General features: G+C 36.7%; 1 long non-coding RNA gene across 1 annotated transcript; it reads right to left on the reverse strand.

The window, feature by feature from the left end:
• Positions 1 to 21,141: 21,141 nt before the first annotated feature.
• LOC115830487 lies at positions 21,142 to 106,372 on the reverse strand. The gene is made up of 10 exons (XR_004026039.1): positions 106,303 to 106,372; positions 90,431 to 90,546; positions 88,672 to 88,792; positions 87,536 to 87,655; positions 81,409 to 81,549; positions 80,758 to 81,065; positions 58,570 to 58,690; positions 45,349 to 45,424; positions 25,229 to 25,426; positions 21,142 to 21,547 (listed from the first exon to the last, which is right to left on the reverse strand). It is a non-coding gene; the product is annotated as an uncharacterized LOC115830487 (long non-coding RNA).
• Positions 106,373 to 144,179: the final 37,807 nt, after the last annotated feature.

Consider the following 144,179-nt stretch of genomic DNA (forward strand, 5'->3'; position numbering starts at 1 on the left):
TTGACCATTTTGTCCCTTTCATTTCCTTAGACTAGCTTTCCATCACCCCTCCCTTTTTCAAGAGTCCACGCCAGCTGAAATAAAGAATGTCTAACATTCAGGGCTGCTCTGACTCTTTTCTTAGGATTGCATATATTTGCATATATTTTGCCTTTCTATCCTCTCTCTCTCTATATATATATATACACACATATATATATTTCTTTTTTTACTTTATAATATATTGTGAGATTATCTCCATGTACTTCATAGAGATTTTCCTTAGTGTTTGAAAGTTGCACGGTGTTGCATTGTGAGGATACGATAGTTTATTTAAAGGACAGTTTAGTCTCGCTCATGAAACCTTGTCCTTTGGAGTGGTGCTGAACTAGATAACTTCTGTGTATGTCATTTCCTACTTGGGTAGGTGTATATTCAGGTGACAACATAGGTTGAAGTCCTCAGGAAATATGAGATAAAGCTTCAAGTGCAAAAAGATTACTAATGATTGTTCTCATTAGTAAACTTTAGTAAAAATTAGTAAAATTTAGTAAAAATTTAGTAAAATTAGTAATTTTAGTAAAAATTAGTAAATGATTTCCTCATTCATGAGGTAAAAGAAAGCAGGATTGAGCAAAGGGACAAGTCAGGTTCTGATGCAGTATTACAGGAAGGCTGCAGCCAATGCTATAAGGAGCTCTGGAGCTAAGATGGCCCTTCAGAGTTGTCACAAGTTAAGGTGAGGATTCCAGGCCTTCACACCACTGTAGCAATCAGTAATTGCATATAAGATGTACTGCAAAGGAGGACTTTGGGGCTAGTCAACCTTCTTCATCTGAAAACCACAAATTTTTAGCAGCAATCTAATCAGCAGTTGGGTGACTATATCAATCCTAAAAGAGAGATTGATACAGCACAGCACAGAATATATGCTGGTTTACCCTTTATGTCAGTTTAATATATTTGCATCCTATCAAAAGTTCTGGTGGGCTTCTTTTCCTAGAAAAAATGCAAGAAAGTGGTAGATTAGTAGGATGAACTTCAGCCCCCCTGACATAACTTGTGTTGCAGCCACAGCTAATTATGACCTTCATCTATTACTATCCACTCTAAAAACCCCTTCCCTTTACTTAGCCCCTCTACCGATCCTGGTGGCTCACCTTGTGGTGTGGACAAGATCCTCATTCCTGAGTAGCCTGTACTCCTGGTTCCCATGTTATTTTGAAGCATCAGCCATTAAACTTATCCTCGTATCATCAACATTAGGCAAGGGAGAACTAAGACATATCCAAGTTGATAACTTGAATTTCAAACATTTTGGCCCCCCTGTCCATAATATGACAATGGCTCTTCCCCCTCGTAAAGATCTGGGTGAATTACTCCTACCAGGATAGTGAATTGTATTTCACCCAGGTGATCCCTTGGCAGAAGAAGCCCATGGCGCTTGAGTAAGCCTTAGACTAAAGTTCAGTGGATATCTTGGTGGTTCCCTGGCGGACGCATTTCCCTTTTGAAAATCATATCTTCTAACCGCAAAGAACATAAAGTTGAGGGGTGTGGACTGCACATTTATCAAGTAGATCACTGAAAATAATGGAAAGCGCAGACCTTCTTGGCTCTACCTACTGCTTCCCAGACCTATATATTTTACCCGTTGGAGACACAATGTCATCTAGTGGATGTTGATATAAGGTGTGTGTGGTGTCCTAGAAGATGATGCCCCATTTTCACACGGTATTGTCTGCAAGTTGGTGACTCAGCTGTGCCTTCAAAAGGTTGGTTCTATTGCTCTATTAGGCCAGCAGTTTCTGGGTGGTGTGATATATGTAAAAGAACAAGTGGATTCCGTAAGCATATCTATAATTTAACACTGCCCTTGCTATAAAGTGCGTCCCTTGGTTCTATGTGACATTACACTGGAGCTTGTGTTGATACATAAAACATTCCATATGCCTTAGATAGTGGCTCTGGCTGAGACTTTGAAGGCAGGAAAGGAAAACACGTGGGCTGATTCCAGTCTTGCCAAAATGTGGTATGACTGATTCCCAAACCCGTGCTCTTAGCCTCTATACCATTCTGTCTTTATTTTTTCACAGTTCAAATATAAGCAGAAGATCTAAGAATATACGGAAACAAATGAGATAGAGTTGAGACCATGAGTAATATACAGCAAAATAAGGATCTCACTCCAATTCTAAATAAGAAGGGGGAAGTAGGAAGACATCAGCGCTCAAGTCATTCCTACACACTCCTATGACTAAGCACACGTAAGGTTGCTTGAGTGCTCAGCATGTGCCAGTCAGTATTCCAAGTACTGGACTTTGGTTAACTCTTTTGACTTGTTCATATCATGGGAGGTATCATGGCTATCCAACTTTGTTAGTGAAGACACTGAAGCACAGAGAAATTAAGTCACTTAACCAATTCATTTATTTATTGTAGCTACTTAGAGGTAAATTTTGAGTCCTAACCAGTGTGGCTTGGCTTAAGGGCCTCTACACTTAAACAATATGCTACACTGATTTTGGAAATAGGAGAAGAGGAAAATGAAGACCCAGGATGGCTTTTATAAGAACTGCCGTAACCATTCAACACAACATCCTGACTATCCACCAACCAATCACGCACACCTCCAGTGCCAGCCTACAGCAGAGAAGAAAAAGGGAGGATGCATTTCTAGCCATGTGGCATGGTCGTCAGACTTGCATTTGAGTCTTGTCTCAGTCAATTGCTGACTGGGAAACCACAGGCACTCAGAAATTTGGGCTTCAGTTTCCAATGAAGTAAGAGTAAATGGTTTCTCAGGCTGCTTGGCCATTTTCGTAGTCAAGAAATGACTATCATTTTGACTTCCGTTGGACTATGTGGAATTTGGGAGAGGGGGCTCACATTTCCCCACATAAATGGAAACTCAGCTTTCCATCTGAGAATGTCTTTAACATCACAATTTATCTGGAGAAAACATTCAGGTGAATCTTTTCACCTTAAGCTCTAGTGGCATTTATTTGAGTGAAAGGTACAATCTTATTCTAGAAGCTAGTATCTGGTGACAGAGGGGCAGACCGTTTGGGTCACAAGAAGGGACACTCCTCACTTCAAAGTAGCAAACCAAGTGCTATGCTGTGTGACAGGAAGGTGAACTCTAAAACAGGCCCTGAAAAATTGGCAAATCTATTAGCATAGAGTTGGCTATTCTGACTACAAATCAATGACTCATTTTGCCATTCCCCTGACAGTTGCTGAGTTGTTTCCTTAAGACAGCTCTTTGATGAGAAAAAGATACTGCAGATACGAGGTGCATCATTTCACATAAAGACAACAAACACAGTATAACCTAGGTTACCTCTCTCCATCAATAAATTGAAGCAAACAAGCCATTCCTGCACAAATAGCCACCTCCCTTTTCTTCCAGAACACAGATAATTTCTTACTGCTTAAGATTACCCAAAGTTAGGCATTATGCTTCCAGCATTCTGCACCTCAAAGCTGACACAGCACATATGTCAATTAAATTCAGAGACACATACATTAGCCAAAAAAGGGAAAAAATAAAGCAATGGATATATTAATACATGTAATCATTCTATTAAAAAAAGAAGGGATGATACTTCTCTAGACACCATATTATGCACTGGAAGCACAAAAGTGAATGAAAAAGATAAATTTCCTTCCCCTGAGAATGCTCATAATCTCACAGGAAATAGAAAGACACATCTGCAAACACAGTAGCATGTGGAAAGTATCCTGATAAATGCGAACACAGTGTGTTCTCAGAGCACGGGAAGGACATCCTCATCCTTCAGAGCCAACAGGGAAAGGTCCTTGGATACAGGGCCACAAGCGGGACTTTGGAAGGTAAAGAGGTTTAAGTGAAGGGGCTGAAGGTCATCTGAGGAAGAGAAAGAAGCTTATGGGAAGGCCTGAAGGTCTACAGAGAAAGGTTCTGTGTGAAGTAGGAGGTCAGGCCGTATAACAATTCAGAGCTCTCAACTTTAAGATTTCATTATTCAGTGTTCTGGTTTTTCTTTTTTTTTTTCTTTTCGAAATGTGCTTAATGTTAAAACAAACAAATAGATGTATAAAAAGTAGTTACAGAAAAACAAGCATAGAAACAAAAACAAAGGAATTTGCTCTTAAATCAGGCATACAACTCCCACGGCTGACTGCTTTCCTTTTTTGTGCCTTTACTAATCATTCCTTCCCATCTCAGGACAAGTGTCCTTAGACATAGGTCAAAGGGTACAATATTGACATTGTTTAGGATAAGTCTAAGGTCTAATGTGCAGCACTGGGTTTATAGTTAATGATATTGTATTGAATACTGGAAATATTCTAAGAGAGTAGATTTTAGCTGTTCTCCCCCGCCACCCCACCCCCCAAAAAAGAAAAAGAAAAAGTCGCTGTGTGAGATGATGAATATGTTAATTTATTCAACTGTAGTAATCATTTCACTATATATGTATGTCAAAACATCATGTTGTACACCTAAAATATATACAATTTAAAAAAGAAAGAAATTTGTGTGAGATTTTTCATGAGAAAACAATAAATAAAGGGAAACAAAGAGAATATATTTAACAAATATTTAGGCAACAGTTGGTTATTACATACAGTTATAGAAGTACAAACACGAAATAATGTATACCAGTTAAATGAATCACAACACATTCATACTATTTAATAGCATACAGCTTTTAAAAAGGAGTGTAATTTGTGTATATTTTCATGAAAGAGGATATATGATAAATGAGTGAATAAAATTATTTATAGAAAAAAGTATGTATAGTAGGATATCATTTTTGTTAAAAACGAAAAACAATTGTATAGCTGTGTGTGTATGGGTATAAGTTGATTTAGACATGAGTAAAAACATGACAACCAATTGTTAATGATTTTTGCTACTGTTGGAGAGATAGGAAGGAAGAGGTTCTAGGGATCTTATCTTTAGAAAAATTTATACACCACTTATTTTTACAAAACTCTTTTTAAAACATTTAAGTATAAAAAATATTGTCTTATGCATATTTTATATATGCATATATATAAGCATATATATGCATATATATACTATATAAGTTTATATAGTATAACATATACTTGTGTGTTTATTTGTAAAACATACCTGTCTGTAGACAAGTGTTGTCTCTATCATCTTTCATCTATTTATGTGTTCAATGTTTAAAAATCTTTTAATTTTCAATCCACTTTCACAGTTTTGTTTGTTTTTTTTTGCCTGGGCCTGAGCTTGGCTTACTTTTCCCCCAGGCCATGTGCTGATTTTCATGACCATCATATCTCACTGATTTCCCAGCTGTTTGTTTGTTTCTTTGTTTGTTTTGAGACGGTGTCTCACTGTGTCATCCAGGCTGGAATGCAGTGGTATGATCTCTGCTCACTTCAGTCTCCACTTCTGAAGTTCAAGTGATGCTCCTGCCTCAGCCTCCTGAGTAGCTGGGACTGCAGGTGCGAGCCACTATATCCAGTTAATTTTTTTGTGTTTTTAGTAGAGATAGGGTTTCGCCATGTTGGCCAGGCTGGTCTTCAACTCCCGGACTCAGGTGATCCGCCCGCCTTGGCCTCCCAAAGTGTGGAGATTACAAGCGTGAGCCACCGCACTCAGCCACCTGTTGGTTTTTATGTGACATCTAAGCACAAGGGTCAACACATTTATAAACAACTGACCATACAGTCAACCATGCTCCTGAATCCACCAGTATCGGCCCGCTTCCACAGATTGACCTCGCTAATTCAATGCAGCAGTTAGTAAATTCATCAAAACAGTTCTTCAGTTTACTTCTCTTTTAAAAGAATTTGAAACATGGTACAGAAAAATAATATTGTCGCTCAGTTAGCATTGGGTCTTTGCTTGACCACAGCCAGGCCATGGCCAAGGTGCTTTCCTTTCCTACACCTGAGTTACACGATGCAGGTAATAAACAAAGGAGACAATGTATGTCAAGTTGCTTTATGAAAACTCAAGTTATAAGCTAAGACATTTTATTATTTCCTGGACTCTATTTTATTATTTATATGAATATACAAGGAACTCTTGGAGGGTAAGGTTATGACTCATACCCCTGGGAAGCACCCCTGCCATTTATTCAACAAATGTTTATTAAACATCAACTGTGTTCCAGGCACTGATTTTGATGCTGAGAAAATAATGGTATTACACCATTAAAGAGACACTTACCCCGATAAAGATTACAACATAGTGTAAGGACACACACCAAAACAAAATAAATAATTAAAATATGTAGCATTGTCTTGAATTTAATTCCAAAATTCTTATTGCACAATCACATTTTGTGGTTTAATAGATGTTTTCAGCGTTTTTTTTTTCCTTTTCTTCTAATGTCACACACACAAATGTTGCATCTCATAATCATTGATGTCCTAGATTTGATGTTTTATAGAGTACTTTGAGGGTTAAAACAGAAAAGAAATCAAAGGAGATGTTAGACTTACAGGGTTTCATAAGTCTGTGGGGTCGAACTTCAAACAGAAGTCTGCATGAGCCTGAGCCGCAGTTTTCTTCAATGCTGTTCTCTGCCATTTTCAGGAAACCGTGAGTAAGATGGTCCCTGCCATGGCTTCCCTGGATGCCTCAGAGTCTTCTGAGTGGTCATTATTCATAAAAAAAGAACTAAAGCCTAATTAATTTTTCCAAACACTTGGATTTTTATTGTTACACTTTTTTTTGAAAGCAGACCTACAAGAAGCTAAGATACCAGACATATATTTTAAATCACAATGATTTCTACCATTTATTAAGATTAACTCTTTGTGAGATAGTTTGTCTTAAATGCGTTAGTTCTGATTCTTACTAACATTCAAGATATACGTTATCATATCCATTTTACAGATGAAGAAATCCAAAATCTGCAGAGAACAGATGAGGACAACTACAACATGACGTATTTGGGCCTCTGGAGCTATTTTCTCATTACCATACCATGATCACTATGAACCTTGACAGTTTTCCTGATATTGGGTTGCTTCCTGCATCATCAAGGAAACAATAATCTTATCTAGGGCCTTTAGTGTGCTGGTCATAGCACATTCAGCCAACTATGCTTACCAAAGCAAGGAATAAGCTCTTGAATTGTCGAAAGACTGGGAACAGGCTTTTTTTTTTTTTTTTTTTTTTTTTTTTTGCTCTTTATAAAAGGGAAAGGTGGAGTTGTTCAATTCTTCAGTAATTTATTATTTAAAAATGCTAATAAAAGAATAGGCAAATTAGTCAAAATTTCACAGTACAACAAAAGAACCCGGTTTTGGAGTGGATAAATGTAGATTCTAACTCCACCCCTTTACTTTTCATAAGGTACTCACCTCTCAGAACTTATTTCATCTGTTAATAAGAGAGAAGGCTGCCTGCCTTCTGTGAGAACCAAGTAAAAACATGTAGAAAGACACCTAACCTGGTCTCTGAGAGACAGCTAATACCATTAAGGCAATCCTAGTGAGAAAAGGTTGTGCAATGTAAAAGCTGTAGCAGGCAATGTAATGCTCTCCGAAGATGTCCACATCCTAATCTCCGGAATCTGTAAATGTGTGATATTACAAGGCAAAGGGGAATTAAAGTTGCAGATGGAGTTAAGGTTCTCATAAGCTGACTAAAACAGGCAGATTATCCTGGGTTCTATATATGGACCAGTGTAATCACAAGGATCTTTAGAAGAGGAAGAGGGAATAAAATGTAAAAACCAGAGAGATGGAAACAGAAGAGGAACTCCGCGTGATGTTACTGGCTCTGAAGATGGAGGAAGAGGGCATGAGCCTAGAAAAGTGAGGGCCTCTGGAAGCTGTAAAGAGAGAGTGGATTCTCTGGTAGAGCCTTGAGAAGGAACATAACCCTGAAAATGCCTTGGCCATAATCCTGATGAGACCTATGCCAGATTCTGACCCCCAGAACTGTAAGACAATACATTTGTATTGCTTCAGCTACTAACTTTGCAGTAACTAAATTTATAATAGCAGCAATAGGAAACTAATACAAAAGCTAAGAGCCAGAAAATCTGGGTTCCACCTCTTGCTCTTCCCCTGACTAGTTCTGTTATTTTGGAGAAATTTTTAAGCACTCCATGTCTCATTTGCCTCATCTGTGAAATGGAAATGATAATGCTAGCTATCTCATAGTATAGGGGACTAAAAGAATTACCATATGTTTTAATAATTTTGGGTAGTGTTTGGCTATGGCAATTATTTAGTAAGTATTAGCTAGAAGGGCTTTCTTAGAGGACAACAATAATGGTCTCAGTGACTTGGTTTCTCATCCTTTAAATGCTATAAAGTCTTACACATCTATATTTCCAAGCCATTGATTGCACAAACTTGGAGAATTGTTAATAGAGTGCAGAATTTACACCCAGGGAGGAAAATTGAGGTCATGCTAGTAGGGAGAACAGAGGCAAAGAAAAAGAGGGCCCTCAGCTATGATAATGAAAAAAAAAAAAGAAAAAGAAAGAAAGGCAAGTATGGAAAGAATTGACAACAATGGCAGACCCACTGCCATTTTAAACCTAACATTTTATCACTCTTGCCTTTAAAGAACAACCCTGTTGCTTTCAATCATGGGTGTGGAGAATGCACATAATCATTTGGCATTTCAAAGAAATAAAATTTAAAAGAGCCGCTAAAGTTATCCATCCCTCTTTTCTAAACTGGAAACATCAAAAATAGATGTCCCTGGCATGATAACACGCTGAAGTCATTTTGAAAGAAAATTAGAATTTCCATTCCTCATTTTCCTTTCTCCCCAGTAAGGTTCCAAGCAGATGGGAATATCAATTTAGTTACTTGACATTTAGAAGCATAAATGACTTAAGAGCTTTATGATACCCTCTCATTGAAGCATATTTGATAACATCTGCCCAACATCTTACATTCATTTCAGAGCCAACTATGATTTAACAAGAAGAGAGTGGCTAGAATCCAGCACCCCAGGGTTCCATCTCTGGTTCTGATACTCACATAAGCAGCAGCAGGTACCTAACGATAACTAAAGCTTATTTTAGGGGCAGTTTATTTGTTTTTATCCTTGCTAAAATGCTATTATTAATACTAACTGAAAAGTTAGATAAATGGGATAGGTAATATTCTTTCAAGGAGAAAATAATACTGTTCATGGAAAGTTTTTATTCAAAGCTTTAGGGGAAAGAAAATCTATCCTACTTTAGATTGTATTAGAGAAACTGCAAAAATATTGAATACTATGGCTAAGAATCTCATTCTTAAAGAATAAAAAGTTCTCTTTTGTTATTTTTTTGAAGACGTTACTGTCTTTACTAGAGATTGGAATTCTTTTTTATAATAAATCACAGTACTTCATTTATATTGTTACCTCCTCACTAATTATCAGACTGAAGCCTGCAGCATAAAAATATATATAGTCTAATCTTTCCATTTTATAGTGTCCTTTTAAAGGAAAGAAGAAGAATGTCACTCTCAAGACATTTATGAAGACTTATTGGGCAACCTTCAAAAGATAAGAGCCATAAAAAAATTAAGCAACTTTCATCAAAATCACTTGAACAAACAGGCAGCAGGCGTCTCCAGACCTAGTATTCACATCTCAGAGAAATATAAATCTCTCTTGACACCTCGTATTTGGATATTGGCTAAGGAACAGCTTTAATTCCTTCAGAATTGTCCTCTCTTGGTATTACGTGTGAGTCCATGCATGCTATGTCCTGAGAAACTATGCAAAGAGTTAGGACTGAATAAATATTTGCTGAACAGAGTAATTCATTTATTTATTTACAGTGCTTTCTATTCTATTGTTCTGGCTTGTGAGATTAAATAATTTTCTTGTATATATCATCACATTGGAATTTAGTTTATGGAGTCATTTTGTTACATAAATATAATGAGATACAAAATTCTGAAACTTCAAGGAAACTTAAATGTCAACTAATCTAATACCCTAATTTTCCAATGTGTAGAATGAGAATAACATTTCAGGGGCCTCAACAAGTCCTCTAGTCATCTAGTCAAAAGTTTGACAAAACACTTCATGAGACATGGTAATTCATTTTATGCCATGGACTCAAATTTAATGTCAATGGTTTCATTCAGAAAATAGCTTTATGTTACATTTTACTTGTTTAAAAATATGCATTTTGTTCTAAAATGCAACTCTTGAGATACTGATAACTTTCTAATTGTCTTTAATATTAAAATGCATTTACCTGAATGAAAAATACAAATATATATATGCATACACAGATGGTTTCTGATTGTCTGACATATTGAATTTAATTTAAAATTTTAAAATTATACATTTACTTGGGATTTTCTTATCCAATGTCTCTAGAATCCAAACTCTATAAACAGGGATCAAATGTATTTATTACCAAGTTCATTGCTTAGCACCTAGTAGATAATCAATAACTAATTGATTTTAAAAATGAATTAAAGAAGACACATTGACAATTTGGATATTTTATTAAGATGGTCATGCCTTCTGTGATACCCAAGCATAAATCAGAAGGCCAAACCTCTTTGTTACATGATCGGGAAGAAGGTCATGACTGGAGCAGGAGGGCTGGCCTTGTGATGTCCTGGTAAGTTAAAATGACATCAAGACTCAGGACCGAAACATACCACAATTTTTTTGTTCCAGTTTCAGTCTGTCTCCTATCCTGGTTTAATATAATTTCGTTGACTTTTCAAAGCAACCCTCTGGCAAAGACTTTCCAATAATCATCTGATGTTTTACGATCTAGCATCTATTCTCTCTCCTTGTTGTAATGTGCACTGTGTTAGGTGTCACTTTCATCTCACCACTGGATATAGTTTGGAAGAAGAGTCAAGCAAAGGACACTGCTCATCCACAACTAAAATATGGGAAGATAGCCTAAGTTTGGACAATTGTGTTCTCTTTCTCTGAAACTTAACAACAGCAACCAAAAGACTGAAAATGTTTGGAGTGAATTCATAGCAATGGTAGCAGTCAAAGATGATGTCCAGTAATTTTTTTCAACTTGGATGACCAGAGATTCTCTGGTTCTCTAGCCTCCTTTATGTCTATTCCCATATCCTTCTGGTAACTCCATTCCTTCTTATGTTAGATTTAGTCAGTTTCTATTGCATACAATTAAGCAATTTTAATTAACATAGACCTTAGTATTTGTGTAAAGTGAAGGTAAGGACTTCTGAATCCCCACATCTGGATTGGTATATTTATTCTGTCACTGACCATATGATATTCAGGACATTCCTTGACCTACCTAAGCTCCAGTTTTCCCGTGAACATAAGATAACTTATAAAATTAACTTAAATTAAATGGTGCCTAGGCAGTATTAGGCATGTAGTAAATACAGGAGATCTTTGAATAACATCCTTTCATTCAATGTCATTTTGTTGTAACATAGATGACAGAAAAAAAAAAAATGGCTACCAACAGGGGCCACTGTCTGTGTAAAGCCTGGTGGTTCCCTCCGTCTCTGCATGGATTTTCTCTGGGTGCTCTGGTTTCCTCCCACATCCCCAAAACGTGCACGTTAATTGTGTCTAAATGGTTCCAGTCCAAGTGAGTGTGGGTGTGTGTGCTTGCACTCTGCAAAGAAATGGGGTCTTGTCCAAGGCTGGTTTCTACCTTGCATCCTGAGCTGCTGGAATAGGTTCTGGCCATCCATGATTTTTAACTGCAATAAATAGGTAAATAATGTCTCACTTGTTTTAATTAATTGTTTTAAATGTATGTATAGTTCACATGTATTTCCATGTTTAATATTGTAAGTAAAACACTTACATCTGTATTACATTACATCTGTATTTAGAAGTACGGTGATGTTTTTATGATGAGAAATATGCCACAGGAACTTAATTCTTCTTTATATCAATTAGCCTATGGTAAAATTATTTTCATTATATGTCATTTTGCTTAAAGTTACAGTTTACAAGAACCCGTTGATGACTTTAAGTAAATACTCACCGTACTCGATTGATGGTAGAAGGCTAATATGAATATCAAGAGTAAAATGACTCTCTATATAGGTATTGTAATCCAGGAAGAATTACAGTTAACAATGACATTTCTCCAAGTGTTTCTTCTAAGAGCCTTTCCAAGAGGTGTTAATCAGGCATTGATACAGCATTTCTTTAATTTTGAGATGTACAGATTTTAAAAAACATTTTCTAAACTGGGACTCACATGACAGTCAATGTTTTCATTTAGTGAGTTAGTGTTCCTTTGTCCCTTTTTATTTCTCCCCTTAAAGTCATTGAGTTGGTGATGCACCTTACAAGCAATAGGGCCCTAAACTAAAAAGTATGGTAACTGACAGGAGTGTGAGGTAAATTAACCACACAAAAAACATGGTGTGTAGGACCCCACCCACACTCTTTCAGCCTAACTACTCTCATCCAACCATAACGGAGAAAGCAATTCTAATAATCTTACCTCCACATTTGAGTTGACCTTTCACTTATCTTAAATAGAAACACAATTCTTTTTGCGTTCATCAGGGATTCTCTGTGTTCAAGCTTCTGTTTTTGTGGACTATTGTAGTTGAAGTTTCTTTTAAGTTGGGATAACAGATAGTTGCTAATTAAAGTACCTTCTTACTGACCTATGGTTTTTCTTCACATTTACTGCCTCTACAATCATGATCTTAGAGGGAATAACTAAAAAAAGCACTCTCCTGCCGGGGCTGACTTCTGCTCAGTGTTACATAAGCTATGTTAGGACTCACTGTCAGACGTTTATTTTTTTTCTTTGGGAGAACAAAGGTGCATGCATATATCTTGCCATAGGCCAACTTGCCTCAGTTTACCCACTTATTGAATGAACTACATACTTGCTATTATGTACAAGGAATAAGTATGCTTGATTAACAGTTATGAGGCCCAAAGATCCAGAGACAAGCAATAAAGAGTCAAAGTGCATTGTTTTGTTGCTGTATTTTTATTAATGTTGACTGAGAGATATTTAGCCAACCAAGCACACAATGTTGTATTGATTTTCAAAGTGAGCACTTAACTGAGTGAGGCATCAACATTAAATCTAAACATAATCCTTTTGTGGGGGAATAAAGCATGATCTCTGTCTTCTAGCCAGATTTCTTTGATGCAGGTTTATTTGAAGCATGAAGACCTTGGTCCAATGACTGTTTGAAGTTGCTCAATTCCAGTGTTCAAAGAGAGGATACTACAATATCAATATCAACAACTGGCCTGTAAATCTTAAGAATTGATTTGAGGCATGTTATGATTCTAAAGTATGAGGAAGAAAGAAGAAGGATGGAATAATTTAAATAGTAGTGGTTTTAGAGTGGATTCCAAACCTTGACCTACCACTTACCTTAAGCAAGCTACTTGACAATTCTGAAACTGTTTCCTCACCTGTAAAATTGAGATCATGTGCATGTAAATTAAACACATGATTGTTTGTTGGAGTGCAATACATGTTGTTACTCTTTTTTCTCTGTTCTAAAAATGAGCTAGAAGCTATTAGCTATGGGAGGAAACACTTTCTATAGATCGCAAGTGCAGAGGGAACATATAAGGACTGTTTAGGTTCAATGAAACATGAAATGGAAGAATATACTAGTACTTATGCAATCTGGAAAACTGTAAACTCCATTCAAATACACTCTTTTTTTTCATCAACTAAAAAGTCATACCAGTGTAATGAGGTCAGTTTATTGTTTTAGAAATAATTTTTCAGCACCAGTGACTGTGGGTCATTGACATCTATGAGCATTTGTCCCCAAATGCAGCACATGTAGCAATAGCAAGTTATAGGTAGAAGACTCTGCATGGAGTAGGTAAGGGTAGACATTGAAAATTCCAAAATATAAAATATCAGGAATTGATAAGGGAAGTATCAGGCTATTTCAGATAGAAGACAGAGAAGACCTTTCTGGAATCAGCCCTTTGAAGAGACTAGAGGAAAGTGAAGAAGATAGCTGTGTGGGTATCTCAGAGATTACATTCCCTCCAAAGAGAAGAGTGAATACAGCTAGAGCAGACTTGTGTAAAAACCAGGGAGGAACGGTGTGACTGGGGCATGGTAGACGGGGTAGAAGGGTTAGAGATGACAGCTGAGACATGGTGGCAGTAAACAAGATAAATATTATTCTAACTTCAGTGACAGTCAATGGAGGTTTTGACCAGTGGAGAGATGTAATCTGACAACACTAGCAGTTAGTTGTGGTTGGTGTTTTGGAACAGAAGAGTGAACAGTGTTTTCTGTATTCGTCCATTCTTGCATTGCTCTAAAGAATTACCTAAGACTGGGTAATTTATTACTCTAAAGAACTAAGACTGGGTAATTTATTTTTAAAAAGAGGTTTAGTTGGCTCATGGTTCCACAGGCTGTACAGGAAGCATGGCTGGGGAGGTCTCAGGAAACTTACAATCATGATGAAAGGTGAAGGAGAAGCAAAGTCCTATAGGGCTGGAGCAGGAGGGAGAGAGCAAAGGGGGGATGCTACACACTTCTATTTATTTTATTTATTTATCATTATTATTATTTTTTTAGACAGAGTCTTGCTCTGCCAACCAGGCTGCAGTGCAGTGGCATGATCTCTGCTCACTGCAACCTCTACCTTCTGGGTTCAAGCAATTCTCCTGCCTCAGCCTCCCAAGTGGCTGGGATTACAGGTGTGTGACATCATGCCCACTTAATTTTTGTATTTTTAGTAGACATGGGGTTTTGTCTTGTTGGCGAGGCTGCTCTTGAACTCCCGACCTCAAGTGATCTGTCCGCCTCGGCCTCCCAAAGTGCTGGGATTACAAGTGTGAGCCACTGTGCGTAGCCCTACATACTTTTAAACAACCAGATCTCATGAGAACTCACAAGAACAGCAAGGAGGAACACCATCCTCATGAACCAATCACCTCCCACCAGGTCTCTCCTCCAACATTGGGGATTACAATTCAACATGAGATTCGGACGAGGACACAAATCCAAACTATATCAGTAGCAGAACTGGGACTGCCTTCATGGCCTCTGCCCACTCTACAGTAATAGTAGGAATTATGCCTTTACTGGAAGCCTCTGTACCTAGAAGGGAAAATAGGCAGAAGGGGAATGATACCATAGGAAGCAGTAGTCGCTGTTTTAGTCTATAAAAAATATAAATATGTTTAAGGAGTAATTAAAAATACTGTGACATCTAAGTATTTATGACACGTTGGACTGAAGTTTCTAGGACTAGCTGTGAATATTTGAGTATTTTATTAATAATTATATGTTTGTGCTTAAGGATAGGCACTAAATCTTAAGTCGTTTTTGTATTCCTAGCTCTTTTTACAGAACCTGACACTTGACACGCATTCAAAAAATGGTAACTAAATTAAAGCACCATAAAGACTAATATTGGCACATACACTAATTCCCAGTTAATTCAATTGCTTTCATATTTATTATCGTCTTACTTGATGATGAAGATAATCCTCATAGGAGGGCTATGGCATCTTATTATCCCACTTTAAAGATAAGATGGCTGAGGCTCAGAGAGGATAGGCAGCAGTCCAAAGTATGTAATTAAAAGCAACAAAAGTGGAACATGAGCACTAAATCACATTATCTCTCGCCATGATTCGAAACTACATTTCCCACAAATGTCTTTCCTATGATTAGTTCCCGAGCTAACCCTGAACTCTGTCAGTCTGTATCTCAGGATTAATTCCAGCTGGAATCTATCTACCACCATCTCATGCACATGAAATGGCAGAAAGTCAATGCATATAAGAAACATCCTCTGGGTTTAGAAACAACTGCGTGGAATAAAAGCCTCTGTCAATTTTCAGATGTTAGCAACGCATATTTTTCACCTTTAGTATGTTAAAACAAGGATCGTTCAGCATTAACTGAGCACAGTAGGCACTGAATGAAGACTCTGATAGAACAGACTGCCAACTACCCAGGGTATTTATATAAGTATGCAATAACCTAGGATTGTGAAAAGCCTTTTGAATTTAGTGGCAGGTAAGAGACTTAATTACTTGTCAGTTTCTTGACTGTTCATTCTACTATGGCAAAACTGTATTTTTTTTCCTCTATGGCTTTTGTCACTCTACGAGACACCAATTGTTGACCAACTTTCATTCAAAGAGAACGTGTTAGTTTCTCTCAATGGAAACATACCCTGCCTCTTAATAGATTTTGCAAAGTGCCAAACTTGCTTTCGGCTCACAGTTGAGACCCTTGGAAGTCAGACTCATTGTGGAATGAAGGTTTAAGCAGCTTTTTAACTACTGGAAGTCTCTGGAGGCAGAGCCATCACTCCATCTAATCTCCTCCATCATCAGTGACTCATGGGGTCTCATTATCTTATTTAGTACTTCAGATCTGAAGCAATTGTGCTCATACCAAGGACATTGCTCTTTGCCACCAAAGAAAAAAGATAGCAAACAAAAAAAATGTGCTAGTGTTAGCAGGCAATGCAGTTGTACAAAGAAAACTGACACACAAATCATTATCATCATCAATAGGACCTGTCAAAATGGAGTGAAAGGGAAAATCTTCAAAAATTGCCTCCAATGTGCTAATGATACTGCGGTCCAAGATTGAAGGGGAGACTAATGCTCCTAATATTAATTCGATTTTGAAATTTGATGCAATTTGGTTAACCACTCAACTCAAAGGTTCAGAGAAGGTGAGGTTTTACCTATTTACTAAGCACACACAGAGCATTTACTATGTGCCCTACCCTACAGTATGGAATTTAGAAAAATTTAAAGTATTTAAATTCAGAAATTCTTCATCCCTTTCTTTTCTGTACAGTTTCTTCACCTTCTCTTTCTCCTTTCTCTTCTTTATATTTTTTTACATAATATTTATATAAATTTCCAATATTCAGTTTTTACTATAAACAGTAGTTTGCAACCCTACCCTTACTCTAGGGGATGTTTAGGGAAAAAATCCAAAACATATTTATTTTTTATCAAAACTTTAACAAAATCAATTCTAAACGTGTTGCCATAAAATATTATTCATTGAAATATATTAATTTCTGCTGAGAGGCAATTATTTCAACTTTCAATCAATTTTAGAGTTCTTCCTTTATATATGACAGATCCTTATTGACATGTTTTCTGTACTATCAGAGTGAGAAGGAAAATAGTTGCTGAAACAACCATTATAAAAATAGTTTAAAAGAGTCTATGTATTTGAAAGAGTCCTGCTTACTAGAAGAAGAATAAGGCATTAAATACCATTTTCCTCCAATAAATGATTCTTCCAGGCACCTGTGAGGAGATTAAAAAAAAAGATTTGTGTTTTTCCTTTTCATCTATTGACATCATCCTTTTTTCTGACTGGTAAATATAAACAAGTTGGAAACAAGGATGAATTATAAGAAGGCTGGTCTAAGCCTGCTCCCCCAACTGCAGAGAAAGAGCTTGATACTGAAATGAAACTATAAATCAAGGAGGGACAGTGTTCGCTTTTTTGGAAGACTTAACTTCTCAGCTAATATGTCCTGTTGTGATGAAATTTGAATATGACAAAGTGACTGTTATTCCTGCTATTTCTAAGGGAAGATGTCAGGGTGGAGGGGAAAGGATGAGAGTTTGTAATGCTGCACCACTGTAGCAGATACTCCTGTCTTCTTGTATGTGAATGTATTGAATTGTAGTGACACAGCTGACAAAAAGAGTTATGTCTTTTCATGAGCTTGTATTTTTTATTGCTCACATTGCTCTTGAAGGAGAAAAAAATACAGGTGAATTCAATAAGCTATAAATTTTCCCTAGCATACAGTATGATACTGTCTTCTGGTGGAAGAGAAGGCAAAGGGGGCACAAAGTGCCTCCCTACTATGAATGGAACATGTATCTGGGACAGAAAGCAAGCGTTACAATACCTAGACTTCTATCTGTCCTCCCCAAAATGAGACTCTCCCTTTACAGTTCCAAAACATGCCAGCAATCTAGAGACATAATGATGGCCACCAATATCACTGAACCAATAACTCCTTCTTCCTAAGATGTCAATTTTGTTTCCAAGTAAGCCAGCCACACTGGGAAAAGTATGCAACGCCATGTTTACATTATTTTTAAAGAAGACAAAAACAGCATCCAAAAGTATTGGAAAATAAATCTAGTTTAATACAGAAGCACACATATTTCTCAATACACCCTCCTATAAATTGCCTTTAATATACTCACAAAGATATAAAAAAGGGCAAAAGCTAACAACTAGACTATAAATGAAAAAATAAGACCATGAAGCAAGGTGTAGGGGGAAATCTCGAATAACAACATAATCAATAAAGATGAATTTAGAAGAATATTTTAAAATTATACATGCAAAAACTATGCATGTATATATATATATGTGTGTGTGTGTGTATATATATATATATGAGTTTTGAGCCAGAATAGCCCAGATGGCCATAAGAAGCTCTAAAAGTAGTTTGATTCACTGTCCTCCCCCACAATTCTGCACTTCCCTATAACAAATTTATATATCTATATCTATATCTATATCTATAATATATCTACCTACCTACCTATCTACACACACACTGCATACACACACATGTCTATACACAGATACACATATATGCATATATACCCATAGATATTTATTTTTCTCTTATGTGGAAAGTAATTTCTGAACAGCCAGGTGTATTTCATTCTGTCACTTGTTCCAGACTACCTTTCCTCTATCCTGTAGGTTCTTGTCTTACTATGTCCATCTATTAAGAGACTATGTATTTATAAACTTTGCTTTAGTAACCAATGGCCACAAAATCCCACTGGCCTAGAACAACAAAGATTTATTTCTCACACATGTTACATGTCAGCTGCAAGTTGATGATGGCTCAGCTGCAGCTCTTTTCAACTCAGCTGTATTCCAGAGATTTTCTTTGTAATAGGATCTTGCTGAAGAAGCAGCTTCCGTATGGAGGATAATATTCTTTTGGCACAGGAAAAGGGTGAGAGTTGAGTAGGAGTAGATTTAGCACTGACCTTCAATTGACATATTGCAATATGAAGATGGCATATTTTTTTTCTCTTCTAAGCCCCTGAGATTTTGAAATCACTTGTCAATATTTTAAAAATTGACTAAATAAAAGTTTGTTCTTAGATAATGGGAACCTGTTAAAAAATAATTCCCAAAATATATAACATTGGCTTCAGAGCCGGATGTTGAACAGGGAGGAAATTGTTAATGAAGATTAGCAAAATTATTTGTGTTGGACCCTATTCCTTTCTGTCCCCAACTTAGAGTGTTATGCAATGGGAAAATATTTTACATGACTTCCTAAGATAATTGGGAAGGCAAATAGCATCTCATGGCTTTAGGCAAAGGAATAGCAAAACTGAATTTTTCCAGTTTGCCTTAATTTTTATTAGGTGCACTTGTTATTCAGCACTAGAAGACTAACAGTAACAGAAGACATTATAAAATATATATGTAATTTTGAAAATGTACTGAGCTTGGGAAAAAAATTTGTGTAAGCAAAAGACAGACTCAGAGTACTCAAGGAATAATGTATGAGAACAGGTTCATGCCCTGAACATAATGTCAAAGACACCAAGTATCATTTCTTTGAAACTCCTTTACACACAGAACGCTGTATTTTCCAGCCTCCCTTACATTTAGATGTGGCCATGTGACTGACTTTAAGCCAATGGGATTTTGAAGGAAATGATTTACACCACTTTAATGCTTGGCCTCTAAAGCCTCCCCATGGATGACCTGTGTCATCCATGAATGACTGATCCTGAATGACTACAGAGAGCAGTATCCCTTGTCAATGCCTCCTGATCAAATTTCATATCAAGATAGATAGACTTCTATTAAATGAAATTACGGAGACTAAGAGTCGTAGCACATAGCAATGCCTTATCTGATGTTCATATCGGAAACATTATAACAAAATTAAAGCGTGAGAGGTTCTTAAAGGAGCAAGAAGTATTAAACTTAGATTTTTCCTTCAATGTTAACTAGAGTAAAAGGGAACAAAGTGTACATTAATTTTATGTGATTCTCTACAAAAAAGATCCTGAAGCCAAGAAATTTGTGAAAGATGGCCTCTCTGTGTGCTATCTTAAAGATTAAACACTCTAAGAATCCAAGTGTTCAAAACAAAACCAGGTATCTGTAAACAACGGCACAGGAACCCAGTCTGGCCCACTGCCTGTTTTTGTAAACAAAGCTTTATTAGAACACAGTCATACTTATTTATTTATGTACTTGCCTATGATTGCTTTCACACTACAACAACAGAGGTGAGGAAGTTGCAACAGTCTGCATACCTCGGAAAGCCAAAAACATTTACTATCTGGACCTTTATGGAAAAGTTTGCTGATTCCCAAATAAAACAAAACAAAACCAACAATCTGATGAATATCCTACCTTATTTGTCCGTGAAATATGTTATTTTATGTTAAATATGCTTGTTTTTACAAGAAGGGCATTATTTAAAAATCTCTATCTTTTGAGTCGGAAAAAGTTTTGGTTTAAGAAATGTAAACCCAAGTAAGTTTCTACTTCTTTGCGAAGGTAAGAAAAAGTTGTCATCTGATATTTTATGTGTCCGATAATTGCAAAAACTCCTGAGGAAAAAAAAAAACTTGATGTATCACAGGAAAGAAATAATGTAGCATTTTGGTTATATACATAGGATTTAGAGATAGCCTGACTTTGCAGTACAGATTACTCCATCAGCTCTATAATTCCTCGATGTCTTCATGTCCGAAATAGGTTTAATAATAAAGAAACAATGTGTATTAAAGTAGATAATTCATAAAAGATACTTAGAACAGTGCATATCAAAGAACAAATGATCAATATATTTGTTATTTTTTTAAGAAAGCAAGAAAAAATAATGCACATCAGAATTCGAAAGCCACAAATCATAACATGAAAAATTTTTAAGAGCAGTGAAACATGGTACTCAATATGCAGTTTATCATTAATAACCTAAGTAACTTTGGGTAGAAGACTGAATGCAAAAACAGTTCTAAATCAGAAGTGTTTGATATATAATATAAATAATAAAATCATCCTGTAAGCTTTAAAACAATTAAATTGTAATATAATGTGATAATAGAAAACAGAGAAAGGAAAAATGCCTGAAACTATTTTCAAAAGTCTGTGTCTTTTGCGCTCTCCCTCTCCATCTATCTATCAATCTTAAGCAAACATCTTTTTCTAAAACAATATTCAGTGCTGATGGCATGTTGATAAAGACATATTAATTAATATATATTTATTAATTTATTAACAATTACATTTAAGTCTGTAATCCATCTTGAGTTAATTTTTGTATAACATGTAAGGAAGGGGTACAGCTTCAGTTTTCTGCATATGGCTAGCCAATTTTCCCAGTACTATTTGTTAAATAGGGAATCCTTTCCCCATTGCTTGCTTTTGTCAGGCTTGTCAAAGATCAGACGGTTGTAGATGTGTGGTGTTATTTCTGAGGTCTCTGTTTTGTTCCATTGGTCTGTATGTCTGTTTTGATACGAGTACCATGCTGTTTTGGTTACTGTAGCCTTGTAGTATAGTTTGAAGTCAGGTAGTGTTATGCCTCCAGCTTTGCTCTTTTTGCTTAGGATTGTCTTGGCTATACAGGGTCTTTGTTTTTTCTAATTCTGTGAAGAAAGTCAATGGTAGTTTGATGGGAATAGCATTGAATCTATAAATTACTTTGGGCAGTATGGCCATTCCCATGACAACAATGATATAAATATTTATATATTTTTAATTCTTACATATATAAGATACATATACATTCAATTGAATATATATATTCAATTCTTACATATATATACACATATATACACTATATATATGTGGGTGTGTGTGTATATATATATATATATATATATAAAATACATAAATATTTGTATTTCCTGGTGCTGCTCTGAAGAAATTATTTTCCAATTACCAGGGCAATGACTGGCTAACTTTATAACTGGGTATGAGATTATTTTGAGAATGGTTGTGCTGATATTTATCTTGAGCTGAATAGCTCAATAATTGGAATATGCAGTTTTGAGTAGATCAAGCCAGCTGACTGCAACTTTGCTTCTTGTTTTTCACTAAAAGTCTTGGGTATTTCATACTATCATTGTTATTTTATTTTTAAACCAAATAATTTTGCAAAATGTCTGGCACATCTCTTCTCCCATCTAGAACTGAGAGACACTCAAAGGTTAAAAATTAATCCTACTTGAGCAAAAGATGGGTTTGTTATTCTGGTTAGCTCAGTCTTCCTGATGAAGATGTTTTTTTCTGGACAGCTAGATCATAAGATAAAAATAGCCGTGAGATACTATTGACCAGACTTTTTTCTCTCCTTTGAGAAAAAGTTGATTTTACTTTTAGAAGAAGCCTATTCAGGGACTCTATAACTGGGCTGTTTTTCTAATTCAGTATCCTTTTTTTGTTACTTTGATGTAGAATTTTTCCACAAGAGGACTATCCACAATGTAATTATTATTTTTTTCTTCTTATATCTAATTACATTCAGCAGAAAGGAATCTGCTGGCAGAAATAAGCATAGTAACCTTCTCATCTGAGCTGAGAATTGGGAGTATGGGAAACATACTCTAAACATACTTTCTTTCATAGATTCCTCAGCCTCCACAGTGTGCAGCTACTACATTTATATTTTATGTGTATACATATATGTTGTTTAATAATGTATAGAGGTGGATACACTTGCAACAAGGCAATGCGATGTTCTTATTTGATCTACTTTGGTAGAATCACTCTCTGTCAGGAAATTTACTGCGATAATGTGAGCAATAAATATTTAATAGCATTGGAGACATCAGAGTCTATTTTTCTTCGAAGAGTGCTTAATTATGTCAATTTCCCGTGATGAGATGCTAAAGTCAGTATTCTTTGAATTTGGAGTAACTAGGTGGAGATGACGAAATCCTTGCTTGTGGCTCCCCTTCCACAAAAAGTCAATGTGCGTAAGTTTAAGCAGGCAATTTAGCAGAACCTCAATCTCGTTAATTTGGGTCACACTAATTAAATATTTGTGTTACTTCAGCTGTGCTTGAGCTAAAGTTTACCTAGTACTATCGATGAACAGAGGGTTGGTTAAGCTAAACATGAGAATAAACAACACAGGATTTTAAAAGTTACATCTATTTTTACTGTCTCCTCTATATTCATGTAATTTGATAGCTTTTTATTTGCCTATATAAATTTAGATATATAGATTATTTGCCTCCACGTTAGGTTGAATCATAGGTTGACATTTGATAATTTTAGCCTAAATATGGGCAATTTTATATGGGTCAATTTATAAACTTTAATCCTCTCAGTACAGAAGGTCTGATGATAGACGAAGCAATATTTCTGTCAATTCCCTGTAGATGATGACAGACCGTGCTATGTTCTTGCTACATTTTTCTTACATTATCACTAGAATATTCTAAGCCAAGACCTTAGATGATGGAAAAGTTGATAGGATAAGCAACAAAGTTCCACTTGGCTTTCCAAATAATTGCATGCATTTGGCCTCAATCTTGAGAGTTATAACTTGTAACTCTCAGTAAAGTCAGAACATATGGCATCACTATGAAGAAGAAACTGCAACGTGGCTCTCTGTGCATGATGACAGTTTTGACTCAAATATCTCATTGCAATGTTATTTTTACATCCTCCAAAGAACAAACTTTTTAAAATATGTATTTTCTACTGGACAAAATAAACAATATTAGACTTTCAGGAGAACTTTTCTTTGGAAAAGTCTGTTTACAGAAATGTAGTAATGATCAGAATAGAAAGCAAAATATATAAACTATGTATAAAAAGAACTGCTTATATTACTGAATACCAAACACATCTTATTTTAATAGCAATAATTCACACAAGATTTTCACAGATGAAGTTTCGCTTGAAGATTTCATGAGGCATACCAAGTAAAAGATTTTTTAAATCCCCAGAGTAAAGAAGTGGATACTATCAAATTTAATCCATGCATATCTGAGTGCTACAGATACTGTTTTTTTTTACCTGGTGGTAGATTCTTTGAAGACAGAGAAGATATCATACACATCTGCAGATCCCCCAGAATATCTTATAGACCATCGGACACAAAATCTGTGCTTTAAAACATATTTATCAAATTGTATCCTTCTCTGTATCATGTCTCAGAGACATACCTGGCCTTCTGTGTGTTTCATCCCCTATTCACAATGTTGGTGCAATGATAGACAAGTGAGTCATACCAGGTCAATGGTACCTAATAATGGGACTTTTGCTCAAATTATTGGCAAACATGGAAGAAGAAATATTCTTCCATATTTATAAGAATGCATCTCATCATCCCTCATCCTTTCAAATAATATCTGCAGACACCCATCGTGTATCAGATTCTACATACAACAAGTGAAAAATATCCCCAGAAGAAAACTGAGAAAATGAGAGCATGACAACATCATCTGAATATCAGAATGTAGTTCTAACTGAAAGCTATTACTAAAGTTTATAGTTTATTTAATTTAAGGCAGTATTTTAGATTGCCACTGGCAACAAAGAAGACACCTGAATAGCATAAAACGTTTCCCAAATTGAGGTTTCTTGGGTTCAGATATCATTCAGACAATGTTAGTACACCTTACACCCAACTCATATAGTTCTTGTGAGATAAAAATTAGTAGTCATATTACACACTCATCCTTGCATTTAAGTAATACAAATCAAATTATTGGTACATAGACACACTCACCCCTACAGACATAAAAACACATGTAAATTTTATACTTATATACATACATGTATCAGTGTATATGCATGCAGGTATGTATACAATTTAAATTGTTCAGATACTTCTGTCTGTACTTCTGCTATTCCCTCAGATGATTTTAGTATGTGTATTCTTCTCATACTGTATTTTATGTTGACATTTATAAGTTTAAATAAGTACTTTTTATATAATAGACATAATTTCCTAGGGAATTATAATTTTAAAAATACCCCCTGGGTCACTGAAATATTGTTTATAACAGTTAAAGAATGGAGATCTATAAATTCCCACTGCAATAGCATTAAATTACAGTAACTCTATAATATAGAATATTATAAAGTAATTAAAAATGAGAGAGGGTTACAAAAATTTAAAATATTTCATGAATAAAACCTACATGTTAGTGTAGGTTTTTAAAATCATATTTCTGAAAAATAGAAGATATATGTATATTTATAGTCATAATATTCACATATGAATTAACATCACATAAATTCACACCCACACACACGCCCACACACACACACACACAGGTCCAAGAGTTGGAATTTGCTGTAGTACTCACTTAATTTACCCTTTAATAACAAGAAGGAGAAAATCCAAGAGACCTGACCCTACCAGTCAAACTCCACTGACCATCAATTAATAATCATCAGTGCAAATTGGCTGCCTATTTTGTGTTGTTGTGTCATTATCTTCTGCATGTGACACTTTCAACTTTTATTATATCGACAGTAATTAAAGTCCACCTATAGCAGGCCATCTGCAAAATGTGGGCAGTAGAGGCAGTGAAACAAGACATTTGGTTATGTTCAAAATGTGTCCCTTTTCTCATTGTTTAGACAAAACTCTTACATGTCTTGACCCTAAATTTTTATAATGACCCCAGTTTAATTCAGGCTTTTTATAATGCCATCCTGCCCTTGGCTCTATTCTGTCTTTTTGTGATTGTATTTGGCCCTATTTTAAAATATTATTTTAAATTGATAAATAATAATTGTAATTTATGTAGCACAATGTGAGATTTTGTTATACATATACAATGTGGAGTGATTATATCAAGCTAATCAATCAAGCTAAACACATCAATCACTTCTCTTACATGGACATTTTTTGTAATGATACATTTGAAATGTACTCTGTTATTTTAAAATATACGATATGTTATTTTTGACTGAAGTCACTCTACTGTGCAATGGGTCTCAAAACTTACTCTTCCAGTCTAGCTGAAATGTTGTACACTTTGACCAGTCACTCCCCATTCCATCACCCTCCCACCTCCATCCTCAGTCTCCAGTAACCACTATTCTACTCCTGCTTCTATGAATTCAACATTTTTAGATTCCACATGTAAGTGGGATCATGCAGTATTGGTCTTTCCATGCCTGGATTCTTTTATTTAGCTTAATATCCCTGTTTTGATCTCTGCAGCCATTGTAATGTTAGAACAGTCTTGTACGTACTCCAAGATTCCCATCTTTGGGGCTGCAAATAAAGTCCTATGTAACAAATAATTTGTTTCAGGAAGAATTTTCTAGCACTAAGGAATGAGACTATGGAAGCAACTATTTATTCCATCTATGCACAAGGTTTTAAGTGCTTCCAAGAAATCTAAATTTGGCCTCCTCATTTAAAAGATAAACAACTCCACTACCATCTATGTTTAAAAGCACCCATAAATCTGAATCACCATCTGGTCCTTCTTCAGTAAAAGAGCTAATTATTCAACTGCTACCTGAACATCTCTACTTTAGAAAGATGCTTCCCCCATCTACAACTCAAATGCCAAACTGAACTCATGCTTCCTCTTACTGCAAATTAGCGCAGTCCTTTCTTGTGTTAGCTATCCCAATTAATGATGTGCCATTAATTCTGTCACCAAACCTAGAATCTGAGAGGTGGCCTCTTCTAGGTGCCTTTTCCCCTCGTAGACCACACTATGCTGAGTCCTGTTGATTCATTCTCCCTTGACATATCTCAACCCAGTCCTCTACTCTTCATTTTCACTTTACTTACTTTCATTCAGAAATGCACCATCCTTCACTTTTATGTTTGCCAGTGTTCACTCCACTCCATTTACCGCTCATATTGTCACCAACTCATCTTCCTAAAATGGAAAAGTCTACATTATTACCATCTTAAAATCAATCAGTTGCTTGATGATTGCAAGATAAGTGGTCTATGATTTTTTTTTTCTTTTTTTGGAGTTTTGCTCTTGTTGCCCAGGCTGGAGTACAATAGCCCTGTCTCGGCTCATTGCAACCTCAGTCTCTTGGGTTCAAGCAATTCTCCTGACTCAACCTCCCAAGTAGCTGGAATTACAGGCACCTGCCACCATGCCTGGCTAATTTTTGTGTTTTTCGTAGAGACAGGGTTTCACCATGTTGGCCAGGCTGGTCTTGAACTCTTGACCTCAGGTGATCTGCTCACCTCGGCCGCCCAAAGTGCTGGGATTACAGGTGTGAGCCACCACACCCGGCAATAGTCTGTGATTTTTTTTGTTGTGTACACCATAAGTTAAAAATAAACAGTAATCGCTCCCAGGAGTCTATTAATTAATTATAAATTCTATATCTCTGTATTATGTATAATGTATGTGCTATAAATCATACACAAACAAAAATAAATAATACAAGATAACAATAAATGTGCATAGCTGTTCTCTGTTTTCCTCTAGTATGCCAGTGAATTGTTCTGAACATCTCCGATGCTGGCTCACTTTGGTTTGAAGTTTATTGTTTCAATGAAGAAAATCCACTCGTTTTCTTCGGTCGTTTCTTCCTTTGGGCCACTTTGAATCCTGTTCTTTCTTCTACCATAGACCTTATCATGAAGAGTTGTGATTTATAGTTTATGTGTGATAGGGATAAGATATAAGTAGGGTTAAGACTAGGTTTAAGGTTACAGGCTGAACTTCTAGAGAGCAGAATATAATATGGTCTTTGTTTTCTCAAACTGAGTACTCAGCACATTACTTGGAGTGTGTTTGCTAAATAAATTAATGAATTATGTAAATAAGTGTTAACATATGAATTAGTTTAGATTGAGCTTTCTAAATGTAAAATGGATTTGACTGGATTGGCCCTGGTCTGAAATTTACTTTGGCGCTTTAAGTACAATATACACTGTAATAATTGATATTATCTTAAAAATTTCTGCTTGAAACGATAAACAATTATTTAGCATTTAGGAGACATTTGCTACCTAAAAATGCCCTAATTATCGGTGACTGTTATCTATTTATTTGTCAGGTCCCTTGGAATCTCGAATCAGAAATATTTTGTATATTAGCAATACATACAACCGTGTGTATTTAGAAAAATAATAAAATGGAATTTTGTTATAATTCTATGTTTTGAATTCTGGTTGTCTTCAAAGTAATATGTTTTCATTTGTTTATGCTCTTAAGTTTCTAGGAAATAGATGCTGGCAGGAATTATCATATTTTGAGAAAGATTGCTGTTGTGTTTTCAACTGCTTAAATTGCTTGAGTTAGAAATATTGAAGGACCTGAAAGCACGTTTTCATGATTTCCTTCAGACACATTTCTTTTATCTGGATGCCTACTGATTAACTGCCTTCACAGAGATAAATAAGACCCTTCCACCCCTGTTTCAGCACTGATTCCACTGGAAGACACAGGAGGCTATGCAGTGTGCAAACTGACATTAGCTGCACAATTTCAAAAAATGTCCTCCTAAGGCAAGCTACAAAAAGTTCTCAAGATAGAGGTAAGATTTTTATCATCATACATTTACGATCATGAATTTTTTAATTGGCTTTAGAAAGAAAAAAGTGTTCATTAAGCATGAAAAGGTGGTAAGCATGGAAAAAGAAAAAACACTAACATAAATCTAAATTAATTGCTCTAGTAATTTTGAAAGCAAGCCAAAATTAAACTGAGATATGAACTTTTTAATATAATTTGTTTCTCTTCCCCAAAGCAGATGTCACTGCCACTTTGGCCAGAGTTCTATAATGAAAAATCATTATCCTTAAGGATAACCTCAGAACCGAAGGACACTTTGCCATTTAAAAATTTCAATACCAGTTTCTACTTGCCAAGTTTCTGAGTGTGCCACACAGGATCTCTGGTTGCTGTTAGTTCTCTAAGACATTTTACATGAAAGTAAATCATTAATAATAGCAATTAATATGTGCAGGGAGATTTTTCCCTTCCAAAGTGCTTTACAAACATCCTTTAACCCCACAAGCTAAAAGCACACTTTATTCACCTGAAGTTTACAGTAAGGTTTGGAATTTGTTCGAAGATGACATTGTTTACTGACCCCCAATGGGGGCTTGATCATCAGCATATAAAACAGACAAAAGAGACCAAAAAGGGGATGAAGATCACAAAAGAGAGAAGTGAAAATAAATCATATTCAACAAAATGTGATGCATATTACTGAGAAGCTTTTATGCATCAGACGTTGATCCAGACATAGATGACCAATACAAGATGACTATTATTAGGACCAAGCTGGAAGGCTTTGCCAAATTGGAATTTTCTATACCTATGGTTAGATAATGGAAGTGCAGGGTCTTATGAGACTTTATAGACTGGAGATTTTTTATCCATATTTGGTATGAAAAGGCATCATTGGGAAGGTAGTATTTGAAAAGAGTTCTGAAGGATGGACAAAATTTCAGTAAGCACAGTTGGAAGCACAGAAGGCATTCTCCATAGAAAGGCAGATGTGAGCCCAGGGATGGATCAATATTCAGGAAAGTCTGTCCTGGAAAAGAATACAAGGAACTGTTTGGCTGAAAGTATTAAAGTGCTTGGGGTATGAAGTGGAGGCGATACTGAAAAACATGTGTCTGGCTAGATTGTAGTAGACCGTACTGTAGCAAAAGAAGGCAAGGCACAATTCAGTAGGTGGTGAGAGTCCTTGAATGTGTTTTAGCACAGGAGGAAAGTGATCAGATTTTTGCACTGCTAACAGCATTCTGCTAAAAACAGAATTTTACAGCAGTGTTGAGAAATGTTGAGGTTTCATGTAAATGTAACATGTATCCTTCCTAAGGCCTGTAAAAAAAGTCCAACTGAGGTGTAATACAAATGTATCCAATTCTGCCCCAGAGCCATGGAGAAAGCCCAATAAGGGGTTTCATTCAAGACCCTCTGTCTATAATGAGGAAGACGGTGTGGCTTGCTCTCTCTGGAAGCTTTTTGAATGACTGATGTTGCAGAGGCATCTAATTTAAACTTACTTGGATTTATCTGGCATAAGGGAGTTGCTGAGATCTTTTAACTGACAAGGTGGGAATTAACTATTAAAGAGTGACAGAAAAATCAGTCAGGTGTCTTCCCTGAGAGGCACCAGGGCTTCAAGCTGGTGAAGGGAGAAGCATTAATCATGGCTCTTAGAGTACATTCCTTAGGGCCCCTACTCCTTCCGATGGCCTAATCAGAAAGCCGTAGACTTCCTACCTTAGAAGGACTATTAGAGTCACTGCAGCCATCAATGGACTGGTGCTCTGTGCTTTGACAGATCTGATCTCAAGTCACCTTCCCACTGTCCTTTCCTAAAGATGCAGGTACTGTGTAATCGGAATAGAACAGACCAGCCTACAAGACCTGCTCCACTTTGAGATCAGACCATATCTCTGAAAGGGCTGTTGGGAAATTTTGGAACTGCCCCATCCATTAGCTGTCTATGACTTACACGCTTGGCTGATTCAAATCTCCTCTTCAAGTACCCACCCCCATGTCTGCTATCGACTCTCATTGAATTGGCTTTTCTGTCCAAGCATTTCAGTAATGATTCTAACTCTGGTGCTTTCTAACTCAGCCTTTTTTCTTCAGTAAAAGAACCCAACTTTCCCACTAAGTGCTGCTAGAGAGATTTTGATTCAGTAAGCAAATGTGGGTCCAGATTTCTACATTTTTGACAAATGCTTTACCTTATCGTGATGCAGCTATTCACAGAACAAGTGCCCTAGACTGCAAATAACATATAGGTAAGTATCAGGCCTGTTTTTTTTAATTTTTATTTTTATTTTTTTGCCACCATGATCCAATGTCTAACACAGTGCTTCTTACAAAGAAGAGACTCAGTATATGTTTACTGAGACCCTGAATGAGTGAGGGAATGAACACACCAGCTGCAGAGCTCTCTGCCGCTTCTCAGATCTTACATATTAGGGATCCTGGCCTGAAACTAATTGAAGTTTCAGACCTATCTGTGTATCTCTAGTAAAATGAATGGATAGACATTTAGAATTTGGTTGGCTTAGGATGCTTTTGTCAATGTGAGAAGACAGCGATGGTCAATTCTTGCCTAAAAGGAAGAAACAGTAAAGGGCAAGGGGCAGTGATGACCAGGCCTATGATCAGCGGGGTCTGAGAGAGAAGGCGAAAGTGCTGTTTGTATAATGGGCATAAGCAAAAGGTGAGAAAGAAGACAGAAATCCTTAGTTTTCTGCAGTAGTTAGCATGACTCCATAAGAGGAAAACTGCAGCAAACGTAGGCTACTTCAGCATCATACAATTAAAAGTTGGAAACATCAGAGGTTAGTAACTTGGGAATGAACATAAATGAGATCATAGATAACAACAATAACAGTGGCAGCAATGAGATACGAAATGGCCCAGCAAAGCTAGGCAATGATATCAGACAAGAGTAACATAATATAGGATTCCCCCAGGAGACCCTTAAGCCAATTCATTGGGGATTTTTTGGTGGACTTCAGTTAATCAAATAGGGGTCATGTCATTAACTTGAGTTAATCAAATAGGGGTCATGTCATGATTTATGTGTTTTATTGTATGGCATCATTAGCATTCATAGCAGGTGTGGCCTGGTAATATGTGGGTTGCGTATATAGTCATTGGAGAACAACTATCTCTCTCGCTTTCCTTCACTTCTTCAACTATTGCCATTTCAATCTCCACTCAGTAGCTCATGAGCTTAGTTTAAGTAGTAGATGTGCAAAAACCCTGTGTATCTTACATATACATACTCACTTCCCCACATATATCCCTAAGTCTACAAGATTTAGGGAGAGGTCTACAGTTCTACGTCAGGCTTCCCCAAACAGTCTTCAGGACTGTAACAAATCCTTCAGTGAACCTGCTCATTTGTTTCTATGCTATAAATAGTTTTCTGTAAACCACAGTGTTTTGTTAATCTCCTGGGTTGGAATAAAAATTATAGCATTGTGAAGTTTTAAGGCATAAAAACAAAAGAAGTTTTATTAATCAGTCTCAGTGCTGCAGTCTGTATGGGTACTTATTTTTCTCAATTAAGGTTTTAGAGTAGTCGCATAGCTAGGAATAGTATTATTACTTAACATGACTATGACTTGTAGTTGTCTTTAGAAACAGCTTGTTTGATTGCCTTCTTTTCGCCCTGTTAGGGAGAGGGCTGTCCACATGACCCCCAACACTGATGAGATCGAGAACAGTTTATTAGTCTTTTAAACTCACAGCCCAGGAGAGCTGGACACCACATGCCCTACAAGGCCACACACAGGGAGTTACACTCAGAAACAGAGAGAACAATCAGGGGCTGTGGGAGGCAAACTTTATAGTAACAAGGGGATGAGATGACCCCTGCTGCCCATGAGAGGATGTGAGTGACCTATTTGAATCATTCTGCAGTGAGAAACCCACTACTCAGTGATAAGCAGCCACTGTACATGGTCTATACATCATCTATATTGATAAAGAGACTACACATGGTCTCTGTGATAAAGAAAGTTGTTTGGTAAGGGAATCTTATCTGCTGGAATAAAGTTAAGGAGAAGAGCTTGCAGTTAGGGCATTTGAGAGACTCTCAGTTTCAGATGTCAAGGCAGTATGTAACATCGAAACTTTATCTCAGGCCTAGCGCCACACAGTTGACATTTAATGAATGTTTACTATGTGTTACATGCTGGTATAAGAGCTACAAAGAGATTTCTCATTTTGTCTCTACATTTTTTTCCCCCAACAACACTACACCTATAAGAAAGTACCATGAATTATCTCCTTTTTTACACATGTGGCGATGGTATTTAAGCTCCCACAGTTAGAGGGGTAGAGCCAAGATTTGAGGCCCTTCTTAATACTATGTGCATCGCCTTCTGTTAAAATCAATAATTGTGCCAAGTTCATTAGGGCTTTTAAATACAGATTTAAGTTTAAGATCCTTGAATTTTAGAAGTATAGTGGGTCATAGAGATCTCAGTTTACCCTGAGAAAATTAAATACATACATCTTTTGAAATGGAAAATTAGGACAAGATGTAGAATAAAGCTATCGTAGACCAAAATTGAGCTAATGTTAATTAAACGTATGTATTTTTTAAGGACCTGGGGAGTAGTGAGATTGCCAACATGAAAATGACATGAACTGTCAAGAAGATGTCCTATAAGGCAATTAAGATGCACCTAGATGGTACACTTTAAGTTTTACATAACTCAAGCTTTGCTGACCTCAACCATCCATGGTATCAATGCAGTCACATTAATATGAATAACCCATGTTTAATTATCTCTGCTTCCCATTTACTTAGACAACTGTAAAAACAATTTCCCCAAATACTCATGATATTACTCAGGGGATGTATCAAGTGTTCTCATGAACAAATCTTCTTTGTCAGAGTAGTTTATTGAGCACTACCTCCCCAGCCATTTAGTCCCTGGTTTCCTGCATTCACCTACAAGGGACTAACCCTCTGTCAGAACCTAAGTCACTCCTTGCTGAGCACTTCCTCATTTCTCCTGCTTCTCCAAGCAGAACATCTCTAGTCCAAAGTGTTCCCTAGCTGCTATGCGAGGTGTGCCAATAGGGGAAGAAAATGTCCCTATTTTTTTTAGATTTTATTCATTTGGGATGATTCTAGATTTGTACCATTTCTTTAACTTTGTCATGAAGTGAATCTAATGGCTGGTTTCTGTTTCTTTTCTTTTCTTTTCTTATGAGGGTAGATGCTTCTTTTATTTTTCCTTCATAATCAAAAGTCAAAAGAAATGACTCCTTCTAAATTCAGGTTTCCACCAGGGTCTCCTAGCCATACTACTTAAAAAAAAATGAGGTATAATTTATATAGAGTAAAATCCACTTTTTGGTGCAAGGTTCTGGGAGCTCTGACAAGTACACACAGTCATGTAGCAGACATCATGATCAAGGTATAGAACAATTTCGTCATCTTCAAAAATTCCCTTGTGCTCCCCTTATTTAGCTTCAGCCCCTGGCAGTTACTAATCTGTGTTCTGTTGGTATATTTTGCCTTTCTTTGAACCTCATATAAATATGCATCCTGGTCAAATATATATATATTTGTTTTTATTAGTGACAAAGTTGAATACGGTCCCCATTTGTCTGGGACTATTTCAGTTTATGCATAATTATCAACAAAAAACACTTTTATTCTCAGGAGTTTTTTAATCTGGATAATAAATTAGAGGACTGTGCTATTTATTATAGTATGCAGGCACACACACACACACACACAAACACACATCTCCATAGAGGATGGGTTTGAGGCCACATGTCAGAAAAAAAAATAAATCTCCACCCTTGTCTCAACTATTTCCCTAATCCCTTCTTCTTCACATAAAAAAGAAGAATAAACACAGACAACTCAGCAAATTGGAATCTTTAACTTTTGAATACAGTTATTTTTCCCAACTTGATTTTTAAGTGCATGACCCGGTAACACTGGCTATCCAGATATTTAGCAAATAATCCAGATAAGATACATACACATAAATGCATCACATTTCATAACTTAAAAATTGGTGCTATAATATGCTAATTTTCCTAATGTATGAATATATAAAGAGCTTGTCACTGGAAGTGTCCATACACAGGCAAGTCAACCACTTGTCAGGCAGGACTATAAAAGAGATAATTCAGGACTCAAAATGGGCACAAAGAGCATTGGACTTCCTGCCATCTGAGATCCATTCCAGCCTAAGACAGTGGAGCACCATTTTTTAAAAGAATGCAAACTTTTGATTACGATGACCCTACATACCAGTTCTAGATTTGCCATTTCTTTCCTCAGCTTACGTTTTCTGATGTGTCAAATGGGAGTAACACTTAACACAGTTATTAAAATAGAACAATGTAATTTGTTAGCATAGTGTCCAGCATGTACTAAGAGTTCAAAAAAGGTATTTATTATTAAATTAAACCAGAGGTTTTAATTAGTTGCTTTTTAGAGTTTATTAGTGCTTAGGGTAATATAAGCCAAAATGGTCCATTGAATCAGGCTTGATGAAACATAGCAATTAAATTTGTATTTTGTCTACTAGAAGGTAGCTATTTTAAGTTTCCCCTTCCTTTGAGAAGCATGCAAGGGGAAGCATAAAATCACACTGGTTGTCCACTGTGGCAGACACTGCTAGAGCTCAACACAAGGAGCTTCCCCAATATTTTGGGGGCCCAGGCCAAGGGTACCCGTGGATGGCCACCTATAACACATCTCAATGTTCAAGAATTGTGAATCAAGCTGGCAACCTGCTAAATAAAATATATTCCAGCTTTCCACATTGTCCAATACATTCGTAACAACATGGAAAAGCACATTTAAATTCAGATTGCTTAGGCTCCTTGGAGTTCATACTAGAAAATGGCAGCAGGGGAAGACCTGAGTCCAGGCCCCTACTCCTCTAGCGTGGCCTTTCTCTTCGCACTCCACTTCCAGCTCCATCTTGCACTATGAGTTACATCATGCACATCCAGCCTGCTCAAGCAAGTTTTGTGCCAATTAGTCACAAACATCCAGCCCTTGGACACCACTGGGACTTAGCAATTCATATACAGGAGGTACCTTCAACCTTTTTGGAAGATGAACCTATGGACGAGCACCAACCTGCACCTGGAAATAATCACAATAGCATTGTTTTTTGTTTTGTTTTGTTTTTCCAGTAAATTTCAGTATCCAAGGCATCCCTAGACTTTGACCTTATATTCTCATTTCCTGTTGGAGATGGTATATCTGAAAGAAATCCTGAAAGTGTCTGTCTAAAAGAATAGGCCCACAGGAGGGGCTTCTCTTACTCAGGGTCTGAGAGCAACACTCCGCTTTTGTACTTTCTCAGTGAGTGTCTGCATAGATTTTATACCGTAACCTCCAGGCAAGCTTAGGTGCTTCTGGGTTACAGAGTACTGAGCCATGGAATGTGGGAAGAGGTGAAGCATGCCATCTTAGACCCTGGCTTTAAAAGTTGTCATGAGGTCCTTTCATTCTCTTTCATCAGTCATCAGATGACCAGATGCAGAGGATCCCACAAAACACTCTGGGGTGTAAGGAATGGCCCTGGGGTCTAAGGAATGGCGGGAATCATTTGATAGAAAAAGCCCAAGTTATTCAGTATCTATGTGAAACCAAACTCTTTCCTATGCCCAATCTAAATAGGATTCTAATAGATAAGAATAAAGAGCTTTTATTTTAAACTATTGTAGAGAGTGTGTGTGCGTGTGCGTGTGTGTGTGTGTGTGTGTGTGTGTGTGTGTGTGTATTTATGTGTTAGCAATTAGCATACTCTGCCCAACACATTCACTAACCTTGAGATTTACCCTGGATACGTTTCTTGCTTCCATGCTCCTATTTGCTTCTAATTCTGTATCCTATAAATAAATAAATAAATACATAAGACTTCCAGAATGAATGAACAGATGAATGCGTGAATGAATGAATAAACAGAGGAAAGGTGGAATTAATTAATTAACATTAAATAAGTCTCCAGATATTCTTCCAGATAGACTAATGCCACATTCAAACATATATTGCTTGACATAAGAAATTAACTATTGGCCCGGCGCGGTGGCTCACGCTTGTAATCCCAGCACTTTGGGAGGCCGAGGCGGGCGGATCACGAGGTCAGGAGATCGAGACCACGGTGAAACCCCGTCTCTACTAAAAAAATACAAAAAATTAGCCGGGCGTGGTGGCGGGCGCCTGGAGTCCCAGCTACTCGGAGAGGCTGATGCAGGAGAATGGCGTGAACCCGGGAGGCGGAGCTTGCAGTGAGCCGAGATCGCGCCACTGCACTCCAGCCTGGGCGACAGAGCAAGACTCCGTCTCAAAAAAAAAAAAAAAAAAAAAAGAAATTAACTATTGAGTCTTATGCCTAAAATATTCCTTCCTCAGCGCTTCTTGTTTTTCAGACTAATAGTTCACAATCATGACACAATTTGTCATATGGATACTTACTGCTTTGTCTCTTCCTTCCTGCTTTCCAACCCCTACTTTTCAGATAATTGTCCTGATTATTTTTCTTTATATTTCTTCTTCGCCTTAGCCACATAATTGAAATGGGAGTTGCCATCATTTTTCAGCTTAACTTTCACTCCTGGACACAATTTATAGACAATCGAAAGACAATAGACACTCCAGAATAGATTAATCACAAGTCTTTCCTGGAAATTTAAAATTGAGAAAACATAAGACTATCAGTCTGGCTGAGCGCTAAAGTTATAAGCCTACTTATCTTTGTCTGGGCCACTATCACAAAATATTATAAACTGGGTGACTTTAAACAGCCAAAGTTTATCTCACAATTCTGGAGTGTAGGAAGTCTAAGATTAATTTGTGTCTAATGAAGGGCCCTTTCTCCTTCCCAGATGGCACTTTCTGTGTCCTTACATGGTGGTAGGGTCAAGGCAGCTCTCTGGGCACTTTTCTATAGGAACACTAATCCAAGTCTTCAGAGCTCTGCCCTCAAGACCTAATCACTTGTCAAAGGCCCTCGCCTCCTAATAGCATCACCTTGGGAGTTAGAATTTTTCTTTTTCTTTTTCTTTTTGAGATTGATTTTTGTTCTTGTCACCTAGGCTGGAGTACAATGGCACGATCTTGGCTCACTGCAGCCTCTGCCTCCCGGGTTCAAGTGATTCTCCTGCCTCAGCCTCCTGAGTAGCTAGGATTACAGGCACCTGCAACCACACCCAGCTAATTTTTGTATTTTTGGTAGAGATGGGGTTTCGTCATGTTGGCCAGGCTGGTCTCGAACTCCTGACCTCAGCTGATCCGCCCACCTCAGCCTCCCAAAGTGGTGGGATTATAGGCGTGAGCCACCACACCTGACCTAGAATTTCAAAATAAGAATTTTGGAGGGCTATAAACATTCACACCATAACTCTATTTTGGGTGGTAGTCACGCCCCATCATGAGGAAAGGGAAAAAGTAACCTGGTAAGACAAAGAAAAATTAAAGCAACAACAGATGTGCAAAGACAAAGACAGATGAGAGATTAAGAAGAGGTCTTCCTTGGCTTCCTATCATTTCAGAGTCCTTGGCATCAGCCTATTCTGGATGTTCATTTTTATCCCTCTCCTATCTGAGGTTTGTGAAAACAACTTGTACTTTTATGGAAGAGCACTCTTTTGAATAACCTAAATGCATACATTTTATGTTACCAGTAACCAAAATAGGCCTATAGGCAAGAGTACATGACATCGGAAGCGGTGATACCCCACATTCCTTATCCTGGACCATTTCTATGCCAATTTTGGTCCCAAACCTTCATGTCACCTTGAAACTATTCAAAGCACTCAGCCCCTTTTGTCAGAGACAAGAAAGGCAGAGCACTCTGTCTTTGAAGTTATACTGCCTTTACCATTAAAAAAAATACATCTACTAAAGATTTTTTTTTTTCCAACAGAGCAACACAATAAAAGAGTAAGTGGCTTTGTAGTAAAAAATAATATAAAAAGATAATTAAATCTCAGGGGTATTTTTTGGTCTAATGCAGTTTTTCTCAGAAAAAAAAAAAAAAACAAGCATCAAGGCTGCCCCTAAAGACACTTTTTGACCCACCGTTGCCACTAACATGAAGTTGAGAAGTGAAAATCTCTGCTTGATTTGTTCTTTCTTTTCAAGAAAAAAGAGGCTTAATATTCACTGCAGAGGGCGAGTAGAAAAAAAAAATCTGTGCTGTTATTTTCGAGGGGTTGAAATGCTTGTTCTCACCACCGAAGGTGTTCGTCTTTACAAAAAATGGTTGCTAGGGAGCTAGCCAATTTGAGGGAATATTTTTGAATGTTTATAAAACTAAAGAGCGGCATCATTGGCAATACATTTATTGGCAGAACTGAACCAATTAGTCAGTGCTGCTAAAGTGACTGCATACAGCTGATTTCACAGAGAGGGCAAATATATAATGATGCATGCTACTGGAGTACTTTTTTTTAAAACTACAGATTTAAGTCTCAGATAAAGGCAATAACACTCTTTCTACTTCAGGAAATTTTGAGTGTTCAAATTTGTGGTTATAAAAACACATTAAGAGAACATTTTTAGGCCATTCTGACACATTCCATACTCATTCTTAAATAAAATAAATCACATGATCAGCTCTCCTTGAGGCTGGAGATTGGTTTTTGTAATAAGGAAAGGCCTAGCAATGTCTCCTCATTTCATTCATTCCAACTATGCAATTCAACTACAATTCTCGTTTTGATTTTCTTTCATGTATTTCTATCTATAATTTTTAAAGACAACTATGATGTATATTTATAGGAATAATGAGAATAAAAAAGGAGAGCAATACCCTTTTAGACAAAGACAATCCAACAAACAAGCAAAACAAAACCAGCAAAAACTTTCTGTGGTGTGCAAATATAAGGTTCACTAATTTCTGCTGGTTGTCACTTTTGATTGTCTCTCCTCTCATTTCATCCATATCCTCTGCTCCCCTCATGAGTGGAGAAAAAAAAATGTGTGATTAGTGAATGTCACCAGTTGGACTCTCTGAGATTCAGATTGAGGAGTTTAGAGTGTAGGAGGTTTTGTAGAGCGTGGTCTTGGGATTCATATCTGCAGAAGAGAAAGGAAAGAAGCAGGGTTGGACAGAGGGAGAACTTGGGCTGCAAGGAAGTCTGAATGGAAGTCATAAGTAACTCTACAAAAAACAGAAGAATGCATGATGCATCTGAGTTCTGAGTGGAGCAAGGGTGCCGGACTTTAATGCTGTCCTATAAACTGGTCACGGATGCTGGCAACTCAGGAAGGGGCACCCAATCTTGAGCAAGGTGGCTCACTTCAATAGAGGCATTTTCTGAAATGGGACAGTAGGGCATAGCACTTTGTCCACTGCATTCTTAGCAGTTGAGGGAAGAAGTTCATCATTCCTGAATAAGGATCCAGATACCACATCACAACACCTTTCACACAACAATGAATAATTATTTTTTATTTAAAAACAATGAATTGCATGAGGCAGTATAGGTAGCTATTAGTGTATTATTTACCCATAACCTTTTGACTGCCTAATACTGGAACAGATCTAGTGGGAAAAAATGCCCAACTTGTACAGGACATTTTGTTCAAGAGAGAAATTGAATCCATGCAATACTACTAAATTCAAGGCAGATGGAGCATTATAAACTGGTAACTGAGGAAAAGAAAATTGGTACCACAAACTCATAGAGAAGATGCTAATGAATATTGAGGGAATCAACAGGGAAAAGGAGCCTGGATATGGGTTGTAACTTTGAGAGCAGTGTTAGGTAAAACAGGCAAGTGGGAAGAAGATGGTTGTTGCCGAAGACAGAAGGTTGTGCATGCTATGGATAAAACAGGTGGGGGATTGAGTGTTTCCCCTAAAGCAGAGGGAGGCAAGTTTGAATAGATTAAGAGGCATAAAATGTCAGAATGACTTGGATGCCAGATTGAAGAGACTGAATGCCACTGAAGATGAAATACAAAACTGAGTATCTCAGTATGGAAGTCATGCAATAAAAGGGGAGCTTTCAAATATTAACACTGTGGGGGGATAGAAGATATTTTGTAGAAGATAAGACTGTAAATCACCATCTTCTTGGTTAGGTTGCCAGAATGGGAAAGGTGAAGTTTCTGCAGTTCCCATGACACACACACACAAAATGAGAACTGAAAGATACACCGTAACATAACCTGTCCAAAGTCACCATGCAAAGAAATGATTGAGCTGGCAGTCGAACCCATAGCTGTCTTCAAAGTGCCTTTTCTGCCACCATTCCACACTGCCAGAATGTTAGGAAACCTGCCTGCAAGGTGCTTTTCCCACCCAGGATTGTTCTGAAAGTAAGAAAATCAAAACACTGGCATTGATTTGGAGTACAATACAGGTTTCATATCTTGATAATATTTGGGAAATTAAATTGGATCTGTCACCATTTTATGATTAGCATAAGACAGAGCCCCATTTTGCATCTAAGAACACTTTCTGAGACAAATTGCTACATCTTTAAATAATGGATTCAATAAACGTTTAACGACTGCCTATTCTGTGCCAGGGAGTAGTCCTGATGTGGTGGGCAAAGCAGAAAATAAGACAAAGTCCTTTTGTCATGAAACTTATATTTTACTAGACAGAGACAAATAAGAAATATAAATATAAGAAGAAATAAAAATCTAAATATATTAGTATGATAATTTCAGAAAAGTACGTATTTTAGGAAGAAAAGCACAGGATAATTTTATGGATAGTTATTGATAAATGATAGGAAATGTATTCAGTTGTTTTGTTTTTGTTTTTAATGTTCCACCACTTAGCTAGCTGCATACTCTTGGTTAATCGGTCTGTGACTCAGTTTTCTCACCTATGTTAGAGATCTGATGCTGTGATTAAAAGATTAAATACACAAAACGTGCTTTCACCAGTGAATAGAGTTCAATAAATGTCAATGCGTTATTAAATGTTACTCATATTCCTGAGAATGAGGACTTCACTTTTCCCATTTCTTCTTTCCTGTGCAGAGGTAGGAAGTCCCAACTGCACAGAATGCATCCTGAAGGTAAAATTTCCTGTTTCAGATTACTTATGCCCCATAACCTTGATACGATTTGTCCTCCCCTCACTCAATAACCACTTATTAAATGGCCACAGCCTGCTAGACATTGGCTTTCTTAAGGTGAATTTAGTTCAGAAATTACTAAATTGAATTCTGTGGGTTTGTTTTGTTTCTCAGTAATCCCTTACACTGGTTTATCAGCCTGCCAGAGAAGCAGAAGGATAGCCTCCAGGGCTCTGTCAGCCGGGCCCAGCCCAGACATCAAAGAATATTATGAATGTGTAAAATTGCCTTTGGCAAATACTATTTACAGACCCTCTGGCACAGTTATGCTGAAATGATAAGAAATGTCACTGCAGCCTACTGCATTGAATAATAAACATTTCCTGCCTTTAATATCAACTACCCACTTATCCAGAACACAGAATGGCTTGCAATTACAATAAAGGAAAAAAGGAAAGGTTAGGGTTTTTTTTGTTTGTTTTTGCTTTTGCTTTTTATTAATATGCCACAATGCTTCCTATTAATTAAATCAGCGGTATAGCCAGGAGTGGAACTTAGTGAGATTATCTGTATTATGCACTTGAAATATAGTTTATCCATTTTAATTAAATAAGTTCTAAATATAACCACTTTTAATTCTTCTACACCCTAAAACTAATTAAAAATAAAATTAGTTAACATTTCTATGTGACATCATTAAAAAAATTGTTCATATAAAGATGCAAATATCCCTATGGTATCCTGTGTATTTACTTGCATCCCTCTGTGATGTTGATGACCAGAGTATTAAAACTTTGCATGAATACAAACCTGTGGGCAAGGCTTTTTTTTTTTCTCAAATTTCTCCCCATGTCTAGTCATCTGCCTTCTGCTTGTCTCATCTTGACATGTTCTGGACACTGGTTATAGCTCTGGGAAGCCTATTAAATTTCACCTCCCTGGATGTTCTGTTTCAGAGAAACTTCATGTTAGGCTGATATGAACACATCGACATCTACTCTTTATTTCCTTATGTAGCATATTAGGGCCTTCTTAGTGTGCTAAGAGGTCTCAGTCGTAAGAAAATACCATTGTACAAAGTGACTAAAGAAACCACCACGAGAACTAGAAATGAGGTAGAAAAACCTGAACAAATTGCTGGAGGCTCAGTGTGGACAAGTCAGACAGTTAAAAACTCCATAGGGACTCAAGTCTTAGCAGCCCTCCAGACTTTTGTAAATTTTACCCTCTGGAGCTTGACCAGGTTCTCATAGCAAATATCAAAAGAAAATCTCCACGTGCTCCTGGCAGCTGGAGAGGAAAGGAAACACTTTGAAATATGCCAGAGCACTCTTTTCTTCTTGACAAGGCTGGCTCTCAGGACAAACTATTTAACCAAAGCCTAACATGCCAGGATTTTACCAGAGACTAACTGACCAGAGGAAAAAGAATACCCAACTCTAGCGCACTCTCATCAAGTTGTCTCACCTAAGAGGTGGGGAGGACTGAGAAACACTTGTGAATTTCACAGTCCAGAGACATAGGTTCACTAAGACCTGATCACAGGACTTTAGAACTCTTCCCTTCCCTCAACACCTTGCAACCTCATGACTAAATGCCTATTTACAGCAGTTCTTTTCACCCAGTACATCCTGTCAAGGTATTAAGGAAAATTACAAGGCATATTAAAAGGTATACCTTGGAACAAACAGAGAAAGCATTAGAAGCAGACATGACAGGAATGTTGGAATATCAGACTAGGAATTAAAGCAACAATGATGAATATGCTAAGGGCCTAATAGGCAAAGGAGACAACATGCAAGAACTGAGAGGTATTGTAAGCAGAGAGACGGAAATACTAAGAAAGGACCAAAAATGAATGCCAGACAAAAACACTAACAAAAATGAAAAACGTCTTTGATGAGCTTGTTAGTAAACTGGACATGGCTGAGAAAATAATATTTGAATTTGAGATTACATCAACAGAAATTTCCAAAACTGATTTCATTCAATGGTGTTTTGTAGTTAGTAGTGTACAGATCTTACAAATATTTTATTAGATTTATAAATAAGTTTTATATTTTTTGGTATTGTAAATGGCACTACTTTTAAAAATTTAAATTTCCAATTGTTTTATTGCTGATAACTAAAAAAACAAATTGATCTTAAATTTTGTGACCTAGCTAAAATACCTTATAAGTTGTAGTAGTATTGGTTTTTAGATTTGGGGGGATTTTTTTTCTTCATCTTTTATTTTAAGTTCAGGGGTGCATGTGCAGGATGTGCAGGTTTGTTACATAGGTAAATGTGTGTCATGATGGTTTGCTGCACAGATCATCCCATCACCTAGGTATTAAGCCCAGCATCTGTTAGCTAATATTCCTGATGCTTTCCCTTCCCCCATCCCACCTCTGACAAGTCTTAGTGGGTGTTGTTCTCCCCAGTGTGTCCATGTGTTCTCATCATTCAGCTCCCACTTATAAGCGAGATCATGCAGTGTTTGGTTTTCTGTTCTTGCGTCAGTTTGCTGAGGATAATGGCTTCTAACTCCACCTGTGTTCCTGCAAAGGACATGATCTCATTTGTTTTTATGGCTGCATAGTATTCCATGGTGTATATGTACCACATTTTCTTTATCCAGTCTATCACTGATGGGCATTCAGGTTGATTCCATATCTTTGCTATTGTGAATAGTGCAGCAATGAACACACACGTGCATGAATCTTTATAATAATGAGACAAGACTGAAAACAAATGAATTAAAATATCCAGGAACTGCAGGACAACTACAGAAGGTGTAACACATTCACAGTGAGATACAAGAAGGATAAGAAAAAGAAAGAGAAAAAGTATTTCAAACAATATGACTGAGAATTGCCTCAAATTAATGTCATACACAAATCACAGGTGGAGGAAACTCAGACCACATCAAGCAGGACAAACGCCAAAAAAACTGTACCGAGGTGCAGTATTTTCAAACACAGAAAATTGGAGATAAAACAAGTAATTCAATTAATAAATGGGCAAAGGATTTGAATAGACAGTTCTCAAAGGCAGACACCCAAATGGCCAATAGGTATATGAAACAATGCTCAGTGTCACAAGTCATCGAGGAAATAGAAATTAAAACTACAATGAGATATTACCATATATGTGTTAGAACGGCTATTAGCAAAACAATGAAAGACAAGTGTCAGCAAGGCCGTGGAGAAAAGGGAATTCTCTGCACTCTTCATTGGTGAGGATGTAAATTAGTAAAGCCAATGTAGAAAACTGTATGGAGGCTTCTCAAAATATTACAAATGGAACTACTGTATGATACAGCAATCCCACTTCTGGGCATATATCCAAAGGAAATAAAATCAGTATGTTGAGGAGATTTCTACACTTTCATGTTCATTGCAGCATTATTCACAATAGGCAAGATATTGAATCAACCTAAGTGTTAAATGTCCATTGACAAATAAATAAAAAATAATTAGTACACATACACACACCCACACACACAAACACACACACATACACAATGGTACACAATGGGTTGCTACTCAGACTTGCAAAAGAAGGAAATTCTGTCATCGTGACAACATGCATGAACCTAGAGAACATGAGGCTTGTTGAAATAAGCCAGGCAAGAAATACAAATACTGCATTTACTTATATATGAAATCTAAAAATGTTGAATTTACAGAAACAGAGAGTAGAGGGATCGTTGCCAAAGGCTGGGGTTTGGGGAGATGCCAGTTAAAGGGTACAAAGTTTCAGGAAAACAGGATGAATAATCTCTGGAGATCTAGTGTACAGCAGGGTGACTAGAGTTGAGCATGTGTTTTATGTTACTAAGAATAAACTTGCTAAAATATTAAAATTTAAATGTCCTCACCACACAAAAAAGGTAAGTATGTGTATTAGTCCATTCTCACGCTGCTATAAAGAACTGCCTGAGACTGTGTAATTTATAAAGGAAAGAGGTGTAATTGACTCACAGTTCTGCATGGATGTGGAGACCTCAGGAAACTTACAATCATGTCTTTCTTCACATGGCAGCAATAAACAGAAGTGCTGAGCAAAAGGGAGAAAATACCCTTATAAAACCATCAGATCTCATGAGAACTCACTCACTATTATGAAAACAGCATGAGGGTAACTGCCCTTATGAATAAATCACTTCCCATCAGGTCCCTCCCATGACACATGGGGATTATGGGAATGACAATTCAAGGTGAGATTTGGGTGGGGACACAGAGCCAACTATATCATTCTGCCCCTGGCCCCTCCCAGATCTCATGTCCTTCTCACATTTCACAACACAATCATGCCCTTCCAACAGTCCCCGAAAGTCTTAACTCATTCTACCATTAACCCAAAAGTCCAAGTCCAAAGTCTCATCTGAGACAAGACAAGTCCCTTCTGCCTATGAGCCTGTAAAATCAAAAGCAAGCTAGTTACCTTCTAGATACAATGGGGGTACAGGCATTGGGTAAATACACCCATTCCAAATGGGAGCAATTGGCCAAAATAAAGGGGCTACAGGCCCCAGTCAAGTCTGAAATACAATAGGATAGTCGTTAAACCTTAAAGTTCCAAAATGATCTCTTTTTGACTCCATGTCTCACATCTGGGGCATGCTGATGCAAGAGGTGGGCTCCAGTGGCCTTGAGCAGCTCTGCCCCTGTGGATTTGCAGGTATAGCGCCCCTCCCAGTTACTTTTATGGGCTAGTGTTGAGTATCTGCAGCTTTTCCAGAAACATGGTGGATCTACCATTCGGGGGTCTGGAGGACAGTGGCCCTCTTCTCACAGCTCCACTAGGCAGTGCCCCAATGAGAACTCTGTGTGGGACCTCCAACCCCACATTTCCCTTCTGCATTGCCCTGGCAGAGGTTCTCCATGAGGGCTTCACTACTGCAGCACACCTCTGCCTGGGAATCTAGGCATTTCTGTAACATCCTACGAAATCTAGGCAGAGGTTCCCAAACATTAATTCTTGACTTCTGTGCACCCACAGGCCCAACACCATGTATAAGCTGCCAAAGCTTGGAGCTTGCACCCTCTAAAGCAATGGCCTGAGCTGTACGTTGGCCTCTTAGCCACAACTGGGACACAGGGTACCAAGTCCCAAGACTGTGCAAAGCAGCAAGGCCCTGGGCATGGCCCGCAAAACTATTTTATCTTCTTAGGCCTCTGGGCCTGTGATAGGAGGGGCTGCCGTAAAGACCTCTGACATGCCCTGGAGATATTTTTCCCATTGTCTTGGCAATTAACATTTGGCTCCTCATTACTTATGCAAATTTCTGCAGCTGGCTTGAACTTCTCCTGGCTGCAAACTTTGTGAATTTTTATGCTGATTCTCTTTTAAACATAACTTCCAATTCCAAATCATATCTTTGTGAATACATAAAACTGAATGCTTTTAACAGCACCTGAGTCATCTCTTGAATGCTTTACTGCTTAGAATTTTTTTCCACTAGATACTCTAAATCACCTCTCAATTTCAAATTCCACAAGTCTCCAGGCCAGGGGCAAAATGCTGCCAGTCTCTTTGATGTAACATAGCAAGAGTCGCCTTTATTATGGTTCCCAACAAGTTCCTCATCTCTATTGGAGACCACCTCAGCCTGGACTTCATTGTCCATATCACTATTAGCTTTTTGGTCAAAGCCTTTCAAGTCTCTAGAAAGTTCCAAACTTTCCCACATTTTCTTGTCTTCTTCTGAGCCCTCCAAACTGTTTCAACCTCTGCCTGTTACCCAGTCCCAAAGTCACTTCCACATTTTCAAGTATCTTTACAGCAGCACCACACTACCTGGTACCAATTTATTGTGTTAGGCTGTTCTCACACTGCTATAAATAACTGCCCAAGACTGGGTAATTTATAAAGGAAAGAGGTTTAATTGACTCACAGTTCCACATGGCTGAGGAGGCCTTAGAAAAGTTACAATCATGGCAGAAGGGGAAGCAAATACATTCTTCTCCACATAGCAGCAGGAAGGAGAAGTGCTGAGCAAAAGGGGGGAAAGTCCCTTATAAAACCATCAGATCTTGTGAGAACTCACCCACTATCACAGGAACAGCATAAGGATAACCAGCCCCATTATTAAATTACCTCCCACTGGGTCCCTCCCATGACACTTGGGGATTATAGGAACCCAGTTCAAGGTGAGATTTGCGTGGAGACACAGAGCGAAACCATACCAGTAAGTGATGTTATGGTTATGTTAACTAGATTGATTTAACAATTTCATCCTGTATTCATGTATCAAAACATCATGTTGTACATTATACATACATACACTTTTTATTTGTTTATTATATGTTAATAAAGCTGAGGTGATTGAGAAAAAGAGAGATATAAGAAGGTTTAAAAATAGAAAATAATATTTAAAAAAAATCTGAAAGAAGGTAGAGGAAAACATATATAGAGAGGACAAAGATAAAAATTACATTTGATGTCACCTGAGAAACTATGCAAACACAGAGTGGAGTGAAATATTTAAAATCTTGTGAGGAAAAAATAACACCAAGTAGAATTCTGTACCCTGAGAAATTATCCTTCAACATGAAGAAGAAATACTTTCTAGAACAAATAACAATTGAGAGAATTTGTCGCCATTTTATTTATAAAGTAGCAAAATAATCTAGGTCAGAAACATGAGTCTTCCTAGAGAAAGGAAGAGCATCAAAGATAGAATAAGTGAAAGTAAAATAAACATTTTTATTTTCTTGTTCTAATAATATGTATGCACTAAAAATAAAATTTTCAAATTATATGAGGCAAAAACTGGTAGAACTGCAAGGAGAAATAGATGAATTTGCTATTATTGTTTGAGACTTCAATAGCTCTTTAAAAGAGATGGATGTATCCAGCAGGCAGAGAATCAGTAAGAACATAGTAGAGCTCAACAGCACCATACTGAATATAATTAATATCTACAGAGTATTTCGTCAGATGAAATACATAGAATGTACATTCTTCTTAAGCTTACATGGAACATTCATCAAGATACACCATATTCTGTGATATAAAACACAACTTAACAAATCTAAAGAAACAAATATCACACCAAGTCTGCTCTCACATCACAGTGGAATTAAGTTAGAAATCATTAAATGAAAAATAGCTGGAAAATTTCAAAATATTTGAATATTAAACAATAGATCTCTAAATCAAATGTGGGTCAAAGAACAAATATTAAGAACAATGAAAATATTTGGAACTAAATGGGAATTAAAATACAACTTACCAAAATAGGTGGAATGCAGTAAATGGAGCCCTTAAAGGAAAATATATGGCATTAAATATATATTAGAAAAGAAGCATGTTCTAAAGTCAGTAATGTAAGTTTTAATCTTAAGGAAGTAGAGAAAGACAAATTAAATTTAAAGTAAGCACAAGAAAAGTTAAAAATTTAAGCATACGTCAATGAAATTGAAAACAGGGAAGCAATAGAGAAAATTAATAAAACCAAAAGCTGGTTCTTAAAAACATCAATAAAATCTATAAGGCTCTAGTCAGGCTAAGAAAAAGAAAATATAGAGGACATAATTACTAATATCAGAAACGAAAGAGAGGACATGACATCACTACAGATCCAAGGGACATTAAGAGTGTAAGTTAAGGATTATTAAGAACAACTCATGCCCACATATTTGATCGTCTGAATGAAATGGACTGTTTTCTTGAAAGACACAATCTGGTAAAACTCGCACAAGAAGAATTAGACAATTTGAATGGGCCTATATCTCTGAAATAAGCTGAATCAATAATTAATAACCTCCCCGAATATAAATCATCATGCTCAAATCAGTTCACTGTTGAGTTTTACCAAACATTTAAAGAATAAATGGTATGAGTTCTTTACAATCTACAATCTCTTTTATAAGATAGAAGAAGCAGGCATACTGTCTGACTTCTTCCATGAGACCAGAATTATTCTAATACCAAACTAAACAAATATATTACAAGAAAATAAAACTATAGACCAATGTCTCTTATGAACATATATGTAAAAATCCAAAAACAACAACAAAAATACATTATCAAATCAAACCCAATTATGTATAAAAATAATTATACACCATGTACAAGTGAGATTTATTGTAGGTATCCAAGGCTGGTTCAACATACAAATAATTTTTTAATAATAATTTTATTATTTAATAATAATGTTAAAAAATCCTAGGTAAACTAGAAATAGAAGAGAATTTTCTTAACTTGATAAATATTTATCTACCAAAAATCTACAGCTAATATAATACTTAATGGTGAGAAACTAGAAGCTTTCCCACGAAGATCAGGAACAAGATAAGGATATTCTCTCTCACTGATCCTTTAGAACATATCACTAGAGGTTCTAGGTAATGCAATAAGACAAGACAAGAAAAGAACATGTATACATATATGGAAGGAGGAAGCAAAATGAGCTTTAATTGCAGATGACAGGATTGTTTATTTACGAAATCCTAAAAACTTAATGGAAACATTCCCAGAAATAAGTGACTATAGGAAGGTTGCAGGAAACAAGGTTAATATAAAAAAAACTCTTTTCCTATATGCCAGCAATAAACAAGAAGAACTTGAAATTAAAAATACAATAGGCCGGGCATGGTGGCACATGCCTGTAATCCCAGCACTGTGGGAGGTCAAGGCGGGTGGGTCACAAGGTCAGGAGATAGAGACCATCCTGGCTAACGCAGTGAAACCCTGTCTCTAGTAAAAATACAAAAAAAAAAATTTAGCTGGGCCTGGTGATGTGCGCCTGTAGTCCCAGCTGCTGGGGAGGCTGAGGCAGGAGAATGACGGGAACCTGGGAGGCGGAGCTTGCAGTGAGCCGAGATCGCACCACTACACTCCAGCCTGGGCGACAGAGTGAGACTCCATCTAAAAAAAGAAAAAGCACTATAACATTTACATTAGCACTCCCAAAATGAAATACTTAGGCATACATTTAATAAAATATGGCAAAGATCTATCTGAAGAAAACTATAAAGTTTTGATAAACAAAATCTACAAATAACTAAATAAATAGAAATACATCCCATGCTGATGGATAAGAAGACTTAATCTTATCAAGATATTAGTCCCTCACAAATTAATCTATAGATTTGGCCTGATCTTAAAGCTCAGCAAGTTATTTTGTGGACATTGAAAATCTAATTCTAAAGTTTGTATGAAGAGGCAAAAGACCTATAAGATAATGCAATAGTAAAGGAGAAGAACAAAGTTTGAAGACACACACTATCCAACTTCCAGATTAGTTACAAAACTACAGTAATCATGACAGTGTGATGTTGACTTAAGAACTAACAAATAGAGCAGTGGAAGAGAATAGAGAGCCCAAAGATAGGCCCACATAAATGTAGTCAAGTAATCTTTCACGAAGAAACAACAGCAGTACAATGGTGCAAAGATAGGCTTTTCAACAAATAGGCTGTCAAAACTGAACCTACGTTTCCAAAAAGTGCATCTAGACACAGACTTTACATGTTTCATAAAAATTAACTCAAAATGAATCATAGTCCTAGATATTAAAACACAAAATCATAAATTTCTAGAATATAACACAGAAGAAATCTTAGATAATCTTGAGTGTGGCAACAACTTTTTAGCTGTAGTAACAATGCCAAAATTCATAAAGGAAAAAATGATTTTATTAAAATTAAATACAAACAAACTTCTGATTTGCAAAAGATATTGTCGAGAATGAAAGGACAAGCCACAGACTGAAAGAAAATATTTGCAAAAGATATATCTGATAAAGGAGTCTCATCCAAAATATACAAAAATCTCTTAAAATTCAACAATAAGAAAATGAACAACGTGATTAAAAAATGAGCAAAAGACTTGATCAGACATTTCATCAAAGAAGATATACAGATGGCAAATGAACATATGAAAAGACGTCCAACAACACATGTCATTAATAAATTGCAAATGAAGACAATAAATTTCTTCTACATACTTATTAAAATGGCCAAAATATACAACACTGACAACAGCAAAAGCTGGTTGAGGATGTGGAGGAGCAGGAAAACTCATTCATTGCCAGTGGCAATGCAAAAATATGCAGCCACTTTGGAAGTTTCTTACAAAACTAAATGTACTCTTAGCATAATATCTAGCAATCATGCTTTTTCATGTGTATCCAAAAAAGTAGAAAACCTATGACCACACAAAAACTTGCATGGAATTCTTTACAGAAGCTTTGTTCATAACTGTCACAACTTGGAAACAAACAAGATGGTTTGAAGCATTATGTGAATGGATAAACTGTGGTATATATAAACAATGAAATATTCATTGCTAAAAATAAATAAGCTACCAAGCCATTAAAAACATAAAGGAATGTTAAATGCATATTACAAAATGAAAGAAGTGAATCCGAAAAGAATACATATAATAATGCATAATTCCATTTATATGTGTTTTTAGAAAAGGCAAAACTATAAAGGTAATAGATCAGTGGTTTCCAGGGACTGGGGACAGAGGATGGACAAAGCATAGCCCAGAGGATTTTCACAGCATTTGAAACACTCTGCAGGATGCTATAGTGGTGTATACATGGCATTACACATTTGTCCAAACCCGTAGAATGACTACACTGAGTGAACCCTAATATAAACTATAGACCTTGGGTGATGATGATATGTTAATGTAGGTTCATTCATTGTAAGAAATGAACTACTCTTAGGAGGATGTTGCTAATAAAGAAGGCTATGCATATGTGGGGGAAGGACGTATATGATAAATCTTTGCACATTTCTCTTAATTTTGCCATGGACCTAAAGCAGCTCCAGAAAATGAAGTCTTCAAAAAGAATGGCTTTATAAAAACATGGAGATAATGAACAATCAAACATACTGTATCTGAATAACATTTCTCTAATTATACTGATACCTCAGTCTTACATCTGATCCCATGAAGTGTTTAGTTCAACACATTCCATAATGATCTTTCGTAATTTTATTGAAAATATTCATTCAAAATTATTCACTAATTTAATAAATATTTATTGAGCATCTATTACATACCAGTTATTGTCCGAGATACAGGGAATAAACCAGTGAACAAAACAAACGTTCCTATTCTCATAGAGTTTATATTCCAGTGGGTGAGGAAGACATACAATAAATAAAACAATTAAATCACATAATTCATTAAGAAGAATCAAGCCCAGGAGGCATTCAGAGAGAGTGAGGGGTGCATACGTAGAACCCTTAATTAGATGGTCAGAAATGCCCTCATTGCCCTCATTGAGAAGGTGACGTTTGAACAAAGACCTTAAGATGATGAGGGAGAAAGTCAAGCAGATGTCTAAGGAACACAAAACCAGGGGCAGTGCAAAGGCCCCTATAACTGGAATGTTTCTAGTGCAGTAAAAGAACAACCAGGTGGTCAGTGAAGCTAAAAGTTGACTGAGTAGGAAATGGGGTCAGTAAAGTAATTGGCAGCTATCTCTAAGGGCATCTAGTGGTCCTTGGTGATGGTTACAAGAGAAAAAAATAAAAAGAATCATTTGTTTATTATTGTGTAGATAATAATAGAACTAGAAACTAGAGGAGACTAATATTGATTTGAAAAATGTATGACAGAGATTGTGTCCAGGCATCCTCTATGCATTTCCTAATTTAGTACTTAAAACTTCTTATGTATGTATTATTATTTACATTTATAGATGTAGGAACTGAGATTCAGAGCGTTTAAGAAATTGCCTAATTTCATTGAGAATACACAGTTATCTCAGCATTTAAAATCAGTACTCTTAATTCCAAAGTTACATTCTTTTGACAATATGTCAGCCAAGTTTTAGCAACAGTGATATGACTTATCTTCAAACTTGAGCATTGCAACCATCTCTTCTTTAATAAACAGCTAACTACTTAAAAAAAAAAACGACGCTTATAAGCACGGAAAAGGTGTGTGTATGTGTGTGTGTGTTCTTTCTACTTTTAGGATGGGATTAAAAGTTGCTTTCAGTTGAAAGCAAGCATAGCAGAGTGGTTAAAAGCATGGTCTATAGCAGCAGATGAGGCCATGTTTCTTGCCATTGCTTGCTTATGGATGTCTTTGGACATGGTACTGAAATTCTCTAGGTTTCTGTTTTCATGTGTGTCAAATGGGCATGCAAATAACATATGCATATGCACATAATATAGGCAAATAACTTATTACAGTGATAATTAAATGACAGAATGAATGTAGATTACTTAATCTGGTCTGTATGTAATATGAGTTCAATAGGTTTTAGCCACCATAATTTATATTTCCTAACTCACTACAAGTGGCTGTCAGCTCCTACAGTCAAGGAATGTGATTTTTCTAGTACTGATAGGGCCCTACGCACCCACCCACCCCTGCCAAAGTGCAAAGGAAAAACTATTGCTCTAGTGGGATTTAAAAAATTATGTTCACCTGTAATGTACTGCAGTGAAAACTTCAACCCACTCCCAGAAGCACTGCTTAGAGTGTGGCATAATTAAAATAAGGGAACAATCAACAGCAGGCATGTTAGCATAGAACCAAGGAAATTATTCAGAAACCAAACTGAACAACATCATTAAGAATCACCAGAGGCTTCTATAAATATGTAAGTAGTGTAGGAGTCGAAATAATACAGAAGGGAAACACACTATAAAAATATGTTTGTGTCTATAGGCACTGCCTGCCTAAGTCTTCAGGTTGTGTAACTCAAAGTAACTTCTTCGGTGAGGGTGACTTACGATGGAGATACTATTATACATTAGATAGCATCAAGGCCTGGATTTTAACAGGAGTTAAAGCACAATTTATATTTGTTTCTGTGCTTAAAAGTAGTAGCTAAGCCATAAAACCGCACTCTGCCCTACTTTTGAAAAAATAAGAACCCTATAAAAATAACCCATACTTTGTATCCAAAGTCTATACTTTTATTGAGCTACCAGATTTGATACAAGGTATAATACAAGTCTTAAACTTTACTAACATGTAAGGAGTCAAATTTAAACTACTCTGTTAGGGTAATGAATCCAAGAACTTAGCAGAGCCCATATCTCTGGTATTGAAGTGGTAGAAACTAGGTCAGTTAATGCAGGAATGCAAGAGAGGTTTCAAGTCTAAATTTTAGTGCCTGATTTTGGTATGCGGGACCTCCTCTCCAGTTACACACCAAGTTAGACCTCCAATCTCAACTTGGAGAAATATTCACGATTTCACTCGGGGCTATGGGAAGAAAAAAAAAATTGATCTTGATTTAAAGAACAGGCAAATGTTTAACCAGGAAAAACTAATGGCATAAACTTGCCTAAAAAACAGCCTTAATGCCAGAGAAAACATTGCTGTGTTTGAAGAAATGGAAGCACAGGGTGACTGGAGTGTGGCATATAGAGGGGAAACTGGCCAGAAGGTAATTTAAAGAAGCAGCAAAGTCAAATCACCATCAGTTATATGTTGAAGAATCTGGGTTTTAGTCTACATGAAATGAAAAGACATTCATAGGCTGTTGTGAAGAAAGAGGGTGAATCTGTGCTATGATTTATAAGCAGCAATCTGGCTGCTGTAAGGGGATGAGGGGAGTTGGGGGAAAAGTGTGATAGCTAGAGAGGCTGCAATGGTGACATGAACTAAGAGGCTGAAAGTGAAAATGGAGAGAATGGATAGCTCCTAGATCTATCCTTGAGGTAGAATCAAAAAGACTTGCAGTTAACTGGGATGTTAGGTGCTTACAAAAGGCTTGTCAAAAACTTCACAGTTTCCTGCTTAAGTGATAATGAGAATATCTGCTTTTATAGAGTGACTACAATGCTAGAAGTGTAGATCAAGAATTCAATGTTTCGCCTCCTGCTAATTTGAATTGTATATGAGACATTCAAGTGGAGATTCCTAGCAGACCGTCAGATATAAGAGTTTGCAGGTTAGAAGAGACCTCAGGACTGTCCTAGTACATATACAGGTTTGTACCTTATAAACATTTCTTTGTAAAGCTTTACATGCCTAATTATTTCCCTAGGTCCAAGGAATGATGAGAAAATTACTACTAAAAGCTACATTCCTCAAAATTCAAATGCCCAGGAGACTGCTGCAATGAAAGCATTTTGATAAACTGTGTAGGCTGCTCTAAAAATCCAACCACCCAACCAAAGAAACAAAAAACAATGCAAATAAAGTTTTGCAAAAGTAAAACATGGGGTATGAGCTGCCTGTGGATCTTGAGCATTAGAGGTGTGCTATTCTCAACTCTTACAGGGATTTTGTTATCTTGGTCCAATCCCTGCCCATTGAGTTTTCTTAGTCAAAAATGAACTCTCTTTTGTCCTATGTATACCACAAGGCTAATAAAGCTAGAAAAATGCCGATAGTAAAGAAAAACATGCCTTCGTTTCCTATAGACCCAATGAGAAATGAGCTGAGCTCAGTTTTTTTAAGAGCCATGCTAATTAAACAGTATGGTCTTAAGAGACTGCTAAATCATGACCCCACCTAAACTGTTTATCTTCAAGCACAGGATAATAGCATAGTAATTGGTGAAATGAAGCCATTTCTGATCAAATTGCTCTTTTCTTTAGCCTCTCTGCCCAATATAAGTCACTTTTCCCCAGCTCCAACCCGAGCAGTTGAGACTCTGCTGACATTACAACATGAAAAGCTTCAGTAATTGATTCCAACTGTTGCAGCTGCAAAGAATTGCTTTGCTAAGTAAAGGGATTTATGGATTTGGCCACATTTTGTTGTTTGCTGCCTTCGATTACTACAAATTCATTCTTTCCTCTGTTTTCCAAGATAAGAGTGGGTAGAACTGATATGGAAATGATTTTAGCAATGTGTTAGATTTAAAAAAAGTTCTCTGTAGGTTCTTTTAAAAATGAAACTTTTCTTTTTCTCTCAGCAGTAAAATATTTTCATTGATGAAAATTTTGGAAACACAAAAATTTTTAAAAAGTAAGAACTATTTATCATCATTCAACCATGATAACCACTACTGTTTTTAGTTTTTATAAAAGTTATCTTTCAACATATATATGGTTATGTTTATTTTTAATCAAATTATAATGAAATAATTTTTTCATCTTTCTTTTTTCCCATGTTCATTCAATTTTTTCAAAAGCATGATTTTTAATCTCTGAAAAATATTTAGTTAATACACGTTTAATAGCTTATGAGATACATTCTGTTATCTAACTAACGTTAAATTTGTTTCTGAAGAGCTTTCAAAAGTAAGTTTCTGTACCTGTCTTAGAATAGTGCTTATACACTCACATTTCAATAATTCATAATTTATTGTAGAGTCTTCCAATGATACATTTTCTACTAAGAATAATAAGAAAAGAAAGAGAAGTCCTGACTGCTAGAATTATTTCAGTATAATATACATGTACAAACCGGAATCTTACATGTCAAAAAGATGAGCAGATTTAAAGATAGTGGACTCATATTCTTCTCCCTGTACTATCACTTTGCTGGATAAGCCAAACACACCATAGCACATTTCCTATAAAATATTTTAAAATGGCCATGTGAAATGCTTACCTGCTGGGAGGACCACAGGCTTCATAAACATTTGAAGATACTTGCTTCGTAGGTTTTTGTATTGCAATGCAACTGATGACAGCAAAGAACACATAACTATTTTCTAAAACTAAAGTTTTCTTTCTTCCCTCAACTGTCCATTGGCAACAACTCATAAAGCTGCCTTATTTATCTACCTTCATATGACTTGAGAATACAGGATCAAGGAGTTTCTTACTTCTAAAGATGATAATTTTTGACGCTAACCTCAGTGAGGCTGGGAGTGGAGCTGAATCAGTGAGGGTTTGCTTTAGGAGTTGTTCTTACAGGTCACAGCTGTCAGCACCTCATCTTCATATTTAGTGTAAAATCCTGCCTCCTCTCACTTGCTTTCTTTTTACATTTTAGTTTCTGCGAAATACACAAGAAAAACTCATTTCTCCTATATACTGAAAAATTCTGGAATTAGTTTGCAATTTTAATGCCATGCTCAGGAGTTGGAATATGAAACTGGGGAGCTTCCGTATTTTAGTCTTTTCTTCTTCTTTTTATGTATTTATTTATTTAGTTTTAGACAGGGTTTCTGTCAGCCAGGCTAGAGCCCAGTGGTGAAGCCATGTGTCACTGCAGCCTCAGACTCCCTAGTCTCAAGCAGTCCCCCTACCTCAGCCTCCCAAGTAGCTGCAAATACAGGTATGTGCCACCACAACCAGCTAATTTTCAAATTTTTTGCAGAGATGAGGTCTCACTATGTTGCCCAATGGTCTCGAACTGCTGGCCTCAGGCAGTCTTCCTATCTTGGCCTCTCAAAGCACTGAGATTACAGGTGTGAGCCACCACACCAGGAAGATTTTTGAAAAACACTGAAGAATAGGATTTTTCAAATTTAGCGCTTTTGAAATTTTGGACTGGAAAATTCTTTGTTGTAGTTCCGTCCCGTACACTCTACGTGTTTAGCAGCATCCCTGTCCCTGGTCTCTTCCCACTTCTGGAGTAGCCCTCCAGTAGTAATAACAACAACAACAAAAAAAAAACCTACAGTCATTGCCAAGTGTTCCCACAGGATTCAAAACTTTTCTGGTTGAGAACCACTGCTCTTAATTCTGCCCGTGACCTCCTCCAGCCTATACTTTTTAGCATTTTCTCCAGAGACCAAGTAAACACTACAATTATTTCTGCTATAGTATTTTACAGGATTCTTATTCCTTTAGATTGACTTCACACAGAGACTGGACTTTACTGGGTGCCAGTTATATTGAGTATACTGCCTTGTAGACCTTGATTTTCAAATTAATGAGTTGATACATAACATCTATCTCTCTTTTGGCTGTTAGCAACAGCTGGGCAAAGAGGAAGAAAAAAGAGGGTGAGAGAACTGAAGGTTATTAGATACTGGTTTAACTCCTCCAATTTCTCAATTATTAGAAGAAGCTAGTTGTATTTAGAGGTTTTGACAACTCTAAAATCGAGTAATAGTTCAGGTGATTATAGTATATTTGATTATACTATAGTTTTATAACAAACACTGTAACACAAAGAAATGATTTTCTCAGTGTTGCATATGTGAGGTAAGAATACTTCTAAATAATAAAGAAAAATAATGTCTATGGTAGGAAAGTCAAGAGTTGGGAGGAACTTGGGCGGACAGGAAATCACTTATCAGTAAGAGTGCTTAGAAACTTTCAGTTATTGAAGTTTTGATACACTGACCTAAACTCTGTTCTTACCTCCATCTTATCGGAAGTTATCAACTCAGTCTTTTGTGTATTCCTTTTCCTACATCAACATATCTCAAATTTGACCATTAAGCTCAAAGTAGAATAAGATTCATTCTGTTGGTTTCTATTTCTGTAGAATAAAAGATATGCCTGTCAATACTGGGGAATTGCGTGGGTGTTAGCACAGAGAAAGGGAAGTTTTCTGTCTTTAATATGTATGGTCAGGACCCAAGCTTCAAGAGTTATGAATGCCCTTATTCTCCTCTTCACTTGTCACCAATTGATGGCAGCAGATTTAACAAGCAGGCCAAACACCTCAGGAGCATTTTAAAAGCTATTTTGTTATTCCAGGATTTCGGGCAAGAATCCCTGTGGACTTGCAAGATTAGGAAGGAGAAAAGTGGTCTGAAGTCATAGAGGATGGGTGTTGTAAAATGTCACTGTTAAATCTAAGATCCATACTTCATTTAGACATTGCATTTGAAAGCTTTTTTACATCATGACAAAAACATGTTTCCTATATGTTGTGTCTGTCGATGAAGAGTGTTGAATGTAGATGCGATTCTGACCATTTAGGGAATTTAGGCTTTCTAATGACTACAGCACAATTGGAAGAAGGAGGTGAAAACAACTCAGAACTTTCTATTTATCATTTCAGAGACATGAGGAACATAAAAACCCTTTAACATTGTCTTATAATTTAGTAAATGATTTAATTAAAGGAATTTGTTTTCTTTTAAAATAATTTTCATGTTATAGCTTTCCTGCATCTTTAAAATGCAGAGAGATATTCTGCAGGTTCTGAAAAGTACTCTTGGTCAAGGGAAGAATAATCATTATTTTTTATATTGGAGCATTAGTGACTCAGAGTTTTGCAATCATTCAGGGAACAACACAGGATTAGCAAGATATGAATTCATCAGGGGATTAAGCAGAAAGCCTAATCACTTGCCAGAGTTGAATGAATCTTGAATCTTTCTGGAGGTTGAAAAATATTTGATTAACTCATTAAAAAATTATTTTCAGCCCTTGCAGATGTATCCCAAGAGGAAGCATTGTGATTCCATTGTAAGCTAGAGTCTCTATGTTAGAAATTCTATTTTGTTATCCTGTTAGCCAGGTGCCTACTATCGCAGGTATCAAGTATTTCTTTTTGGGAAGGTTTGGATACAGCAAGCAAACAATCTAAATTCCGATAACTACAGTATCTGGCAAGAAATATTATCTAGTTAGACGGAAGGAGATCATGAATGACAGACAAAATATTTCATTCTTTTCTTTTTTTTCCAAAACGGAAATTGTTAATTTACTCTAATAATTAGAAAAGTATTTTATCCTCATTGTAAACAATTAATTCATTACAGAAAAATAGAATAAGGTGTATAAAAATGGGCTGTTTTACATAAAGTTAGACATGCTTAACAAGTTGGTTTCTAACAATACAGACAAGTAAATATTAATTAAACAACTGAGAGTCCCAATATACATTCTTAGTTGTTACCTTCTTTTTTTAACCGAATAATTTTCCTAAATGCCTCTTCAGGCTTATAGATTTATACAATTGTTGCAAATCATGGGATATTTTGTCATTGATTGAATACATAACAATATACCATAGTGTTTAAATGCGTGCATTTTGGAGTCAGATAAACCCAAATTTGAGTCTGGGCTCTGCTAATTAAAAACTAGATATTCTTGCATTTAGCTTTATCGCTTTAAGTCACAGTCTGTCATTTATTTATTTGTTTTGTTTTATTGTTTTTAACTGCAGAAGAAGACAAGGGAGATAATAGCAATAACACTAATTTGTATGTTTTTTATTGTGAGGATGGAATGAGATAAATAAGTGCCATGAATAGTGTGCACAATATTTGACTCATTGCATGGGCTCAACAAATGTTAGGTATTATCATTGTCATAATTCATTTAGCTAATCCTCTATTGCTTAATGTTTGGATTGTTTTCTATTTTCTCTGTTCTAATACTTTGAAGAATCCCTGTGAAATCAAATTTATAAAGTCATTATTTCTCTAGAATCAATTATTGAAAGTGAATTCCAAGATGTCAGGATTTTTTTTTTTTTTTTAGAATTTTTATTCTTTGGCCAAATTTTCTGCATCCTATAAAGGTGAAACAATTAAAAATCCTATTAGCATTATAGGAGAGAAGGATTTGTTTTACTCCATTTGAACAGTTAAGATGGTAATTTTTTGATGATGAGCCGTGTAGGTGAGAAAAATCTTCAGACCATGTAAAAGGACATTTCAAGCCACTAAAATACTCCTTTAATGGCCTTAAAAGATTTTGAAATCCATTTGAAAACATTTAAAAACACAACAAAAGTCATGCTCCTTGCTAAACAATTTCCAGAGAAACAGACATTTTATATCACCCCCCAACAAAATAATCATTTTTACAATTCAGTAGTGCTATTTTGAGTTCTATTACTGAATTGAATATAATAATTCTAATGTTTGTAAAGAAAAGCTATATCCCTTACAAGGGTCTATGAATATCACAGTGGTGCAAGGCTTACAGCAGAAAGAGAACAAATTGGAACCAGATGAAATTGGGCTCATATTCTAGGCTACTATGTATTTATTAGTTGTGCAAACATTAAAAGCACTATCAAATATTTCTGATATCTCATATACTCATCCCTACATAAAGATAATTACACCCTAATGAACATTTCTTTACATTTGCTGATTGAATAGCTCTCCTCCGTTTTTTAACAGAACTCCTCTTTCTTTGGGAAAGTGCTCTTTCCCACTTAACGTGGTCTCCAGGGGTCTGTCTATTGCCATACTCTTCTAGTCCAGGGGTATAGAATTTTTCATGTCACTTAGATTTCATTAATCTTAGTGTCTATCTCCCTAGCCACAAAGTTTCTCACAGTGATGGTACATGGCTCAAGCCAGGCTAACCAGCATCCTCCTAGTTGTTCAGATGATTTAAGCCTGTAACTCCAAGTTGTCCATTCTATTCTGCAGTGTAAGAAATAAGGAATAATGCTACATCATGAAGAGAAAGAGAGGCTGAGGAAGACAGAAACAAAAGTTTCTGAGACTCACATTCTTTAAGCGGTATTAACATTCCTAGAATTCTCAACTATATGAGGCCCTCAGTGCTCATTTATGTTTAAAACACTGTCTTCATCTATTTTCTGTTGCTTATTTCAGAATACCTGAAACTAGGTAATTTATAGGTTAAAGGGATTTATTTCTTATGGAGGCAAAAAATGTGGTCAAGGGGCCATATTTGATGAGGGCCTTCTTGCTGGTAGTATCTCCATACACAGTCTTGAGGTGACACAGGGCATCACATGGTGAGGGAATTTAGTGTGCTAACATGCTATGCTCAGTTCTCTCTTTTTCTTCTTATAAATCCACCATGATACTCCATTAATCCACTAATGCTTTAAATCATTAATCCATAAGTGGATTAATCCACTCATGAAGGCAGAGTCCTTATGATCTAATCATCTCTTAAATTTCTTACTTCTCAGTACTGCCACATTGGGGATTCAATTTCAACATGAGTTTGGAGGGAACATTGAAACCATAGCACATGGCCTTTGTCACTTGCACCATAAAGGGTCTTAGTAAAAAAATCTATCCCATGGGGTGCTGTATGTGTTGATTGAGATATAGTATTTAAAGTAGCCAGCATAGGACCTTCCATATAAAAGCCCCTTTCTTTTCTTATTAAAATACTTATTTATTTTTAACTGCTGACAATGTTCATTGAGAATGTGGGTGTAGGACAAAGAACAAATAGTACAGCACCCTTCCTTTAAGTTCTTTCTAAAACTCTCAGATGGCTTAGAGGACAATTAAATGTTGACTTGACTTGGTAAGAAAATCTAGTCTTTATTTTCCCTTCCTCAGTTCTTAATTATTCAGCAATTAAAGCTTTCCTACTTTCATATTATATCCTGGCAATATTAAGTATACTTACAGTTTAAAGAAAAGGCTGGACTTGAGTAGAAATATTCATTTAAGAAACCAAAGGAACAATAACTACAAGTGACAGCAAAGGGAAGTCAAATGATATAACGAAATTCCCCTGGAATTCCAGTGCTGATGCTGCCCTTAGTGGGATGATCTCAACAAACCTCATTTAACCTCCCTGTGCTCCAGTTGTAGAAGGAGAGAATTGATAAATCATCCCTTCTGGCTCCAACACTTAATGTTATGATTTTGTGTAGCAGCAAACCATGTGGACCTTCCAACTTACTGTGTCATTAAAAGGTTGGTATATGTTTCACTCTTCAGACATCTGACAAGATATACTTACAAAAGAACTACATTTCCATGTATTCCTATGGTGATTACAGGTGAATGAAGAAAGGCAACTAAGTCTAGTCAGGAGCTTAGGTTGTGACTTGCTAAGTGCCTTTGGACAAATCACTTCCCTCTCTGGGTCTTTATTTGTTTTGATTGAAAACAGTGGTCTTTATTATACTTCTACCAAAGAACCCTTTGCAAATGAAATGACTGTAGATTCTGCTGGTTCTAACAGGAATGGAGGGTGAAAGCCTCACCCACTCAGACTCTCCCTGTTCCTGGCTAAGTTCTCTGAGTCATCCCACAGAGAGGAGGATCTCTCAGAAATATGTTTTCACAAATAGTCACTTCCATTATACAATTCCATAACATCATGAGTAAAAAACTGATTTGGCTCATTTTATTCTTGTGTTCTTTATTAGAATAAGGCAGCCCACAAAAATTTAAATGTAGTACTTCCTCAAAATTGAGCTTAAATAGATTATTTTTAAATGGGGATGTCTAAGAGTGTCTCATTATGTATTTTAATGTCCTATCCCAAAGTTTTAAAGCTATATTAATCAAAGATTAGTTTTGCTTATTTGTATTTTCTTTTTATTGCTGTTTATACTAAACATTCTCACTTAAGAATCGCTTTTGGAATGAATAACATATGATGCCATGTTTAGGGTAACCAACGATTCCAATTTCCCTGGGACTGCCCTGGTTTTAGTACTGGAAGTCCCTCATCGCAGGAAATTTTTTAGTTCTGGGATAACTGGAAGAGTAGGTCACCATTATTGTCAATCATCTTGTTTGACTAGAAAGCAATTTTTGAAAATTGATCGACCACATTGTAATTGAAAAATAATGAAGGTGATGACCCAAAGAAACAAAAAAGGGATATGTACCTTCTTCTGGCTGAACCTGGCGCATGAGCCAAACCCACTCATTCTGTCTTGCTGCTGGGCTGCACCTCCATTTTGCACTCTGCTCTAGGCTCACCCTCAGGGCACTGGGTACCATCACAAGTCCTAGGATTCTTCTGCCTAGGACTCATCCATTTCTACTTGCCTGTATTATGGTCGAGGCAAAACTGTAACTCTGGATTAATTTTCCGTTGCTGCTGCCACAAATTACACCAAATGTAGTTGCTTAAAACAGTGCAAATGTATTATCTTACCATTCTGGAGATCAGAGGTTTATCATGGACATCACAAGGTTAAAATCAAGGTGTTGGCAGGGCCGCATTCCTTCTGGAGGCTCTAGGAAAGGCTCTGCCCTCTTACATTCACCAGCTTCTTGATATCACCTGTATTTCTGACTTGTGGTGTCCTGCTCCATCTTCAAAGCCAGCACTGCTGCATCTCTCTGTGTCTTTCTTCCATGGTCACCTTTCCCTTCTACTTCCCTCTTTCCCCTTTAAGAACGCTTGTAACTATTACATTGGACCTACCAGGATAATCCAAGGTAAACTTCCTATTTTAAGGTCAACTGATTAGGAACCTTAATTTCATCTACAACCTTAATGCCTCTATGCTATATAGTATAATATATTCACAGGCTCCATGGGATTAGAATGTGGATATGTTTGAGGGCACCATTAATCTGCTTACCACACTATGTCTCAAATTATTTAATGCTCACTTGTTAAGATTAGGAAGCAAGGTTTAGAGTTATCACTGAGATCAACCCACAATACGTGGTATATATTTAGGAAAATTAAATAATTTATCTTTCAAACCAGAATACTTTTTTTTTTTTTTTTTTTTTGAGATGAAGTCTCACTCTGTCACCCAGGCTGGAGTGCAATGGCGTGATCTTGGCTCACTGCAACCTCCACCTCCCAGGTTCAAGCAATTCTCCTGCCTCAGCTTCCTGAGTAGCTGGGACTACAACCATGCCTGGCTAGTTCTTGTGTCTTAGTAGAGACGAGGTGTCACCATGCTGGCCAGGCTGGTCTCAAATTCCTGACCTCAGGTGATCCACCTGCCTCGGCCTCCCAAAGTGTTGGGATTACAGGCGTGAGGCCCCTCGCCTGGCCAGAATAATTTTTGGAGTGAAAGAGATACTCTTAGTAATTCCTACAAGAAGGTAGGCATAAATTGTTCCAGTCCAGGAAAAGTAGGACACCTGATGACACTGCATATAACATTCCACAAATATATGTTAAACTTAATATAGTTTATGGATCTTTCATCAAATAATCAGTTACATGCTAGGTGGCTTGAGAATCCAGGAGATACACTCTGTTGGGCAGAAATGATTCCTGAATGCAAAACTGTAAGTGAGAGAAATTTTGTGATATACATTATAAAGCATAGTATAGAGAAGACAGAGTATGAATGAAGGCTGATGTTTACTAGAAAGTCACACAGAAGAGTTGGGAAACTGAAAATAACATAATAGTACAGCAAAATTTAAATAAAAATGCTGATAATTTCCCACAAATTAAATCACATTCCATTTTCTTCTAGCTATATTCAAATACATAAATATTACAAGGCTGATAGGCTGATAGTATTTTGTGTCCTGCTTTCTTTACTGAAAATATAAGCGTCTTCATGTTCTGTCATGATTTTCATAATTATTTCAACAACCATTACATAGTCTCTGGTTGAACAATATTGATGTGGCTTCCAAAATTCACCAAGCATAAATGATACTGAAAAACATCTGAACCATGGCTCTTTATTTTTTAATGCTGGTTATATTATTAATCCAGTTTCAGAAGTGAGTAGATGGATGTCCTTTAGGTAAATTGAAGTATGGTTGCCTGGGGAAGTCGAAGGAACGAAATGAGACCATATGCATGTCTGTAGTGGCTGAATGATGGCTCCCCAAAGACGTCAACGTCCTAATTCCCAAACTCTGTGAATGTGACCGTATATGGCCAAAAAGACTTTGCAGATGTAATTAAATTAAGGATCTTGAGATAGGGAGATTATCATAAATTATCTGGGTGGGCCCAATGTAGTCACAAGGCTCCTTAGAAACTGGAGGCAGGGGAGTCGGTCCAAGGAAATGATGTGATTTCAGGGGCAGGGTCTGTAAACAGAATGTGACAACACTTTGCAGCTGCCTTTGAAGATGGACAAAGGGGGCACTAGCCAAGAAATGCACATGACTCCTAGAAATTGGCAAGGGCAAGGAAATGAATTCTCTTCTAGAGCCTTCAGAAGGAACAAGCCTGTTAGCATCTTTTTGGCCCAGCGAGACTGATTTTAGACTTCTCACACCTAGAACTATGAAACAATAAATTTGTGTTGCTTTAAGCCACTAAGTTTGTGGTAACATATCATAGCGGCAACTGGAAACTAATAAAAGGCCATATACCAGGCCGTAGAGTTAGGAATGAAAATGGCATCATTTGGGTATTGAAGAACAGCCTCTCTGAGCAGGGTATTCACATTGAAGAAGTGGGTACACAGAAGGTAAAGGTGAGGTGGAAGCAGTGGGTGAATATTTGGCAACAGACTGATGGTCTCAAGTCCAAACTCTGCTATAAACTCAAGTAACTTAATAGGTTGTTTTGCAAAAGAGGAAAAATGCAATTAACCTTCTGGACATTTTTGAAAATTAGAATATTACAATAGTTAAACACATGGGTCTTGTAGCTTTAGCAAGCTTAGCTCAAGTCCTTTGGTTCAACTGTCAATTACTAATTATGTGGATTTGACTGTGTTATTTACCTCTCAAAGTTATTTCCACATTTCTAAAATAATGTTACTAATTGAGCCTCCTTCATATGGTTGTTAGGAAGATTGTATGTAGATAGTGCAATATCATGTATGCAATGCAATATATAAATGTGTATATTGAATCGATGGTCAATACATGCCAAGTCCCAACATCTAGGAGTGTGCACAAGTGTTCATTCATTTATTCAGGAGTTATTTATTAAATTTCCACCCTGTATTAGGCACTTTAAAAGGTCTCAGGCTGCAATGAAACATAATAGACAGGTCCCCTGCCCTTGTGGAACGTATGCAATGGTTTCCTTTCTTTCTTTTTTGAAAATGAGTGAGATTTTCAGCATTTTCCAATGATCTCACCTTACTGAAGTCACTACTTCAGTCTGAAGTGAGAAGCTCTTCTAAAATAAATTCTATTTGTGGTGTTGGGGAGCTGTCACGGTAACAAGCCACCCTTTCAGGCTGCATGGTGTCACTGCTCCCTGATGATATAACTACCATCTCCAGTTGGCACTAGGTTAATGACATATTAGAGAAAATGACTTTCAAGACTTTCTAATTTATGATGTAAGCCAGAAAAAAATATTTCCTTTGCTGAAGTTCCTGGCACTTCCCTAAAAAACTTAATAATTAACCTTTCTTACAAAAAATAACGTGGCAGTTAGAAAAGCACAGAGATATTTATTTTCACCCCCCATAGGACTGAGAAAGGCAGTGATCGGGCTGGGCTGAAGAAATCATACTGTTATAATGAAAGAAGGCTCAACTAGTAGGGGGTATAATGAATGTAAGCCCGAAGTAAATGAATCATTATAAAATATACACTCCATCTCCACAATGAGTCTATTTCATTAAAATAATCTCTGGAATAATGTCGTCCTCTCTTGGCTTTCCCCTACTGTGAATCTATCCACGAATTCACCATTACAAATCTTGTGCCCTGAGGACATATTTGTAATAAGAATGAAGGGTTTGGTTATTTGCTTTTAATAACTATGCCTCTCAAATCCTCCTTAATGCAGCAGAGATTTTGTTTGGAAGAACATTCCAGAATTATTGAAGGATCAATCAATATTGGCAATTAATCATAATCACAGCTGGTAATCATAGCTGCAATTACCAATTGATTAATTAGGACAGCTCTTGAAATGCCAGTAGAAATTTAGTATCATATTAGATTCAGCCCAATAACCATAAACTTCTACAATTACTTTTCAGCTTACCATTATTTATGTCATATTTCTTTCTATTATTAGCTGCTATATTTATTTATTCATCATTTTATTTGAGCAGGCCAAACACTTTTACTGTCTTTTTATGGTGGAAATCTATTAAAATACGTTTAAGTCATAGCATTAAATAAATCTAGTGTCAGTGCCAAGCAAATATTTGCAAATTTAGGACATCTATTTGCATTGCTTTCCAGGCCAAGAATTATTTTTTTGCCAAAAAATAGAATTCAAATATATTCTCCATATTGTAAATTGGATAACATCAGTACATTAAATTTATGTGTGCAAAGAGTTATGTGGTTTATTAACCCACTTTTGCAGGCTTCGTAGAAGAAATTTTACGCAGCTTTTTTTAAATGATAAGCCTATGACCCAGATGAACCAGAACCCCCAATCTGATCTTCAATTATGACATGCATAAGAATATACGTTAAGGAAATTAGGAAAAATCTAATGTAAATAGAGCAGGGGATCTGCTTAAGAAATTCAGCTTATGTTCACTTATTTGTTTTAAAATTGTGAATTATATACAGCCAGTATAAATCACCACTACTTCACTCATACTTTGATTCAACAAACAGATTTAAATACTCACTAAGTGCAAAACAACATGCTAGGCACTGAAGGAGATACAGAGAGAAATGAAGCTTGTTTTCTTATCTTGAGTCCATGGTCCAATAAAGGAGATGAGATATGGACTCCTGAATAAGAACAAGAGTCACTCATGCAGATGAATAGAAAGAATAGAATTTTAAAAAGTAAAATATGGAAAAAAAGACATTTATCAAGATTTACCACTTTTATAGGCCTTCTGTTTCTTTAACTCTACTTGCAGAATCAAAGATACAGTTTTACTCATCTGCATTTCAAAATTATCTTTATTCAAAGATTTACTCTCGTTTCCAAGTCCCTGTGTTCAAATCCTTCTAATTTGTCAGCATTAATTTGTTATTAACTTGATCTTGTATTTCATTCACAATTTCTAAACTGCTAATTGCAAAAATTGGTGGAATAAAATAATCCTACTTTCATGAGATGCATAAAACCCAGGAACATCTAATCATATATGCTCAACAGATTAAGTTGATAATCATTAAACGGAAGTAAATAATAAACAAGTTTTTAGTTGCATATGTTCTATTTTGTTGTTGAGCTTCCAATAGTTAATGAAGAGACATATTTTGTGTGGCTCACACTGTCTGGACTTGTACCATATGTTCATCCACGTGATGAAGGCATACTCTATGTAAGTAACTAATTCTCCCTCAATCCCACTCCATTTGCAGCTAGCTACACACTGCTGTGCTGTGCAGAAAATGTTCACTCATCTTCAAAGAGGTTAATTCAAACTATGAAACAGGAGCTGTTGCTAACTAATAGACATTTATGAAGGCTACATTACAGTGGAAATTTTGATAGCATTTTGTATTATCCATATTAATAGCAAATTACCTTAGCATGGATAATAGCATTTCACAATGAACACCCAAGGAATTAGGTACTATTAGTTTTGTCCTCAAAAGCACTGTCTGCTTCTAAAGAAGTGAATTCTGAAAAATGGACACCACGGGCCTCATACATCCTTAGATATTCCAGTGATCCCAACCCACTCTGAGTTCTATCATTACAGCCTCCAGTCTGCTAAGCCATGCAAATCCCTATGCTCCTGGGAGAACAGTAATAGGAGTCATACATTGTGTAAGTGCTGCTGATTCAACTCCCATTTCCCTCAATACAACTCAAGGAAATGTCCATTCAGTGAAACAATCTTTCAAAAAGAAAAGGAGAAGTGGCTGTTTTTAAACATCATCTTTTTAACAGATGAGATGTCACAGTCTCCTGGCAAGTGGATACTTCAGTGGCATAGTTCTTTGATTTGTGACAGTTATAAAATAGCTATTCCTAGAGCAGATTTAATTATGAAAGTAAGCAGTTTGGAGAGACTAATTCATATTGCAATGCTTTGGTTGGCACAAAAAATAAGGCTGTCATAACTATCCCTACCTGCTCCCTCCAAATATGTTGTTGCATATTCCACAGCAAGAATTCCATTAGGTTATTAACTTCAGATAAAGCAAAAAAAAATGATCTGGGTAGACCTTGGCTGACCTGAACAGGTCTGAATTGTGAGTATGATGCACACATCAAAGACAGCTAAAGATGGTAGCTGAATGTGTTGAGAAAGTTTGAGTGGTCCTGTCAATATTTTATATATTCCAAGAGTCATGGGAAAGCACTGTATTATCTACACATTAAAGCTTTTGATTTTAAAAAATTTATGTTGCAATAAACCAGAACAATTCATAACTTCCCTTTAATAGCACATTTATCGATAACATTAATGGTGATGATGATGGTAATAGCACAGCAAGGATGTTGGAGAAAAAATTTACCCCCAACAGCTGGGAATACAAATTTCATCATTTGAGCCATCATAAAATACTTGCAGAGGCATCTTCCTTTCCTAGTAGAGAATACATAATTCTTAAAGAGCAAAGGCAGAAAAATCCTTGTTATCTCTTTATCCCAACAATTTTTTCCCTGTTTTGCTGAAGGATGGAGTGGATTATAATTCCTCTTTTACAGGTAGTCCCTTTGAGGTACAAAGAGATGCTCTGCTCACCTCTTATGAGGCCCTTAGACTTTAGAAGAAAAAAAGGTGCCTTTATTAAAGTTCAAACTTCACTTTCTGACCATATTGATCTCTCTCTCCTTCTGTCCTCCTAGCTACTGTCTTTCCTTGGCCTAATCCAAAGGCCAAAGACTTCAAGTAAAACAGTCTTCAGGGACCAGTCCCCTTGAGACCACCATGGCACAGAACAGGATAGAGAAAGGTGAAGAATGGGCCAGGTGCGGTGTCTCATGCCTGTTATCCCAGCACTTTGGGAGGCCGCGGCGGGTGGATCACGAGGTCAGGAGATTGAGACCATCCTGGCTAACATGGTGAAACCCCGTTTCTACTAAAAATACAAAAAAATTAGCCAGGCATGGTGGCGGGTGCCTGTAGTCCCAGCTACTCAGGAGGCTGAGGCAGGAGAATGGTGTGAACCTGGGAGGCGGAGGTTGCAGTGAGCCAAGATCGTACCACTGCACTTCAGCCTAGGCAACAGAGTGAGACTCTGTCTCAAAAAAAAAGAAAAAAAAAAGAAAAGAAAAAAAGAAAGGTGAAGAGTGGATGGTGTTGGAGGTGAGAACATCCAGTGACTGTACCACCCAGGAGAAAGTGTGTAAATAGGGAGACACCAACATTAGTTATCTTATTATTCTTAAAAGTATTTTTGTCATCATCATCGTCAGACAAAAAGGAAAAATTCTTGATAACAAATCATATTTTGCATGTCAACTTTAAATTTTTTAAAAATGTCAGATCATATTGGCTATCAGAGTGAGTAAGAGTTCTTTATGATTTAATAAGTTTGGTGTCTTGCTTGACAGGGCTGATATAGACACCTGGAAAGGACATCCAGGATTCATTACATATTGTTTATTTATTTAGAGGCAGAGTCTCACCTAGTTGACCAGGCTAGAGTTCAGTGGCACCATTATACCTCACTGTGGCCTCAAACTCCTGGGCTCAAGTGATTCTCCCCCCTGCCAAGTAGCTGGGACTACAGTTGTGTACCACAGTAGCCAGCTCCCAGATTCATTATATTTCTATACCTTTGCAATAACTATTTGACCCATACCACTTCCCACTTCTCCACTTCCTTCATTTGACTTCATTCGTTCACAAATATGCTGCTATTTAGTTGGCCTGGCACCATTCCTAGTTTCCAAACGGGTTCCCGGATAGTAAAGGAGCAAAGCTGTATAATTGTCAGGTGGATTCCATCAGATACTGAGCAGAGAGCCTACTTTTTAATAAAAGTTGGATCAAGAGTCTTAAATTTGACATTCTTTAGGAGCCACCAATGCATCAGTCTTTCTTAAAACCAGATCTCCCTCTTCCATTTCTCCCATTCTAGCTTTTCTTTCTGTGATCTTTTGTCTCTGTTCCCTCCTTCCTTTCCTCTTACAATTTATCACATCTTGAAATTTCATAGCAGATTGGGGTTTGCTTTAAAATCAAGCCCCTTTTTGGTTTTCTCTTGCTCTCTCATCCCAAAAAGAAAAGTTATATCTGTAGAAAAATGCAGAGAATCAGTCCTGACGAAGCAAACAATCTAGCAAAGCCTATCTGTATTATCCACTGGGATTATAGATTGAGTTTATGTCTCTGGCTGGGTCCACGTGTCTATATATCATTAAAAGAAAAAACTCTTTAGTTATCCTTTAAATGTTTTGCATGCCTAAAATAGACTATTAGGATAAGCTAAACTACTGGAACAAATGATACAAAATGTAAGAAGTCAAGAACAATGAGATTATTTGTCCTTCGCATAAAAATCTAGCAAATTTCCAAGTCAGTGTGGTTCAAGGCACGGGGCCAGGGATCTGGAAGAGATTGCTTCATGCTGTTAGGAACAGATTTTGGTGGTTCTGCCCTCATCAGCCTTGGGTGCCTAAAGTCTCTATGACTGCAATCATTACCTCTGTAGCTCATGAGAAAGGGGGAAGGCCACGTAGAAAGATTTTCATGAAAAAGGCTGAAAGTGATATACATCCTTCAGCTCAAATCCTATTGGAAAGAATTCTGTCACATGGTAACCCTTCACAAAAAGGATGCTTGGAAATATACAACAGGTGGCATATGGCTTCCCAGGTCTCCAGGGAAAAAAAGTCCTTGTGTTTTATACACAAAACTGTTGATTGATTTAATGTTTTAAATTTATTCATTATTGTAAAACCTTGAGACAAATAAGTGGGGAAAAAGTTGCGGAAGTTCTCCCTGTTTCCGTCGTTTCTATTTTGCTTTCCGTCTCCTTTTCTCTCTCTCTCCTCCCCTTCCTTCCTCCTTCTTTGTGTGTAATACACACATGAACACACACATGCACACACACACACTTCTATTCACTCAGGGAGAAATTTCTAAGATTATGAGATCAGATTACACTTTGCTTTAATCAATGGTGTGATGCTTAATGTTTAACATCTAGATCTCACACACACACACACACGAAAAAACCCCAGAGTTCACCTTGACTTGTAGCATTTGCCAATTTATGTGGTGTACTCTTCCCATAATGGTCTATTTTAAGTTACCAACATGATGCCATTACACGTGGAGATGGAAAGGATGCATAGTAACACACCATTATATACGTGGTCTACAATATGGATTCAGTAGATATAAATAACTTTAAAAGCAGTAAAATAATTGGAACATGAGAAGCTTTGAGTATTTATTACCTTTGTTTTTAATAAAAGTTTATATAATTTAAATTTTAATAGTGGCTGTGTTTAACAACCAGCTCACACAATCTTGAAAATTTAATAATCAGCTCTCAGGCACAATTAAGTCCAGCACAACACTGCCTTTACTATCTCCTCCTGGTGTTCAAACATATTTTCTCATTCCCACATCTCTTCCTAACTTATGTATTTCCCCAGTGTAGCATTCCCTAATCTCTCTGGCCAAGTTGAACAACTCTCATCACTCAGGCTTTTTTCCTCTAAATTCTGAATTCTCACTATTATTATTTTTAATTAAATTACTCCATGAAAACTACACTAACAAGTTAATTCTCGTATTTGTTGGTATATAGAGGATGGGTAGCAATAGCGATCTTTCCATCACTGTTAAGAAAGCCACGGTCCAGATTACACATCCTAGGGCTATGATGGAGGTAGGAGCTGGAAAATATTTCCAGCTCAGAGTAGGCACTTGCCAACAACAATAACAACGACAACAAAAAGAGGGAGTAAATATAAATCTGCAAACAGAATCTTCATTGAAATATTTTATAGCATTGCTATACCAGCAGATTCTTTTCAGACCAACACACATGCACACACACATACATACACACCTACCCCTGGTGGAACATAATTACCAAACTTCTTGACCAAAGGGAACAAACTCCCTAGAAATAAACAAAATTTCTAATGTGGATTTTGCTACATCAGAACAAAGACCTCATTCTGATATTTGGAAATCCTGCATCATGATAGCAGTCCTTTCACCTACTTGCCCTAAAGCAAGGACTAGCAGTTAACATTTTCTATTCCTAGGAAGGTGGTGTATCAGGAAATGGACAAACCTATATATGATATTATTATGGCAGATCATATCATTGTTCTTGACTATTCATATTTCTTAGGAGAAACATAAATCCCTATTGTCATGAGATTTATTAGACTTCCACTGGGAGGAATATACACACACCCCATCCCATTGATACTGGACTAGATCTGTGTGACTAACTTAGACAAATGGGATGTGATTGGATGTGACTTAAGCATGACTAAGTGTAAGCTTTAGGAGCCAGTGAAGATTTAAGAGCCAGTCATCTTGCTCTGCCACACACACACCCAAAAATGTCATTTCCCAAATACAGGCTGCTGCTTCAGCCTGACTCTTGGAATAAAGACAACCCACGAAGCAGAGAAGAGCTGTAGCTGGTCTGCAGCCACCAACATGTGACAAGAGTGAGAAATAAATTGTGTTTTGGTATGCCTATAAGATTTTTAAATTGATACTGCTGCGTAAGTTAGCCAAACTTAGAATAAATCACATTTAAAATGCTTAATAGTTTTTAGATAATTTTTCTAAAATTCATTTTGTACCCGTTTCATTTGAAGTATTACCAGATTCTTGAATCATTACTTTTTCCCCTGTTGCTGTATGAGTTTTACTCTACTTCTCGCAGTATTGGTCCTCTGCCTCCCCCATGGCTTTATCTTTAGAACCAAGAAAAATTTAGCCTCTGAGCATTTTATCAATCTTATCTATATCTATTAATCATATCACTTGTCTTATATTTCTCCTATTACAGGGCTGTAGGGTTCTATTGGAGCAAGACACAAAACTTTAGGGTGGGAGGATGGGAGAGGGGTGAAGGATGAGAAAGTACATCATAAGTACACTGCACATTATTCAGGTGATGGTTACAAGAAAAGCCCAGATTTCACCACTGTGCAACACGTCCATGTCACAAACCTGTACTTGTAACCTTTACCTTTATATAAACAAAAAAACTTTAACAATTATATATATGTGTATATATATACACACATATATACACATATATACATATATATACATATATACACATATATATATACACATATATATACATATATATATACACATATATACATATATATACATATATACACATATATATATACACATATATATACATATATATATACACATATATATACATATATATACACATATATATACATATATATATAAACATATATATATATATATTTTTTCTTTTTAGATGGAGTCTGGCTCTGTTGCCCAGACTGAAGTGCAGTGGTGTGATCTTGACTCACTGCAACCTGCACCTCCTGAGTTCAAGCGATTCTCCTGCCTCAGCCTCCTGAGTAGCTGGGATTACAGGTGCATACCACCATGCCTGGCTAATTTTTGTATTTTTTAGTAGAGATGGAGTTTCACCGTGTTGGCCAGGCATGATGGCTCATACCTGTAATCCTAGCACTTAGGGAAGCCGAGGTGGGCAGATCACCTGGGGTCAGGAGTTCAAGACCAGCCTGGCCAAAAATTATAAATTCTTTGTGTTTAGATAACAATAGTGCTGGATGTATATTAAATTATCTTACTATATTTTTATTCTAAAAAACATAGTTCTTTCCAAAGTTTACTCTCAACAAGTAACTCTGGGACAAACTTCAAATTATTTAATGGATGTTTTCCCACACATCTGCTTTTCCATGTGGATAATTCAGTTCATTACTTTTTTAGCTAAGCTTCAAATTTCCTATTCATCTCAGAAAAAATTAATTATTCTACAATTAAATTTCATCCTAGTATTCTATTTTATCTTACTAAATCCTTTACTTTGTCTTACACAAAATAAAATAAACCTTAGACTTGAGGTTTCAAGAGGTTCATTAATACATCAGTTTAAAAAACTATTGTTATTGTTCTTTGGGGGTTCCCTTCCTTGTTGTGTTCTATTTCATCTTTTTACTTTATATGCTATTCCTTACCCTCCCCACAGCATTTATTATAATGTGTTTAATATGTGTCTTTTAAAAGTTAAAATCACTACTCAATGAAATAAAAGAGGATACAAACAAATGGAAGAACATTCCATGCTTATGGATAGGAAGAATCAATATCGTGAAAATGGCCATACAGCCCAAGGTAATTTATACATTCAATGCCATTCCCATCAAGCTACCAATGACTTTCTTCACAGAACTGGAAAAAACTACTTTAAAGTTCATATGGAACCAAAAAAGAGCCCACATTGCCAAGTCAACCCTATGCCAAAAGAACAAAGCTGTAGGCATCACGCTACCTGACTTCAAACTATGCTACAAGGCTACAGTAACCAAAACAGCATGGTACTGGTACCAAAACAAAGATATAGAACAATGGAACAGAACAGAGCCCTCAGAAATAATACCACACATCTACAACCATCTGATCTTTGACAAACCTGACAAAAACAAGAAATGAGGAAACAATTCCCTATTTAATAAATGGTGCTGGGAAAACTGGCTAGCCATATGTAGAAAGCTGAAACTGGATCCCTTCCTTATACCTTATACAAAAATTAATTCAAGATGGATTAAAGACTTACATGTTAGACCTAAAACCATAAAAACCCTAGAAGAAAACCTAGGCAATACCATTCAGGACATAGGCATGGGCAAGCACTTCATGTCTAAAACACCAAAAGCAATGGCAACAAAAGCCAAAATTGACAAGTGGGATCTAATTAAACTAAAGAGCTTCTGCACAGCAAAAGAAACTACCATCAGAGTGAACAGGCAACCTACAGAATGGGAGAAAATTTTTGCAATCTACTCATCTGACCAAGGGCTAATATCCAGAATCTACAAAGAACTCAAACAAATTTACAAGAAAAAAACAACCCCATCAACAAGTGGGCAAAGGATATGAACAGACACTTCTCAAAAGAAGACATTTATGCAGCTGACAGACACATGAAAAAATGCTCATCATCACTGGCCATCAGAGAAATGCAAATAAATCAAAACCACAATGAGATACCACCATCTCACACCAGTTAGAATGGTGATCATTAAAAAGTCAGGAAACAGCAGGTGCTGGAGAGGATGTGGAGAAATAGGAACACTTATACACTGTTGGTGGGACTGTAAACTAGTTCAAACATTGTGGAAGACAGTGTGGTGATTCCTCAAGGATCTAGAACTAGAAATACCATTTGACCCAGCCATCCCATTACTGGGTATAGACACAAAGGATTATAAATCATGGTGCTATAAAGACACATGCACACGTATGTTTATTGCTGTGCTATTCTCAATAGCAAAGACTTGGAACCAACCCAAATGTCCACCAATGATAGACTGGATTAAGAAAATGTGGTACATATACACCATGGAATCCTATGCAACCATAAAAACAGATGAGTTCATGTCCTTTGTAGGGACATGGATGAAGCTAGAAACCATCGTTCTCAGCAAACTATCGCAAGGACAAAAAACCAAACACTGCGTGTTCTCACTCATAGGTGGGAATTGAACAATGAGAACACATGGACAAAGGGTGGGGAACATCACATTCCGGGGCCTGTTGTGGGGTGGGGGGATGGGGGAGGGATAGCATTAGGAGATATACCTAATGTAACTGACGAGCTAATGGGTGTAGCACACCAACATGGCACGTGTATACATATGTAACAAACCTGCACGTTGTGCACATGTACCCTAGAACTTAAAGTATAATTAAAAAAATAAATTAAATAAAATTTAAAATCATTATTTTTTATTTACATATGTTTTTGATTTACATATAATGTGTAGGTATTTTATGTTTTAAAGATATATTCATGTTGGCTGATGCATCTGATTTACTGTTCATAACTATTATATAGTATTCCACGGCATGTATCCATCTCATTTTGCTAATCTATTTTCTTTATGAATATACATAAGTTGCCTACAGTGTCCTATTATCAAAAATAACAGCAAGAAGCACTAGCTATTTCATTCATTTTGAAATCTGTGTGAAAGGAGCGGATATATATTCAGCAATGAAAATTTCTGTCATTAGATGTACCAAGTTCTGCTCTATTAATCTACGGAATTTTTGTGTGAATGTATACTCTTCAATCTACCTATACTGTTTAGGTCAGACAGTGTTGATTACTATTTTAAATTCCCTTTATGATTTCTTGCTTAATCTAAAAGTTATTTAGTCATAGGTTTTTATCACTTCCAGATATACAATTGTTTTTAATTATTTCCCTCCCTCCAATTTACATTTTGTTTCTCTACTTAGGGAGAAATAGAAGTTTAATACTTCAACACTTCTCCATATCTTTTAATGTTTTTGTATGTTTTCTATGTCTTTATCTCCGTCTTATCCCTTTTATTATTATTTGCTTAAAAGTAGTGTTATGGGCTGAATGTTCTTCCCTCAAAATTCATAATGTTGAAGGCTCAGCTTTCAGCGTGTGTGTATTTGAAGATAGGGCATCTAAGGAAGAAATTAAGATTAAATAAGGTGATAAGGGTGGGACCCTGATCCACAGGATTAGTGTCCTTAAGAGAAAAGATCAGAGGGCTTGAACTCTTTCTTTATTTGTGCAGGTATAAAGACGCCATGTAAGCATAGGGAGCATAAGGCAAGACAACAGTGTCTACAACCCATGTCAAGAGGCCACATCAGACATTGACTCTGCTGGCACCTTGATCTTGGACTTCTATCCTCCCGAACTGTGAAAAAAATACATTTATCTTGTTTAATTAAGCCACCTAGTCTGTGATATTTTGTTATGTCAGCACAAACAGATTAATACAAGTAAATAATCGTTTATAATCAAGATCTTATTTTGACTGGAAATATTTATGTGAACAAATCGTATAAAATGAAGACTATTTTATAATCTAAGGTACATTAGTTTAGGGTGCAAACTTGGCAGCAAGAGCCAGGTGTACATGGTAGATATAAATGATTAACACAATGATTGTGTATCCTTATTTGTTTCAGCAAAAATGGCTATAAACCAAAATGCTTCCTCCCTGACTCTATCCATCCAAATGTCATCTGTAACAAAATATTTTATTTGTAATACCCTTTTTTTTCAAAGAGATTTTTTCTAAATACTCCACAACTTGGTATGTATAATAATTGTCTGATTGGTTTATGTATTATCTTGATTGCAATATTCATAAATCTTTAGATTCATGTCAAATATGTATTTACTTTTCTCAGTAACAGGGTCAATTCTTGATATAAAATAGGTATCTGATGTACAATAATATATAATTGACTACCATTAATCCATACCATAGGCATATCAATATATAAATCACAACTTCCCAGCATATAATAATTTAATTGGAAGTTACATACTTTCATTCTGAGGTGCATAAAGGCAATATTCAGTTTTCTATGTGATTATTTTTATAATAAATATTCTTAACTAGACTTAATGATCTGGGTCTAGGGCTTTTATTGCAATGATTTCAAAGCAAAATTTTTTGTTCTTGACTAAAAATGGAGATTAGATAGTGTGTTCATTATTATGGGCAAGTGTTATTACTTTTAAAGAAAATCTTAGCAGAAACACCAATCTTCTTGAGATTACATAAACCAAGCTGAAGAAATGATCCCAGAAAATTCTTAGGGCCAAATTATTAGGAAGGATTACATTTTTTTTTAACTTGAGATTGGCAAAAGAACATCAAAGGATCCATTACGCTGAGCTTGCATGCAAAAGCATACATGCAAGTACATGTATGTACTCTTTGCTGAAGAGGAGTTTCATGGCTCAGTAAGACTCTTCCAAATGGTTTCTCACTTGATTAAAAGTGAAGAACTATTTCAAGTTTTTCACGGAATTGTTTAGTATCACAGTTTGAGAAGCTAATAAAGAACACACTCTTGAAACTAAGTGTGAAAGAACATTTGATCAAAACGAGGCCCAAATATTAAGTTTATAATTCAAGCCGCACTCAAACTTGGTGTTGTTAGACCACCTCTGGTGAAGTGAAAGCTTAAACAAATAATCTTCTTTCAACTTCACTATAATCCATTAAAAAACTCCTCTAAAATCTCTATAAAAGCTAGCACCGTTATATACATAGAGGAATCCAGCTGGCATCTAACGATGGGCAACAGCTGTCATAAAAGGTTATCACAAATAGATAAACAAAGATAAATCAGTAATCACAACCAAAGAAGAAGAAATATATGCATATGGTAGAAATAAATCCTGTCTTGCTATTCTGTAATTGCTGATAGCTAACTTAATTATTCTGGAGAATTCAGGAAGAAAATTTTAAGTATAGGTCTGCTCATTTACAGGAATTACATTTACTCCATTTACAGGAATTAGAAAACATGTTTAAACATTTCAGAAGTGAGCAAATATTTTTATTTTTATTTGTTAAAATCCAAAATCTCCAATAGTTGAATCTCTGTCACTGAGATAGCTATAACTTGTTAGCCAATATTTCCATGCACCAAAGACTCCACAAAATAAGGAGAGTGTCTATACAAATACAGTGTTTCTCTCTAAAAATAAATTTTTCTAGATCTATTATTCTGATTAGTTCTTTGCATATGCTTCGAACAAATTTCTGCGTGAGCAGAGGTCTAAATGCAAAGATGAAGCCGCTCCATATATTAAAAAGTTCAGCCTATAATCAAATTTAGCTTTCAAACTCATAAAACTCAAGCTCCCCTTATGTGTATTGCATCAAAGGAAACTGAGCACGGATAAGTGGTTACTCTTTCATTTTTCTGGCCTTCATTGATTAATCATGGTGACTCTCTGTGGTGATTCAGGGGTTGTGTGAAATGCAATTCCAAAGAAGAGACATAAAGATCTGTCAGCTGGAAACACAGTGCATACTCAAGGCAAAAGAAAAAAAAAAGGAAGAAAGAAAAAGATTAAAAAAAAAAAAGCAAAGGATTAAATGTACCTCAACTTCAAATATCACTTGATATTTGCTCCTCAGGGAGGAGCAAAATTTCTTGACATAAAATTTCAAGTGTAGAATGGATACTCTCCTGAAGTTTTTAAACATCTCCAATCAAATACTAATTTTATAGTAGCTTCACTACAAATCCCCTTCCCAAGGGATGTAGGCAGCTTGTCAGAAATCTGAAGAATTGCACTAGTGACTCGATGAAAAACATGGCAATCTTGTATGTTTTCCTTACTTTTCCATTTAGCATATCACATATCCTGAGATGTTTGTTTTAAACATACTCACCCACACAGATGCACCTAACACAGAAAGATACAACAGCAAGTTACTCATCCAAATTTAGACAGCTAATCAACAGGTTTATTCAAGACAAACAGGAAAAGTGCAGTGTTATGAGTTGAACTGTGTTCCCCAATATTCATATGTTGGAGTTGTAACCCCTCATGCTGCAGAATCTAACCATATTTAGAGGTAAGATTTTTAAAGAAGTGATTAAGTTAAAAATAAGGCTGTTAGGGTGAGCTCTAATCCAATCTGACTGGTGTCCTTATAAGAAAAGGAAATCTGAACACTCAGAGAGACACCAGGGATAGGCACACACACAGGAAAAACCAGGTGAAGACATACTGAGAAGTCAGTTACCTGCAAACCAGGGAGAGAGGCTTCGGGGGAAACCAGACCTGCCAACACCTTGAGCTTGTAGCCTCCAGAGATGTGAGAAAATTGATCTCTGTTGTTTAAGCCACCCAGTCCGTGGCATTTTGTTATGGCAGCCTGAGGAAACTAATATAGGCAGAAATAAAAATTAATAAAAAACTGAGCTTTCGTGTCCAACATTCAAATTGTTCTCTAAAGTACTATGCTGTGCCTAGGTGATACGTAATTACCCATGAATGTGACACTATTGTGTTGTTCAGTAAAACTTAGTATATTGTTATAAATTTAGGGTGCTAATTAGTTTATCTGCTTATTCAATCACAGTAATTGTACATAAACTCTGCACATTTTTTTCTAAGCCATGTTACCTGCTCTGAAGGAGCTTACAGGGTAATTCTGTGAATAAAACATAACTATTTAATTATTATATTTATTTAAGCTGACGGTATATGAGCATTATAATATGGGTAAGGTAAAAGGGCTATGTGACACCAAGATAGTACACACACACCTCATTGATTTAATAAGCAATACTATGTTTAATTGGTTATACCATGACACATGATGAGCTAAACTCTTTATATTCATACTCAATAATCACAAAAATTCTGGGTGCTAGGCATTAATGTCCCCTATTCTCCAATAATGTAAACTGAAACTCAGAAATTAAGGAAATTGCACAAGTCCATATAACTAGTAAGTGGCAAACAGGTGAATTTAGGTTAATCTGTCAACAAAGCCTGTGTGTTTAAATGACATGCTATGTAAAGATCTGGTCTCCTAATGTTTTAAATAGCCATAGGATATAAACGTTTTATTTAAACCATTAATTAATTTACACAGCTTCGTAGCTAATAAGACAAGGAGCTATAATCTGAACTCAAGGCTTTCTGTCTCTTTTTCTAGTATGGCATAAAAAAGAAAATCTAGGCCAGGCACTAAAGATACTAGTCCTGTCTTCCACTGATACTCCAAGTGAGATCTGTAAAGGGTTTCTGATTTGAGACTTAATTTTCCACAATGGAATGAGAATCTTGCTTTAAATGTAAATGAACAACGCCTCTAAGAGGATCTATATATATATATATGATCTCTTTCTATATATAGGATCTATATATATATATCCTATGGCTATTTAATAATATATATATAATATTTTATATATATATAATATTTTTATATATATAATATTTTATATATATATAATATTTTATATATATATAATTTTTCCAGACACTTTTCAGTACTATAATGTGAAAAATGAAAGACATGTATTAACTTTCTTAGTTTGCCACTGTATGTCATATATGTTAATTCCTATATAACTTATTACCATTCAATGATGCTAAGAGCTGAAAAAGATGTTCAAGGAATTCTTGTTCAAATCTCTTAGCTTCAGTTGAAGAACCTGTTATTTAGGAAAGTTGTAGGACTCATTGAGTTTTATGAAGCCAGAGAGTATAGGACAGTACACTCCAAGTTTCACCAGTCCATGAAATGTTGCTGGTTTATGATGATATAAGTAGCTTGCCACAGTATATTTAAAAAATAATACTATTAATAGTTCACTGATTCCTTCATTGAGAAAGTTTTGCCACGCAAATTGTCACTAGGACTATAATGATCCTCTTAGAGGCGTTGTTCATTTACATTTAAAGCAAAGTTCTCATTCCATTGTGGAAAATTTAGTCTCAAATCAGAAGCCCTTTACAGATCTCACTTGGAGTATCAACGGAAGACAGGACTGGTATCTTTAGTGCCTGGCCTGGATTTTCTTTTTTATGCCATACTAGAAAAAGAGACAGAAAGCCTTGAGTTCAGATTATAGCTCCTTGTCTTATTAGCTATGTAAGCTGTGTAAATTAATTAATGGTTTAAATAAAAAATTTTCCACCTCTGCAGTGAAATAGATAATACCTCCTTTAATATACAAGCTATCAGGTAAATTAGAGATCACTGATATAAATGGGACACACAACAGGTACCCAGGTACCCAATAAACAGTAACTAATATTAATATGTAAAACCTACAGAGGAAAGTTTGTTTAAAGCACCCATATCTCTAAAATAACTTATAACGAAGAGAATTTACTAAGCAACACAAATTTTGTCTAGAAATCGTACTGGAATTTCCTAAAATACTTAGTCTTCTAAGAGCAGCACCAGCAGCAGGGCAATGTCAGAAACGATAGCTGTTAAAGCTACCAGAACAAAATGCATCCCACTTTTGTAACTCATAAAAGAAGCAACAGTAATGATGGGAATTCTATTCTCAGCCACCATGGAATAAGTTGGACTGGACTTACACTGTAAAAAATTTAAAACATAGAAATTACTATATATTTTTAAAAAGTTGTTTTCAGACAGTAGATGGCATGTAGTACAAAATTGTGTTTCCTGAGAGTAGGAAAGAAAACAAGATGAGCCTTAAATTTGACACAGATTTTTGCCCGGAAGCAATCTCTGGACAGTGATGCAGTGAGTGCCATCCTAACCAGAAAATGGCAGTCTCATTGAGTTGAGGAGACAGAATAAGAGTTCAGAGAAAATGAGGTAGCTGGAATTTGCAGAATAGATTTCTAGGAAACAGAGAGCCATAGGGAAAAACAGCCTCCCTAAGAGGCCCCTTAAGCCTTGGCTGTGAAACTCTATGAGGCTGGGCAAAAAACAACCAAGAACAATAAAACCTTAACAATTCCAGAAACTCACAGAGAGCTTGAAAGCATTTGAATTTCACCCTGGCAAAATGGCCAGTCATTATTGAATACTAACGGCATTCGGGAGAGACCCTAAAGAGGCATTCAAACCAGAGCGACTCCATCTTGAGTGAGGGCTAGGAAAATGAAGCTGGGACCAGCCCTGGGCTGCATTCCCAGAGTTAGATATTCCCAGCCTCTCGATGCTTATGTTTAAGGTAACAGATTGATAATGTTTACTAAACAGACCCAGACTTGGGAGTGTCCTGAGATACTGATAACTTGAGAACAAAGACATTCCTAATTTTGCCTTAAAGATAATATCGAGTCTTACAAAATATAGCAGTTAAGAAAATTAATCCTTTATCACAAACCCTTGTAGAGGAGTACATCTCTGCATGCTCTTTTTTTTTTTTTTATCCTATATATATTTACGAGCATTGTACCTAGGGTGGACGCATTCCTCCTCTCACTTTCAGGAACGTCCTACTCTGTCTATGGAGTAGCTGTTCTTTCACCACCTTACTTTCTTAATAAACTTGCTTTTGCTTTGCACTGTGGACTCGCCCTGAATTCTTTCTTGTGCAAGATCCAAGAACCCTCTCTTGGGGTCTGGATCAGGACCCCTTTCCTGTAACAGAAGTGTCATGCCTTAGTGCTGTAGTTAAACTATATCCAAAGAAAAGACTTCACTAGAATTTCTTTTCACTTAAAAACATGCTTGAAAATATTGAGCCAATATGCAAATGTTTTAACTACCTGATGGAAAAATGCCCAGCGTTCTTTAAAACAATACAATTAAATGGAACAGTATAATATATTATATTATATATAATAATAATATATATAATATATTACAAATAATATCTAACAGTATAATATATATTGCCATGTTCAGCAGTCAGTGAAAATAACCATTTCAAGAAGCAAGAAAATGTGACTCATATCCAGAAGAAAAAGTAGGAAACAAATACAGATCTAGAAAACTTAGAGGTGATGGAATAGGCAGATTTGCATATTAAAACAGCTAAACATTATGTTCAGTTATTCAGAAAACAACATAAAGGTGAGAGAAATAAAGGGAAATTCTAGAATAAAAATATGGCATCTTATTAATTGTAATGAGTAAAATTTAATACATGAATTAATAGAAATTTAATACATAAATTTAATAGATTCAATAAATTTTATTAATAAATTTATTAAATTTATTTATTAATAAAAATAATTTTAATTTAATAAATAAAAATATCACTGGATGAAATTGACCTCTAATTAGAGATTGTACAAGAAAACATTAGTGAACTTGAAAACATAAAAATAGAAACTGTAAAACTGAAACACAAAGAGAAAAAATAAAGACTGAAAACAACTTTTCAAATTCAAAAAATGCTGGGAAAGGATGTTAGTCTGGCTTGACCTATAAGCCTATTCCTGGAACACTCGCAGTGTCTATGGAGATGGGATACTTAATTAGCCTATGATGAGTTTCCTAATCTATTAATCAGGCTAAGCTAGGCTATGTTGAGGTAACAAATAACTCCAAACTTTTAGTGGTCTAAAATAATAATGATTCATTTCTTACTCATACCAGAGTAAGACATTGAGGCTGCAGCTCTTCTCTGTGTCATCTTTAATCTAAGATCCAAGTTTACTGAACAGACTCAATTTGGACTAATACCAGTATGATAGATAGAGAAAATAAGTATAGCACACCATACGTTGGCTCACTACGTGGGATACACATTACTTCTGCTCACATGGAATTGGCCAAATAAGCCCCACTGATACAGAGGAGGGGAAGGGAAGGGCTGCGAAAGGAAGGGCATGGTCCCTTTAAACGACACAGAAGTGGGGAAGGGCGTGCTCCCTGGCTAGGGCTCCCTCCTGTGCCTGCACCCACGGACCTAGGTGAGGACAGGCATTTTTATTTTCCTGCCCGAATGTTGCATTTCCCAAGACAATCCTGGCCTGCCACGCCCCTATCCTGTGCCTGTGAAAACCCGAGACCGTAACGGGCACACACACAAATGGCTGGACATCAACAGAAACACACTGGTGGAAGAAGACGCAAGCAGCTGGACGTTGCGGCGAGCACGCCAGCAGAAGAGCACATGACAGGCGCCAGCACGCTGGCAAGCCATTGACTGGTGGGACGACATGGAGTTTGGCTGAGGCAGTCAGAGAGAGATGAGTCAGCAGCCAAGCAGCCAGACTCCAGGGGAAAACCGTCTCCCTTCTGGCTCCCTCGTCTGCTGAGAGCTTCTTCCACTCAATAAAGCCTAGCAGTCATTCTCCAAGCGCATGCGTGATCTGATTCTTCCGGTACACCAAGGCAAGAACCCCGGCGTACAGAAAGCCCTCTGTCCTTGCAATGAGGCAGGGGTTGAGCTAACACAAGCCACCTACGGATGGCTAAATTAAAAGAGCACCTTGTAACACACACTCACTGGGGCTTCAGCTGTAAACATCCACCCCTAGACACTGCCACGGGGTCGGAGCCTCACAGCCTCCCCGTCTGTATGATCCCCTAGAGGGATGAGCAGCGGGGCGCTGAAGAAATGAGCCATACCTCGTCGCCACATCCCGTTTCACCATGACCGTGTTTGATATTATCGAGAAAGAGAAATGTAATCCTTCTACAGGGAAAAGTAGAAAATATTTTTAAACAGTAATACAGTCTACTAGTGTACCTCTTCAATCATTGATATTCACCCTTATTTTTCTCCCCCATTCAGAACATGTCTATCACTATTTTGGCTGACAGAGTAGCTTCGATATAGAACATTTCTTATCTCGTAGAAGAAGAATGAGTACCACACACTGATTCTCCAAAGCTCTTCCAGGAAATTTCACTTGCATTTTATTGGCCAGAGCAGGTTACATGAGCATGCTTAATAACAGGTGAATAGGGAAAATTAACCTTCATTCTGGGAGGGATATGAATATTTTTTATCAAAACTATAGTTTATCACATTTGGCCTCTCGTTTGAGAAGGGAGTAGACATGATGTGTGGCAGCCCCAACAAGACTGCAGTTTGGATAAATATTTGTCTTAGTGATAATATGTTTAAATGAATTCTGTGGTAAATTGAATTTGGAAACTGCTGAAGACAGGATCTTTTTCTTGGTAATTTACAATGTACATTAGCATATTAAACAGTGTGAGCAGAGCTGCAATAATAATTTTATTATTATTGGGCTTACATAATCTTATTATTACTGGGCTTATATAATCAATTTAACCCCAAATACCCCAAATTTTTGACTTTGAGACCTATTTTCATGCTGAGAAATAACGTGACAGTGATACTAGTTCCAGGAAGTTTTGTGCCAAAGTTGACTCATAACATTTACCAGAAATCTCTTTTAAAAAGTCTGCAAATCTTTAAATTTGGAGGTAAAATAACTCTCACCAAGTTTCTTCCCTTATTCTATTCCAAATCAAGGTTAGTCATGCATTTCCTTTGCCACAGTCTAATGCTCCTTCACATTTATCCAAAATTTCATTTTTCAGAAAACATTCTCTTCTTTTTCTATTTAAAAAAAAAACAATTTTATATTATTTTGTGAGAGTTACTACATTTGGCACTAGAAGAGAATAAAAAGTCACATTGTTTTTTTTTCTATCTTTTAAAAATTGTAATAAAATATCCAAAACATAAAATTTGCTATTTTGACACTTTTCAAGTATACAATTTAGATGCACTAATTACATTCACAATGTTGTGCAATCATCACCACTATCAATTTCCAAAAGCTTTTATCGCCCCAAACAAAAATTTAATCACTCACTAAGCAATAACTTCCAGTTTTTGTCTTCTCTTAGCCCCTGGTTTAATCTCCTTTCTGCCTCTATGAATTTGCTTATTCTACATATTTTATATAAATGGAATTATACAATATTTGTTCTTTTGTGTCTGGCCTATTTCACTTAGCATAATTTTTAAAGATTCATCCACGTTATAGCATGTATCAGAGCTTCATTGCTCTTTATAGCTGAATAGTATTCCCTTGTATGTATATATCACATTTTGTTTATCCATTAATTTTTTGATGGACTTTTAAGTTTTTTTCAGCCTTTCGCTATTGTAAATAATACCCCAATAAATATTAGCATACAAATATATGTTTGAGTCCCTGTTTTTGATTTTTTTATATGTATCTAGAAGCAGATGGCTGGGTCATATGGTAATTCTGTGTTTGGCTTTATGAGGAACTGTCAAACTGTTTCCCAGAGTGGTTCCATTATTTGCCACTCCCTCCAGCTATGTACAAGGGTTCTAATTTTTTCACATTCTTAGGCTACTTATTTTTCAATAGCTATAAGTCTTAACATGAATACTGGATCAAATACCATTCATTACAAATACTATGAATTTGGATCTTGTCATGCAAGATCCAAATTCACATCTTAGCAATGTTAGAATGGTACACCATTACTCACTTATGCATCTTAGTATGTTCTCATACTATTTTCATTAATGATGATGATACTCATAATAAACATCAAGGATCTACTCTAATCAGAAACAGTGAAAAAGTAGCTTACATTGTTGAGAGAGACTGACTGTGACAAAATAATTCCTTAATAAGTTTTTCTGGATCGCATCTCATGAATGCATCAAGTAACTGATCATGTTTTGTTTTGTTTTGTTTTTCAAATAGATTTCCTGCCGAAGAAAGAGATATTCACCCATTGTAAATCATTAAATGAATTATCTAGTATGAATGAGCGCCCTGAGAACTGGACAAGACAAGGTGACTGTTTTTTAGTGCTTGTTTTCCCAGCATATCCAAGGACTACAAATATAAGAAGAAGGAAAAGAAGTGAGGTCATATCTATTGAGTTCCTGGTATAAGAAGTTTTTCACGTAATGTTCACAATGGCACAATAAGCCAGGAAGACGATGTAAAGATGCATCTAGATTATGGGTTCAGATTACTTGGGTTTAACTCCTAATTCTAATCCTGAAGAGCTACATCACTTTTAGCAACTTTCTTGCATTCATTCATACACTCTTTCATTCAACAAATATTTATGGAGCATTACATGATGTGTGTCTGTATTGACCTAAACAGACACAATCTGTCTTTTGGAAATTATACATTACTTGGAAATATAAACATTAAAAAGCCATAAACAAAAATAAGCCTAGGAAGAGGTTAGTTAATAATCTGTTTTATCACCTAAAACGGAAATAATAATAACTACCCCAAAGGTCTGTTGTGACAACTGGAATGATATAATCCATATAAAGTACTTAGCAGAGTGCTTGGCTTTTAGGCAGTGTTATAAAGGGATGAAGAAACTAATGTCCACCTAGGTTAAGTATCCAACCAAGAGTCACTCAGCTAGGAAGTGGCAGAGCTAGAATTGAAATACAATTTGCCTGCCCATATATAGTTTTTCATCCAAAGAGTCTCCATGCTGACAGATACAAAGAGAGAGAGAGAGAGAGAGACAGAGAGACCAACACAGATGCATTTCCTGGAAAGTAGTTTTGGTCTATCACTACCAAAGGCACGTTTCCCATAAATCCTATAACTATCATGAAAAAGGAGTTGAGATGAGTGAGTCACTTCCATATTTAGGGTCATGATGGACATAGTTCCCAAAGAAAGTGTTCAAGATAGGGAATCTGTAAAGTCCCATTTCTTTCTTTCCTTACCTGGAACAATAATGTCATATGATCTTGGGGCTAAGGTTTTAAGAAAAAGTTATCTATCCGTAAAATTCAAACACCTTCCTAGGCCAGTGGAAATTATGGCCAGAATGAGAATCTGGGGTGCTCACACACTCTTCTGTTACCAACAAGACCTACAGAGCTTTTTTTCCCCCCAAGTTCTAAGGAATTGGTTAGTTAGAAGCCACACCCACTGCTAAAGTTGGCGATGGGTGTGGATATATGCTTGATCCCCTAACTTCCTTGTATTTCTATATAAATTCCGTGATAGCATGTCCCAGTTTGCCTGACGGTTCACATGTATGCTGATTGCATTACCATATTATTAATATCCTCTCCTTTTCTTATAACAACCATTCCTCTTTGTAAAATAAATTACATGTCCGCCCTATCTATGCGCGTTTAGAGGCATAGGGTGGCTAACAGCTGCTAGTAGTAGAACTTCTGAATGAAGGAAACGTTGGGTTGCTTAATCGCAGCCTGGAAGACATTCAAAAATTCATTCTTATAGGGTTCCTTTTTCCTTCGACATGATGCGATTCAATTTGAGATTTACATCTGTTGGCTAACAATGAAACTGCTAATAGTACTTGCTCATTATTTTCTGTGTTCAGCTTTACATACCTGCATCGCAAGTGAATAAGTGGGTGTCTAAACAAACACAGGATAACCGGACTGTCTCTGTGGTGATGTTTCAGGTTATTAGTGAAAGTTTCACATATAAGGTTTTTATCCCTCTCCTTAAACAGAAACAAAAACAATTAAGCTTGTTCAATAGAAGCAATACTGATCTAAGAGAGAGGTGAGGATTACAGTGCTTTCAGACTTAATGTGCCTTTAGTTGCTTTGTTTTCTAACTGAAAATTGGTAAGCAGATTAAAAAGATATAAAAAATAAACACAATCTCGTGGCGGGTGTTCCTTGGCCATAAGAAAATGTTTTAAAGGAGGTTCAACTCACATTATCCTCTTCTCTGGCATACAGTGAAAAAGCAAACCGCCCCCGACCGCCTCCAAAAAAAAAAAAAATCAACCCAAAATCTCTTAAAATATCCCTCTGGCTTTGCATCAAGGGATGGACCATTATCTTGAGTAAAAATATACGTTAAGTATTTTCCAAAATCTGATTGTTTTCTTACCCAAAACAGTCTCGGAAATTGGAATTTTGTCACGCCTGTAATCCCAGCACTTTGGGAGGCCGAGGTGGGCAGATCACTTGAGATCAGGAGTTCAAGACCAGCCTGGCCAACATGGTGAAACCCCATCTCTACTAAAAATACAAAAATTAGCTGGGTGAGATGGCAGGTGCCTGTAATCCCAGCTACTTGGGAAGCTGAGGCAGGTGAATCACCTGAACCCAGAGGAGTGGAGGTTTCAGTGAGCCGAGATCGTGCCACTGCACTCCAACCTGGGTGACAAGAGCAATACTTCATCTCAAATTAAAAAAAAAAGAAAAAAAGAAAAGAAAAAGAAAAGAAAAGAAAGAAATTGGAACTTTGAGCTGTGAGCAAAAATTAAAGCCTAAACTTCTTAATTTGGCGTTTAGAGTTGATCACCTGGCTCCCATCTGCATTGTCCTCCCCCTAACTTTTTATTTGCTACAAACAAATCAAACTACCTGAATACCAGAAAACCTACTCCTTCCTGTCTTCACAGATTTGTTCACACTGTTCCTTCCCCCTAAGGTGGTTTTTCCTTCCCTTGCAACAACTCCGAAATCCATTTCAAAGTCTACTTCAACTGTCAAAAATTTCTAATAAATACAATTTCTTTCTCCCTTGAATATCTATAGAATAGTACCTCTTATGATATAGGCATTTATGCATTCCTCTGATTTTCTGTAAAACATTGTAGGTTCCTAGGAGGCACGTTTTACATACTCTTTTGTACCTTATTAAATACCATCATGGTGTTCATCGTAAATTTGTTATCCAATGCCAGTTTGTTAAAAAATAAATCAATATAGGAAGGAAGCAAAAGAAATGAGGGAAAGGAGAATGGGAGAAAAATAAATTGTAAGCACAATCTTTCCAGGATATTAGAGTGTCTCTCATTGTTGTATATTGTGAGGCCCAAAGTATATGACACACATCACCCCAAATGATAATAAAGACATACACTCTTGAGTTTTATGTTAACTATGTAAAGCACTTGGAAGACTGGCACACAGTAAGCACTTTTTATGATTGTTATTTTTACATAATTTGCCAACCTCTCGACTCAAGCCTACAGAAGATATAGTGGCTTAGTGTAATGGAATGGGGACACAATTTGATTCAAAGCATTCAAACTGTAGCTCACTCATGTACAAAGTGTCCACTGGTTAAGGGTGTTAAATCTCCCTGATCCAAAATTTTTCTTAAGTATAAAATAAGGATTACAATAGAACTAATGTCGTAAGGTTGTGCTAAGCATTAAATGAAATAGTGTCTGGAACTTAGTGGTCATTTAATGAATGGCAGCCACAGTAGTAGTCAGAGACTCAATTTCTTAATTTATTGTTTGTAATTTGTTTCATAAGCAGTACTCTAGAGTTATTAAGCTGTTAATTGTAATCTTTTTAATGTTTTGTAATTTTAGTATATACTGCTCATACATTAGCTAGATGCACTCACCTCCTTTTATACATTTCTGGGAAATTATCATGCACCTCTTTTGTTTTTTTCTCTAACTGTCTACACCTGTGTGTGTCTTACACGGACTTACAATGACTGCTCTTAAATTACTGAGGCAGCTTTCTGATTTGCTCTTGCATGCAGTGAGTTGGCAGTGCCTGTACCCTTGTCTCAAGTAAGGATAAAGTTTAGAGTACAATTATAACACGGATGTTCATATGAGATTCAGCTATCTCTGAGATTTTGCCTGAAATTGCCCCTTTAAAATTGCAATTGGCTTTTTCCTTTCCTCTGCCCAGATTTTCCTCAGAGCATTTCCATAATGAATCTTTTGCACTTGAATCCTTGTCTTAGGGGTGGCTTCTGGGGAAACCAATCTAAGAAAATGACATATTACAAAGGAAAGCAGAATTGAAAACTTTGGCATGAAACATCAATCTTTATTGAGTTGAAGACTCTTTTTTCTGTAGCAGTATAACCATCCCTCCCATCCCCCAAATTGATTTATTTTTACCTTACCAGACTTCTATAGTACTTACTGTCTGTGCCGTATTTGGCATTTAACTTGACCTACTAGTTTTCTAGTACTGTGTAACAAATTACCACAAATTTAGAGGCTTAAAGTAATATACACTTATTATTTCCCAATTTGTACGGGTTAAGAGTCTAGGCATAGCTGTCCTGGATCCTCTACTCATGGTCTCACTGGGCTGAAGTCAAAGTGTCAGTCAAGACTATAATTTCATTGGAAGCTCAGGGTCCACTTCCAAGCTGTGTGGTTGTTGTTAGAATTTAGTTTCTTGCTGTTATCAGAATAAGGCACACAATCTCTTGTTGACTATTGGCGAGAGACTGCCCTCAGCAACTAGAAGCAATCCTTGGTTCTTTGCCATGGGACCCCGTCCATATTTAGTTCACAATAGAGCTGTTTTCTTCTTCAGTGCAAGCAGCAGTAGTCTCCCACTTTGAATCCATCTGATTTCTTTTAAGGATTCATCTAATTTGATAAGGCCAACACAAGATAATCTCTATTTTATTAACTCAAAGTCAACTGATTAGGGACATTAATTAAATCTGATATTTCCATTCTGCTAAATAACGTTACGTGATCACAGACATAATGACCCATTATATTTATAAATTTCATTCACACTCCAGGGAAGAGGACTATATTGGGGATATTTAAGCAGAGGGGCAGAATTTTGGAGACCATCTTAGAATTTTGCTTACTAAATTTGTCTTCTATGCTTACTTGCTGTATATAGAGCCCTTTGCTAGGGGGGTGATGCTCCATAATCTAAAATTAATGAGTATTTTAGGAAGTGATTTTGATAGTGATGGTGTCATAATTTTTTTTCTAAAAGGGAGATAATAGGACTGTATCATATGGTTTTCACAGTCCAGGTGTCAAATCAGAAAACATTCTCTCTACCAAAAAATTAAAACAAATACAAAGGTAAATGTAGGTATAATTTATGTAGCAATAATTTGATTTCTATGATTCTTTTTTTTCCTGATGCAGAAAATGGGTATAAGATTCCCCCTCTCATTGGGTTGCTAAAAGGATTAAAGAAAATTATTAGAGAAATACCTGACAGATAATAGGTGCCTAACAATTGGAAGGTACTTTATCTTACTCCCTGCACAGAATGCCTCAACTAAATTTTGTAGAAAGAAAAGTTGTTTTTAAGAACATGTGGAATATGTTCTTTTGAAAAGCAACAGATGCTTTGGGAAGTAATTAACTAGCGTACATAGAAGAGGACATTTATCAGTCACGGAAAGCATTTTACATAAAAAGGCAGTTTAAAAGAGGTAAAGAGAATGAGAAAAAAAATGGCAATTGTAAGCTGATTTCTTCCCCCAGAAGAGAGTTTAGGGAGGGAATTGTTGTATGGGAAGTTATCAATTAAGTTCCATATTTTGCAAGTGGTAAGACACTAAAAGTCCAGAGGTCTGGAAACTTGATGAAATTTATGGGACCTATCCCATAAATTACCCACAAATTACATGTTTCCTAGAATATGTCTTATCTTGGTGTCTGGGGACTTCAGGGCTTCAGCACAGGTGCATAGTAAGACTTTAAAAAATATTACTCAATGAAGTATTTAGAATGCTTGTCAATATTTTACTTCTATATGCAAACAGTCAAAAAAGTATATAATTGTGATAGAGTTGTTTTTGTCTTGATTTTTAAGTAACGTTTATTGACAGCTTTCTGTGGACCAGGTATTGTGCCAAGCATTTTGTATCTATGACCTAATTCAATCCATGGTGAATGTGTACCACAATTATTTCTCTTTTACAAACAAGGAAACTGAGACTCAAAGAAATTAACTTGCCCATAAAAGCTAGCACAAAAAATAGACAGGCACAAATCAGGTCTGGAATCCTGTTTTGTATAAGTCCTAAGCTGTGCCCTTAAGCTCTCTTTCACACGTAATTAAAATAATATGCCCTTAGCATTCTTTTGTATGAATCTTGGTTGTCAATTAGGAATCACCCTGCTAAGATCTCTTCAGGAGACCTTTTCCACAGGGTTTCCTGCTTTGAATTCACTGATGTTATTTCTATTTTGTGTCCCTTGTGGGCTGGTTAGCAAATGAAAGTCAAGAGCAAACTGAAAGAAATTCTAGCAGGAAGGAACCTCCAGTGAATGCTTCATTTACAAGGATGGAGGCTTGCTTATTGGTTTCACCCATGCTCTCTAAAGCATTCACACTTGCTAGTGTGTTAACAGCAAAGCCCATCACAAATGACTATTTCCACTTTCAAATCATCTCTTATTATCTCCGCTCAGTGACTGTGGGCAGGTTTAATCTATTCCTCTCCATTCAAACCATTTTATTTTAACTACCAAATAACATTTCCCATTTTCCATATTCAGGGAAAGGCTGACTTATTTAAATAGAGTTTTGCATGACTTACTTAAAGCTGACAGTTTGCATGTGTGGAATTTAAACTCTCTAGAAATCTGGCGAATTCACTTAGATTTTATTAGTTTGTAATTTTTTGAAAAACGCAATAACACCCTAGCTTGAAAAGATATTGGTGATACAATAAAAGCACTCTTAATATCAAAACGAATCTCCTGAGTCAGGGTCAGTACTGAATCTAAATGGTAATTCTCCTGAATCCAGGGGTAGAATTGTGGAGTCTATACTCCTTTCTTGTTCCAAATCACTTTTACATAACTTTGAACTAATTTTCCCTCGGGACTTCAGGAATCTTCTACAACATAGGGACCATATTTATATGAAAGCTAACAGATGTGACTGGAAAGAGTTTACCAGGGTATACATATGTGAGTATTGTCACAGAAAATAGTTTAATGTGCTATTAAAATTGTAAACTAAACTATATTTTTATGAAGAAATTTCTTGACAACACTTTACTCTGCCCTATTTGGGTAGATGAAACACAAAAGTTTTACACAGTTACTAAGAGAAAACAAATAGAAAGTTAATCAGAAATAGTTGCCCTTGTAGAATGGCCACACTATCTCACACATGAAAGGCATACACTGGTTATCAAATGTAAATGGGGATCCAAGTCATAAAATCAGAGAAATTCTAAGTTTTACTTTTTCTATTTGGTGACAACTGGAAAGGTTACCTAATGAAGATAATGCTTTAAGTTTACTTACCTGTAATGTGGAGATAATAACAAGTATTTCACAGACTTATAAAGATTAAATAAGATAGAAACATAGCCTCTCAAAATATAACTGTACTATGTTCTTCCATTTCCTTCCTATGTATGCTCCAATTTCATTAACAACTTGCTCACAACAAAATCTCGAATCTAAAACTGGAATAAGGGCTTGAATGTACTTAGTAGTTTCAAAATATTAACTATGAATTGAACCATGAGCAAAATCAATTTAAATTGTAACTTGTCTTTGTGTTCGTAATTAATTGAACTAGGTCAGAACCAAAGCATCAAAATACTATCCTAATAGAACTTTAATCAAATTATATTTGTTCAGTTTAGTTTCATTACCAACTCACTGTTCCATCTTGTAGATGGAACATTCTTTAATATCTAAGATACATCTTATTTCACTTCTTGTACACTCTTTAATATCTAAAATATATCTTATTTCACTCCTTGTCACCCGGCCTGAACAAATAGCTCATGTGATTAATCTGTGTTGAAAATAAATAAAGCCATTTAACCCCTGCCACAGTTTTTTTCATCTCTATATGGTAGTAACAAAGAATATTCTACCTTTCTACCTAGATATTTGAAATCCTAAGTCAGATAATCGACATACAATTGCACTAATAAAATATTATATGTTCTAAAATTATTGTTTAACATAGAGATATCAAATATATTATGCTACGTTTTTAATGTTAGTAAAATTTAAACACTGCTGCCATTGAAATCCACCAATTTATGATTATTACCCCAAATATAATCATGCCTTTCCTAATTATGTTCTAAAAGAATGGTTGTAAAACATCAATAAGGAGTGTGTGTACTCTGGATATAAAACAAAGTTGTATAATCAAGACCCCAAAGTGTCTCTCATCAGTCTTCACAATGCAAATTATGAAGTAGAATAAAGCAAAAAAGTAGGTTAGATTGACAAAATGTCTTCAACTCTCTTCACTGTCAAAGTATCCTCTTATTCTTGGTTTTACTAAACTTAGGTCTTTCTACATACTTGAGACCAGATCATCATTTTGTTTTACAGTGAGACTGTCCTTGTACCCTTCTAAGAGATATTGATGATTTGGTAATACCTACCCAATGCCTGCTCCAGTAATATGTGAATATTGTAAGAGGGTAGTATACTGAGGTAGTGAAGAGTTCGGTCTCAAGAGCTAAACTGCCTGGATTCCCCAATGCCCTGGTTTGAATCTCTGAACAGATCATTTGACCTCTCCTTAACTACTTTTCCTCATTTAAAAAATAGAAATAATTATAACAATCTAATTTGTAGGATTTTAGTAGGGCTAAATTAGATAATAAAGTATACTTAAAACTACTTCTTAAATAACTATCCAAAGTTACTGAAACTGAGAATTAGCGTTGTTTGTTAGATTATCTCATAGAAAGATAAATGTAAGAGTGATTTTTCACAATGCCTGCAGCTCATTCACCTGAGAAACAACCAGGTGATTATTCTAGCTGAAGTGAAGGTGTTTTTGGTCATATTTATTGACTTTCTCATATAGACATTGGGAACCAATAGTGACCTAAACATGACTTTCATTTGATCAGATACAAAGGTAATTGTCTTAAATTTTTACAGAAAATTAACAAGTACTATCTTCCTTCTACATATAAGATGACACTTCTCATTCCCCTTGTGATTTGGTGGGGTCATGTGACTATAACTAGTCAATGGAGTCTGAGAGTTACTGTCACATGTCACTTTCATGTTGAGGCAGTGAAAACGTTTCTGCAACATTCGAACAGTCTCTTCCTCTTCTGAAGTTGAGTGTGAAGGCAAAAATGGAGAGCCGTGATCTAGCAGCCTGGATGTATTGCATCTGTGCATCTGTGCTAGCGAGTTGTCAGCAGAATTTGTGTGAGTGAGAAATAAACTTTGTGTTACGTCACAAGAATTTTAGGATTATTTGTTGCCTCAGCATAAACTTAGTCCATCTTACAAATACACATGTTTTGTTAAAAAAGTCATTTTAGTATTTACAGATATTATGTTTTCTTATAAATCTGCTCCTAGTAAGTGGCCCATACTGCTGACCTACTTGTTTTAAGACTAGTAGAAAATAGTCACAATTGATAAACACAACTATTTTCCCATTGAGAATGAAAAAACTAAACATGATGATCGCATGAAGAGTCAGTTTCCACATTTGACATTGAGTATTATAAGTGTAATTTTTCATGCTCACTACAAATACAGTCACTATCACAAAAAACTACAAGGTATAAATATAGTAGAAAAATAAAAATATTTACCACTATGATTATGCCCACCCTCTATCAAAAACTCTGAAGGGTCTGAGATTTTATCTTATTTGCAAACTAAAAACTTAATTGCCACAGTTTTATGGCAGATGGCAGAATACACAAGACTCCTGGGTCAGAGAGAAAGAGTTTTGTTACTTATCACAGTAGTATCTAGAGTATCAGCATTTGTGTTGGTTCTCAGACCCACAAATTCCATGGAATGTTACCAACAAAAAGACTACCTGGTACGTACAAATGTGATATGTTTATAGGAAAAGAACCCAAGCTTAGAGAACTCAAATCCTTGATGACAGACAGTGAAACTGCCACATCATTGCCTAGCATGGAATGTCATCTTTACTATCCTGTACATTAAACAAAACTACACTTTTCTCTGGAGGGAGACATTATTGCTATCTTCCAAGGCTATTTGCTGTACAAACATCCTTGAAAAGATAAGACAGAACAAAATGAGGCAGTGTCTTTGCTTGTAAGACATACAGAAAAGTGAGGAACTTGTGAAAAATTGTCAAAATATATACTCCTTATTCCTACATTGTCTTTGCTTCTAACAAATTTTTCTGTGAGTATGATGCTTCCTTGACCACTCTAATGAATCTGAGCAATATAGGGTGAAAATAAATCATTTCGTTTTGTCTCCTGTAGTGTTGAAAGGCTTATATTGACAGGGATTGACACAGCAGAATGAAGTCAAGCTACAGTGCTGACCTCAACAATGCTTCCTAGGGTCCTGAAATCAACAAGTTGAATGAGTTGAAATTATTAGGGTATAACTTAGAAATCCATGTAGACTTCTTCTTAAGAGTCTACGTTGACATTTTCATTTGGCCTATAGCATTAATCCAGGTACAGAAGGACCTCTTAGTTATTGCACGAACCTGGTTTGCAGGAAAAAAGTCTAGGGTAATTTGATCATCCCTAACAATCCTGGAAAGTGAACCTGACCTGCATGTATTTCAGGGCCAAGGTGTTGTCACTGGTTGCTTCATCAAGAGTCAGAAACAAATTTTGACCAGTTTTTCTAATTGAATGACCTCTGTTAGGACACTAAATGATATCCATTGGAATAACTATTTGAAGAGCACACAAAAATAATACATTAGTTTTCCCTCCGAGAAGTAATCTGAGTAACCAACGGTAACCTTACTTTAGAGCAATCTCTGTAGTCACCTGAGGGCTACATGGCCTATTGGTGCTATTTTCTTAAATACTGGAAGGTCTCTATGGCTACTTCTAAAGTGCGTCACCATGTTTTTAGGAGGAATGCAAGCTAATATCCAAATTCCACTCACAAATTGCAGCCTCAAGGGTACACATGATACTCCTGGAAAAAAAAAGTGATTTCTTTTTTACCCTACATGCGGAACCTGCATGAATCGGAGGATACCGATCGACAGTACCTTCATCGTAGACTCAGATGACTGGTGGCCGTCGGGTACCTAGTTCAGTTTGAATAATTGAATCTGATCTTTCTTTCTGAAGGGATTGCTTGAGGCAAGTCAGTTTAACCTGTTCTGTTTGTTTATACCAACAGAACAAACAGTTTGAGTGACACGCACCTGCCTCACAGAAAGACGGAGTGTCAAATACATGAATGAGGATGGAGAACACATCCGGATCTTTTGATAGATATTTTGCATAAGGGAGGTCAAGAATGGGGACTATCTCTTATTTTCAATGAACTTTTTCATAAGGTTAAAGGAAACATGTTCAAATCATGGTCAGCCTAAACAATTCTATGCATTATTCTACTATGTCTTATAATTTTTTATAAATAGTGTCAATTTTTGTCTTGTTTTATGTGATTATTAAAGACATTCCTCCCTTAATTTGTAGTCTTATAAGTTAAAAGTTCATATTGAATCATTTGAGAATAGATACTACACTCAAAGTTGGTAAACCATAGACTATTTGATAAGACTACCTAACAGCCTGTAGGGTATTTCACTGCTGCTAATACTGCTGATAATGATGACAAATAATGACTAAAATTTATTTAACATTTTTCTATACTGACACTTTGTGAGATATTTTTGTAGTTTCAAGAATTCTTACTGTATACACTTTGCCCCATTCCATATTTACTTCCAGAGAATAGGTTAAAATTAAAAACAAAGAGATGTATTGAGACTAGTTTTGACATGATGAGAGATTTTTTTTTTTTTTTTTGAGTTGGAGTCTCACTCTGTCCCCCAGGCTGGAGTGCAGTGGCATGATCTTGGCTCACTGCAACCTCCACCTGCCAGGTTCACACAAGTCTCCTGCCTCAGCCTCCTGAGTACCTGGGACTACAGGCACGTGCCACCATGCCCGGCTAATTTTTTTGTATTTTTAGTAGAGACAGGGCTTCACCATACTGGTCAGGCTAGTCTCAAACTCCTGACCTCATGATACCCCCGCCTCAGCCTCCCAAAGTGCATGAGCCACTGAGCCCGGCCTACAGGATGAGAGATTTTATCTCTTAGAATTTGTACTTTTCCTGGCCACCCTGGGAGCTCAGGCTTTATAGGTTGCCAGAATCTCTATGTTAAATGAGATTTAAGCTTATCTCTCAATTAAAAGTTGGCTTCATCTGGAAGGTCCAAGGAGAAAGGGCTAGTCATAATTTTTTTTTTATTTAAGCCTTAGGTCAGATGCATCATATAAATGTTTTGGGCTGCACATGATTTAGCTACATTTACAGAATGAAGAGTTCCTTATAGATTGTAGAAACCATGCTAGGTTTTGTATTAGGCTGTTCTCATGTTGCTATAAAGAAATACCTGAGACTGGGTAATTTCAAAAGAAAAGACAATTAATTGGCTCATGATTCTGTGGGCTTTACAGAAAGACTAGTGTCTGCATTTGCTCAGCTTCTGCGGAAGCCTCAAGAAGCTTACAATTATGGAAGAAGGTGAAGGTCAAACAGGCATATCACATGGCCAGAGAAGAAGTAACAGGAGAGGGAGAGAGAGGTGTGCCACACACTTATAAACAGCCAGATCTTGCAAGCACTATCACAAGGACAGCACCAAGGGGATGGTGCTAAGCATTCATGAGAAATCTGCCCCCACATGATCCAATCACCTCCCACCAGTTTCCACCTCCAATACTGGGAATGACAACTCAACATAGGATTTGGGCAAATATACAAATTACATCAATATTTCTCACTGTACAGCAATCCTTTTGCCTTGGTTTTCTATATCAAACCCATCAACCTTTAATGATTTATGACTAAAGCACTGATAGCTACTGGGAACATCTAGAACTCATGTGCTCTATCTCTATTCCATGGAATATCACCCTCTGCTATACTGGCTTAAATAAATATTTCACATTAGCAGACATAAATTCAGTTTGTCAGATCATGTTCAGCCCAGATATCATTTCCCTTTCTTTTATTTCCTAAATCTTTAAGGGCTAAAGTCAAAGCTGTTATATGTTCCCAAAGGAGTATAAAATATGTATGAAGCATTTAAGACATTCCAAACATTTCTCTTTATGGTTTGGGACCAATGTATCCATTAATTTGCTCTTTGGTCTGAGCTTTTGCCATAAAAGTCTTAGGCCAGGTAAACATCAGTGTTTTCCATTTTTCTTCAATTTGTTCATTTTTATTATTTTTTTTTTTTTTTAGCAAATAGTGACTGCTGGAAGCCCCTAGAAATGAATGCCAACCTAGTGTACAAAAGACAGTGATGATGTCAGTCAATATGCAGAATTGTTCAACTTCTTTTATCTTTGCAGAGCCACCTAGTGTAACTGAAATGGTAAACCTGAATAGGCCTTTTAATTTTATTGAGCTATTATGGATCCTAGAGCTAGCAATGCAGACTGAAAATAGTGTGTTCTTTGTCTTCACCCAGATAAAATGTGCTTCAAAGGCAAAAATGAAGTTGCTTGAAGTCAGTTATTAGCTCAGTCAGATTCATTTTCAATAGTGTTATCTCAGTGTGTTGCTTGTCTTCTCAAAGGTGGTCCTTTCTGGCCATTAAGAAAGAGTAGTGAAGCATCCCTCCTGTCTTCCACACATGTTGATTGTTAAACGTAACCAAGGAGACTGTAAAAGGCTTCTAAATGGGAGAAAAAACTCAGCCTGAATGCCTCTGATTAATCCTTGATGTCCCAGTTTTCTCACCTGTAAGTTGGAGAACCTAATTTCTATTGGAACCACTACATTGTGGTTGCTGTGAGAATTAAATGGGATAATCTCTGTGAGAGTGCTTTGCAAATTGGAAATCCCTCTATAAATGTATGGATTATTATACTGTTTACTCTCCATAAATATATGGATTATTATACTGTTCACTGTCATTTTTTAAAACAAATCTTCCAAATATCTTCACACCTTAAAGAAAGATTTGAAAGAGTTCCCATTCTTTTAAAATCCTGTTAGATCATTTTTTCCCCTTTAATTTCACTTTTGATATTAACTTACTCAATTCTGGTCCTGATAGCTATTCAAGCAGTAATCTTCGCATAGCCATCAGCAAAACTTCATAGACAACCTTGTGTAAAATTCTGTAACCTCAAAATTTTATTCCCATCTTATCTTGATGGAGACATGAATATATAAAAATTTTATCTGAAAATTACAAAGCAGTGTGAAATTCCTCATTGTATCACTGTTACAGATTTTTTTGTCTGTGGAAAAAATGGGTAATTACTCTGTCCAGTTAAGCTACATTTTGGCAGGTGACAAATGTTGACATTATGCTGACTAGAGCTGAACCATAGATTATTATTATGTGTATGTATGTTCATATTTGTGTGTATGTGCATGCTCACACACGTGTATGTATGTGTGTGTGAGAGAGAAAAAAAGGAAGTAAGAAATACACATCTTGGATAAGTTAATATAGCGCATAAATTGATTTTTCAGGTACTGGGTACCTGAAATGCACTAGGCATAGAAAATAAGAGTAAGAAATTTTCCTGGCCCTGAAGCAGCTTTTAACCTAGGGGTCAAATCAGAGAATTCCTTTGACATTTCCAGTTTCATTAAATGAGATGTTTAGATCATGTGATAAAGTTACTCAAAAAGCTAAAATGGTGAGATTCTACTTAATTTTTATATTTAAATCTTATTTAAGAGAAGAAATCTGTTATCTTGAAGACTGGATTCAGCAGACTTGACCCTCAAAGAGGGGATATTTTCATGAAGAAAAAGGGGCACTGCCTTTTTTCTTGAAAGGATCAGATTAACCAAAGCAAAACTTCAGTTCTTTGGGGCTAGAATGTATCTTTTCCATCAGTAGAAATCAATGAGTAAATATTTTAGTGGGAAAAGAATAATAGATATAACTTTCATCTGTTTTTTCCTTCAGTTATTTGTCTACCATTTGTTCACAGTCTCAAATCATAGCTAGATCCAGGTGGACAACCCAGGACCCTGCCCCGGTGTGGGCCAGCCATTTGGCAGAAGTCGGTGGACAAGTTTTGGAGAGTTAATCCTTGATATATACTTAATCTTAGTTAATCTAAGACACTTAAAAAGTGTCTTGCTGATGAGGTCACTTGTTTTTTTTTTCTTTGCAGAATAATTAGTATCACTTTATTCCACATCTAGGATGGTTCATCCTTTCACCTATTAAATAAAATATATGAGAGGCCTTCATTTTGGACTGAGCTCCTGCACTAGGCTATAACAGACCAGATCAAAGAAGAATAGAGTAACTCCAGAATGCAGTCACTGATGCCAAGTGCCAGATAATCAAAGGGAACTTAGAAAGGGGCGAGTTTAAAAACAAAAAACAGAAAACAAAAAACAAAAACAAAACAAAACAAAACAAAAAAACGAACAGAAGATTCACTGCAATCAATTGAAAGGGGCACAGTTAACCTGAGCCAGCATGATGAAGAAGTCGTCTTTGCTTTCACCCTGTAAGAAAAGTGACTTTCAACAATCAATCTGTTTCCTTTTCTTTATTTCTGCTTACTTCAGCCTTTTCTGCCTGTAAAGCTCACTTCTTCTGCTCAGCTTAGTTGAGTGCCTTTCTATAATATTTTGTAGAATGAATGTTACTGGACTCATGAATTGCTAATAAAAGCCATTTAGATCTTTAAAATTCAACTCGTTAAAATTTTGTTCCTTGACACACTCAAGGATCACACACTGCCTTTCTTCTTATGTTTTTTTATCTTGGATAACTTAATCTTTATTCCAGCACTATCATTTCATGAACAACTTTTGATTTTCCTTCTTTTCACCCTGAAATTTTTACCAAACTCTGAAATGTAATTGTTTAATTACTGCCAAATTTGACTTAATTTTCACAACACGTTACATCCAAGGTTTGTCATCTTCTACCCTCCTCACCAAGACTACTTATTTTTAATACATATAACCCATTTATAATGAGACTGACTGGTGAAAGTGAAGATATTGATCTCAAAGCCCTGCAACTCATTCCTTTGTATCCTGTAGGTTATAGTTGGAAAACTAGCAAACCAGACTGTTTTAATATCCTCCTGCTTCCATCTGATTAGCCTCTGCTCTGGATCAAGCATTCTGGATGGTTTCTCAGAATTCAGAGTAATGTATTTTATCATATCATTCCACACTTTTATTTTTTATTTTTTTATTTTTTTATTTTTATTTTTTATTATTGTACTTTAAGTTTTAGAGTACATGTCCACAATGTGCAGGTTTGTTACATATGTATCCATGTGCCATGTTGGTGTGCTGCACCCATTAACTCATCATTTAGCATTAGGTGTATCTCCTAATGCTATCCCTCCCTGCTCCCCCCACCCCACAACAGTCCCTGGGGTGTGATGTTCCCCTTCCTGTGTCCATGTATTCTCATTGTTCAATTCCCACCTATGAGTGAGAACATGCGGTGTTTGGTTTTTTGACCTTGCAATAGTTTACTGAGAATGATGTTTTCCAGTTTCATCCATGTCCCTACAAAGGACATGAACTCATCATTTTTTATGGCTGCATAGTATTCCATGGTGTATATGTGCCACATTTTCTTAATCCAGTCTATCGTTGTTGGACATTTGGGTTGGTTCCAAGTCTTTGCTATTGTGAATAGTGCCACAATAAACATACATGTGCATGTGTCTTTATAGCAGCATGATTTATAGTCCTTTGGGTATATAGTCAGTAATGGGATGGCTGGGTCAAATGGTATTTCTAGTTCTAGATCCCTGAGGAATCGCCACACTGACTTCCACAATGGTTGAAATAGTTTACAGTCCCACCAACAGTGTAAAAGTGTTCCTATTTCTCCACATCCTCTCCAGCACCTGTTGTTTCCTGACTTTTTAATGATGGCCATTCTAACTGGTGTGAGATGGTATCTCATTGTGGTTTTGATTTGCATTTCTCTGATGGCCAGTGATGATGAGCATTTTTTCATGTGTTTTTTGGCTGCAAAAATGTCTTCTTTTGAGAAGTGTCTGTTCATGTCCTTCGCCCACTTTTCGATGGGGTTGTTTGTTTTTTTTCTTGTAAATTTGTTTGAGTTCATTGTAGATTCTGGATATTAGCCTTTTGTCAGATGAGTAGGTTGCAAAAATTTTCTCCCATTTTATAGGTTGTCTGTTCACTCTGATGGTAGTTTCTTTTGCTGTGCAGAAGCTCTTTAGTTTAATTAGATCCCATTTGTCAATTTTGGCTTTTGTTGCCATTGCTTTTGGTGTTTTAGACATGAAGTCCTTGCCCGTGCCTATGTAAATATATTTAACATTAAACCTCAAATCTCCCCAAATCTGATGCTTCAGTCACAAGATGACTCATTCTTCTTAAAACATGTCCTATATGCTCTAACTACCAAATCATGCTGGAGGGCAAAGGCAGTGTCTCCTTCAGAATTTTTATCCTTCATAGCACCTAAAGTTCTGCATCTACTCAATTCTTACTAAATAAATTTTGCACTATTGTTTATCATCATAATGGCCTGTATCACTAATCCATGCATTTGATTATTAAATGCATACTTACTGAATGTCCACTGTATGACAGGACTATTTCTACGTACCATAAAGAGCTTGTTCTCTAGAAGTGTAAATTATCTGTTATAAGTTAGATTTCGTAAGAGAATGTGGTATGTGGAATAATGCTGTCTTTATTGGTGCAATTCTATAGCCTCCATGGAAACAATATCCCATATTGTCCTAATGATATCTCTGGTGATGTGTTAAGTTTTATTGTTGCCTCATTAAAAAGGGCAGAACTTTTTTTCAAAAAAGAGTTAAATTAGTAGCTACAATTTTGGGGCACCTCTTGTGTATTAGAAACATTATACCACATACCTTATAGAGTTGTATCTTTATTCTCATTTTACGAAGTTGCAATGTAAAGGTTCAATCACTCAACATTTTGAATCTAAGATTTGAACCTTATTCTTATTGCTCCATTCTTCTGGCGTTTCCCCACTCTACAAGCTTCCTTTTAATAGTTGTACCCTGAAGCAGCCCCTGGTGGGTTCTAATTCCAGGAGAACACTCTGTTCCCCTTCCACCTCCCTTCATGTTCCCCTTCGTGGGGCACCACAAGAGACCTTGAAGGTGGAGACTTTGTGGGGGTTCCTCTCTTAAAATGAGAAGCTTGCTGCGAAATCTATCATAGCAGCTGAAAGATACTAGTAAATGTTTTCCAAACAAAAATCCCTCAGTGAATCAAAGAAAAAAAGGTATAATTTTCCGTTGGTAAACGCAACATGCACAAGTTATTTGAAACAGCTGGTTCAAGTGGAAATGAATGACTTCCCCAGGGTCACAATCTGACAGTAAGTGCTTGCTGCTTACATGTGTGGAAGAGGAAATGGGGACAGATTTTGTAACAGAGCAGAACAATTTCTCCGCCTCATCAGTTCATGAATATTTGAATGGAGAGGGTGTGATTTGCAGAGCTTCTCATGGCTTTGCTTTTTATTTTTCCTCCAGCATTCTTCTTATCTAGTGAGTATCAATCATATACCTACTACAACGTAGGGATGATGCTAGGCACTGTGGCCATGGAGCTCAATGTGACACATTTCCTTGCTTCTTTGTATTATTCTTAAAATTATGATACAACTGTATTAGGCAAAGGAGGGCAGGTGTCATTGTTTATACAGTGAGAGAGTGAAGAAATAGGATATCTCAGCCTTCCCACTCTCTATGACTATACTCTGTGCTACTTGAATAGAGGAATGATAGCTTTTGGAGAGAGCCCCTGAGCTGGATCTCCATATAGTTTTCCAAGGGCTTTAACTCATTTGCTGTCTTATGCAATCCAATAAATAGTTTTAAGCACCTATATGAGATGTAACCCTCTCTATTCATGTGCATTTTCAAGTAAGGCATTTTATTCTTCTGAATCTCAGGCTATCTTTTGCTAAATGAGAACACTTAAGTACTGCAGCTAAGAAATATTTCCCACAAATATTCAAAAGCTCTACATTGGTCATGATTCTGGTGAATGAGAGCTCTACAGATATCAAGTATGGTAGTTGTTGCTCTTCTTATGCCTACTTTCTACAACCTTTCTCAGAGACAGTCAATTGCATGGGGCAACAGAAGTCTGATCTGTTTATGCTTACATACAAAGCTGACAGAAAGTCAGGGTCACAGATTTCAGTTTCTGTGAACGGGACACAGTGATAACTTGGCTCTATCTACTGAAGAATATGAAGATGTATACAGTCATGCTTCATGTAATTACGGGAATGCATTCTGAGAAATGTGTCATTAGGCAATATCAATTTTGTGTAAACATCGCAGAATGTGCTTATTCACACCTAGGTGGTATAGCCTACAATATACCTAAGTTACATGGTGTAGCCTATTGCTACTAGGCTACAAAACTGTGAGGCACGGTCCTGTACTAAATATTGTAGAAAATTACTTACCCAATGGTAAGTATTCATGTATGTAAATATATCTAAACATAGAAAGGGTACAGTAAAATATGATATTGTAATTTTATAGGACCCCCATCGTTTATGTGGTCTGTTGTTGATAGAAACAACATCATTATGCAACATATGACTGTATTAAAATAAATCAAAAAGGAGGAAAAGAAATCATCAATTTTGAAATCACCAAAAAGAAAGGGGGCTGAAGACTAATGTAGGAGGTAAAGAGAAAATTGAAGCAGGAGAATCCCACTTACTAAGGACTTTATAAAGCCAACATGATTTATTCACAGATGGGAATTCAGAAAATAACACAAAATAAGCTAGAGGAGATAATAAGAAGAGACAATCACTTCTAGCACAGTGCGTAAAGTGAGGGAGGGAAGACATTCTTAGTTCAGAGCTTAGGGTGATGGTAAAGTCTCAATGAGACGGATTTGTCATTGATGATAGCCTCTAATATGTAGCAGCAGCTCCTTCAGCTTCATTAGAGGGCTGAGAAATATGTCATTTCTGAGAATGCATCGTGACAGCAAGAGGCAAACTAGAATCTTGGAGGAAAATGTCCAAATGCACTTTTCCTTGATCCTCTGTATGCCAAATATAATGCTGTCTAAAGAGTGTTTTGGTTTTTTGTTTTTTGTTTTTAAAGAAAGTTGGAAACCTGGAGTTGTTTGGAAGAAATAAGCCCTGTATAGACCAGGAAATCAACTGATGACTAGATAAGGATGGGAAAGATGATAAGGTCTCAGTTCTCATGTGGAGGAGTGGGAGATTGGAGAACTCCACATCCATTTGAAGTAAAAGAGCTGCAGATTACCTTGAGAACTGGTGGTTATTCCATTGTCTTGCCTAATTTCTGGAAAAGGGACTTACTTACAGCCAAGCACCAGTAAAAGGAAATTTATGGTAAAGACAAGCAGAGTGTATAAGATTCAAATGGTTAGAATTGCAGCCCACCTTTGGCCCCCTGAAAATGGGAACAGGAACCACAGCAATTGTAATGATGCTCCGTACATGTACTATTGCTTTCTATTTTCCAACTTCCTTAACTAACTCACTGTTTTATTCTTCCTCAAAACATAAGACAGCCACCCCTCCTAAACCAGCAGTGAGTAGAGATAACTTGTGATTAATTCAGTCCTAAGAAACTACTAGGATGTCAATTAACCCAGAAATATTGCAATAAAAAGTAGAGTTTAATAAACAGTAGAGTTGAATTCAAATATCTCTGAAGCTGGACAATGTGAGTAGTGAGTTATGATAAAAGAGGGAGAAGTAGGCTGATGAACCAGTTGTGGTGTCAGTAAGAGACATAGCACTATATGTGCTCTTAGATTTCAATTGACATGTGGTGTTTGGCAATGAGTCTGTGGTTAGTGGGCAACAGGAATATGAATATAAACTTCATGTCCTTTGAAAACTGTCCTGTAAATCTCAGAAACAAGTCAGATTTTAGGAAATCCTAGGAGAGTGACAATATGGGTCAACAGTTTATGACCTACTCATATACACACAGAAACTGGTACAAAGGAAGAAAGGCAAAATTATGATGAAGGTAACCCCACCGGGACAGACATTTTAAGTGATATTTGTTATAGATACATGAGGGGCTGAGCCACAATAGTCAGGGAATGTCATAATCCCTTGGGCTACCTGAGTCTATTTTTGGCACAAATAAACCATAACAGATTGTGACTTTATACAGATTTATTCTTTACATGGGGACATTTACAAGACATTACAAACTGTCACCAGTAGGCCAGTTCTGGTCCTTGATTTAGCTGCACAAAAGAATTTGAGAGTGAGTCCAAAGTTAGAATGAGCAAAGAAGTTTATTGCAAGGCAAAAGTACACTCTAAGAGGAAAAGAAGTCTGCTCAAAGAGAGAGACAACAGCTAATGCCTTAAGAGGAATTTCTTTTATGGGAGTTTTACATACATACAAAATACTGGCGAGGTCAAGTATGCAGAAGTGAACCTGCAGTTGGCACATGCACTCAGAATCTAGGTGCGCTAATGCACATTGCAAGTATCGTTGGCATATAAAATCTCCACCTAGGAGTGTGTTTTTACAATTAAAATGATGAAAAGTTTGCTATATACTAAACTTTGAGCCTAGCTGTGCATGTGGGATCCTGGAGAAGTCCCTTGCCCTCTCCTCCAGGAAGGAATTTGTAGCTAACAGCTTCTTGGGGTTTTAGTGCTGATTAATTGGCTGGAGATTGAGCCAATCTACATCAGGAATAAGGGGCTTTTGTTCTCTTTCCCAGGCTGTACTAGGTATCAGGAACCTGTAGCCATCTGATATTCTGCTGGTGTTCTATACAACCACTTATCTTATAAGAGAGTTAGATGTTGATGCATGAAGGTGCAAGCTAAAAGAGCTGACTGTGAAAGGGGCCCACTGGGCTTCACTCAAAGAGACCCATCAGTACGGCCTCCTAACTTTACTTATACTGCTTCATAACCACTATGCCCAACATTTTAAATGGGCTATGGAGGCCACACGATTTAACTGCAGACCTAGAACATTATCATGTATTTTTTAGCTAGACCATACAGTGATCCAATGTCATGTAGACCAATGGTTTCCAAAATATGTTGCCCAAACCAGCAGCCTAACCTTCACTTCTAAGCTTGTTAGAAACGTAAATCGTGAACCCATCCCAGTTGAATGAATCAAAACCTCTAGCTGGAGGAGATGGAGGCAAGGATATTTTTATATATGCTAAAGATTGAGATGCATTGATACAAAAATAGCTTTCTTAGCATTTCACTCTTCATTCAACAAGGATTTATTTTGTATAAAGCACTTTTCTGAAAACTAGACAGTCAGTGGTAAACGAGGTAGACATGGCTCTGCCTTTATGAAGCTGAGCAAACTTTAGCAGCGGAGAAAACTATTAAGCAATGACTTTTTCCATTAATGATTTCATTGCAATTCTGGTTAATGTGGTAAAAAATAATGATTTTTGAGGTATTCGAGAGCATATGATGGGAAAACAATATCTTTGGTACATCTTTGCATTGTGATGGTGTATATAAAATAAACACACAATTTCAGATAAAAACCATGAAGATATAATAAAATGACTTTATGTGATGCCAATGTAACCCAGGGGATGACCTTTCATAGAAAGCAAACTGAAGATGAGAAGACATATGTGGAATTGTAATAGTGGCTCCAAGACATTTCTCACACTTAAGCTCCTCTCTCTTTAAATAATATTAAGTGATTCAGTGTAGCAGATACCAGAATCTATTCTAACATCAAGGGATAAATTACTCCTGCCTGGTGCTCAATGCAATGATTCTTAAATTGACTTGGCATTTACGCATCACAACAGAAATATAAGGATGCACGGGGCTTGGCGGTTAGCACAGGACATGTGCAAAGGCACAATGGGATAGAGATTAGATTACATCATTGAGCAAGGTACAATCCCTGCTCCTGCAGCCCCCAGTGAGCACTCCGCAATTCCATCCTGTTAAGCTAAAGGAACTCTTCAGATGAGATAGATAAAGAATAATGAACTGAAATAAACTGAAATGTACTTGCCAAATATATTTTTATAGATTCATTTTTTTCCATGAACCCTTCAGTTCTTCAAATGTACTATTAAAAGTAGTGAAAAGAAGAGTCTTTTTTTGCATCCTGATATTTTTCTGTTTTTGGAGGGAGGGGGAATTCCTTCAAAGCTGAAATTTCCTATTCTTCCATATTCCGGGGGACTTCCTGTCTTTTGTCCTCCTCTTCTATTTAGATCAACATTTCATTTTCTGTTATGTTCTATTTGATTACATACTTTATGGTGCCAGTATAATATTTTAAGCATTTTTATTTTGTAACACAGTACCTGATACATGCTAGATTCTTAATAATGTTTTATTTGGCATATGAATGAATTAACACATGAATGTGTGTTGCTTAACCTACCATTCGGCAAGTTTTTAGAAAGAGTTGGAGTGGTGGAGATGAACTATTTATAAGGGTGGATTCACACCTGGATTATGAAATGGGATTGTGATGAATCCAAGGGATTTAATATTTTTTTAATTAGCATTGCATTGCCATGGTGTCACCTCCTTTCTCCTCATAGCACATAACACAATTTAAGTTAAATAATTACTGACACGATGAATCTCCTTTTCCTCCACTAAAGGATTAGCTCCATGAGAATAGAGACAGCTTACTTTACATTGCTTTATTCCAGAAATACAGTACTCCTACAACAATGTTCTGAATCTAGAAAATGCTGAGTAAATATTAGTCTAATGATATCTTATCTTGGTTTCTTTGAGAAGTTGACACTGAGGCAAGGATTCAAGCACAAATATTTCATTTGGGAGCTGAAGGAGACATCTGTAGAAAATTTAGAGAATCAAAAAGGGAAATAAAAAACACAGTAAATAGAGGATATGCTATTAAGAGTGTACGCTAGCCCCAGCACACACCAGTTCATTTTGCTCCATTAAGGAAAGACAAGGGTGGAAGCTCAGCTCCCCACTGGAACCCTTTGACACAGCGATGAGGGTTCTGTGTTGAAGTAGAGGGCTAAGAAGTCCTGCCTCGAATTGCTTTGGTCATTCTCCTTGGTGCCAGGTAGTTTTTGGGGGTTACACTCACCACCAGCTCTCACTGACTACAAGGATGAAAGAAAGTAGGATGCTGTCTTCCCCTGACTTGCACTCTTTGCTGCTAGGTGAGGGTGGATACTCAGCTAGCCACTGGACTCTGCTGACACCATACCCACTGACTGCTTCTGCTGAGTAGGAGAAGAGAGACCAACTCCCAGCTCAGACGCAGGTACACTACCTTCATTTGCTGGGGAAACAGAGTGCTACCCACTTGCATTGAGCCAGGGATGGAAGATTAGCTCATTGCTAGGCACCATTGTCACAAGGTAGAAAAATTATATCACCTTTGTCTGTTTTCCCCAGCTGCCGGTTGGTGGGGTGGGATATTAACAATTAAATCAGCCCTCTAGAAACCATGAGGGGTACAGGGTAGTTTTCCATAGGTATTCGGCCTGATTAGGCCAATATTTTGTGAAAAGGTTTTTTGCTCTCTTAGGCCATCCCTTCTCCGGTCATTTAGCTAGGCTTAACAGGCTTTCTCAGAGCTTCTTTTGCTCTGTTGGCTGTTCTGGACTGGAGGCACCCAATATGAATATATGAGAGCTAATAAGTAAACCCAGGGAATTCACCACTGTGCCCCTGTGTCATTTCTCAAAATCACTAGACCCCCTCCTTCTTTGCCATTTTCCACTCTTCCAACTTCCTATGTTTATTTTTGTGTTATGTCACAAGTTTTTTAGTTGTAAGAAGGAGGACCTGGGACAAATGGACTACTTCGTTTGGACCAGAACCAACAATTCCCTCAAATTATCTTCAAAGCCCAAATGTTTATGGAAAACTTCAAGCATATATTCCAATGAGTTTAGCACTTGTCTTCTGTTTACATTATTTATTTTCCTATATGGTTAGAGAGTTAGGTGAGTGGAAAAAAAAATTCTTTCATTTTAAGTGATGCCACTGGTAGAAGTTCTTATACATGTTTCTCTTGCAATCTTCCTAGCTGGGATTTTTTTTCTTATGAGGGAAAATAAAGAAAAGATACTACAGCATACTTCACATGGTAAGTTTTTTAAACTGTTCTTAATATTTTTTCTTGGTCTCTGGATTCAGGGTACGCACAGGTGCCATGTGCTCTATTTTTCAGCCTCATTTATTTAGAAATTAATCTCACACTCAAAATCCAAAATCACTTTCTATTCCCAACTGCAGTGACCTAAAAAGTTTGCCTTAAATATGACTCCATAGATGTATTTATATTTAATCAAGCCTCTTTACTGACACTCCTGGCTACAGCTGCTGATTCTGCTGCTGACAAGGGCAGGAAGGACTTTGAGGAGAATGTTATGGGACCTAGCTAATTCAAGGCATAAGCTTTTTTTAAAAAAAAAATCACACAGGGGTCAAATGATGATGATTTATCTATAGTATTATAGTTTCTAGCAATGTAGTATACAAAACAGAAATCCAAGAAAGAGAAAGAAATAAAAACAACCACAGCCACAAGAACACTGAAGAAAATGCATCCAGATTGTTTTAGTCTTGATTTTCTAAAGACACTCTTGTGAATTAAACATTTATTTAGTTCTCTATAGGTTACAGGTAACATATAGTATCAATGAGTACCCAGTGTATTTGGGTTCAAATCCTCATTGTCCCACTTACTACATATGTAAATTTTGTCAAATCATTTAATGTGGCAGACTGTTTTCTTATCTATAAGGTGGTCATAATAACAGCGCCTACTTCATAGATTGATATGAAGACAAATAATTAATAAATGTGAAGTGAAAAGAATGGTGCTTAGCAAGACATTTATGTTCCAAAAATGCTGGTTGTTTTCAGTAATAATCAGGGCAATGATTTGGTATAATTTTGTCAACTCTGCAATTTTTTTGGAAATCTACCCCTACTTACAGAGTTATCAAAGATGTCAAAGACAAATAAATCATAGCCTCTGACACCAAAGAAGTTACTATCTATGAGAAATAAAATAAAATAAAGAGAAATGATGAAGTAGACTAATATTGTGGAGTGAATACTATGTGCCAGTTGACAATGGTCAATACCATCCCCATTTTGCAATGTAATAAAGTAGAAGAACAAACTCAAAGTTACACAGTTAAATTCATATATTCAAGTGCAGGTGTATCTGAAGTCACAGATTATACAAAACTCTTTCTTTCAACATTAATTAATAACAAAATGATACGGTTTGGCTGTGTCTCCACCCAAATCTCATTGTGAATTGTAACTCCCACAATTCCAAAGTGTCATAGGAGGAACCCAGTGGGAGGTGATCAAATTACAGGGGTGAGTCTTTCCTGGGCTGTTCTCATGATAGTGAATGAGTCTCATGAGATCTGATGGTTTGATAAGGGGAAACCTGTTTCACTTGTCTCTCTTGCCTGCTGTGATGCAAGACATGCCTTTCATCTTGTACCATGATTGTGAGGCCTCCCCAGCCATGTGGAACTGTAAGTCCAATCCAGCCTCTTTCTTTTGTAAATTGCCCAGTCTTGGGTATGTCTTTACCAGCAGAGTGAAAATGGGCTAATACAGTAAATTGGTACTAGTAGAGTGGGGCATTGCTGAAAAAATATGCAAAAATGTGGCAGTGACTTTGGATCTGGGTAACAAGCAGATGTTGGAACAATTTGGAGGGCTCAGGAGAAGGCAGGAAAATGTGGAAAAGTTTGAAACTTCCTAGAGATTTGTTGAGTGGCTTTGACGAAAATGCTGATAGTGTTATGAACATTAAGGTCCAGGCTGAGGTGGTCTCAGATGGAAATGAGGAACTTCGTGGGAACTGGAGCAAAGGTGACTCTTGTTATGTTTTAGCAAAGAGACTGGTGGCATTTTTGCCCTTGCCCTAGAGATTTGGGGAACTTGGAACTTGAGAGAGATGATTTAGGGTATCTGGCAGAAGAAATTTCTAAGCAGCAAAGCATTCAAGAAGTGACTTGGGTGCTGTTAAAGGCATTCAGTTTTATAAGGGAAGGAGAACATAAAAGTTCAGAAAATTTGCAACCTAGCAATGCGATAGAAAGGAAAATCCTATTTTCTGAGGAGAAATTTAAGCCAGTTGCAGAAATTTGCATAAGTCACAAGGAGCTGAATGTTAATCACCAAGACAGTGGGGAAAATGTCTCCAGGGCACATCTGAGATTTTTGCTGCAGCCCCTCCCATCACATGCCCAGAAGTTCAGGAGGAAAAAATGGTTTCATGGGTCAGGCCCAGGGTCCCTCTGCTCTGTGCAGTCTAGGGACTTGGTGTCCTGCATCCCAGGCATTCCAGCTGTGACTAAAAAAGGCCAAGGTACAGCTTGGGCTGCTGCTTCAGAGGGTAGCCAAGCCTTGGCAGCTTCCACATGGTGTTGCGCCTGCAAGTGCACAGAAGTCAAGAACTGGGATTTTGGAACATCCACCTAGATTTCAGAAGATGTATGGAAACACCTGGATTCCCAGGCAGAAGTTTGCTGCAGAGGTGGGCCCCTCAGCAAGAACCTCTGCCAGGGCAGTGCAGAAGGGAAATGTGGGATTGGAGCACCTACACAGAGTCCCTACTGGGGCACTGCTTAGTAGAGCTGTGAGAAGAGGACCACCGTCCTCCAGACCCTAGAATGGGAGATCCTTGGACAGCTTGCACCATGCACCTGGAAAAGCCACAGACACTCAACACCAGCCCATGAAAGTAGCTGGGAGGGAGGCTGCACCCTGCAAACACATAAGGGTGGAGCTTCCCAAGACCATGGGAATCCACCTCTTGCACCAGCATAACCTGGATGTGAGACACAGAGTTAAAGGAGATCATTTTGGAGCTTTAAGATTTGACAGCCCCACTGGATTTTGAATTGGCTTGGGGCCTGTAGCCTCTTTGTTTTGTCTAATTTTTCCTATTTGGAATGGCTGTATTTACCCAGTGACTGTATGCTCATTGTATCTAGGAAGTAACTAACTTGCTTTTGAATTTACAGGCTCATAGACAGAAGGGACTTGCCTTGTCTCAGATGAGACATTGGACTGTGGACTTTTGAGTTAATGCTGAAATGAGTTAAGACTTTGGGGGATTGTTGGGATGGTGTGATTGGTTCTGAAATGTGAGGACATGAGATTTGGAAGGGGCCAGGGGTGGAATGATATGATTTGGTTGTGTCACCACCCAAATCTCATCTTGAATTGTAACTCCCACAATTCCCACGTATCATGGGAGGAACCCAGAAAGAGGTGATTGAATTATGTGGGCAGGTCTTTCCTGCACTGTTCTCATGATAGTGAATGAGTCTCACAAGATCTGATGATTTGATCAGGGCACACTCATTTTGCTTGGGTCTTATCTTTCTACTCTCTTGCCTGCTGTGATGTAAGACATGCCTTTCTCCTTCCACCATGATTGTGAGGCCTCCCCAGCCATGTGGAATTGTAAATCCAATTAAACCTCTTTCTTTTGTAAATTGCCCAGTGTTGGGTATGTCTTTATAAGCAGTGTGAAAACGGACTAATACACACAAAAAAGGATACATTATGGTCTGAAGGTGATTCCAAACTCACCATGAACCGATGTCAGTCTTACCTTGTACCTGGCCAGTGTCTTGCCTGAATGACAGCTCCCAGAAGAATAAGAATTTGATCATCACAGTCTCCTCTTCTATAAAATGAGGTGGGCAGAGGAACTATCTCTAAGGCCCATTCCCATTCTAACAATCTGCAAGCCTATAAATGTTTATGTTCTGGAACTTTATGTTTATATTATTAATGACAATTTTGGGTACTGTTTGATAAATAGAAATAAAATTTAGCAGATAGATTTGTAACCTGCTGTGAAGCAGGTTGGTGCTATTGAAGAAATTGTTTTTAAAACTTTTAAAACATAAGGTAAGAAGAAACCAAATAATTATAGAGATTAGGGGTTGACTAGGAAAACCAAAAGGATGTACAGGTGTGATGTGCTTGGAGGCTCCATGAGATTCTATACTCATTTAATGACTCACTGAAACACCAAAGCATACTTAATGCATATTATCTTATTTAATCCTTACAAAATCCCTGTAAAATTGGGTTATTATATCCCCAATTTTATGTGAATGATGGAACCTCAAAGAGGTTAAGTAATTGCCCCCACAAGGTCATACTGCTTTACTGGAGGAATGCTGGAATTAAAATTCAAGTCTCCATGTGGCAATGTCCACTGTCTTTCTACTGTTTTAGAAAGCCTCCCAAAGTTTTCTGTGCATAACAAACACTTTTCTTCTCATGTGTTAATACAAATAACAGTACAGGTCATTACTGTTATTTATTTTCATAAATAAAAGTATAGGTCATTGCTGTATTTATGGTAGTTATTTACAATAAGTACCGACTTTTTAACTATTCTGAACATTCAGATAAAATGCGATTTTCATTCACTGATGGAGCTGGTCCTATTAAACACCAAAGCCTTTCACTGTAATTTTCTTAGAAAGTATTTTCAGGAATGGAAGAGCGAAGGGACTGACATTTTGTAATAAATTGCTCTGATCCAATTACTTAACATGTCTTATTTAAACATTGCAATGTTTGGGGAAAATATTATCTTCCTTGTCTAACAGATGAAGAAGCTAAGGCTTAGAGAGTTTAAATCAGAAGCTACAGGGCCTTGTGATTCAAAAGTTCCTCTTTTACAATAATGCCTCCCACAGCTAATTTTCAAATCAGGCTTTATTTTTCCTATGTTCCTTTAAACTTTTGGCTGGTATTTTCTTTAAGTTTTTATTTTAGTGCATCTCTAAAAGGTCAGAAATATATATTGACATCGATAATATAAACATACACAGAAAATCTATGTTGTTCAGACAGTGGTCAAATCAAAGTCTCAGTACTCACATTATTGGTGAGTGAGTTACGCTTTTAATGAACATGAAGGTATATAAGTTAAGAAATTATTGATCATCATAGGTCCTCAGTTTGCATTTGCTCAATCAGGGAATCAGTAATTTTTATGGCTGAATAACAACCAGCGTTTGTTGAGTACTTGTGCCTCATCACCATGTTGAATCAGGTTAATAAGTTATGCTGATTCTTTTATTTTCTCCTAAATAAATCTTTTCTCCCCCCTTAGGGATCTTATCTTCAGCCATCTAAAATTTCTACAAGTCAAAGAATATGCATCCCTTGACACACATGTCTAAATCTTTGTAATTTTTAAGCAAGAGCTTGATTTGCTATATGCCATAAGCTAAATGGACAATTTGAGGCACACATTTGTCTGGAGACAAAGTCTTGCCCTCAGCAACAGTTTAAAATGTTTCAGTGAGCATCTATTGAAAGTGATATATTATGCAAGCAATTTCTTTGCAGTTGTCTGTAGAAACAGCTCAGCTACTTAGACACAAATGAGTGGTGAAGCCAAGGTGAAGTGTTCCCCAAATTCCCATGCTGAGTTGTTTGTTCTGTCCTTTGTGCTCCTACAGCACTTTCTTCTTACTTCTGAAATAGCACTCACCAGCTTCTACTTATTTGTTTACATACAATTCTCCTGCCACATTTGACTATTAACTCTTCAAGGTCAAGGACCAAGTCTTAGTCCTCATTATACCTCGAGTACCTACCACAGTGGCATATACATAATAAGAGCTCAATAATAGTCCTGAAGCGAGTGAATGAAGGAAAGAACTAAGGTCTCTATATTCTTCTCATATATTAAGTTTTGTGGGGACCAAGATTGTGTGCCACCTGGATTCTCCTTCAACTTCTTGTTCTAGCTTCTGGGAATGTTGTCAGCAGCCAGCCTTCAGTTCTCAACACCTGCAGAGATTGTCTCATCTGCAAAGAGCTGCCTTGCTGAAGGTCAAACTCATTTTCACGGTAGGCCATATCCAATGACTGTTCCACATAATACAATAAAGCACTGGCTAACTCATCCAAGAGGGAACAAACTTGAAGAGCCAATCAAACTTCGGAGTTCTCTTAGGATTGTAAAGTTGTGATTGATCCTACGTATCAATATAGCATTTTCTTCTTCCCAATCCTGTTTCCCTACCTTCCCTTCCATGAATATTGATCACAAAGACACTTCCTAGTGAACATTCTGCAAATTAGTCTCTGTCTTAGAAACTACTTTCCAAAGGAACTCAGCCTACAGTGTTTTAAGAAGTATAATTATGAACAAATATAGTAAGAATCTGCTTTAGTGTCTCACTTCCACTCTTACTTCTCCAGTGGAAATCTATGCTGATTTACAGATTACACACCGGGAAGTGTTATGTGGTTTCACCTACATGATGTAATATAATTCTTACTTCAGCCCTGCACATTAGGCATTCTGTTTTAATTCCAAGCTTTATATATGGCTCAAATTGTTTAAGAAATATATCAAATTCTTACAGGTCATCTGAAGCTGGAAGTTAAATTTTCTTCAAAACCTGATAATATAATAAAAGCAAAAACCAAATTGGAAGTCTGGGAGACTTTATTTTACCTTCTACACTTACTAAAAGACCTCAGGGTGGCATGATACGTCACTTTTAATAGCTGTTCATTGAAATGTTCTATAGATGGTTGTTTCTCCTTTTCACTGCCTTCTCTATTTTTCTTCAAAATATAGATTGAAAGGCAGGGGCCTAATTTGTTTGTATAAATCCTCATTGTCTTTTCAGGGATCTTAGATTGGGATCTTTAGAAATAGAGCTTAAACTGCTGAGGTCTCTGACTCAAGTGATTTATTAGAAAAGGAGAGCAAGGAGAAGGGGAGTGGAGAAACCAGGATGGAGAAAGGAACAATGCTAAGTTAGCTTATGTTTTCAGCTGAAGACTACCTTCAAACTGATTCCAGTGTCTGAACAATAAATGCATCACAAGGAGGCAAGGAGGCAAACTTTTGTGCCATTATGTAAGTTATTCATTGGTTGTGGGTATAGCTATATGGCTATACATTGGCTTCCCCAGGCAGGTATAATCAACCAGGTACCACCAGGGAGGTGAAGGTCACTAATTCAGAGAAGGAACTATTCGTGTGCCATTAACAGTGGACTCACAGCAGCAGGCATACAAGTGCACTGGTCCAGAGATGGGGACCTGTGAGAAGTAACAGCATGTTCACTACATCACTTTTATGGTCTGCATGTATTCAATGGCTATTTATCCGACTAAGTCCTGGGCTAATTCTACATACTAGAAAAACAGAAATGAATAAAACAAAAACTCATGTCCTATTAGAACTTGCTTTCCAATAGAAGGAGACAGGTAATAAATAAATAAATAAACTACTTAATATGACAATGACCATTAAGGAGTGTGAAGAAAAATACGGAAGGGAAATGGTTGATATTTTAATAAAATAGCTAGGGAATGCTTTACTGAGAAGACGACACTGGAGCAAAATCCTCAGAGGAGATAAGTAGACAAGTCATATGAACATTGTGAGAAGGAATCTTCCAGCAGAAAGAACTGCAGGTGCAAAGTCCTCAAGGTGGGAGTTCTTTTCATTTGCAAGAAGCAACAAGGATGCCAACATAGCTGAAATAGAGAGATCTATGGAAAGAGTAATAGAGAAAAGATATGAAAGGGGTAAGGGCCGGCCAGGTAGAATCTTATAAGTTACTAAAAGTACTTGACTTTTACTCTGCGTGAGACAGAAAGTCACTGGGAGGATTCTCAGTAAAAGAATGGCATCATCTGACTCATATCATGAAAAAATGTCTGTCTGCAGGTTTGAGAATAGGTGGATGGACAAGGAGAATAGGAACACTAGCGGGAAAGCTATTACAGTATCTAGGAGAGAGTTGTCTGTGGCTAGAATCAGAATGAGATAGTGCAGATGGGTGAGATTTTATCTGATTCTGAATATACTTTGAAGATACAGCCAACAAGACTTTTTGACTGATTAGATACGTGGGATGAGAGAAGGAAGAGTGGAACATGATTCTAAACTATAATAACACTTGACCAGCAGGGTTGGTCTTAGTTTCTGATTGATGGCCAAATTCATTGGATATAATAATTTTTATAAGTATCATGTTTACTTAGCTTTAAGAACGTATGCAGGACAAGATTCTTTTAAGTTCGGGGGTACAAGTGTAGGTTTGCTGCATAGGTAAACGAGTTACGTCAGTTTGCTGTATAGATTATTTCATCCCCCAGGTATTAAGCCTAGTACCCTGTAGTTGTTTTTCTTGATCATCTTCTTCCTCCTACCCTCCACCCTCCAAAAGGCCTCAGTATGTGCTGTTCTGCTCTACGTGTCCATGTGTTCTCATCATTTAGCTCCCACTTCTAAGTGAGAACATGTGGTATTTGGTTTACCGTTCCTGTGTTATGGCAATGGTATAGCAGAAATCTTGACTTACATGAGCAATTTCTGAAATCCCCAAATCACTATATATTCCACATGCACAAGTTCATAAGGAAAGAAGCTGAGTGGGAAAGGTTGATGCCAGCCCAGGAAAGTCAGTAGCTTTGAGGTCCCTTCACCTCTTGTACTCAGTGCCCATTTTCTGGTGCAGCTGTGTCTTATAAACTCTGGTTAGTCAGCCTCAATACACAGTCTCAACAATTAATAACAGGTGTTTGCTCCTGTGCATAATAACCTTGGCTATAATCTCTGCATGTATCATACTCCTATAAATTTCATGAGTTATTATAGTAGGGGAAGATTTGATCAAGATCTGGATAATCAAGTGATGGAGAAAGGCCACAGGTTGGCCACTGGCACTTATTTTTTTATAAACGTTTGGCACCAGCAACTGGAATAATGCAACTGTCATCTAATAGGATTAGTGGCTTTGTAGGGCATATAATAATGGATATCAGGACTCAGTTTTTGGACATATGAAGTTTGAGACACATTTTACATATCCAAGTAGAGAAGTAGAGTAGAAAATCTGATGGACAAATCAGAATTTCAGGAGGGAAGTTGGGTATAGAGACATATATTTGAGGAGTAGCAACAGATAAGTGGTATTTAGATTCATGAGTCAACATGAGAACAACGAGATCCAGGAAGAGTAAATGTAAACACAGACATCTAACAATTGAGAATTTTAGTTGTTTGGGTGATAAAAGATGACTAAAAAAACACACTGAAATCAAGAGGCCGGTAAAATAAGAGAGAACCAAGAACCGCTAATGCCCTATAAGCCAATGGAAGATAGCATTAAAATTGTATCAATCAACTGCATCAAATTCTGGTAATATGATAACTAGAATGAGGATTTTTGGGTTTAGTCACAAGTTAAATGCTGACATTTACAGAAACAATTCTGTGAAGTGGTATGAAAATATTGTAACAAGGACTGGAGAGATTAAAGCCAACAGGGAGGTTTTCATTTTTGTTCCTTAAGATAGGAAATCTTATTCCAGGTGGTAAGCATGGGAAAATGAGGAAAATTAATAATGGAGGAGAGACAGGAGAGTTACTGAAATGAGGTTCTTAAATAAGACAGGACTGGCCTAGTGCACAAGTGGAGGTATGGACCTCAGAGAAGAGCACAAACAGTTCTTCCTTTTGAACAGGAGGAAAGGAATGGCAAAGATGCAGGTAGCTGGATGGAAATTTGTGGAAGTTGTTTACTTAGCTTATATCTTCTCAGTCAAATAGAATGTAAAGCAAACAGCTGGGAATGAGGAGGGAAGAGGAAGTGTTGGATTTTTAAGGAAAAAAGGAAAGAAGTTAACTAATCATGTAGGAGAGTGAATAGACACTGCAATGCAGTTGGGACTGCTGGACAAAACTAAGCGTCTACCTGAGAATAGTGGTCATAGTGGTCCACCTGAGAATAATGGTCTCTTGTCTTAAAGTAAGACAGGGCAAGATAGCTGTATGTTGCTTCTCCAGCTATGTTCAGGTGTGAGGTTTAACTAAGGTGTGGTAAGACAGATATAATCCAGGTTAGAATTTTGTCAGATGAGTATATCCAATGATAAAATAGCCAGATAATTGTAGATGAATACAGGGAATTTTTACAATCACGGGTCACAAAATCCAAACCGTCAAGGAGGAATCAACATGAGAACACAGAAAGAAAATGAAGGACATTGGAAAGGAGGTGGGGTCAAAAGACTGAAGGCACTGGCAGCATAGAAAATGTGTTAGAGTCAGTTGCTCTGAGGAGCAACTTGGAAAGATGAGAGGTGATAGTGTAAGTGTGGGGTGCGTGAAATTTTGAGGAATTGCATTTATAGGTAACAACTAGGCCCACAATATGACTATGGCAGTGAGTGGTAAACGTAGGGTGGAGCACATGATTATTGGGTCAGAGAAAGCCAAGAATTGAAATTCTGAGCTAGTGGAAATAATATCTAGATGGGTGTTAATATCACCAATAGTTATGATGGGGGTAATGTTGAAGAGTAAAACAGTCAGCCAAGGACTAAGGTCTTCAAGGAATGAGGAGATGATTTTTGAGTATGAAGGTGAGGAGAGCAAAGCTGGGTAGTGGAAATTTTTATGAAGGTAGGAGGAAGATTGGTTTGAAAGCAGCAATTGGGAGCAGGGAGAGTACATATCTTCCCTCCACGACCAATATTTTGGCTGCAGGGAATGCAATGTCCCAGGGGAGCGTGCATATTACAGATTTAATGACACCGAGACTACTTCATTCACTAGCAATTCCAAGTTCTTACAGAAAGCATTTGATTTGTTCAACTCGGGTTTGTTAATCACTGCTGATCCACACAGTTGTAACCAGGAAGGGAGAGCCACAGAAGACCAACATGGCTGCCAGGGCCTTCTGTTATGTTGTAGATCTTTACATGTACTTCCTAACTAACTCCTTACCATCAAGAAGAGTCATTTCCTAAAATAACATTAACTTTTCTTTTATAGTCTACCTGCCTTCCCATCTGCCCACCCACGATTGCTTTCTTTCTTTCCTTTTTTTCTTTTTTTCCTTCTTTTCTTTCTTCCCTCCCTCCGTTTCTCCCTTCCTTACTTCCTTTCTTCCTGCCTTGTTTCTTTCTTTCCCTCTTTCCCTTTTTCTTCCCTTTTTTCCTCTTTCTTTGTCTTTTCGAAACTTTAAATCTGGCAATTTTCCACTTATTTAGAACGAGCTAAGTCAATGGTCAGGCAATGGTCCACATGTATGAATTCCAAAAGGACATCCTAAAACCACCAACCATAATAACATTGCTATGGTACAAACAGAAACTTCTCAGCTTGGAATGAGCTCAATAAGAAGCCGTAACAACTTACCTGGCATTGGCACAGTTTATTGTTGTGCAAGCAATCCCACTTGGCACAGGACATCTTGATTTGTGTTAACACTCGAATGCACTAATCTTCCTAATACCCCCTATATTTATTTATGACATAAATCAAATCCTGATCAGAACTAAGTTGTTGCTGCTTTTTTTTTTTCCTGCCACTCTCCTGCTAGGTGTATTTATGTTATGCTGTGTTGCGTTGCTACCCTTGCTGCAAATTTATCTGAGCTTCGACTTTTACTGCTGATTTAGCAAACATTTTATATTCTGCAATGAACTGTAAACATTTTTTCTTCTGGCAGATCCATTATGACAAGTGTTATAAACTCTTCACTGCAGACTGTATCTCTTCTATTGAAATGCTCTTTATGTCAATTTTACTATGCACAGAAAATGACGCTGGTAATATTGCACCTGTCTGAGTTCGCCTGGGATGATCAGTAAGTTCTGCAACATGGAGCATCTATATACTTAGTTTTTTTATGTCTGTTTCTGACTTATACAACATGTTAGTGGAAATTGAGTTTCAAGAGTAGTCAGATGAGCTGAAAGTAGCCTATGAACCCCAATTTCTTTCCACTTCAAAGTTTGACTGTGTATAAGCATACAAAACATTTTAAAGTAGCTGATAGATTTACTCATTTCCTATCAAGTCTAAAACATCATAATGTATCTACATTAAACCTAGGTTACATCTGAGAATAAATGCTGATCCCAAAGAAGAATAATCATGCTGCCAAGTCATGCCATTATTCTTGCTTAGCTTTGGCATGGGGGACTCTGTTACTTCTCAGTGGCTTTCAATGACTTAGACCATCAAAATTTCACAAAAAATTGTGATGGGAAAATAAGAAAGGAAACTATTTTTTTATGGGCTGACTTGTGACTCCTTTAAACTCGTATTTTGATGTCTTAAAGCCCAGTTTTTCAAAATGTGACTCTATTTAAACATATTTCCTTTAATGAAGTAATTAAGTTAAACTGAGGCCATTAAAGTGGCCCTAATACAATATGACTTCATAAAAGAAGAGATTAGAATACAAACCCACACAAAAGGAAGACCATGTGAAAAAACAGGGAAAAGATGGGCATCTACAGGCCAAGGAGGAAGGCCTCCGAAGAAACTAATGGTACTGACACTTTGGTCTCTGACTTCTAGCATCCAAAATTGTGAAAAAAATATTATTTTTCTCTAAGCCAATCAATACGTGGGACTTTGTTATGGGTGCCCTAGTAACCAAATACATCATATTTATTATGTCTAACTTTTGTGGATATTTTCATATATTATTTAATTTTCAAAATAAGCCTGAGATGTGTCTACTACCATCAATTCCAGAAGACAGAGAGCTATGGCTAAATTCTTTGTCGTTCTGACTCAAAAATCTATGCTCCTCCTTCTCTACATGTTATCTGTTTGATATGTTCATTCCTCCACCCCATTGGTGCTATAATGAAAACATCACCTGCTATAAGCAGGTCTTCAAAGAAGTTTTCCACCTGCCATTACTCTCCCATCTATGCTGAATGCAGCATGAGTTTAGTGAGATTTTACTTTTCAAATATAAGAACAGCCCATTTAAAAAACCGGCCAGGCTGGGCGCAGTGGCTCACGCCTGTAATCTCAGCACGGTGGGAGGCCGAGGCAGGCATATCACCTGAGGCCAGGCATTCAAGACCAGCCTGGCCAACATGGTGAAACTCCTCTTCTACTAAAAAATACGAAAATTAGCGGAGTGTGGTGGTGCACGCCCATAATCCAAGCTACTCGGAAGGCTGAGGCAGGAGAATCACTTGAACCCGGGAGGTGTAGGTTGCAGGGAGCCAAGATTGTGCCATTGCACTCCAGCCTGGGTGACAGAGCAAGACTCCGTCTCCAAAAAAAAAAAAAAAAAATTAACATTCACAGAATTACCTCTAAGAACTGAAAACTAGTAATCCATATTTCATTTGAATAAGGCATTTTGTTTCACAATACTGTGTACTTTGATAGTACTTCTAGAGCTTCACTTATCTTTCATTAACTTAAAATGGAAGAAATAGCTGTTGGTTGCCTTCTGCATTTGGGGCACTATATTTAGCACAAGGGATGCAGAAGTGGATAAAGCAGACATGATTTCTGCCTTCATAGATATTTTATTATTATAAGTACACTGAATTTTGGTGGTTTTTTAATGCTTGCTTATGTTTTGCTATTTTTTTTTTATTTTTTAAAGCATGCCAGCTGGGCACAGTGGCTAACGCCTATAATCCCAGCACTTTGGGAGGCTGAGGTGGGCGGATCACCTGAGGTCGGGAGTTCGAGACCAGCCTGACCAACGTGGAGAAACCCTGTCTCTATTAAAAATACAAAATTAGCCGGGTGGGGTGGCACACACCTGTAATCCCAGCTACTCAGGAGGATGAGGCAGGAGAATTGCTTGAATCCAGGAGGTGGAGGTTGCGGTGAGCCGAGATCGCACCATCGCACTCCAGCCTGGGCACCAAGAGTGAAAAATCCATCTCAGAAAAAAAAAAAAAATGCCTCTCCTCTGTTTAAATGGAAAGCCATGAGGGTCACGGACTACGTCTTGCTTGTCTTCGTGTCTCCAATGCCTGGCAAAGTCCCTGGCACATATTAAGTTCTCAATAAATACTTTTAAATTGTATTTCAATTCCAAATTTATAGCTGATGAAGATGAATGAATATCCTGTTACTTGACAGGAGTTCAAGCGACATTCTGAAAACTGCTGATGGCAGCTCAGCCTTTGTGCACAACACCAACTGTTTGGATTGTTCATAAAGGTGCACTAATGGGAAAAGGTAATCTTAGGCCCCAGATCACCAATTGTTGTCTTCATTTTCTTACTTCTCCCATTCCTATTTTTATGCCATAATGTGATTTTTATGACATGTTTACCATTGATTTTAAAATACAAATTATAGAAAACATGAAAATGTGCAAAATATAAGATGACTCATTTTTGTCTCATAACCTAGAAATAATCGCTGTTACAATTTTTTATTTATTCTTCTACTCTTCTATGACTATAGTTATCTTTAATATATTATTTTATGTACTGGAATTATACTCTGCAGAAAGTTCTATAATATGTCTCTTTCATAAGATATTTATTGAAAATATTGACACATATTGTTACATATTCAAGTATGGCTGTGCACTGTGGCTCATGCCTGTAATCCCAGCATTTTAGGAGGCTGTGCTTGTTGGATCACTTGAGGCCAGCAGTTCAAGACCAACCTGGCCAACATGGTGAAACCCCCAACTCTACTAAAATTACAAAAATTAGCCAGGCATGGTGGTGCATGTTTGTAATCCCAGCTGCTCAGCAGGCTGTGGCATGAGAATCACTTGAACCCAGGAGGCAGATGTTGCAGTAAAGCGAGATCGTGCCACTGTACTCCAGCCCAAGCAACAGAGTGGGGTTCTACCTCAAAAAAACAAACAAAATAAACAAATAAATATTCAAGTGTGACTTAACGGCCTTAATGGGCATATGAGTAGTATTTATTTTACACTTATTCATTCACTATATATTTACTGCTTTCCATATACTGTGGAAATTCATTCACTGTATATTTACTGCTTTCCAGATACGGTGGCAGACTTTAGAGCTACAAAGATAATAAGGCACAGACTTACTGTTTACTTAAAATTGTAAATTAACAAGTTATAATTGTTTTAACAAGTTCAGGGGTACATGTGAAAGTTTGTTATATAGGTAAACTTGTGTCACGAAGGTTTGTTGTACGGATTATTTTGTCACCCAGGTATTCAGCCTAGTGCCCATTAGTTATTTTTCCTGATTGTCTCTCTTCTCCAACCCTCCACCCATATGCACACGTATGTTCACTGTGGCACTATTCACAATAACAAAGACATGCAATCAACCTAAATGCCTATCAGTGGTAGACTGGGTAAAGAAAATGTGGTACAGGTACGCCATGGAATACTATGCAGCCATATAAAAGAATGAAGTCATGTCCTTTGCAGGAACACTGATGGAGCTGGAGGCCATTATCCTTAACAAACTAATACAGAAACAGAAAACCAAATACTGCATGTTCTCACTCATAGGGAGGAGTAAATGATGAGAACACATGGACAACATAGAGGGAAACAACAGACAGTGGGAGAATTTATAATTGTATAAGTTTATGAGATGAAGAATCATTTATATAAAGTGGAATAATTAAATCAACTAGCTAACATGTCCATCACCTCAAATACTTGCTATTTTATTTTTCTTTTCTTCCACAGGTGTTGATCAAATACTTGCTCTTAAAGGTTATATTATGATCTTTGCATATTTTCTCTCCAATGCATAGCATTATCCATTATGAATGTATTGCTTTTCTTAATATTAATTTATTTTGTTAACATTACTTATAGAATATAACTTATGTGCTAATTTCTACTCTTTCAGTGTATTTTTTCATTCAAAAATATTTATTGAGTATCCAATGTATGGCAGTCTCTATTTTAGGCAATGGGAAGATATCAGTAATTAATTAATTAATTAATTAAGTAATCTTTTGGAAGATAACAATGAATAAGACTGCTAATGTTTTTGTCCTCGTAAAGTTTATTTCCTAGTGGTGGACAGAGACATTAAACAAGATAGAGAATGTAGGTACTGTGTTTAGGTGTAAGTGGTATGGGAAAAAATGAAGTGGGGTTGGGAGAACATAAGATTGTGGAGAGAAATGGTGATATTATGCAAGGCAACCAGGGCTGACTTTAGACATAAGGTAGCTGCTCAGCTGTGACCTGAATAATGTGAAAGGTCAAGTGCTTCAAATAAATGGGGAAGGAATTTCAGGTATAGGGAACAGTAAGTACCATAGCCATGAGGCAGGATTATACGCCTTGCTCATTGGAGAAACACTGAGGAGGCCCATGTGCCTACAGGGGAGTGAACATGGTAGGGAGAGCAATAGGGGAGAAGATTAGACAGGTATCAAAGGATCACACGGTCTTAGAGCAAAAGGTAGATAGAATGGTGTCAGAAACTTCTAGAAGTTCTTTTCTAGGTGTTTTTTATTTTCTTGGTGAAACAGAAATTAAAGTCATCATTTGAAAGTGGAGAGCAGAAGAAAAGGTTTTGGAGACTTGGGAAAAGATGCAGGAAGAAACTAGGCTTTGAAGACAGAAGGATCTTGAATGGATGACTAGGGCTGTGTTTAGGGCTGCAGAAAAGCACTAAGATCTCATCTTGGAGGTTCACCTCCATGTCACAGATCACTTCTTCAGTGGAGCTTTTGTTCCTGCCCTTTTCACTATTCATTGGTTCTTCCTACGTCACCCCACAGTTCTTTGTGCATCACTCATTCACAGCACTTCACACACGTTATTGTCCTTAGTCACTTACATGATTTTTTCTTTAGATATAATGTAAGCTCCTCAGAGGTGCATGCAATACTCTATTCACCAGAGTAACCATGGCAGTTTTTAGCCCACAGTAATAATAAATCTCTGTGGAATGACTGTGTTTGATGAATGAATGTTTTGAATTACTTATTTTTATTTCACGTGTCAAGGCTCTCCAAATCCAACACAAACCATGGATACTAAGTTTTATTATCCAGCTTCATTAGGAAAATTTTGATATTTTGTAGAATGATTTTTTTAAATCTAGAATTATACATTTTATAAGCAGCAGCTTTTCTCATGCTTCCAAAAAAAAAGAAGGATTTACGGTGTCAACACATAAGAAAAGCCGTGAATGTAAGTGAAACTTAAGGATATTAAGTTATTCATCTGGATTTTGTCAGTATAGTTCAAGACATACAGGAAAAATAACTTTTATCTCACATACCAACTCCAGATGGTTGATAGTGACTACATGTTTAGAAGGATTGTAAAGCCCCATTGGCTTCAACATAGAAAAGTGGCATCATCAGTTAGGGATACCTACCCCGTATGTAGCATTGATGGATGGTGGCATGACTGCTGTGAAATGCCAAATATGGCTTAAAGTCTTGTTTAGTTTTTGTGAAATCCAAGACAATGTTTTATCTTTCAATTACTTAGCTTTTCAATACTATTCATTGAAAACTTTTCTGCTTATCACACTGTATTTTGAGAAGACATTGATAAATGGGTCAGAATGCTTCATGTCATCTTATAGTTTGTGGAAGAGAAGCTAATAAATATAATTATAATACAATATGAGTGGATTTTTAAGGGATCTTTAGGGTGCACTGGGGACACATATAATAAAGCACCTAAATCTAAATTGTGAGAGACAAAGTATTTACGTGACAAGTAACTCCTGATGTTTCAGTTTGAGGAAATGAAAGAAAGCCAGTGAGGCTGGAGTTAGAAGCAGGGAGAGTAGTGAGAAATAATACTCCAGAAATAAGTAAGGTCCAGATTATAACAGTCTTAAAAACAGGTTAATAAAATTGGACTTTATTCTAAGAGCACTGGAGAGCCTTTGAAGAGTTTTAATAAGGAGAATGACAAAATTAATTATATATGTTGAAATTACCATTCTAATAACATTATGCAAGGTGAATTGTCAGGAGCCAGATCTGGTGATAGGTGGACAAGTAAGCAGGTGTTGCAATGATCAGATAAGAGGTGATGGTGACCTAGAATGGAGTAATGTCAAGTAAGATAAAAATAAGTGAATGCAATTGCTGGGTATTTAGCAAATGAAATCAACAAGACTTAGTGCATGATTAGAAGTTAACAATAAAAAAGAAAGATACATGACAAACACATCATTTAATGTTTAGCTATCTAAATGAATTAAAAGAACATCAATTCAGAGATAGGAAATGAAAAGCAGGTTTGAAGTAGACGGACTATGATTTCAATTTTGCAGGATGAATTTTTGGTGTTTGTAGAACATTTAAGATGAGATGGTCTCTAGGCCATTAGATATATGAGTTTGAAGCTCAAAAGCAAGGTATAGATGGGAAGTATACATTTCAGAGTCATAATCATAAACAGTAATTAAAATCATGTGTAATGATGAGATGATCCAAGGTAAGGACATAGAATGACATAAAAATTGATTTTTTGGTAGACATCGGCCTGATTTCACTAGCCCCACTGAAGTTCCTGATTCTAAAATAGTTCTCTTATGAATTGCCTTTAAATTTCAAGCCTATGATTTCTCCTTGGCCTTTGGCCTCTGGCTTCCTTCTTATATCTGGTCCTTTTCTTGTGTCCATTCATTATCAGCAAGCTTCTGCATTTCCTGCTTCACCTGTAGTTCTTAGGCTACCAAGGCAAATGATATTGGTGCTGTCATCTAGTATTTTTAATGAACTATTACAGTGACCACTAATGGAAGATTAGTGAACACTTTCAGAGACTTGACTTGGCCCTCAAATTATCTGGTAACTCTTAGGCTACAGTCCCAGCAAAACTGCTCATGCCAAGAGCAAGACATCCTTCATTATCAAATATGTTAGGCATTCTTAATCAATGAATGTATTGACCTATTCTCATTCAATATTTATGAGTGTTAACCATTCTCACCAACTTGAACAATGCCTTTCCTTAATTTTGTGCCACCACATATTCCACAATTTATTACTATGTCCCTAGATACTCATCAATTCCTTTATGGTTTCCTCTTCCTTTGCCTGGAACTTAAGTTGATGTTACTCAGGGTGTTTTACAAAATTCATTTTTCTGTAATTCTGTATTATTTCTTTGAGTCATCTTATCAATTTGCATATTTGCTTCTCTTTCATTGCTAATCTTTGGTCATGTCCCAAGTTCTATTGATTTTCCCTAATAAAATACTACTTAGTTCCATTCATTTTTCTTGACATTATCTCATTCTAACCACCACCACATCTTGTCTTATCATTTTAACATCAGCTAGATTATCTGCTATCTGCAGTGTATTTGTGATGCTGTTCTATCAGCTGGTGACAGGGCTGCTGTGGCACCGAGTATCATATCTACAAATAATGAAGGAAAGTGATGGGGGAAAGGTATCTCCTCTCTATGGCTCTCTTTTTTCATTGGGAGATTTTTTTTTTTCTCCAGAAGCCTCTAGATGGTTAGCTCTTCTATACTGGCTAGAATTAGGTTTCACTCCCTCTCATCACAGAAAGAAAGGAATAGAATTCCCGAAATTGTCCAATCAATATAATTTATCCTATGAAGGTGGGCATAGGTTACTTTTTAAAATATCAGGAGTTGGTTATCAATGAAGATGAGAAAATTAACTGTAGGACAAGGCACCAACAGCTTCTGCCATGTTGAATAACAGAGAAGCTCAGTTCACGTCAGAGGCTTTGGTGTTATGTATAATGCATTAGCGTATCAAATATTTATACTTCAGCCACTGAGTTTTGCTGTGACTCCTGTTGAAACACTATTAAATTCTAATCCATTAGTTGGGAACAGGTCACTAAAACTAACTGATATAACGAGAGTATGAGAAAATAAATTTCTATATTAGGTCTGTAAGGCATTGAGAACAGAAGCTCCTAACTTCATATATAGTTCATTAAAATGGTTACATTATTTTTGCTCCATTTTAATAATACATTAATTAATGAGTAAATAAATTTCAAAAAAATAATTTGGGGGCTTTCCAATTGCTAGTTATATTCAATTTTTATATTTTCTCCGAGAGATGATTTTACTAATAAGATGCATCACAAAAACAGCTCAGAAGTGTATTATGAGTAGTTATATCTCGAGACAACTTGTGCTCTGGCATACACAGTCTCTTGCTGAATTAAAGCCCCTTAGCAAAGGATTTCAATGTAATATTAATTTCATTTTATTAAGCACTGATAGATGTCAAGGAGATTATAGCCAACACTCTTCTTGTTAAATAATAAGTCATATTAAGTTGTGGATAAACCATGTTTTAACAAGACCATACAATATTATTATTATCATTTTTCACGTCCAAGGAAGCTCTCAGCCTGTAGGAAATTAGCTTTGCTATCACATTACAACTCCTATACATCCTGCTTTAATGGGTTTCCACACAAGAGCAGCCTGTTTTCACTCCTTCAAGATGGCTTAAGGAGTCTGACTGCTCCTGCTGGGCTGGTGTCTATGAAGTGTGAAGTTTTTAATATGATCTCTGTTCAGCCTCAAGCATTTAATTTGCAGTTTAGGAATTAGTAGGGGTCTGCTATGCAGATCAACAAGGGTAAAAGCTGTGAAGATTTGCCAATACATATTGAAGAAACCTGAGTGAGAAAGAGCAAGCAAATGCACTGGAAGAGACTGCACTGAGGTCTGAAGAACTGAGTCAGCTTCACATTTTGAGAATTTGAACTCTTCCTGCACTGCCCAGAGAAACCACCATACTCTCTTCATGGATGATTGTCAAGTGGAGAATAAATGCAAAGACATATTAATTTTCTGCAACTCAGGAAAATAAATTCAAGCAAACAAAAAAGCAACTAGACAAAAAATAAGATATTGAAATAAAACCTGAACAGTAACAACAGCAAACTGGAGGAAAAACCACCTAAGTATTTGCCCCAGGATTAGAGTTGTGAAGTTTGTCATTAAAGAATGAATACACCTTAATCATTGTTGCCAGCCCTTACTTTCCGATGCAAGAAAAGTCAAGTCATCCACCCCAGTATCTCCACCAACACATCGTACTAATTTTATCCATAACCCTCTACCTAATATCTCTCCCTCTACCTCTGACAGATCTAATTTCTACTCACCACCATAATTCAAACTAAGTACTTACATAATTACCTCTCCTTAGGAGTTTTTCTGACTATTCCAAAACCATACCACCTCATGCTGTGCACATTTATCGTTTATTATAATGATAAAGATATATGTGTATATCTTATATGTGTATTATATGTATATATTACAATGTAGATATACATATAAAATCTATGTACATAATGCTATATATACATTATATGTATGCATCGTGATATATGTATATATAAGCAATGTATATATCTCATATCTATATGTTATATATTACAAATATATACATATCATATATAATATATGAATATCTTATATATATGCTATATATTACATATAATATGTATATATTTATTATATATACATATATAAGATATGCATATATCTTACATATTTGTTATATGTATCTATTACAATGGATATATAATCTATGCATATTTATGTTCTGCATTATATATGCATGTATTATGCCATAGAAAATATCTATATAGGCATATATTATATAATGTTATGTATAATATATGTTATATATCAATATTCCATAGACATGTGTATAATACTATATAATAAATAACAGTTTAATATATACTTATATATAATGTTTTATAGTTACAATATAAATATATCACATATATTTCACATATATAATATATACTAATTTATATCTACATAAGTCTATTTTCCTTTACAGTTCAGATTTTTATTTGATTTATGATTCTGTTTCTCATAGTTTTAATAAATGTTACATAATTTTGAATGCATTATAATCCTTCAAGAAATAATTGAATTTAATTATAATGGCTAGATGGTTGGATGGATGGATGAATAGATAAAAGGATATTAGAAAGAGCTATTTGAAAGAATTTCATTTTTTCTGGCATCTAGTAAAATGTACAGATTGACTTACAACTGGATGTTTGCTTTACCCAACACAGAATGCTATGAGTGGAATCCCTGGAGACTCTTCCCTGCTGAAGACATCATAGGACATAAACTGTTTATCTCAGAAATGAATTTCTATGGCCTGTTTTTTTGGAGTGCCAGTAATCCTCAGGCATTTCAAAAATACTGACCAATAATGAAAGAGTATTGGATTCTTACTCAGAAGATAGAAAAGAAACCCCATTCCAATTCACTGTGTTTTAAAAAAAGAAAAGTCACCCACTATTCCCCAGTCAGCTTGCACATAATGAAAATGTCTCCCAGACACATCAGAGTCGATTAAAACTCATAACCCCTAAGTTCACTTTTCACCCCATTGCTGTCTGGTTCATTTTTCACTTTGCCTTAGTCTTTTGACAAGTCTTATAAAAGAAAGGGTGAGAGAATAGCTCTGGTGTCAAAGCCTGCCTCTCTCTGTCTGGAGCACCCCGTGTCATGTAGGCAGTGAGAAATGACCCTATTATTGCTTCCAAGAACTAAGAATGGCCAAGTCTTTCCAACAGGGCTACTTTCCCTGAACAGGTCACTATCACATATGGATAGTGTCTACTCAGCCTGTCCACGTGCAAAGTTACAGTCACATCACCCAGTAGAGAACAAATAAGAATAGCTAACTTTGTGTGGTTGCTAATGTTTCAACAATTTAGTCATTTATAATTTGTCATTATCATTTGTTAACTAATTGAGGAACCACAGCTTCATTTGTGAGGAATGTGTCTATATTGGTGCTTTCCGGATATGCTTCCTGTATTCTCATATTAACTTTTAATACCAAATAGAGTAGGATAAGGTAATCGAGCACCACAGGGATTATCTGGGTTGTTTCTAGACTGCTCCAGGTCTGTTTGCTTAAGAGCATCCTTCTTTTCCCTTGATAGGATAGATAACCCAACAACGTAATAACTTTTTGTGTTATCTGTTTACTCACTGACAAGAGAAGAAAAACATGGCCAAAACCTAGTTGCCAATGTAATTGAACCTGTGTCCGGAATAGTATTGTGTCCTCTGATGGAAGCATTTTTACTTTGAACATTAAAGTTTCTGAGTCTATAGTCCAGAGTTATAGTCTGAAAGCTAAAATGTCACCAGCAGGTAATTAGGAGTAATTATAAATGAAGCGACCTCTATTTCTGTTCCTTGGTTTCTAAATCTATGTGTCTATCCTGGAATGCATGCTATACATCCTATACCATAGCACCTCAACATGATAAAACATTCCCTCTAAGCTGAAGCTTACATGAGCTATTCTTGCCATTTTACCATTCTGCAAGTCTATTTTCTTCAGTGATGAAATACACAATAAGACCAATGATCCCAATAAATATCATTGCTTCATCATTCTTTCCTCGAAAAGTGAGTACGTGTTGAATAAGGTAACAAAATGGTATGTAAGTCATTCAAAAAGTTTTCAGGTCACATTTTAGGCAAATGAATGATGGGCTAGAAGAAGCGAATACCACCCCAGATATTTTTCAAGTTAGGATAAATTACTGTTTTCCACCTGATGAATGGTGGTTCACTCTAATAAACCTGTTGCAATGTGGATTCTTTCTTCAACTGTCATATTATCATTTGGAGGCCAAAAGTTGGTTGCTGCTGCTTCTAAGATTGCCAGTGGCAAGAGATAAATCAACCTTGTGAAAGGAAGTTCTAATTATTAAACCTATGCATAGTTTCCATGACTATTTAATTCACAAGCCTACCTATTGAGAAATCCCTGGAGAACTGGTGAAGGAATCTGATTGTTACCTTGTCTACCTTTTCTTAACCTTTTTTCACAGGAAAGGTAGTGAGTAAACATTCATCTGGGAAACCAATATCAAATTCTGGGACCATCTTAAGAGATAAATTTATATAAGTCTTCCACAAGTGTCTTTGCCTGAGTGAGTTCTAGCTCCATCCAAGTCCTTGACCATGCAGTCAAATTATTATTTCGCCATTTGTAAATCACTGGCAGTTTTCCTTGCCCACATTTTCTCATTGTCCACCTCTGATTCAGCTTGGAATGTGTTAGCAATCAACTTCCATTGGATGTCAATTTTTCATGCCGATCTATGTCTAAAATGCTCTTGTTATGGTTTTGCTTTTGCTTTTTATTTCTGCTTAGACAACTACTGGTCATAGGTAACTCCTTATCAGGCTACAATTACAGATTAGAGGAGAGGGGACACTGAATGAGAAGTAGCCCATCAAATATATGTACAATCCTGTGCCTTTAGTACCCTCTTGATTTAGGTCTATCATTTTCATCTGATCTCACGTGATTATGAAAAGTTGCTAGGCACGCCTATCCTCATGCATCAATGGAGTAAATAAATATTTTACTATGGGCAGTTTGGGATGCAGAGTCATTGGTGCTTTATAATTATTCATTTATTCTCTCTTAGCCATAGGTAAGGATAGAAAAGGTCTTCCTTAAATGATGGGAAGTTAATTATAGAAGATGGTATCGTTTTGCTTTAAAACCTCCATTGGAACTCCACAGAGGTTTTAAGATATTATATGATGGAGCATGTTATATGATGGATGCCTGATCATGTCACAAGTATCATACAACATCTTCATCTTTCCAAGACAGTCAAAGTACTCCTGGGGCTATTCATCCGTAAGGACCAAGGCAGCACTGCTGCTTATGCTTTTACCTACTGGAATAGATTCCCTTTTTATCCCCTACTCTTTCCCCCTTCAAACTGGAAGACTTTTCAGATCATCTGGGAAATGGGCCATAGTGGCCTACCAAAATGTGGTTTATTTTGCTCTCAATACTCAAGGATACACACCAAGCACTGACTGTATTTTTGTTTGTTTGTTCGTTTGGGGGTTAAGCAATGTTCTAGATTTTGCAGGTGATATCCCGACATGTACCAGATTATTAGGTCCACTAAAACTTCATGGAGGTGGCATATATCTAGGGGAGGTTTATCTCTAAATTTATTATGTGCACATGTCATACTGAGCCATCTGTGATACCACTACTTTCTGCTTTCTAGGTCCTATCAACAGGATATCATCATTACAGTCAATTCGTATAATGTCCTGTGGATTGACTAGATACTCAAGGTTATTAGCAGACTAAGTTGTGATACAGAGCTAAAAAGACTACATAATCCTAATACATAACAGAAAAGGTGTACTTTTATTAGCCAAATAACTTTGGAATGATTTTTGTATTTTCAGTTTATTAGAATAAAATAAAAAATAATATTCATCAGATCAATAGCAATGTCAAAATGTAAATGGCTATTTTGAATTTCTCAAATGAGGGGAGCATATTGGAACAGTCATGCTCTGGTAAGTATGAGAACTATTAAGATTTTCTACTTAGGTGCTCCTTCAAATAGACTTGCTGCCCAGCTGTAAGCTGCCTGCCTCTGGCTAGTAGCACCTCGAGCTTCCATTTTCTCTCTGAAGCTGAGGTTATACTCCTCTTCTCAGGCTGGTCCCAGTAAATGTTTTACTAAGGTGGTGAGTTGCAACATAGCCCAGACATTTTTGCCCAATGTAGGACCTCCCTAATGGGCAATCTTTGCCCTGGAGCTCCCTGTCAAGAGATTTGTCAGATCTGCATCATGGTTGTAGGAATTATCTTGCCCAACCCTGCTTTCTCTTCCTTTCAGATATTATAGCCCAATAAATCTTTGTACTTCTAACTCTTCTGCTTCCAAAATAATCTAACCTGTAACACTAAGCCTGCAATAATTTCCTGTCTTTTTCCATAAACTGTCTCTCCTCTGCTCTGTTTCCTGAGCTGGAGACCTAAATGTTGTGTGTGTGTGTATGTTTTCTTATTTATTTAATAGAAATTATTTTCTCTTTAAGTTTTTTGGTGGTGACACAAACTGACTTTTTTCAGGGATGACGTATTTGCTTAAGAGGTCTATTTTGGCAGAAAGGGTTGTCACCAGGAATCCTTCCTTGGCCTACCCTGCCATAATAATTGTCATTCTATGAGTTACAGCACTCTTTGGAGATGATACAAGGTTCTGAGTCTACACCAATAACATTTTCAGGAGCTGTAAAGAAACAACAAGATTGTAATGGTTGTTTTAAGTGTTCCTTTGCTTTACTCTCTGCATTGTCTATTCCTTCTTTTTTTTAATTTCTATTTTAGGTTCAGGGGTACCTGTGCAGGTTTGTTATATAGGTAAACTGCATGTCACAGGGGTACAGTGTGCAGATAATTTCTTCTGTGTCCTTTTTTTTGTTTTTATTTGTTTTGGGCCTTTAGTGTTACAGGATCCTCTCAAATGTTTTCTGATATGTAGCACTCTCCTATTTGAGATTAAACCACAAAAAGTTGATTAGTAATGTTTTATTTGTAGCTTGGGCTTGTCAAACAGTTCGCTTCAGGATAATCTTGTTGAGTTGTTTCTTAGGAGGAGCATCTGTTTATTTCTACAGGTATTTTCTTTCAAGTTAGTCAGTTTACCCAGAGAAGAAACATCCATCCTCCTGCCTTAAAACTTTAAGCCTGGTTGCCAGCATTCTGGAAGCCTCAAGGGAAAAATAACTCAGTATTCTCATTTCTCATTTAGTTATGACAGCCCAGTCCTCAACTGTTCCTGATGCCACCAAGATCAGAGTCTCTCTGGCTCATCATCTACAAGGAATAACTCTCTAGTTTTCTTCTTAGGTGGGGAAGAAAAGATGAATGTCTAAGTGAGTCTTCTATAATTTTTCAACTATGTATGTGTTGGGGGGTGGGTGTAGAGGGACATCTATTACACTGTGCCTGTGTTCCAATACTCCTCACACAGTGCAATGCCAGGCACTCATGGAAACCTGTGGTTAGTGAGTAGTTTCTTCCTCAGCTCAGTTCTCCATCAAAATGCACCCATTCAAAGTTTCAGTCTCTCAAAAACCTGGCCTTAGTAGGTATTATTAATTAAATATGATAATAATTTAAAAATGATAACAATTAGATTTGTATTCATCAGGCCATGGGATGAATACAAACATAGTATCAAAAAAGTGTCTCATTCTCAAATAAATTTGTCAGATTCTTTTAACATGTTATCATTAAGGTGGAAAATAAAAGAATGTAACAAGAAATTATAGAAGAATAACTAAAAGAGGTTGATAGGGCTTGGCTGTGTCCCCACCCAAATCTCATCCTGTATTGTAGCTCACATTATCCCCATTGTGTTATGGGAGGGACTCGGTGCGAGGTAATTAAATCATGGGGGCAGGTTTTTTCCTGTGCTGTTCTCATGATTCTGAATATGTCTCACAAGATCTGATGGTTTTATAAAAGGCAGTTCCCCTACACATGCTGTCTTCCTTGCTGCCATGTAAGACGTGCCTTTGTTCCTCCTTCACCTTCCACCATGATTGTGAGGCCTCCACAGCCACGTGGAACTGTGAGTCCATTAAACCTCTTTTCCTTTAAAAATTACCCAGTCTTGGGTATTTCTTCATAGCAGTATGAAAATGGACTAATATTGTAAATTGGTACCAAGAGTGGGGTACTGCTTTTAAGATACTTGAAAATGTGGAAGCGACTTTGGAACTAGACAACAGGCAGATGTTGGAACAGTTTGGAAGACAGGAAAATGTGAGAAAGTTTGGAACTTCCTAGAGATTATGAGGGCTCAGAAGACAGGAAGATGTGGGAAAGTTAGGAATTTCCTAGAGACTTTTTGAATGGCTTTGACTGAAATGCTGATAGTGATATGGACAATAAAGTCCAGCCAAGGTGGTCTCAGATGGAGATGAGGAGCTTATTGTGAAATAGAGCAAAGGTGATTCTTGCTATGCTTTAACAAAGAGACTGGTGGCATGTTGCCCCTGCCCTAGAGATCTGTGGAACTTTGCTAGAGAGAGATGATTTAGGGTATCTGGTGGAAGATATTTCTAAGCAGCAAAGCATTCAAGAGGTAACTTGGGAGCTCTTAGAAGCATTCATTCAGTTGTATTCATTCACAAAGATATGGTTTGAAATTAGAACTTATGTTGAAAAGGGAAGCAGAGCATAAAAATTCAAAAAACTTGTAGGCTGATGATGTGATAAAAAATAAAAATGCATTTTCTGAGAAGAATTTCATTTCAGCTGCAGAAATTTGAATATGTAATGAGGACCCAAATGTTAGTCACCAAAACAATGGGGAAAATGTTTCCAGGGCTGTCAGAGGTTTCACAGCAGGCCCTCCTATGAGGCCCAGAGGCCTAGGAGGAAAATATAGTTTCCTGGGTTAAGCCCAGGGCCTGGCTGCTTTGGGCAGTCTTGGGAATTGGTGTCCAGTGTCCAGACACTGAATTGGTGTCCAGTGTCCAGACACTGGAATTGGTGTCCTGCATCCCAGCCATGGTTAAAAGGGGCCAGCATAGAGCTCAGACCATTGCTTCAGAGGGTGCAAGCCCCAATCTTTGGCAGCTTACACATGATGTTGGGAGTCAGCAGGTACACAGAAGTCAAGAATTGAGGTTTGGTAAACTCCTCCAAGATTTCATAGGATATATGGAAATACCTGAATGTCCAGGAAGAAGTGTGCACCAAGATGGAGTCTAGATATCCCCATTGTATCTAGGAAGTAACTAGCTTGCTTTTGATTTTACAGGCTCATAGGCAGAAAGGACTTGTCTCAGATGAGACTTTGGACTTGGACTTTTGGGTTAATGCTGGAATGAATTAAGCTTTGGAGAACTGTTGGGAAGGCATGATTGGTTTTAAAATGTGAGGACATGAGATTTAGGAGGGGCCAAGGGTGAAATGATATGGTTTGGCTGTGTCCCCACCCAAATCTCATCTTGAATTGTAGCTCCCATAATTTCCACGTGTCACTGGAGGGACCTGGTGGGAGGTTACTGAATCATGGGGGTGGGTTTTTCCCATGCTGTTCTCATGATAGTGAATAAGTTTCAGGAGATCTAATGGTTTTACAAAGGGCAGCTCCCCTGCACACACTCTCTTGCCTGCACCATGTAAAAGGTGCCTTTGGTCCTCTTTCACCTTCTACCATGATTATGAGGGCTCTCCAGCCATTTGGAACTGTGAGTCCATTATATTTACTTTTCTTTATAAATTACCTAGTCTTGGGTATTTCTTCATAGCAGTATGAAAATGGACTGACAGGGAGATGTAAATGGTTTTAGCCTAAAACCCCAAGTTTACAATAATGTAACTCAGATCTACTATGGAAAATTGACTTGTATTGGGAAATGCAGCCAACTTTTGAAAATGTTAGACCGGACATACAGGACTTCTGAATTCAGAGAAGTGTTTCTGCCTTCTATTTAAAGGCTCTTTTGAATTTATGCTTCCTACCTTCAAGGAACTCATATATAAGATATATGTAAACTGCTGAAGAGTGATACCACTTTTGAAATGATGTGTGTGTCTTTTCTAATATTTAGGAAATGAAAGTAAAAACATCAGTTAAGAAAATGGGTTTGGTTTCAGAAGGAAATAATGCTGGTCACATTTAGATTCCACCAACTAACACCTAATAACAATGGACAAGTCATTTAATCTCCTTAAACACAAATGTTCTTATCTGTAAAATAAAAATAAAACCAATTTTGTGAGTTTCTTATTAAGACCACATGAAATAATGTATAATAACTATGTAGAAATAACTACACATAATGATTATTTGTTAAATTATATATTTCTCAATAGTACTATTTTTATTACTGGTGTTATTTATCAAATAATAAAATAGTGCAAATCATACTATAATAAAATATTTTATCAGAAGGCCTAGAGAATAAATCAGCCTCTATTACCCACACCCATAATAACTCCTTAATAATTCTAAGATTTCTTTATTTCACAGCTAAGCTTCTTGATAAAGAATGGATATATAATCTACATTTCTGTACTTTCCATTACTTTCAACCAGCTCCACTGAGCTCTTACCTCTATCGTTCCCCCAAAAGCATGTTTGCTAAGGTCTTCAATGACCTCCATGTTGGCAAACCCAGTAGAAATATTTTTCTTGCCATCTTAATTTTTAGCAGCATTCAACACAGCTGGACCCTTCTTGTCTTTCTCTGTGTTTTTGGTTTGTTTTCTCTTACTCCAACCCCAGCTGAAAGCAGTATCTGTTGCAATGAAGCGCAGTTCAAGAGCAGAATGGAGGTCTGGCATACTGGTTTGTAATCCTAGCATGTGGCACGCTTGTAATCTCAGCACTTTGAGAGCCTGAGGCATGAGGATAGTGTGAGGCCAGGAGTTTGACACCAACCTGGGCAACATAGAGAAATTCTATCTCTACAAAAAAATAAAAAATAGCCAGGCATGGTGGCTTATGCTTGTAGTCTCAACTACTCAAGAGGCTGAGGTGAGAGGATTGCTTGAACCATGGAGTTTGAGGCTGCAGTTAGTTACGATCTTGCCACTGCACTCCAGTCTGGGTGACAGGACAACACTTTGTCTCTAACATATAAAATAAATTTAAATTTAAAAAGAGAGCAGGATGAGGTTACTAAAAAAAGAAAGCTAGCATTCAAGATAAAATAGATTTAGATTCATATTTATCTACGTCATCATTTGACAAAAAATTATTCATGATCTACCAGGTACCAGACACTGTTCTAGCCACCCAGAGGTTTGTCGTTAGCCTCTTCTTTTTCCATGCTACATCCCAGGAGATACCATTCATTTTAAAG

The sequence above is a fragment of the Nomascus leucogenys genome, chromosome 15 (genome assembly GCF_006542625.1).
Source record: "Nomascus leucogenys isolate Asia chromosome 15, Asia_NLE_v1, whole genome shotgun sequence".
Lineage (NCBI taxonomy): Eukaryota > Metazoa > Chordata > Mammalia > Primates > Hylobatidae > Nomascus > Nomascus leucogenys.